Genomic DNA, 144,179 nt, shown 5'->3' with positions numbered 1-144,179 from the left:
ACATAGAAGTGGGAATATTAGTCATGCACTAACATTCGGAGAACAGACTTGCAACAACAGATTCGAAAGTACAGAAATTTCATACATGAGACAGTTTTTACAATATTTTTCTGTCAGAAATGTTAGTTGCCCATATGTGTTACAATTATCTACGAATTATTATCTATGAATTATCTATGAAAGAAGGCAATCGGGTACTCTGGATTTCAGCAGCAATTGATCAACTGTCAGGATTCACTGTGACATGTGTCATAGCTTTTTATTTCTGTTTGGGGTTGTGTCTGGGTTTTTTTATTATTTGGACTCTTATTGCTTTTTGTGTATTTGCAGACTTGGACCTTCCTTGACTCGGGCGGAGGTACCAGGCGGTCTGTTTATCTGTCTTTAATCCACCATCCCTTCTTAACGCCCTCAGCTGCTGCGGGAAGGTGGTGGATTATTCCCTTGTGGATGCTACACAGGCTGCACGGTGGAGGAGTGGTTAACGTGGAGCATCTCTGTGTGGAGTTTGCATGTTCTCCCCGTGCATGGGTTTTCCCTGGGTACTCCGGTTTCCTCCCACATTCCAAAAACATGCTAGGTTAATTGGCGACTCCAAATTGTCCATAGGTATGAATGTGAGTGTGAATGGTTGTCTATAATATGTGCCCTGTGATTGACCAATCCAGGGTGTACCCCGCCTCTTGCCCGAAGACAGCTGGGATAGGCACCAGCATACCCGCGACCCTCGTGAGGATAAGCGGTAGAAAATGGATGGATGCTACACACGGCCTCCTCCTCGTCTGCTACACTCTGTCGACTAATTGTTTCTTACCAGTTGCTATCTACTTCATCTTGCTTGTAGCCCGTCTGACTATCAGGTAATTTTTTTCTTGTTCTGCATCTTGGGATCAGACCTCTCTGCCACGTATCAGAGCCTGACATCAACATTAACTATATATTTTGTAACACTATGGTGAATGTTTGTGAAAGGTTTGAGTTAACACTCCATCACTATTAGGCGAGGCGGCGCCTCCGGTACAGCCAGTCAAACATGACCCCATTCCTTCTGTGACTAAGACATTTTCACAGCCATTAAATTGAGTTTGACTGTTTCATATATTTTTTTAAAAACTGTTTGAACATGTTGTTTGATAACTGTTAAGGACCTGTTTTACTTTTTTCAAAATTAAGGAAATATGTGCACAGCACTAGACTATACAGAATACATATTTTAAGAGTACATATATTCTTACTGTCTCATTTTCAAACAAGTGGAAACGGAATTACTTTTATACAGTATATAGTATATTTTGAACGGATTGGGTTTTTGCTCCATTAATGTTTTGACTGCTACAGAAAAGATATAGGATGATAACTTTCATATAAATGAAATGTATTCCCAATGTTTCATTTGATTGTACGAATTGAGTATTGAGTATTCACAGCTACATAAAAGAAAATATATTTGCAGATATGTGCTTTACTTCATTTATTCATCTCTTCTACTCTTGATGAAGCAAAGGGGAAAAAAAAATACTTACATTTTGGCAAATATATGCCAAGCTAAAAGTTGTGGGGTGACTTAAAAGGGCCCTTGGCAGCAGCTCTTAGTGCTATGGATAAAAGTGAGGTGGTAATGTGACGAGGCTGTGCTAGGTGAGATCAGCCTAAAAGGAGAGATAATTACACAGGAGCCAAGGGATTATCTTGATTCTAGATGAAGTGGAAAAGCTATGCAAAGCATATTATTCTGAAGAGAGGAAGTCTGAATGTCTTTTATCAAATGCAGCAGAAAACAGGAGGAGGACTAACCTAACCCATTAATTCTAGGGGGACTTTAAAGCACTCATGTCATCAAAACACGTTAATCTTGTTATTTTAATTTTCCCACATTGAAAGGCATACGGGGCGGCATGGCGGCCAAGTGGTTAGCACGCAGACCTCACAGCTAGGAGACCAGGGTTCAATTCCATCCTCGGCCATCTCTGTGTGGAGTTTGCATGTTCTCCCCGTGCATGCGTGGGTTTTCTCCGGGTACTCCGGTTTCCTCCCACATTCCAAAAACATGCTAGGTTAATTGGTGACTCCAAATTGTCCATAGGTATGAATGTGAGTGTGAATGGTTGTTTGTCTATATGTGCCCTGTGATTGGCTGGTGACCAGTCCAGGGTGTACCCCGCCTCTCGCCCGGAGACAGCTGGGATAGGCTCCAGCACCCCCGCGACCCTCGTGAGGAAAAGTCGCCACTTAACCTAGCAAGATTTTGGAACGTGGGAGGAAACCGGAGTACACGGAGAAAACCCACACATGCACGGGGAGAACATGCAAACTCCACACAGAGATGGCCGAGGGTGGAATTGAACTCGAGTCTCCTAGCTGTGACATGAACATGAAACATGAACATGAAACATGAACTACCAAATATTATAGGATCATTATATGCTGATATGCATATAACATTGACAGGTAATCCTAATTTAGAATAGAGAATAATAGAATATAGAATAAAATAGAAAAAAAAAATAAAAAAAAAATAGAATAAATAAACAACATGTACATATAGAGTCTATATGACCATCTTTTTTTAATGAGGATCACGCAATCAACTGCCTTTCAGTCTTTAGGTCAACTAATTATAACTAAATTACTGTATATTTTTGAAGGAATACGTTTTTTTAGCAATATTCTCAAGGTACCATCATCAAAGTGTACTTCTTCTATTTCTCGGGGCCCTTAAACTCTATTCTTAACTGCTCTTTCCGCAATTTATTATTGTTATCAATGCATGTCTGGTAATGTGTAATGTTTTATCTTGACAGTTATACGGTGCGTACAGTAGAACGTAAATATCTCCCTGCACATTTGTGCCAGCTGTGTTTTTGTCACTGTCTAATTAGCCGTGGTAGGAGGGCTAATTAGTCTCAGAGGAGTATGCAATGCTTTTGTCTGGCATGATGTTACGTGTTACACTCAAGATCTCCCATCCAGATCCAATTGTCTGTCTGTCACATCAACCAATCCATGCATGGATTGGATCCATACATTCTACATTAAACGTGACAAAAGTCCATATTCTCTATGATGGAGATGGGCTGTTTGTCTGAAGCAATAAATTTGCTTACCTTTGCCTTTTTGCTCTCTTTTGGTTATTTCTCTTTTGTTTTTTTTATGTATTTGTCATTTGTTGCTTGCTTTTTCGTCCATGACCTTGCTAAACACTTTGTACTCCATTTTATGTTTAGTCCTTAGATTACGTATTCAATTTTGAATATAGTACCTCTGCTAGTGCCACCCTTTTGAAATTGTATTTTTGCAGAAATTGCAAGTGACTGTAGGATTGGGTGGGCTCATCTCCGATCACCTCTAAAAAAAGGCAAAAAACACCCCAAATCGGACATCTCTAGTATATATTAGATGTCAAAACAAAACAGCAAGTGACATCAAAAACTTGCAGCAGTTTGCTTGAAATAAAGAAAAAATAGAATGCGATAAGGGATGACAGTATTCGGTTTACAAGTTTATTTAGACCCTATTTTGTCTCATGCTGACAAACATGATGACCGAGGATGATAAAAGGCCGCTTGGTCAGTTATCAAAAAACACAGTAACAAGAGAGAACGGCAGAGTCAGTGGTTGTTAAGAGGAGTGATTATCCATTACATGGCACTCAACTGAAGGTCAAGTTGAGGTGTAAAACTAATGCCTCTGCTCTCATGATATTTCACATGAACAAAGCATCAAAGCTCAAGGCAAGGGTAAGCACCTGAAAGTCAAACAATGACCTCTTTTTGACCTTTTTGATTTAAGGGCCAAAAAACCACATGTCAGCACATGTAAGCTGCTGTTTGACTCATAGCAAAACATGAAGAGTGAGTACAGGGCCTTCCTTATCTCACATGTCAAATAGGTATAGGGAATAACATACAATGACCTAATCTGTGATAGATTTTGCAATTTAATGCAGTTAGTTAACTAAAACAATAAAACAATAAACAAAAACTAAAACAATGAACCATGGACAATAGACATATGCATGCATTAGATCAACTTGCAAGGAGCAGCTCAAATCAACTTTCTAACCTTCAAACTGAAGATACGTTGTGAACAATGCTGACATCTTGAAGACATGCCCTCATTAGGTATTGGTATGGTGTGCATATGCAACTAATGTAGAGCTGTTGTGAAACCTGAATGCCCTTTTCATGGGATTAATAAAGGCTTATTGTCGTCTATACCCTAGGATCACAAAGTGTGGTACACATACCCCTAGGGCAAGGGTTGGCAACCCAAAATGTTGAAAGAGCCATATTGGACCAAAAAAACAAAAAACAACTATGTCTGGAGCCACTAAAAATTAAAAGCCTGTATGTATCTATATTAGCTATATTAGCCTACTATGAAAATGACTAAGTTGGCTACAAATACATAATGAGCCTTCATGATTAAATGTTTATTTTCCCTGCAGCACATCCTGTAGGGAATGACGCCCCACGTGACTACTGTGTTGTATGAGGCCGCCTCAAGTTTAACTTCATTACAATATTAATATATTATGTTTCATTGCTTTGATGAAATTAAGAAATGCAATAAAGAAATCAAATTTATTATTTTATTTTGAGGATTCGAAAAAACAACAACAAAATGGAAAGTGCCTTATTTGGGCGACAAAGTGCAAAAAAACGCAGGTTGCATTTATAAAAATAAAACAGCAGCCTTTTGAAAAGGTAATGTCATTAAAATTAAATTAATACAGTTTAAGGTTGATTTCTGTGCAAATGTCAATCAAGTCAGTGCAAGGGTAAAGCACAGCAACTGTCCTCTTTTGACACGCAACCAACGTCGCTATCCTCGTGTTAACTTAACTTCCTTCCTGAGAAGGAAAATGTTACTTGTTGCTTCCAACCAACTTTATTTTAACATTACAGCCCTGAGGCATTTCACACCGGATGAACTTCCTGGTTCAAAGGTCAGGCAAGTTCACCCGACATAGCTGTCTAAGGCAAATGCATGTTACATTCGGACCCGAGCAACAAAACACAATAATATCACTAAGTGTCATTCCAAATATACACTGACGAAAATCAGAAATCACTTTATAAAAACAGCCACTTTGCTACTAAATATGTGCCTATGACAGGATTGTGTTCTTACCCGTTTAATGTGACTTCTCTTTTTGGACATGACTGGTGAGCTTCTCGACATCGGGCATGTAAGATGAATGCAATTAATGCCAATGATTCAGTTATTTTTCTCTTTTTCTCTTTGGGATCCATGGCCCATCACAAAGCCACCGGCTTGTTTACAACAGCCACCTGCCTGGCATCCCGCCCTGCTGATAGAAACGTGTGTCGCAGGCTATGATGCAAATCTCCTTTGACAGAAATGTTGAAATGCAATATTAACTCTACACATTTTTAGTAGGTTTAATACTGTTAGCTCTGTACCGCTGTGCATTTTTACTTGGTGTATAATTTCATGCGATATGTGCTCATATGTCCATTTGACTCAGTGACTTACTTTCCTTGTTGATTTCTGTACAGTATGCGCCTTTTCATAATTCTATATAATTATCACATTTATGTGTAACATTAACTTAATTGCACTGATTATTTCCATGATGCTGCAAACCAAAGAACAGCATTAGAGAGTCACAGTTCACCACATATTACCACAGCTGAGTCACCACTTAAATACGCAATACTCATGCATAAATAAATTCTCCAAACAGAAGACAAAGATATCTTACTCCTCTGAAACCCTCTCAGTTTTAAATTAGTAGGTTATGTGTGCACATTATTTGTTTTAATTTAATGTCATAACATAAAATACAGTATATTTAATAATATATCAAAGATGTTTCATTGAGTGGTTCATGTTTTTTAAGTGTGATTTTTTTTTTACCAAATAAACATCAAGACATCTTGACATCAAGATCTAATTTTCAACCTGAAATAATATTCAGTGACAGACTATACAAAGAAAGAAAAAGTGAAAAATAATGATCGGAAGATAAGATTGTGGATACAAGCAGCCAAAATGTGTTTTCTCCATAGGGTGGTTGGGCTCTCCCTTTGAGATAAGGTGAGAAGCACTGTCCTCCAGGAGAAATTCGGAGCAGAACCGCTGGACCTTCGCATTGAGAGGAGCCAGATGAGGTGACTGGGGCATCTGGTCAGGATGCCCTCCAGACGCCTCCCTGTGGAGGTGTTCAGGACACTGGTAGTAGGAGTCGGGGAAGACCCACAACATATTGGCAAACTATGGGCTCTAATTTCATGGTGCAGCGCTAGGTTGAAGGGTGGCAGAGGGTGGCACAGCCCATGTAGTGGTAATTTGGTGCAGTGCACCACGCTGTGCAGCCAATTTGGTAATTTGGTAGACTGGACTGCACAGAGATGGGTGTGGCGGCGCACCAGGGGAGATGTTCACATGAGGATACTTTTTTTACTGTTCATTTTTCTCAAGGAGGATGAGGAGGACATATCTCATCAAAGGTTCTCCTATTTGGCGATGGAGAGCAGGAATGCTGGTGGAAAAAAAACAAGATTCCTGAATTAGCCTGATGCTGTGTTTAATGTAACTGTCAGGAACAGATGACGTGTCCCACGAGGTGGTGTACGTGGTACATGACTTGCATTGTGATGTGCCTTTAAAGGCAATGAGAGCCGTTCATTTGATTGGTTAAGATTACACTCAGCAGCCATCTCAAGCCTTTTCTCATCCCCGTTTGCCAATGCGCCAGACTTTGCTCCTCACAAAAATGTGCTTAGTGCTCTGGACACGCCCCTTTGGCGGGCGTAGGTCTGCAAAATTACAGCCCTATGTTTGTAAACTAGTTTGGGAACGCCTCTGGATCCGCTAGGAGGAACTGGACAAAGTCACTGGGGATAGGGGAGTCCGGGCTTAAGCTGCTGCAACTGCGATTGTCCTTGGATAAGCGGGAGATGGATGAATGGATACTGTGTAACTTTGCGTCATTGATTGGTTCCACAACGTCCAACTCTGGTCGCATGATGGATGAGTGGTGAGCATGTAGGCCACACAGTCAGGAGATCGGGAAGCCCTGGGTTCGAATCTATGTGTAGAGTAGTCCGGTACACCGGTTTCCTCTCACATTCGCAAAACATGCATGTTAGATTCACTGGATATGAATGTGAGTGTGAAGGGTTGCGATAGGCTGGCGACCAGTCCAGAGACAAAGTCCCAAAGACAGCTGGGATAGGCTCCAGAATACCCGTGACCCTAGTGAGGCTAAGCGGCATAGAAAATGGATGGATGGAGGTCTAACTCTAACCCAAACCAGTGGTTACCAGATGAATTTTTCCCATAAGAAATAATGTCAAACCAATTACTCCATTCCATCCATCCATCCATCCATCCATCTTCCACCGCTTAACTAGGTCAGAGCCCTCTTTCATGAAACTTGCTTACACACAACACAGCTTGAAAGTTGCATAAACAAACCTTATAATTTCCAAAAATGAACTTAGCGTGAGAATGTGCGCACCGATACGCCCACATTGTAGTTGGCTTACGCACCTTTTGGGGATATTGCAAAAAGGCAATGCACATTTTAAGTGGTGAAGTGAAGTGTGTAAATAAACATGTAGTGGAAGCCAATAAAGACTTATCCATAATTGCATCAAAACATCCTGCCATTATTGACCTCAAACATTTGTGGAAAGTGTTATTTATTTGACATGACACTGACCATTATGCACCATTAAGTACAAATCCGGACAAAAAAAGATACATGAAAAACACAAGGCAACGCTTGAATACTTAATATTTTTTTACCGTCATGATGATGTTTTGTGTTCAATTAATATAAATTAGAACAAATTGAATCATCAATTAAATCATTGTAGGGATTAAGTTCACAAGACATAGAACTAATATCCTTAGTGCTCCGTTTCTCTCTTTTCTTTGCACAGTTTATAAAAACCTTGGGACCTTGCAGGAGGTATAGATATATTTTCATTTTTCAACCTACTGTCAAGCCCAAGCAAGAAAATGGGGCCTCTATTTGCAGAGGTTTCTGCCAATAAAGACAGAAATGTGATATCTTAAGATAACTGAAATGATATTACCCAGAAGCCACAACTGAGTCCTGTCAGAAAGGAGATGGAGTGAGTGATTGCCCCCAGTTATGCATAGCTGATCTATCCCATTAGGCTTTGGTGTCGGCACAAGACCAGAGCTTGCACCGCTGAGGCTCAGAACCAGTTATTGGCTGACATGAAAATTATTTTTCAAGCGTAAAATGTGGGAAAGTAGGATTGATGCTTCTGCTCGTTATTCTGCCAGCATTTTGGTTAAAAAGGTAACATTAGTTTGGAAAGGAATATGAGTCAAAGAGGCATTCAGTTGATATAACTGGCATCTGATGTTGAACAGAAATGATTACCAAATAAGCTAAATACATGTTAAAGGGAATTATTGATTAATGATTATTAATGTGCATACCAGGGAAGCTTTGAACCTGAACCATATATCTTATACATGTACATATACCTCAAACATTTGGCATATATTTTTATTTTGTGCAGTATTAAATGGCTCAAGCTTTTGGAAGTGATCAGTTCAAATATGAACTGAAGTGGTAATTTGTTATCGGTTCAAATATGAACTGATCACTGTTGTAGACCCAATAAAGGTATTTGGCACCGTAAAAACGAGGGTATCTCCTTTCTCTTACTCTACTGTAGTGAAACAAACAGTGTTCATAGTACAAAAAAAAAAAAAAACGAGAACATTGCTGTGAAATTAGTTTACACATGAATGGCTATATTCATACTAATATATTCAGTCATGACTTCAGTCATCAATTGAAAATCCCAGGATTCCTTTTGTTTGATGGCTTTACATAACAAAACTTGACAAAGAGACCTAACTAGGTCTCCATGAAATCAGAAATGAAATGAGAACACCCACATCAGGCTGTGATTTCTGGAGCGCTACTGACTTTTCTTAATGTGATTCTTTGTCATGGTGGATCATTATTTTGGGGTTACAGCAGGCATGAAGTTCAGAAATCTTCTAACCGAGCCAAATGAGATGGAAACAGTTTGGATTGTGAAAGAGAATTTCTGGTAAGACGTGAGCCTTTCTGTGCAATCTAGCTGACAAATATTGAACCTCATTCACTGAAGCAGGGCTGTACGCTTAGCTTATTTACTGTGAGCACAGGCGTTCCTGAATTAAAAAATTTGGGCGCACGGAAAAAAATTTAAGAGCAATGTGAAATTTCTTAAATAATTTGATTTTTAAACTCAAATAACGTAACATAATGCACACGTGCACTTGGAGATATAAACATAGTGCCATCATAAGGCCTACGTATTAATCATATGTAGTATGATATTATTATGTCATACATACGGCTACGGCTCAGATGTCATCAAGTTGCCAATGTGAGCAAGCAAAAGTTGTATGAGATTGTATTGTAGATTTACATATATAGAGATGTGTGAAAATCTTACTAATTTTATTCACTTTGCATGGATTTATTTCATGAGCAAAAGGCCAATGAAAGGGTTGAAAAATGTACACTAATGGATTCTCTCTTTTTTTCCCACTCGCAGTCTATTTAACTAACATTCTTGAATTATCTCACCATCTGCTTGTGGAGAGACATCTCGATGGTCTAATTCTATGGTCTAAAAGTGAGCAATACTTGGAAAACATCTTCCTATAGGCTTACAATATGAAGCTATTTGTGATAAGAAAATTGTCACATTGTCCAATAAGAAGCCCAAACACACCTTAAAGGTGACAACTGCCTTGCAGAAGTGTCTGGAGTGGCCTAAAGGGGAAGGCGCTGCTGTACATGTGCCATTTTTTGTAAGTCAGAATATTTTTGTCTGTATGCACATTTTGGGGTTTCTGGTGTACGGAGACTTTTAGTTAGAAATCCACGAACATGAGACGGCAGTTCAGTGGTAGAGACCAGCTAGAGTTAGCTCTATCTGGCAGCTGCTTGCTGGCTTGCTGATGGCTAATTATATGAACAATAAAACAACACCTGTCCACATACTGTATACAGGATAATTTTCATAGAAACCACTCGGGTTGAGCTTGGCACTTGTTATAGACAAGTATCCGTTACTGATTATGCATTTTTGCAGAGTATGAACATGAAACATGAGTACAGCTTGTCATTATCCATAATGTTGAAGGAAAACCTTATTGGGTAACTACTTATGTGTTCACTCTTCATGCTTTGTGATTGGCCAGTTAGACACAATGACTGCCCCTTGCTAGACAGACTTGCTTCAGGCCGCAGCCAGAGAGGAGCAATGCCTCACTCATGCATGCGATGCATTTGGTAAGACAACGGCTCGTGCCGCATTGGTCACTGCCTCCACTACGACCAGTTTTTTTTTTTTTTTAGGTTTTCCTCAGCTTGCTTCTATTACAATTTGTATATGAAGCCGTAGTACTAAACACGGTGCTTTTGAGAAAAATATAGTGAACAAGGCTGACATATTATTTTCCCGTTTGTCATCACTGAATGTTTTGCATGAATTAAAATGTTAACGCTACATACACAGTACACACATAACTGAATAATATAATGTAATGTAATGTAATAATCATTAATATCATTAATAATAATGATTATTGATATATGATTAATGATTAATAATATAATATAATATAATATAATATAATATAATATAATATAATATAATATAATATAATATAATATAATATAATATAATATAATATAATATAATATAATGTATATCACCTGAAACCGCACCCATTTCTGGTTACCCACGACCACTTCCACCCACTCCTAGTACAGATATGGATACAGATCATTTAGATGGGTGAACAGATGAAGATAGTGGTGGACCAGCTCATCCTTAGAAATTCAATAAATATTGGTCTCAAATTTCATTTCGACAAAAGCACTGTATGGTCGCCATCAACTGAAACTGGCAGACGTTTTGTTGAGTTGGTGGTAAGTGGGACCGACTTAAACAAGTTCTACTGTACAGTATAAATGACAATTTATAACTATGCAATGTAAACTAAGACTGTCACTTTATACGATCATTTGGCAGTTGCCAATCTGTGTGTGCAGTTTAAAATGACTGTGGCGGACAAGAGGAGACGATGTTGCTGAAATACAGTACAGATATTTTTTTACGACTTAGCAAATGTATTATTGGTGTTATTAATATTATGTGCAAAGAGCATTTCAATATAGTATACCAAACAAAAAGAGATCTAGCTGGTGTTTTGTCTCCAATGTTGTATTGTTTAGACTAAAATCATGAAAGTTGCATGTAGTATGAATACATTGGGGATTTCTTTTTAAACCATAACATTCCCATTGAACTTGAAGCTGTTTCAGACACAATATTGGAGCCAAATCATGTCACACAAATATAGACAGATGGGAGGGTGCTAAACCCCAAGGGAAAAGCCAAGTGTCTCAGTTTCACTGCAACAATAGAGCACGTGTGCTTGGTATTGTTGCTATTGTTAACTCACACAGTAGGCATCAGCTGAGCAGAAAACGACATCACATCCTGTCTCAGCACTATTGATCTTGAGTGACAGGGCCTCAAGGTATTTTAACGGACAAGTTTCCTTGGCAATCCCGTGCACTAAAAGGGCCGTGGTGCCTGGCAGTTACATCATTCAAACAGGAACATGAAAGTGATGCATGCAAGTCCACCAATTACATCCTCAGTCAGATTTTTGGAAAGTGTAACCAATCAAATACCTTTGCTTTTTTTAAGCTGTAGATAAAAATTTTAAAGTATAAAATCTCATTTAATATTAACTTAAGCAGGAATATTAACTAACTATGCAATTTCCTTTTTCACCTTCCATTTCAATTAGTGATTAGTGGTGGTTTAGTCAAAAGAGAATTATTAAATACATCATAGAACACCATATGGATAATTTGTTTGAATTGTGTCAACAGACAAGCCGTTGGGTTGTTAAGTGCTATAAAATCAGCTTGGGCAAGTTGAGAAAGGAAATCTATCTGCAATGGGGAGGGGCCTTTCTATTGTTGACCATCTGTAACTGTGCCTCACACACACAGAGACAACTTTTGGACACGGGCCAGAGGGTGGTGATAATAGTCCTTGGAGGAGGGGCAAATTCTACCGTTAAAAGTAATTATTTTTTCCAAAGGCTTCTTTCAGAGCAGGGTCACTTGAGGAAATGGAATTACTTTCTACTGGGCAAGGAAAGTTGTCAAAGAGCATTAGTGGATGGGGTTGTGAGTTTTTTTAGGTATATGAAAGTTTTCCTATTTTATTTTCCGAGAAGTTATGAAAAAAAAGAAAAAAATGTCATTTTCTTCTTGTACTGGTGTTTCAAAATCTTTCCTATCCTGCAAAGGAAAATAATTTGATTATATCCTTAACACAGTTGTCCCTCGCAATATTGTTAGTTGATTGCACCCTCTATCTGTTGTGCTTATTTTAAATATTTTTTTAGAAAATAGTGAATTAATTAGTTATCTATGTTTCGTGGTAGAATATGATTATTAGTCAAAATATATTGAAATCCAAGTGATTCTGATCACTAGGTGTCAGTAATTTTACATTGATGATGTACGTTATTTTACATTACTGTCACCTGACATGTAGACTGGCCGCCAAGCCGACATATGGCTGAGGTAGACATGCTATGGCTAAGACAGAGTGAAAAAAGGCTGTGTTTAATGTCAGGAAAAGATGACGTGTCCCACAAGGTGGCGTACGCTGTGCAAGACACGCATGATGGCCTCTGCTGCACAGTCCAGTCATGCGTATTTAAAGGCAATGAGAGGCGCTCATTTGATTGGTTAAGATTACACTCGGCTGAGTTAAACCCTCTCACGCCTTCCCTCTTCCCTCTTTGCAACACCGAGGGAAGGATGTAGCCATGGGTGTGCGGCACTGTGCCAGAGTGCGCTACTCACGCTGGCCACACCCTGTCATCACAAAATCGACCTCTTGTCTACGTAATTCGAGTCTGAGAAGTTTTATTTTCAACAATGTCCAAACTAAAATTGCGATGTTAGATCCTTCGTTGGTTTAATCTTGCCTAACACAAATAGTCGGGAAAAACACAGACAGAACACACAAGGGGTTGTAGGAGGACGAGGTTGACTCTGCCTCAACTTTCTTGCTTCTCTTTTCTTATCTTCAAAACCATTAATCCCTTCCCATACAGTTCTTTGCCAAACTAGTCTGTGTGTAGCAACGTTCTCCCAGGTCTGTAGGTTGATATGGGTCAGATATAGTATTAGGTCTGCAACATAAGTCAGGTTCTCAGCTAGTGCCACCATGGGCAAGCAGTTCAAATGACTGACAATTTGACTGAAACTATATGTCATTTCAAAAGCAAATATATACAATCACAAAAAAAGACTATTTTGTACTAATATAAGAACACTCCGTGTGTAAATGTGCTTGCATGCTTGGCTGCATTCAAGAAGGACAATTCTGGATGCAAATATTCATACCAAAATAATGAGTGGGTGAGACGTGAGATGAATTAATTTAATTTCATATTTGATTTCTGTATCACACTAATATCTCAAGGGCAGGTTGCCAATTAAGCTCATACAAATAAATAAATTATAGGGATTGTATTTAAAGCATGAGGGTGATACAAGCCCATGGCCTCAAACATAGATAATATATAAATTAATTAGATCACAGCAAATCTTTACCTGATCAGTAGAAGCCGTCTTTGCTTTCCAAGTGTCCATAGAATCGAATGGATAAATTAGTTAAAATATTAGAACAGATTTTAAGTAATTTTGTGCTTTCATTTGGAAAGAAACTGACCAAAATAAGAAAGCTTGAGAGATTATCATTATGTCATTTTAATTGTAATTAGTCAGCCAACGAGCCGCACAGTGGAAGAGTGGTTAGCATGTAGGCTACACTGTCAGGGGATTGCGTAGCCCTGGGTTCAACCTGGGTGTGATGTTTGCATGTTGTCCCCGTGCATGCTTGTACGCGGTTTCCTCCCACATTCCAAAAACATGTTAGGTTAATCTGTGACTCCAAATTGTCCATAGGTATGAATGTGAGTGTGAATGGTTGTTTGTCTATATGTGCCCTGTGATTGGCTGGCAACCAGTCCAGGGTGTACCGCCCAAAGACCGCTGGGATGCCTGGAGGAGGGCTGTGGGTGGAATACATTAAACAGACCTTTTTTGCGAGAACCACGGAATCCAAAGAAATACAGCTAAATAGGTGCAGATTCTGTAAGAACTGCAAAGCTTTGAGTGCTGGTTATTGTGTGTAGCTGCTCCATAGGAGTCCACAACTCAATACAAAGGACCGAAGAATTAGCATCATTGGTCCCCTTTAAGTAGATCTACAATATGCAAAAGCAAGAAGGGGGAGTGACACAAAAAACATTTGGAACATTTGGTTGTGTTTAAGACCACAGGCTATGAAAGCCAAGAAACTGCCTCGACATTCTCATTTTCTATCAGGTATTCATGCACTCCTGATGGCTAAAGTGAAGAAGCTTTCTCTTCTTGAGAGTGGCTTGATCGTCGAGCTGCATAAGCAAGGCCTCTCGCAGCGTGCCATTGACACTGAGGTTGGACACGGTATGACATTCAAATTTTTTCGAAAGATCCTGGTAAGTCAAGTGGTTGACCCCCAAAAAATTCGCAGGATCAGATTAGCTGTCCGTCAAGACACAGGACACAGGAAATTAAGGCCCTTAATGGTGTCGACTGCGGCATCTGCGGGACAATGGTTTCAAAAAAACAAAAACAAAAACAAAAAAACAAATTCAAAGACAATGTCTCCTTCAACGTCACAAAACTGCCCGTTTTGACTTTCCCAGGAAAAATCAAACATGGGACAGTGAAAGGTGAAAATCCCTCTAACCGTGTTCTGTTCAGTGGTTTTAACAATAAATTCGAAGTGCAACTACAACAAGAGGAGTAGAGCAGATTCACTTAATGTAAAGCAAAGCTGTTTTGAGAAACAATCACACAGTTCACTCATATTGCATGACTAAGCTTCTGAACAGTACAGGCTTAAAAAAAAATCCATCGTCTATGCCTTTTGTCATACACGGGTATGCTGGAGCCTATCCTAACTGACGTTGGGCAAGAGGCAGGGTACACAATCATTCATACTCACATAGCTATGGACAATTTAGAGCCTCCATTTAACCTAACATGCATTTTTTTTGGAATGGGGGAGAAAACCAGAGCACGGGAAGAACATGCAAACTCTACAGTGAGATGCCCAATCAGAGATTTGAACCCAGAACTTCCCAATCTTCTGACTGACATGCTAACCACGAGGCCCCTGTGTGAGAAAACATTACCCACTCACATTTAGGACTGTGTTTGGACTGTGAGTGGAATCCACACAAGCACAGCACTTAAATGTAAACTCTATAAATAAACAAGATAAAAGGCATAAACAAGATATAAACCTATGTTTCAGTACCATTTTTCTTGCTATGGGACAGATTTAAGAACTACTCATCCACTCTGCTGCCTTTCTTTTTTTTGGAATCTGGAAAGTTATTTCATTTTTTAAAGACTTTTTTTAAAAGTCTTTTTAAAAGATATATATATCTAAAAACATATACTCATTAAAAGTCACACAGCCATACCTGAAGAGACTTCTATCTTGGTTAACAATGATGGTAATCATATTCAAGGCTAAACCTAAAACTTAATACAATAGTTTCATCTTTGCATGTATTCTCTCAAGGAGTTCTACGGGGTTGCAACCTTGTATTTAATGACATTCTCGAATACAGTTACTTTAAGTTTCATAATACCGTTCTTATCTCTAAAATTTAAGTTCACAAGACAGTTCTTAACATTTCACTCATCTTTTTGATCGGGGTTTCAACAGATTGTGATGCAGAATCAGAGATGAACATTTAGACTTGACCTACGTGGCTCTCCTTCTTAGCTTAAGATACAAAATCTCATTCCAGTGGGAAAGAACTAAAAGCCTATTTAAACAAACCTACATTACCATAATCCATTGCAAAGTACCTGCCTTTCTAAATTAAGCCTTAAGGCCAGCCACCATTCAGAATTAGATATATAATGATAAAATATGTAATTGTAATATACTATTGTGTTCTGCTGATTATTTAAAATGGTTTGTAGTTCCAGAAGAGTTCGGTGAGGATAATTATATCCGGTATACCCTGACCAAATACGTGCAGGGATAGAAACCAGGGATGAGCACATCGGCAAGGTGATGTAAACAATAAACAATAATAGTCTAAAGGTGACTAGGGTTGTTATTTCATGTCTACATGACTCTAATAATGGTAAAACTATCTTTAGAAAGTAATAAACTACAGAAATATTCAAATTATTAATATTGAATCCTACATGAAAATGTACTTACTGCAGTTGGGCGTGGAACCAATTAACTGCAAAAAACAAAAGACAACTGTAGTCATTTTTACACTCATTTCCCATTATAATAGACATAGAATAGAAAATAAGATATCGAAGGCAACATAGAGGCTAACGTTGGCAGTGACAATAAAGTTTGCATTCATTATTTATTCTTTAATTCTCTTTAAAAAAATGATGCATAATGTTCAAACTGACTCCGGTTTCCTCCCACATTCCAAAAACATACTAAGTTAATATGCCACTCCAAATTGTCCATAGGTATGAATGTGAGTGTGAATGGTTGTTTGTCTATATGTGCCCTGTGATTGGCTGGCGACCAGTCCAGGGTGTACCCCGCCTCTTGCCCGAAGACAGCTGGGATAGGCTCCAGCACCCCGGCTACCCTTGTGAGGATAAGCGGTAGAAAATGAATGAATGTTCAAACTGCAATGTCGTGAAGGATGGCTATAAGATACATAAGACAACAAGGCGATGTTCATGGCTGATCCCCTTTAAAGGGTCATCATATTTTCTGTCATGACGAATTTCTTGTAATACATTTTACAACTTCATGTCCCTTCATTTGTACTATACACCCACACCTAACATCCCCGAAACGTGCATATATATTGGAACAGTAAGTCTCTGAAATGTCCTTAGGCATGAATGTGACTGTGAATGGTTATTTGTCTATATGTAAGATATGTCTGACTGGTGGCTACCATGAATTGAATGAGAACAAGCAGTGAGTGTTGTGCATTGTACATTTACCTTTGAGGCATACACAGCTAATTTGTAATAGGATTGTTTGCTGTTTTCTTCAAACAATGTAATGGTATGCTGTATGCATTTGGATCACATTGTTCATTTCATTTGAAAGAAAAAGCATTCTTAATTCAAATGTATGTAAAATATCTCCCATTGCCTCTGTCGTATTTTTCTCTCCTAGTTCCTTGTATGGAAGTTCACTACCATTCAAGTCAACTGTGTTTAATGCATTAGGTGGTGTGTGCTTTTGAATCTAAGGTGAGCAATAGAAACGCTAAGGCTTCTAGAGAGAACACAGGATTGTTCCTGTTCCCATTTCTCTCTGCATTAATGACTGGATCTTTCCTATTACCTGTTCTGAGCCCTGGAGATGGGATTCCTGTGGTGCAGGCCAGGAGCTGCACTGCATTATGATGAGGTTTCAGCTCATGGTTTCCTGCTCATGCACCTCCATCTCTGCCGGCTCCACTTACTTCAATGTCTGTCTTTGGCCATGGTATAGTTGCTTTTATCAATATGGATGTTTTATACCCATCCAATTGTGTGTTTGTATGTGCGTCTGCTAAATGATCCAAGTTCTATTGACGCAACTGGGAAATAAAATTTGGCCTGCAGTGTGTTTGTGTATGGTATAAAAAGTCACTAAATGAGAAATGGCTTACATTTATTTATGAGTAACCAAACCTGAAGTCCTGAAAGTGTGTTCATTTTAAGAAAGAAAGAAATGTCACAGCTGTCTAATTGAAAATAACACTCAACAAATCTACTATGGACAATTTAGAGTCGTCAATTAACCTCACATGTGTTTTTGGAATCTGGGAGGAAAACCAGACTATCACCATTTTTTCTGTCCTCCTCCTTGTTCTTGTCTGTGTATTAAAGGTTCCCTGTGTAGTCAACCCACATCATCCTAGAAGACACCATCATTGTCTCATTTGTTCACACTCTCCTGGGAAGGCTGTTTGTCTCCTTATTCTATCAGCACCATTCTCCTCTACCCTGGCCTCATACTTTTGCTTCCTCTCCCAGGAGTCCCCTGTCGCTTTCGGTGCTCCCAGTGGTTTATCTCGGCACAAACAACTTGAAAGTGTCTGTAAAAAATGGACCAAGTTAAATATAAAAACTTTGGAGGATCTATTTTGTTATATAGCCGGTTCAGTGATAAAGTATTTTGCCTAAAGATGTGTTTATTTTTAATCCCAGGCAAGTAAAAGAAGTGTGTACATTCATGTACCACAGTGATGCTCAATTATTTTCTGTCATGCCCCCCCCCCCCACACACACAATTTAAAATATAATAAAAATATAGAAACTGATAATATTTATTAATTTATCTGTACTTTATGGACTGAACTAGAAACTGAAACAGAAAGAATAACATCACCCCCCCCCCCCCCCCCCACACACACACACAATTTGAGAAGTACAGATTGACTTGATAAAGCCACAATGAAGTCCACATTCGCCAAATACCTTATGACTGCCTCCCCAGGCTCAATCCTCGCCTACTTTTTCAGTTGACCTCTGGGTAGTCCCGACATGGGAGGATCCAATATTTTCCCCATTTGAGTCTACACAAAGTCTGGGTCTCTCATCACAGAACTGGCTGCCTGACAGCTCATCCATTCAGTCCAGCCCCGCTAGGCTTTGCCCCAGTGCTGACTGCTTTAACTGGGCCTCCATAACAAACCTCTTTGCTGTGGTGACTGTGGGAAGTGTGGGAGCATGAGGCGGAAAGTTGAGCAGGCTGTATGGCACAATAGCCTCAAGGGCTGTACAACGCTTGGAGTGGAGGGGGTGGAGATGGCAGGGCAAAGAGGGTGAGAGAAAGAAAATGAAGTAAGGCAGAATGAAGAGAGATGTTACAGTCAATAAGCAACCTAATACAGCAGGGGTAGGCAGACCAGGCATTTCTCTTCCAAGTCCCCTGTGCTTTGCACAAAGAACAATTTTTCAAGCTAAGAGAAGGATTTGGGTTAGATGTAGAGGCCCATGAGAGTCAATGTGGCATTTGCACTGTGCATTGGGTTTTCACTAAAAGAAATGGGACTTGTTTTTTTCACCATTACAAAATGGCAAAGCTAAATATAACCAAAGATAAAATTGGGGAAAATACAAAAGATTCGATAAATATCCCATTATGAGGAAGTCATAGTGCCGCTGTTATTGTTTAGTGGGATACATCAGACTCAAGAGACATTAACGCACCTTATCCGAGAGGAGTGTCACCGTGAGACACTCTTTTAATCACTTAGACCTAGTTACTGAAAAAGTCAACCAAAATAGCCTGGTGTTTCTCCCCTTCTTATTCCCTTACGTCTGAGTGGGTGCACCGTTACTGAATAACCTCCTCCACACTCAGATGGTGGCCAGCTTCCACTACAGACGGAGGGAAAATTGGAATGGGTAGAAAAGTTAAAGAAATAGGACAAGATAGGCCCGCAGCAAATAAAACAGGCATGGAAATCAATTTCATAATCCAATTATCAGTTTAGCCTGACCCCTGTGCACTCAATATTACTATGCTCAATCCAAATATTAAATGTGCTTCACCTACAGTACATAATAATTAGTAGTCCTATGTAAAAAAAACAAAACAAAAACTAAGATAAAATCACTAAAAATGAAGTTGCAGTGTGTTTTGTTAGGTTGAAGCACAGTAAAGAACAACAACAATCTAATCTAAGTCCTTCCTCATCCAATTCTATGTTGGCTCAGGAGCCATCCATAGTATAATGCAGGCCATATCTTCACCATTCATATTCCTATATAATATTGTAGTTGAATAGCTGGTATAATGACTGATTTTACAGTTTGACGCCCACTACATTAAAATGATTTTACCTATTGCTTTTAAATGCCCTTCATTCATTATTCATTATCTACACTGCTCACCTTCCAAAGAGTAGCAGGGAACTGGAGACAATCTGAGATGATAATTGTGTAAGAGGCAGTTAAAAGCCGTGACAGGTCGGCACATCAATGTTAGAGGTGACATAACGACAACTTCGGTGGCTTTGAGTGGTTTCAAGTCACACATTTAGTAAACTGACATTTTGAAATAATGAAAAGAAGCACCAGGGGAGTTGACCATAGAGTCAAATATGTATATTTGTACCTCACATGATAAAAACATCTTACCTACAGTTTATTCCCGAATATTGCAACTGTTTATTTTCAACACGTTGTTACTGATGTGTACTTTATAATTATAATTTTCAAAATATTGGAAAAGTGTGCTTTACAAATGTTATTGATAAATAGTATCAAGTGTTTTTAGTGAGCCTATTTGAAGACAGTAGGGAATCCACTGGAGTAAATGTAGATACTATAGATCACTGAAACTGTCTTTTGAGAGCACATAAGCATTATTTACATCATTTAAAGTTAAACACTTTTTGTATTAGTCACCTCAGTGTTTGGTGTAATTGTATGGATTTAAATTGTATTGTATTTTGTATATTTTGTATTGTATTTTGTATTGTATTTTCATGTTTGGCAAATATTCAAGTTGACACTGTCTGTTTAAATAATAATAATAATAATAATCTGTGAGATTTATGTCTTTTGTATGTTGTTTATTGATTGTTTACCACAGGTTGAAGTAGAGTGATATATCGATAATTTAAAAATAGCAATATATATGTTAACCATGATGTCAAAAACAAGCATATCGTTCATATCGATATAGACTGGATTTCATGTGGCTATCTCATGTTTCAATATGGCGCCGCACAAGTGCAAGCTAGTGAAGGCAGCTCCGTATTTTCTGCAGCGGACCAAGAGCCCCACCAACACGAAAGACCAAAACAGTCTGTGGCGGTTCTGGCTTGAATGACGCCCTGGGCGGATCAACGCTGTGCCAACCCCTGGGCAATTGCCCCATACTTAAATGATGTTGATCTATTCTATTTGGACACATTTAGTAAAAAATGTTGCCAACATTAGTGAGCAGCTACTTCTAAAGACTAGTAAAATTAAACCTAAAGTTGTGTAAAATGAGTGTTCGCTAATTTTTAGTGAGGTGAACTGATGTGTTTTCAATTACTGTTTTTTTTCCCAGTTGGGGGCAAGAGGACGCAATTGTGTGGGTTATGTCAAATGGTTACATTTCTATCATTAAAATTGATCTAATTCTTTTAAGTGTGTTAGAGAAAGCATATTCCACAAGCGTAGGTCAAAACAATACAACTGAGCATTGTAATAATACTCAAAGTAATTGTTAGTTTCCACTGAGACTGCTCGTATTCAATGTCAGAACCTCCCAGACATTAAAGCTTTTAACCCCTGTACAGCTTCTACACATTTTACTCCAGAAGCTGTTCCATTTAGCCGCACACATGGTATTAGAAGGAAACTGGAGTTTTCTTTACAGCTTGTACACATTGAACTCAGAACAGAGGATGTTCCATTTAGTTGCACACATTACAATTAGAAGGGAAATGTAGAGCTTCTATTGAGTCCCAAAACACTTTACTCTGGACAGAAGATGTTACACCGCACACATTAGATTTAGACGGAAACTTTAGAGCTTCTTTCCAAAACACATCTTAGAGGGAAACTGCACTTTTTCAGGAATTTTGCCCATCGTTCACAATCCTTATGTGAAAAATGAATATTTATATATTTATTTCCCTTTTCTCTGCATTATAACACGAGAAAACAAGGTAATTGGGATGCACTTATTTCCACTATGAAGCCCTCCAAAAAAGCACTAACAACATTCCATCATTTCATATACATGCTGTGATCATGAATTAACACATAGTGATGATAACATGCAATAGTTGCAGTATCTGCTGTATTTTGATTATTTAAAACACTACTGAAACTTCTTTCCTCTCACCACAAATGTCCATACAGCGACCGCATTACTGCAGATTCTACGCCGATCCGCCTGTCGACCTCACGCTTCCACCTTCCCTCACTCCTGAACAAGACCTTGAGATACTTGAACTCCTCCACCTGTGGCAAGACCTCATTCCCAACCCGGAGAGAGCATTCCACCCTTTTCCGACAGAGAACCATGGCCTCTGATTTGGAGGTGCTGAGTCTCAACCCAGAAGCTTCACACTCAGATGGAAAAGTCCCAGTAAACGCTGAGGGTCACAGCCCGAAGAGGCCATCAGGAGAACATTGTCCGCAAATAGCAGAGATGATATCCAAAGACCCCCGAACAAGACTCCCTCGATGCCTTGGCTGTGAATTGTGAACAGAATCGACGGCGAAGCTGGTAATGTGAACCAAGCTCCTGCTCCATTTGTACAAAGACCGAATGGCACGTAGTATCATGCCACCAATCCCGTACTCCCACAGCACCCCCCACAAAGGATGCAGCGAGGGACACACACAAATGCCTTTTCCAAGCCCACAAAACACATGTAGACCGGTTGGGCAAACTCCCATGCACCCTCCAGCACCCATCGCACATTCCTTGACCAAGACCATGAAAACCACGCCTATAAACAGTTTGCAGGTGACACGTGTCTCTAATAAAAGCAATGCAAATTCTCATTACAAATTTGAAGTAAATATTATGAATAATAAACATATTTTTGATAGGGTGAGGAGCTCAGTCATTCGGGAGAGGCTCAGAGTAGACCCGCTTCTCATTCACATCGAGAGGAATCAGTTCGGGCATCTCAGGCATCTAGTCCGGATGCCTCCCGGACGCCTCCCTGGTGAGGTGTTCTGGACATGCCCAGCTGGGAAAAAGGCCCCGGGGCAGACTTAGGACACGCTGAAGGGATTATGTCTTATAGCTGGCCTGGGAACGTCTTGGTGTCCTCCCGGTGGAGCTGGCGGTGGTGGCCGGGGACCGGGAAGTCTGGGCTTCCCTACTGAGACTGCTGCCCCTGTGACCCGGATAAGCGGAGGAAAATGGATGGATGGATGGATGGAACATGTTTTTAATCTTGTATGATGAGAATGATAACCTCTATTTCTAAAATGTTTTACACAATGAATATGTTTCTGTTTTAGCTTTAAGAAGTTCCACAAAAGATTAGATTCGATTCTAAACGTTTAAATTCCATTGCTTTCAGGCCTTTCCAATGTTGTAATAATTTTCAATGCCATTTGTCCTCATTGGAGTCACGCTCGAGCTGACATCTGGCGAGAAGTGAGGTACACCCTGGATTGGTCACCTGTCAATTCACATTCTCAATCTCACTGACATGCCTTTCATAGAGCAAGCAGAGTCTGAGGACACAAACGTAGACAGGTCCATTACAATGGCTGAGGTATCGGAATTAGTTCAGAAACTCCTCAGTTGCAAAGGTCGCCCTGAATTCCTCGAAACTCTGGATGCTGTAGCACTGTCTAGCAAACTTTGGTGGTGGACCCCCTTTTCAGCTTCTGGGATGAAGCTTCTGGGATTTGCACCTACAAATCCGAGGTCACGGTTCTCAGTCGGAAAAGGGTGGCTCCTGTTTGGGAGTGAGGTCTTTGCCCCTGGTGGAGGACTTCAATCATTTCAGGGTCTTGTTCACGAGTGAGGTTGGAGCGCAAGGTCAACAGGCGGATTGGTGCAACGTGTGCAGTAATGCGGAATCCGGAAGACAAAGCTCTCAATTTCTCGGTTGTTGTTCCCACCTTCACCTATGGTCATGAGCTTTGGGTCATGTCCAAAATGACTAACACCCGACTCATCTGAGGTAACTGAGGGTTTGTGTTGTAATGTCACAATTTGTCACCAATATGCCTAACATGCATGTTTCGGAATGTGAATGATACACCTCGCTTCTCCAGAGTTTTTGTTTTTGATTTAGTTAATGCAATGTATTTTTCTTCACAGAGGAAATGGTTCTATGAGTCGAAATTCCAGTTAAGATGAAAAGCAACTGACTTTTTCAAGGCAAATATCTGTAATATTCTTCAGTGACCTTATCTGAACTGATGTATCATATTTCTCAGTTATAAAACTGAAGCTGGCAAGACTTCCAGTGTATATACGTATAGTGCATATCCAATGCACAGTTTACATTTTAGGACATCCTCAGTTGTCAGAGTCAGGTGTCAGATGTCGTATGAAAAAGCAATAGGTCTCAGGGATAAATCTGTCAGGTTCATGGAATTGCAGCATCATGTATCAGTTTAAAAGGCATCAGGTGCCAGGAAAAGGGTTGTTGATGGTATTCTTAGTCTCGGTCAAACTCAACCATTAACCGTCAGACAAAATGGTGTTATACAATGCAACTATATTGCAACAACACCCAAATATTTACATTATTTGGAATAAGTAGCAGGTGCACACACAATGGTGTTCAGTGAATAGTGACAGCATACATAGTTTCCGTTTGTTGCTCTGAAGTCTGATGTTGGAATTCCATATGCATGACATTTTTCTTCCAAACACTCTAAAGATTTTTAAATCTGGTCCCTTTGTAACAGATAAATAAAGAAAACCGAGGTAACAATGTAAAATGATTTGGGGGGGGGTTTGTTTTACAAATTTGCACTGTTGCATCTTAAAGTTTTAACATTGTTTTAAGTCTGAAATTGACATGGATTTATCAGAAGTTGCTATATTTATTATTGTCCCGCTATATGTGTGCTGTGTATATGTGTAAGGGAGCTGTAGGGAGCTTTCATTATTAATTTCATTATTTTTTAATGATCCATTTGAAGTTGGTGCAGACAAAAAAAAAACACTGGCGGTGACAAGCCGTATTGAGCTCTTGTGAAACAAGTTTAAGATTACAAAATGTTAGGACCAATTTACCTTTTGCACTTTTGGATCTTAATGAGGTTTTAAGTAGAGCTACAATATGCGAAAGCAAGAAGAAGGGGTAGCAAAAAGCACTTTGAAAAAGTAATTTCTTGAAAACAACAATTCCAGTGAAATGGGCTGTTCATCAGCTGATCAAAGGTTTAAGCCCATTGCTCAGAAAATTACAAAAATTCTCCCGACTCGTGGTGAAGATAGCTTCATGAAGGGCATCAACTGTCTGGATCTGATGGCCATTTTTATAAATCTGCAATAAGCAAGAGGCAGTAAACTAATTCAAGCTTACTGATTAGAAATGGAAGAGGGGTAGGATTAAATAAGCTTTTCTTCTCCCTACTCCTTTTTTGAGATGTGGACCTGTAACTTATGTTTGTGAAATGTTTAGGTGTAAATTGCGTGAGTGTTCAAAATGAATTAAACCAAACCAAACTTCCCTTGCCATCCCCAAATGTTTTTAATTAATTTAAATTAGGGGAGCATACAAGATGGTCAAAAGAGTGATGTTATTCTCCCTGAAAAAGTCCTTGGTCAAGGAGCATTGTGAACTGCAGTGTTGTCCTGTTGAAAAACCAGCTGTTACCACACAGACGAGGGCCCTCAGTCATGATTGACGAGCCTGCACAACCTGAAGCTCCACTGAAGTTCCACTAAATGAAAAAGCACCCCAGATCATAATGGATCCCCTTCACTGTGCCGGGTTGGAAACATCTCGGGTAGGATCTCCTTGTCATACCAGTAACATTAGAAGCCATCTGGACCGTCGAGGTTACATTTATTCTCATCAGAGAGTACAACTTTTTTCCACCTTTCGATGTCCCATGTTTGATGCTCCCTGGCAAAGTCCAAATGACCAGTTTTTTGGCGTTCAAGGAGACAAGGTCTTTGAATTTGTTTTGAGTATTTTATTCCCTTTTCCCATGTGCTGTCAAATGGTTATTGGGCTGCAGTATGCACCAGTAAGGGCCTTAATTTGGGTCAAGCACCGCCCTGTGTCTTGATGGACAGCCAATCGGATTCACCGGCTGAGCACGGTTGTCATTTTTTTAGGTCGACCACTTGACTTTTTTGTTCAGTGCTCAGTATCATTCCAAAAATGTAGAATGACTGTCTTATTGCGACCAACCTTGCTCATACAGCTCTACCATCCGACTACGTTCAAAAAGAGAAATCTTCTGAGATTTTGCCATCAGGGATTGACTGTGTGAATGCTTGACAGAAAACAATCATTTTTAGCAGATTTTGGCTTTTTGGCATCAGGTTAAAAACACCCTGTTTCAATTTAGTTGTTTGTTTTTAAATAAAAATGTTTTTGTCTCACTCCCCCTTCTTGCTTTTGTGTATTTTAGCTATCTTAAAACCTCATTAAGGTCCAAATGTGCAAAATACACATTCTATCAATTTTTCAACTGGTCAATCAAGATTTTGATCAGATGTCTATATTTATTAACAGCTTCAAATTAACTGAATATGTCAATCAAGCTAAACGATATCACACAAGTCTAAAAATCCATTTGTCGAACACTATTCTCTTTTAAAACTATTATGAGTGATTTGTGGTCTCAGTCATCATGTACAGTAATTTAAGGTAAATAATTGTTTTCCTGTTTAATTTCAGCATACTTAAATGTAGCAAATTGTACATCTGAATTAACCCATTTCTTTGAAGAAAATGTTCATTTTTGATGTTACTATTTCAAAACGTTGTCGATTGAAAAGGGTTAGAGAAGGCACACTGTAAATGAGGGGGGAACGTTTGTGATGAGAGTAAAATCACTCAGCTAATTTGCACATTATGACATCACCAGGCTCAGGAATGGTCAGATCCCTGTCTGTAAGCTACCCAACAAGGTCGTCTACTTTTCATCATGTCTCATGCAAACATATCCATCATCATCATCATCGTCATCATCATCATCATCATCATCATCATCATCATAAATTAGACTGGGACCTTGAACACCACTGCTGCCTTCTCTGCTTTGGAAGTGGATTTCCTGCCGCCTATTGTTCCACGACTATCCCTATTTCTGTGTTTTTTTCAATCTACATACACAAGAAAAAATCAAGTCTACAAAAACAGTCTGCTGTCTACTCATTATAAATCCCACCTGCAGTGAATTGTGCGCATAAGAACTCCACCCCAATACCATCCCACTACTCCCCCCACGATCGTCTAGAAATAGTCAATGCTAAATGGCTCATGGATATGGTGATGCTCGTAAGGATCATTTCTTGGGCTGTCAGTAAGGAAAAGATGGAAATTGTGACGCCAAGAAGAAGACGAAATTTGCAGATTTTGAAATAGAGGTGGTCATTCCTTTGGCCTCCGTAAAAAGTTTATTTTGGAGGGCCGAGTACAAAAAATAAGTATCAAATAAATAAACTCAATAAATAATGAGTATTTTATCAAAAAAAAATAGTTTTGGAATGACAATATTTGGACAGTCAATTTAATAATATCAACTCCACAATGGGGACACGTTTTGCATCTTAGTCTTCACTATGGATGAGTCAGATATTCATTATAAACGAGTTACGAAACGTTACGGAAAATTAATTTTGGCCGGACATGAGTATGAAACAAGTACAGTAAAGTCTCGTTATATCGATATTGTCGGGAGTCGGAAAAAATATCGATATACCCGGACTGTCAATATATCCGATCCTGCGCCGAACTGCATTAAAAGTGGGCAATAATGCACTCGACATTGTTCTATAGTATAGAACAATGTCGAGCAGCTTAAATCAATCTTTGCTTAAGGATTTCAATACCAAAAAAGAACACGGCGAACGGCTGCTTGGTATTGAAATCCTTAAGCAAAGATTGATTTAAGCTGCTTTTGTATCGGCTGGCGGGAGATGAAAAGGGCATCGTAGTAACCGGATTATCATAATAACCGGGTATCGTACCAACAGAACTAATTATATCATAAAAGACTAGAAATTTGCCGGGAAATGAAAATAGTATCGTAATAAGCAGTAATTCGTTAGAACCGATATCGATATAACGAGACTTTACTGTACATATCGTCATTATCCGTGTTTATAGAAAATGCTTATTATGTATTGACTCTTCACGCTCTGTGATTGGCCAGTCACACACAGCGACCACCTCTCCCCTGATGCCCTGCAGCCACAAAGGACCTGAGCGGTGCTTCACAAAGTGCAATTGGGAAGTTCAAAACAGCACAGCGTTTGCCATAATGCCTCCACTTTATTAGGTTTTCTTCAGTTTGTGGCTGTTTTGGTTTCCTATATATCTAAAGTTACTTGGTAAACTTGTTCCGTAACACGCTGTGCAGCGCTGCCTGCAGTGACAAGTTCAGGTTCTTCTCACCATTGTCGGAGTCAAGTCTCCTTGCCAGGTGGCTGTTCAGCAATGATGCCAGCTTTTGCAAAAGCTTGAACAACAGTTAAAGCAGATATATTCGCCGAAGCATCCACGATCCATTCACATATGGTGGCATAACTCGCTCGACGCTGCCCCTGTGTTCCCCGTCTTTCATCTGCTATTCACAACTTGCCCTGTTTACTTTAGTATGAAAGGTGTTTTAGCCCAAATAAATATTGAAGGGGTTAATGATGATAAACTGATGACAGTGAAGTGGCTCATTATTCTCATGTTGTCCTTCTGATTCTAAAATACCACTCTCGATGAACGTTGTGGCCATTCTGAAGTCCAACAAGCACATCAACTACCCCAAGAGCTATCGCCAAATATCACTTCCAAATGTGTACCAAATGAGCAAGCAGGATTTAGCAAAGATGCAATCCTCACACCATGCAATTATTTTTCAATGCTACCTAAATTGTCATCAGCTTGAAGACAACCTCCTCTGCACACCACTTTAACAACAACAAAATGATACAGATCTGATGGGGCCTCGCCTCCCTTTGGGGTGAGGGTTGACCACTCTTTCACCTTCAGCCACCGATTTAAAAACTTATAAAGATCTCAGACACAATTTACCAGTTGCACAGACTTAAACACAAGGCACAATTTAAAAAAATGTAAAAAAAAATCCTTAACACAACTTTAGAATCATGTTGCAAAAAAACTCAACAAAATTTCAAAATGACTGATTAAACAAGACTGGAAAGTTTGCTTTTCTAGGAAACTACAGAAGCCCAGGAGGAACAAAAAGAAGTAAAGTAAAAACAAAATAAAAACAGATACAACTAAATAAACAAAAAATAACAAATTGAGATATAATTTACAAATACTTTAATGATGAAAAAATTCCCATGGAAAGAATTAAGAAAATGCATTTTGTACTTGTTACATTTCTAACATATAATGGTTAGCTTTATACTAGTTGTCCCAGATCCCTGCCCTTCTCCCTGAGGCTGATAATAAAAAAGCTGAGAATAAAAAATCTTTCTGGAAATACACTATAAAAATTCAGTTTCTCTTTTTTTTAGTTTCTTCTTGTTCACTAAAGTGCCGAGCAAGGAGGATTGCGTCACTTTCCTCTCAGTCAGTTCCAGGCATTGACAGGAGATCAATAAGACATGCTGCTCTCCTCATACTGCGTTTGGGGATCTTGTCAGGCTGGAGTGATGAATAGCTAGAGAACAAGCTTGGCACCGGAGGAAAATGAGCTGGACAAGGAACACGGAGGTCAGCCAGGTTAATGATGTTGGCTGTGATTATTTGCAGGTGAGAATGATCTGAGATTAATCATTTAGGAGCAAGGCTTGAATGACAGGAGGTGAGAAATGGCAGTCATCAAACTGGTGGAAGCAATCATGAGCGTGGAGGACATCGAGCTAGCTAAAAAACAATGGTGTAAACTGCATGAGTAATATTATTGTGTGCCTTGAAAAATTTGTCAAAATCACCAAAAATAGCCGGTACTCAGAAGGATGGCTTTTGTAAAATGGGTGGGATTTAATGAGTTAATACTGTATACGACCACTACACAGCATCCCACTTCACTTCATAGGTCCCTGCAGGGGTTACAGGTGCTCATACATTGTCAAGTTAATGTCTTTGTTAAAATAATTTGGAAAATGTACCTAGAAATGTATTTCTTTGTAATTGTATATATTGAATGTTTTGAAAGCCGCTACTAGGGATGAGTGAGTACCCCCCGTCTGTATCTGTTCACCCATCGAAATTATCTGTATCCATATCCGTACTCATAGTGGGCCGGGCATAAACTGGAAGTGGGTGTGGTTTACCTGGAAATGGAGCATAAAGCTGTACATTATTTTAATTCTGAAATTGATTTGGATTGACACATGATATATGATACATGCAGAGTGTCTGATCCAGCTACTGTGCAGGTGTACCTAATGTAGTGGCCAGTCAATGTGGCAGTCAATCGCCTACTGTTACCACAGTCTGTGTAAATTAACAAAATACTTATATTGTAATTAGCATGCCTGTTTTATGATGAAAAATAAATTTCAATGAAAAAAGCGGTCATGCTACTCTTGGTAACCAATACGGATGAGCTGGATACTCGTGACAAACAAATGCATTTTTGCTGGAAATGAGTATGAGACGAGCCCATTTCGTCATTACGTATATGTATTCATGTTGAAAGAAAATGCTCATTATGTATTCACTCTTCACGCTTTGTATCCAAAAGTTACTTGGTAGACTTGTCTCTAACGTATGCAGTGCATTGTGTTACGTCAGTCACTTTTGTACACAGCAGGCAAACTAAGTTGCATATCCTCAAACTCTGCTGTCCATTTCCTCCTGCTCAGATTCAATTTGTTACATCTGCACATCAGTGCTGTGTACTGACTGGTCTGAAAGGATTGCTGTTGTTAAGAAGTCTACATCAGGAGGGAAGTAACCCAGAATACCAACATCTAGCCATTCTATTAAGTTGTAGTGCTGAACTGCTCCGCCGCACACATACAAAAATGCATGCAGAAAGTGATGTTTAGAGCTGCACTCCCAGTAGCCGACATCTCATGCCAATGTGCTGATATCTGTTTTGAATCTACATTAATAAATAGCATTTCAGAACATAATACATTCTGTTTTGAAACACAGAGAAGACAGATGCAAATATATAGAGTCATGGTGGAGTGTCACTTGTTTCATATAAAATACACAGCATTACGTTTTTTCCCAGGCATACAGGCCCTGGGTGAATGTACAGCACCTTAATTAATGGGCTTAGTGAAGGATAACACATTTGTTTCCTGTGTTGCTGTTCCAAGGTGAACCCTTGCTCAGTGCTAGATGTTTACTGCAATAAAGTGGCACTTGCTCCTGGCAGAAGTCCAATGAACAGCTGGATACAAAACAATGAGGTGTGATGACAAATAATAAAAAAAAACACTTCCCAGTAAAAGAAAAAAGAAAAAGGGGATCCAGTTACTGTGCCAATGGCCAAACATAAAACGGTTGATTGTTAAAAAATTGTTAAAATTTTATGTTATAAAATTGTTGCTCATATTAAAAGGCCCCACTTTTGATGAATAGGTATGAATTCACATGTATTATTATGGGTTTTAATTTATGTTTTAATATTGTGCTTGTTTCTTTTTTTGCAGTCCCGTCTTGGTTTTTTGTGTACTCAAACCTCCCAAAGACACGACCATTATATTGTTTAGAGCAGGAATTCTTAATCTGAGGTAAATTCATTTGTTCATTTCCACATCGTGGTGCCCTCAGTAATACATAAAGTTCACTTGTCAGGGCTTTTGTAATTAGTTTTACAAATATACACTGACATATTGCTCAACTAACATCTAGCAGGTGTTCTTAGATTGCTGATGTGAGGAATGGAATGAAAAAAATACCAACCTTTGTCACTTGAACATCAGGAGATGTTAATTCACCACCAGAAATGTACCACAGGATAGCAGCTGTATGAATACAAATCCTTGATTATTATCAATACCATCTGATGTTTCTATTTAGTGCTAAAATTAATTTGCTTTATTATATCACTGTTATTTATTAATACACAACATTGTAGTCAGAAGAGGGGGAAAAAACAACTTCACCCTATCACACTCTGACTATATAACAGCAGTTCTCTTTATAGTTTATTTATATTCTACCCCTTGTTCTTTCCCCTTGTGACCCACACAGGTAAGTGGAACCTATCAATAAATAAATATTAATATCGGCCTCTATTTGTCAGAAGGCCAGATACATTAACATGATTGTGTATAAATGACACTACATAGGTTGTGTCATGATGTCTTTGCAGAATCTACAACCACTCCCACCAAAAAAATAAACGGAATCATTGTAGCCACCCGTCACCTCTTCCACTTTAACCCTACTCTAGTGGGCTTAAAATCAACAGGCCATCTGTGGTTCGGTGAAAAGCAGCAATAATTCTCCACTCCAGATGTGACCCTACAGCAGCTTGGCAGGACAAGGGCAGTTATCCATGTGGGAGGGATCAGGGGGAAGGTTATGGGCTGGGACAACTGGGCCTGTGTAGAAACAAAATCAAGAGTGGTTCAGGGAATGACTACACTGCTGCATTTAGGTGCGATGTGGCAACATGATAAGCACTCTGAGGCGGCGCAATTTGGTTTAGAAAAACAAACTATGGGGACAAAGATGGGAAGGCAGATGGAGTTGAAGCCTGAGCTGGGACTGCCATATGTGAGAGGCAGCTGATGTGTGAAGCATTATACCGTGCAGTCACCCTCTCCACTCACTGCTGTGTCTGAGGGCACCTTGGCCCCCTCGAAGCAACATAGATAAACACTATCTGTACCTCCTTGTTTATAGCCTTTCATTAGTTAGAGTGGGGATAAGGGGGGTTCAGGAAGGGGGCTTCATGTACCCCCAGCACTCCCACCAAAATGAATTAGAATGTTTTATGCGAGGCTGGGTGTTAAGGTGATATTTAGTTGTAGAGCTTCCAGGATTTTCAATGACTGATTCAATAGCTTTCAGAATACTAGTGAATCATGTCATGTCTATCAATCTGCCTTATTAAAATTCACACATTCTTCCACATGACTTTCCCATTCAACATCCCCTGAATAATTGAATGATACACAGTGATACCTTCACTTGTGCATGCAGGTCAAGGGTCAATGAGCTTACCAAACAAATGTTGTGTTCCATTAATTAGCATTATTGCAGATGGTGGGTGTACAGGGGGAATATTCTGTGTTGCTTCTTTGGACTGGGCCCAGTGGTGCCACATGGGTGAAGGCTTAACAACCAGACGCTTTCCTGCGAGTCCATCCCTCGGGCCTTGCTACTACCTCTGGATGAGGTGCGGCACCTGCTCTTTTTAATTCTACAGTATCACATCCATAGCGGGGTTCAGGGGAAGTAAAGAACTGATGACAGACAAAAAGGAAGGGGGGAAAAAGAAATGAAACCAGTGAAAACTAATGACAGACAGTGACTAGACACTAGACCAGGGGTCTCAAACACGCGGCCCGCGGACCAAATGTGGCCCGCAGGACACTAGTTTTCCCCGCCTTGATATGAAAGTTTAATGTTAGTGCGGCCCGCGCAAGTTTGATATGGATGCTGTATGGTATCATGTACCCAGAAAAAATTATTACGTTTGATTAATGTTCATGTTAAAGGTTAAATAACTGTTAATAGTTATCCTCCCTATCTGCGTGGAAGTGGTAAGTTTTTGGCTACTTAAGTTTAAAGGAAATAACTTGAAGGCTACCGTTTAGGTCGCTAGCTCTCTAGTTTGCGAGTTAGCATGTGTCTCAAGACCCTGCAGTTGCGCAATATGTTGTAAATAAAAAAAGTATAAATGTGACTATAGTCGTGTTTTGTCATGTCTACAGTTCTAATAATGCTTTGTTAATTTTAATCTGAAAAAAAATAATTTGTTTACTCACTAACTATATGTGGTTTCTTAAGTTTTTATTATTTGCCGTTTTATTATTATTATTATTATATTTATTTATTACTGATTGAGTCAATTTCTTTATTCTTGATTTGTTTATTTATTTTTCATCTTATTTTGTGCAGAAAAATAAAAATTAAGATATTTGAGAACAGTGGAATGTTTTATCAGAGCTTTTATTCTTTTATTCATTCTATTCTTTTATTCGGAACCAAAGCACTGAAAAAGTTTGTATATTTTTCTGTTTTTAATAAATGCGTTTTTTTTTGGTTTTTTTTTGGAAAACCTGATGCGGCCCAGCCTTGCCCAGACCCTAGCTCCAGTGGCCCCCAGGTAAATTGAGTTTGAGATCCCTGCACTAGACACATGGTAATGGACTTAATAGACAAAAGAGGGCAAGGCAGATTAGGTGGAAGACATTGGGCAACGTGTTGCAAAATACAAATGCACAGTGATAAACTAAAGGCCTCAAAAAAAATATGAGCGCAAACATGACCATGTTAGAGACCAATGCGTCATATCTAATGTCTACATAACATAGGTGAAACACTTTACTGTGAAGACCAAAACACTAGGCAAGAAGTTGTCACCAGAGAAGGCTGACAAAAATGCTGCTTTAGTGCGCAGGATTTATTTATTTTTTTAAATCTGTGTGGAATACAATGAAATCGCAAGACTATCAAGGCAATTAGAAGTGAAGTGTGTTTCCTGGCGTAAGAAAGCTTGGTCTCAGTTGTAGGTCATTGGTCCTCCAACAAGACAATGAGCCAAAACACACAGACGAAAACACCCAAGAATGCCTAAGAGGAAACCTTGGATTAATCTGAAGTGCCCTTCGATTGAACTGTTGAAAAAGTTTGCTAAAATTTTTGAAGTGAAAACTCCACCAGAAAAACAACAAGACGGCTCCACTAATCTCTCATCTCTGTGTCAGTGCTGCATGTCTTCACAGGCCATATCAGCTCCCCCACCCCTCCACTGAGTAATGTCCATTGGTGTATGCTGAAAGAAGTTTGGGATGTCTCAAAACGCTCGGTTTCAGAAGGCGTGGTAAAACTTCCCCTTTGTGATGTCACAGAGGACTTCTTTATGGGTGTGGCTGTAAGCCAGATAAGCTCTTGACGCTAAAATGCTACCATTGAGAGAAGTGTTGAAGTAACCTTTTTTCTTGAGAAACTGTAGACTTTCCGGTCTCTACTCCTGGATCGGATTCAGGATCCAACATATTTGGCTGTATATGAAAAGCGGCCAAGAAGATGTTATACAGTTATAAATAAGTTCATTATCCACCTCTATAACGTTAATCAACTCCTATAAAGTTAGGGGCACAAACCAGAAATCTTCTATGCACTCTGAGTGTGACCAACCACTGCAGAGTGGGCGTGCTTGGAGGCAGGCCCTGAGTGGAATACAATAAAATAAGCCGTTTTCGTAGGAAGTACAAAATCGAAAATAATACAGCTTACGTGCAGATTCTGGAAGAACTAGAAAGCTTTCTGTGTTGGTTATTGTGTGTAGCTGCTCTATAGGGGTCCACAACTCAATATAAAGGGCCGAAAAATTAGCACAATGGGTCCTCTTTAATATAAAGTTGGTTGTTACAACCCGGATGTTGGATTTTACTTTTTTTTTTAGTTTTATTTTTCAGTTTCCCCTCTGTAGGATGTTCGGGGGGTTTGTATACCTCAGTGACCCTTATAGCAGGAGCTGAGTCTTTAGGTGGGACACCCAAGTTGGACAGCTACAAACCTTAAGCCATATAATAAAATACACTTGTATCAAATTGTAATGCACATTGATTGGTAACAAACTGACTAACTTTTCTCAGCCTCCTACAACAAACAGTAATGCCTTTGCTTGTAATTAAGCCACATGTAGTCATCAATGCAATTCCAACTGCATATATAAGATATTTTTCATCCCACTCTAGTTTACAACAGTTAGATGACAAACAACACTTTTATTTTGAAGGCTGGTAATGTGTCCTGGGATGAGTTGGGTACAAGAGTAAACGTGTTTCCCATCTTGTTCCCTCAACATGTATGTCATCATTAGGTATTGTAAAACGCGGTGAAGATATACTCATCCAGCCTCAGTCAGGCACACAACCACACTACCATGCTAAACTAAGCTAACCTTGGTAGCTTCCGTTCACGCTTCGAGGTTCGCTATTTCAGCATGTCCAGTTTGGAGGAGGCAGTTTTGTGTTGTGATTTTGAAAAGAAATGTGGGTGTGGAGTAAAATAATAAATATTTCCCCAGACATACATTCCTTTTCTTCAGGATGACAGCATTTCATTCTTCTTATGTATCAATAAAGTCGCAGTGCGCAGTCATTACTTTGGCTTGTTAACGTTTATCATTTAAATCTGTATAAGTCATTTTCTTATCATTGGCAGAATCTATGCCGGTAAAAAATATCGGCCAACCCTAGTATGTATAAATCCTCCTTAACATTTTTGACTGCACTCAAATATGTGCAAGACTAAAATAGGCCCTGAACACAACGCTTCCTCAATCTCCAGCAATCACACCATGTACATTCAAGTAGTGTTTTGCCCAACACTTATTACAAGAATAAATATTGAACCATATAATTGTTTATTTCCACAACAGTACACTTCCAAAGGATGTTTATTTTTGAAAACCTCATGTGTGAGTGCTGCTTGAGCTTGGCCAAATGCAGGCAGTTATGCAGTGAATGCAGACGAATGGAGGGAGGAAAAGGAGCCTCCAGCAGCCCAGGAATGGTGCCTGGAGGTTGACCAGAGTGTTGAGGTGTTCCGTCTATAGCACATCCAGCGAGGCTCCAGGGGAGATGGGGAAGTGCAGTGAGGGAAGGGGCTTGATGTGTGGAGCCTAGCCATAATAGCAAGGTGTTCCACCAGTTAGTGCGTGTAGCATGGCCAGAATGTCGGCCATTTCTTTTGGTCTGCCGACTGAGTTGGACTGACAGATAGAAAATGAAAGAAAAAAACGTTCACCGGATTGTAATGTTAATCCCGGTTTCCATTGATACCCGGGAGTCAAATTTTGTCCAGCCATTTTAAAGTCTTTGAGTCACAATTCGAAAGCAATGTCTACAATGTCCATTGTTGTGTCCGTTTTGAATTATTTCAGTGATTCCTGTAGGTTTTTCCGTCCTTGACGTAAGGGCACCAACAATTTGGACCCTGGGTGCAAATGCACCCTCAAAAAAAATCTGAAAGGTGACCTATTTTGCTAATTTTTCAGCCCTTTGTATTGAGTTGAGCAGCTCAATACAAATACACATATAGAGCAGCTGCACAGAAAGCATAGAAGGCTTTCTAGATCTTCCAGAATCTGCACATATTCTAGCTGTATTTCTTTGGATTCCATGCTTCCAGTGAAAAGGGTCTGTTTTAATTTATTCCACCCCACGGCCTGCCACCAGGCCCACCCACTCCGCTGTGGTTGGTCACACTTCCAAGTGCTCAGGAGGACTTGTACAGAATGCTGGAGTTTATAGGAGTTGATCATAAATGGCAATTTACCTTTTTTAAACATCCGCATTTAATACAGCCATATGTGTTGGATCCCGAATCGGATCTGGAAGTAGAGACAGGACAGTTAAAGTTTCTCAAGAAAATAGGTTACTTCAAGACGTCTCTAAATGGTAAGTAGCTTTAGCATTTTAGCAGTAGGTTTTCTACAGCATCGGTAACATATAATGGCTCGTCTAGCTGCATATTGGCCCACGTTCACAAACAGTCCAGTGTGAAATGCCGTTGACAGATTAAAATATTAAAATTTTCTTTTGCTGGTAGGGAATCAGGAACTCCAACCACTTGTGTCTGATGGTGGCATCTTTAGGAATTGCAAAAAATGTAGCTTTCCCTTACACCCGAAAAAAAAAACTAAACACTTCCTTGGAGACATTGCTAACATGGCAAACAGAAAAGCAGAGGTTGGGAGAGGGCAGAGAGCCTATCTGGCCTATAGCCCATATAAGGAAGCCCGCCAATCTGCGACATCACAAATCGCCAGTGTTAGCACACCCTCTGAAACCGAGCGTCCAGACCCATCCCAAACATCTTTCAGGGCTCACTTCCAAATGCGAAAACCTCATTATCTGAAACTTTGGCAACGTTTAACTCGAGAATACAACATTCTAACTATAAGTGATCTATCTAGATTATTTCAATTTCTCTTTCTCTTTGGCTCTCAACGAAGGCAATCGCATCTTTCCCCTCTCCTCCCTATCCCTTATCTTCCCGGCTTTACTTGCTTCTTATGTCTTGTCTAGTCACGTCTTATACTTCCTCAAGAGCCTCTCTCTGCACTGCTCTCCAAAAACCTAAATCATGGAACTGGTCTCTGCACACAATTGACACAATCTTCACGACGAGAAGCTCAGGTTCGGGGGAACCTACCTGCCCTGACGGAACGTACACCGCCGGGTACATGATGGACAGTTCGGGTACGTGGAAGGTCATGTGCCTGCCGATTCTTTCCATGGAGGACATCAAAGACATCTACCTATTCGGAACCATGATAACAGGTCTGTTTCTGATTGGATTGGGCACTTTCCTGGTGTATCGCAAAATTTGTATGATGAAGGCAGCGGATCAAGTTGGCCCACAGCTGCCCATTGTGAATGATTTGGTGGGCAAAGCCGTTCGTTCACACACTGACTGTGACTGCCAATCACAAGATTTCGGCATTGCAAAAGCAGTTGGATCAATTGGGAGGCCAGAATGGACAGTAGGGTGGTCCAGTCTATTGCAATGTGGCTGCCCGAACCAACCCAACAATATTTTTAATCTGGATTTCGGCGTCCCCACCACGGCTAACCAAGGTCGTGTTGTGAAAACAACTTCTCCCAAGAGATTGCTGCAGTGGGACGCTCTGACCCTCCTTTATTTCTTCACGGACACCTGTTGTTTCTCTTCTCTTGGCCCACCACAGACTTCTCCATGGCAACTGCTATGTATCGCAATGACACGCTGCGAACTGAGCTCCAAGTTGGGCGGGGGAAGCGTCGCAGGCAGTCACCACCATACATTGTATATGTATGGACAGATGATTGCACTATTTCGCTTGTACTTCTGTATAAGTGGCAAGAATAAAGGGCTACATTATCATCATCATCATTATCATTATTTAATTATTTTTTCATGATCTGTGTGAAGTTGGTGATTCATGCAAACATGCAATGATGAAGGAAATAATCTGTCAGCCTTGTTCCCTGTATTTTTCTCAAAAGACACAGTCTTCAGAAAGTTCAAAACTTAAAGCACAGTTTTCCAAGTGACTTTACTTTATCTCACCAGTCAAATTAGACGAGAGCAGACAGTGGGAAAAAAAACTCTGGCAGTGATGAACAAGTTTAAGATTACAATGTGCAAACTGCAGCATATTGAGAGGTGTCTAATATTTGACCACAGCCATACAGGCTGGAGTGTCCGATGCAGGACCTTTGCGGACCTAATGTTGTGGCCAATCAATTCGGCAGTCAATCGGTTAATGTTACCACTGTAACTGAAGACTAACAACATTATATTGTAAGTAGTAAACCTGTTTAATGATGACTTCATGCAATAAGACAAAAATACATTAATTCATTCATTTTCTACTGCTTATTCTCACGAGTGTCGTGGGGGGTGCTGGAGCCTATCCCAGCTGTCTTCGGGCGAGAGGCCAGCCAATCACAGGGCACATATAGACAAACAACCATTCACACTCACATTCATGCCTATGGACAATTTGCCAATTAACCTAGCATGTTTTTGGAATGTGGGAGGAAACCGGAGTACCCGGAGAAAACCCACGCATGCACGGTGAGAACATGCAAACTCCACACAGAGATGGCCGAAGGTGGGATTGAACTCGGGTGTCCTAGCTGTGAGGTCTGTGCGCTAACCACTCGATCGCCGCACAGCCCGCACAAAAATACATATCAAGGAAAATAGTGCTTATGCTCCTCTTGATGCATAAGCGACTGACACACAAGCCTGGCCGAGCCTCTATGTGAATGAGGCGCCACTCAGCTCCTCTGTGACTGCCGCTTGCAGAGTCCGTCTCAGGAGCGGTGGTCGCTGTGTGTGACTGGCCAATCACAGAGCATGAAGAGTGAATACATAATGAGCATTTTCATCGAACACGGATACGGATAATGATGAAATGTATTCGTTTCATACTTGTATCTGGCAAAAATTCATTATCCATCATGGATTTTCGTTCTTAACGAGTTTGTTGAGGCTGCACAGCGGACGAATGGTTAGCGCGCAGGCCACACAGCTAAGAGACCCAACTTTGATTCCACCCTGGGCCATCTCTGTGTGGAGTTTGCATGTTGTCCCCATGCATGCATGGGTTTTCTCTGGGTACTCCGGTTTCCTCCCAAATTTCAAAAACATGCTAGGTTAATTGGTGACCCCAAATTGTCCGTAGGTATGAATGTGTGTGTGAATGGTTGTTTGTCTATATGTGCCCTGTGATTGGCTGGTGACCAGTCCAGGGTGTACCCCGGCTCTCGCCCGAAGACAGCTGGGATAGGCTCCAGCACCCTTGTGAGGATAAGCGATAGAAAATGAATAAATGAATGAATAGCGAGTTTGTTCATTTTCAGTCTGCAGTACTTTTGCTGATTGGTTTAGGTACACTTGCAGTAACAACATAAAAATGTCAAATATTACACCCCGCTCAATATGTTGCAGTATGCACGTAACGATCTTATATTTGTTTTGTAAGTGATAAAAGTGATGTTAAATGTTCATTTAATTTGTCATTTATATTATTTTGCATTACTTTCTGCATGTAAATCTAGTTATTCTATGCCAAATAGTATGTTTTATATTAATATCTTTGAGTGTCTAGAATAAATTTGCATTATTTCTGGGAAAAAATATTTTTTTCTATGACCTTTTGGAACAGATTAATGACAAAAACCGAGGTTCCACTGTTTCAATAAAAACAAGACACAATGTTAAAAAGCGAACAAAGTTTTTCAGGACAGCTTGGTCTACTCAAGTTGGTGACCTGATCTTCTATTACTTGGCACCCTAAAGTGGTTTTAAAACAAAGTGTGATAGTTTTCATGGATTTGCTCTCTTGACTTGAGTGGCAGCATAAAGTTTAAAGAACGAACATTCAGGGCAAACATTCTCCAGTTGTAAACGGACAACAAAACGGTGTGTGAATAACAATCTATGATCAGGAGAACAGTTGAGTAAAGCGCTGAACTACCATTTGTTTCAGGATCATAGTACTGTTGCCAACAAACTGTGTAAATGTGAAGAATCTAAAACCTTGTGTGGGTGTCTCGCTTTCAACAGGAAACAATAACTGGCATAAGAACAAAAATATTCTGATGCCGCACAAATCAGTGTTATTATATTGAGGTATCACAAAATAATACTACATGTGGATCTGCTCATGAAAATATATGGTAACCATGGAAGCATGATTTATTATTCATATAATGCGAATGGATGGACGTTGCGAATGCGAATGGAGGACGATGTGAGCAGACTACTGATTTAGCTACATTTTTCATTTGAAAGTCACAACGGTTCGTGTTATTACGGCTCTGTGAGGTTGATGGAGGGGGGTTGATGGGGTTCGTGGATGCTTGTATAAGAATAGACACAACAGACTTTTCATCAACACATGTGAGTGGAATCTTGTACCTTTGACTGACAACAAAATGTGGAGGCTTGCCACATTCTTATGTTTGCAAGCTAGGTGGCATGTAATTTGGCTTAGAAAACAGCAATCCATGAAGCACAGGTGTAGTACGTGGTTACTGAGTTGTGTCAGGAAAGAAAAATTATGTAAAGGAAAATGGTAGTGTGGGGGGAGAAAAGAATGAAAAAAGGGAAAAATGGTAACATGAACCAGGGTCCGGCATAGAAAATGGTAATAAATTATCGTTAAGCCTACTACATTGTGGGCTATCAGTTGCCTGATAGATGTAGGTCACTTTATAATTTGGTAATGCATATAATTGACAGCCAGTGAAAGGAGTTTTTGCACGCGTGCAGAGAGAATGGTGACTGCTAATGTACATTTTAGGCTTTTCCATTCAATATTTCTACAAGACCCACTTGATCTTGTGATTTCTTTTTTTAACTGAATCCATTCACCCTTGAGTATTGGACACACACATTCGAAAAAAGCCCCACAACACCTATATCTGACTGATTAAATTAGCTGATGAAGAAAAATATGTTTTTAATGTTTTTGTTTATTTACACTTGTGGCACATTTGTGGGAATGTGTAATCAACCTTTAAGGAACAGATGTGGACAGTATGGGACAATTACATATGGTGAAGTTCATGGCTGATGTCTGTCTTAAATGGCTTATTTTATCTGATTATACAGTATCTCCTATATTGGACAAAACTGATGCAAAGGTGACTATAGGGGTGTTATTTTATGTCCTGTAAGACTGTAAACTGATTTTCCACACCCATAACTACTGACATATTCATTAAATAACATTTATAAAGATGGAATCCTACTTTGTTGAAATTAATATCAATATTATTTTATTTAGTTATTATCAATAACTAGAATAAACCACAAGGAATTACTGCAGAAGAAAATTAAAATCCAAGACCAAGAAGCCAATAATTTTTTGGCATGAGGATGCTGAAAACAATTTTTTTGAGGATCTGAGTTAATGTGTAAATGAAATGTTAATCAGTGGCAACTCTTTATTAACAACTCAATAAAATAAGTAATTGAACCCATGTGAAAGACTTGCCATTTACATGGTTGAAAAATGATGTTTGTGATTTTGGTTTGTTAGAGAATAAAACAGCCAGTCACTTGAAGGCATACAGAAAGCGTATGTTCCCCATGATTGTGCCATACATTTTCTCCTTTTATCTCTTTCTTTGGCTTTTACTTGTAATTTAGTCTTTTTGTAAGAGTGCCTGTATCACAGATCACGGCCCCCTCAAAAGAAGCCATCAGTTGGCAGTGTATCCAATTCCACAGTCCTACTTAGTCACAACAGACCTCCAGCTGTCAGTAGATACTTCCAGCTAGTGATCTAAAGGAAGAAAGGGTTCAGCCCAACAGAGCTACTTGGCCTTCCCTTGGTGCAGCAATCCCCTACTGTAAGGATAAAAAGGAGCATATTTTTTTCAGTGTCATGTCTCACTTCGCCTGGTTATTACTGCTAGGAGAGGTGGTAACCAGATACATACATTCGCACTTCATCACATTACATTATGGGGGAATAAGGTGCCATTTGAATCCTCACATCTTTAATTTTTGTTTTGTCATTACACACGCTGGAGTGTTTGGCCTTTCCTCTCTGCATGCTTCAGACTCTTCTCAAATCCCTCTGAAATGACACCACTTTGCTAATTCTGACTAATGGGACAAATAAATTCCTCTAATCTCAACACGGAGCCTGGTGCTTTCTCTTAAAATGAAAGGTTTTATGCAAATAAAGGTTGTTATGGGCTCTTAGCGTCATCCGAATAAGAAGCTAGATCAGGTGGTAAGCTGGACAGCTTTGAGCGTATGATGTAAACAAGTGTCAGGCCGTGTGCTGTTTGCTGAGACCTCAGCGACAATTTCCTGTCATAAACAGGCTTCTTTTTTTTTTTTTTTGGAAAGTATGACTTTTCTAATGAAGATTCATCTTTTAAAGGGGTTTAGTTTTTAATCAGGTGTGTCTGGTGAGTGAGTCACCTGCTGTACTTGTTGAAAATGGGACCTTAAAGCGCTTAGCACAGAGCCATCCCTTCCCATGCAGAGCCCTACTTTACTGTACAAAGTTCTCACACCCTAAGCTTTAGAGATTAGACGTATTTCTAAATTGCTATATGCTGCAATGTAACACAAATATGTCACATTTGTTCATTTTTGCATTCTGGTCATAAAATGAATATGCCTAAAACACTTAAATGCCATCTTGCATGTGTGGAAGCACATCATTGTGTTTTTATTGGCAGTAAAAGCATTTAAACATTAACAACAATATACCCGAATATATGGGAGTTGTCATGGTAGGTCTTAGGAACGCATCACCAAAGCACAGCTGTCTTGTAAGCTAGAGTAGGTTCAATGCAGCAGAAAGACAAAGCATCGCTTTGCAGTATTTATGAACATTTTTTAGAGTGGTGGCACTGAGTGCTCTCCTTTGTATTTGCCAGTCTGCATATCCTGGCCTACATAACTTATATGTGACAAGCAGTTGTCTGTTGAGTCTGCTCTCCAAAGGGAAGTCCTGTTTTCCTCTAACAGTACTTTTGTCTTGTTAAAATATAGTTGATTCACTGTACACACAGTATACACAAAATGATGAAAACCAGGCAAATGTACTCTAATTACAAGTATACATTTACTATCTGCATTTTGCGATATATTACAATATACCAACAATATCTATCAATCCATTGAGACTGTGACCAGGTAAAATTCTGCTGGTGCCAATGTGTAATGGGATTTCCTGTCAACGCCTCAATTTCTTTTGGAAAGGTTTAGTCATCTGCTGAATGTTTCTTCTTTCTAAATCATTAAAAAAAACATACACACACACACACATCCCCATAACTAATCGCCATGGGATGTGTGATGATAATCCACTGGGCTACAGAAGTGCTTGAAGACCTCAACACTGAATATAGGTCAACACATTTGCATAAGTAAGATACCCAGAGGAGTAAACATATTGTTATACTCCTTTTCTTTATTACAATGACAAATGAGAATAGTAAAAGGATTTTGTGGAATTTGAAATAAATGAAGTTATTAAGTAATAGCATTAATTTTTAAGATTGTTGCCATAAACTATAAATATTTACTCTATTAATAACGAAACTGAAATCTTTCTCAATGTTGTCTAGACCAACAATGCTTTATAAATATAGGAATGTGGAAAGAGAGAAAATTGTGTCGCTTATTATTTATTAACTTATTGCCTATTGAATTTCATGTTCTATTTTCCTATCGTTCGTATCGTGCCTGTTTATTTTTTTTTGATCAGGTTTTTTATGGCACTTTTGCAGAGCCGCTGGAAATGGGAATTGCTATCATATCATTTGCTTGTAGCATTTAATTCAGGGAGTGAGGGAGCAATGTTTAAACCGTGATGTAGCGAGGGATGACTGTAAAAAGAAAAGGCCAACAGGAAACTCTGATAAACATGCTGAGTGTTTAACAACAGTACCTTTATTTAGTGACAAACAGCAAGATGAACAAAACTGAAATATGGTCACTATATGGCTTGCTGCTCCGCTGCCGCTATTTTTTTTTCCCCCATCGGAGTTGAGCAGCTGCTGCTGTATTAATATCCAAGAAGAAGCAGATAACAGTGAGTATTGTTCAGCCACAATGTGGAGCTATTAATGCTGACACCCATATGGAAAAAACAGGATTTCAAGAAATGCATTTGACAGACAGTATGAATTGCCCATCCATCCATCCATCTTCGATACTGCTTATCCTCAAGTCTGTATTTTCTCACAGGCAATTTGTATTGGTGCCGCATGGTGGATGAGTGGTTTGTGATGATGGCCGAGTGGTTAGCCACACATTCAGGAGATTGGGAAGACCTTGGTTCAATTCCATGCTTGGGAATCTCTGTGTGGAGTTTGCATGCATTGGTGGATCTTTTTTTCCCCCCCAGGTACTCTGGTTTCCTCCCACATTCCAAAAACATGTTACGTTTATTGACGGTCCATAAGTATGAATGTGAGTGTAGATGACAGTATGTGCCCTGTGATGAATCCATAGTGAGGATAAGCAGTATAGAAAATTGATGGATGGAATCACTCAATTCCAAGGGAAAAAAAATGGAATTGCCCATCAATTTCTTTTCCCACCTGAATCATGGCTCCAACACGAGAGATGTCAATTGAAACTAAGGAAATAATTGTGAAACTTCTTAAAGAGGGAATTACATCCCACAATGTTGCAAAAGATGTTGGTTGTTCACAGTCTGCTGTGTCTAAAATCTGGACCAAGTACAAATATTATGGCAAGATTGTTAAGGGCAAGCGTACTGGTAGACCAAAGAAGACATCAAAATGACAAGATAGAAAACTTGCCAACATGTCTTTAAAAAAGGAAGAGGTGTCCACAGCAAAACAAAGTAAACTCAAGTCTGTGATGGAATTAGGAGAAATCGCCTAAGGGAAATGGGATTTACTTTCAGAAAAGCCAAACAAAATCCATCATTACCACCTAAACAGTCGCATTCCAATGAGATGTATTAAGGCAACTGCATGACGAAAATCTGCAAATTTTCAGTCGATGATATGGAGCTGCATGTCAGGTAAAGGCATTGGGGAGATGGCATCTTCAATAAATGCACAAGTTTATATTGACATTTTGGACACATTTCTTATCCCATCAATTGAAAAAAATGTATGGGGATGACAATTTTTCAAAATGATAATGCATCATATCATAGAACAAAAACAGCCAAAATATTCGTTCAGGAAAGAATAGTCCGGATCTAAATCCGATTGAAAATCAGTGGTGGAAGCTGAAGAAAATGGCCCATCACAAGGCTCCAACCTGCAAAGCTGATCTGGGAACTGCACACTTGGTAATTGCAAGGTTTTTGTCATCCACTTTAATACCTCCATACCACAGACATAGTTGTGCGCCCAGCTTCAAGCTGCTTTGCTTGATGGCATTCAACCAATAGTGTCACTGCAGCAAAATGATGTATGGAGTGAAGAGGTCTAACTCTGTACCACCGCATAGTGTTAGTCTAGTCTACTAAAAAGTAATGAGAATAATTATACATATAGTATATCCAAGTCCTGATTGGGAGATAATGATTGATTCTGATTGAGTTTGAAACCATGTGATCGAGCCTGATTTCCAATTCACATGATCAGATCGAGGCATCCCTAATTTAAGCATCAATTTGAGGGACCATAAACAAAACTCACCTATATTGTTTTGTGACTAGTTTAAGTAAGTTTGTTTGTTCACTAATATTTTATTCACTGTAATTTCTTAAATTTAATGTTAAAATCTGGTCTTGTCCGGGTAGAGCCAATATTGTGCATCATCTCATCTCATGAGTGTCTCATGTCATATAGCAGTAGTAAGTATAGGTATTCTGTTTAACATATGTCGTTTTCAATTATTTACTAACAAATTATGCTGACAAATGGCGTTGTCATATGACTCGACTGCAAGATAGTTGAGTCAGACTCCCCCGAATCGAATCATCGAAGACACCCCTATTAGACACAACCATTATAGAGTATATTAGAACAACATCATAAGGGGTTATTGTACATGAAAAAAGATCAAACACCATTCCATCAAATTCCATAAAACCACCTTTTGATTCTGTAAGTTTATCTGCTTACAGGGATGAAGAGTCCAGAATTTCTTCCATCCATCCATTTTCTATACTGCTTGTCCTCACTAATTGCAGGTATGTTAGAGCCTATCAAAGCTGTCTTTGGGCAAGAGGCGGGGTAAACACTCGACTGGTCTCCAACTAATTGTAGGGCATGCGTTACATATACTGTACAGAAAACAACCTTTCACACTTGAATAAATTGTAACTGATGTGAAATGGATGCGGAGTAGAATTAAATAAGCTTTGCTTCTTCCTACTCCCTTTTGAACATATGGAACTATGAACTGTTTTATGTGATGTGCTTTGGTGTAACTTGTATACCTGCTCAAAACAAATTAAACAAACAAAGCGTGCAGCGCCGGAATTCAAGCGGAGTTACGATGCACAAATGAGTGGGACAGCACTTAAGTCACAGAATCTTTCCTGTAGAGTCTGCTTAAATCCAGTATAGTGTATCCATCTGATAAACACTCCACAAGCAACTGCTTGCCTGCACGCAGCGAAATTTCCTCCTTCACTAAAAGTGTGACGTTATGCTCGCCTGCTACGAAATCCACACTAGGATTATAATCACCACATACAGGACCCCTAATTTTGCAAGTAAACTGCACACACTTACAAGTAAACCTTATTACAACTACAGTTCACAGTGACATGAAACATTGGTCTTTGTACTGGTGCCGTTGTCACCTGATTCAGTCAACTGCTTAATGTGTTAAGTGGGAAAGAGATCACTAAACTGGTGAATAAATATATCAGAGCATGTATCATTCCCCGACAAAGGCTGTGTGACTGAGTCCGACTTCACATTCTTTCATGGCAAAACTGAAAGCTTATTGTCAAATGGTGTCAGGCACATGATCTGACACAGCACCGTCACTGTCCCTCTGCCACGGAACTGACACTTGGAAAGGGTGTTCAGATGTGCACTGGGCTGTGATATACTCTATGACACGGGCCAAGATGCACAACACGCGCTCACACTTGTGTGCTGATAGGCTGGGTGGTCCGGAAGAAAGGGGAGGAGAGGCAGAACGAGAGCAAGATGTCTGAAGGGCAGAAACATGAAAAGAGAGACAGAAAAAGACATAAATGGAAATGGAACACCATTATTCTCCTGTATAACCTCAGGCCAACATGATTTCACAGTGACTCCAAAAGCTCATCTACGGTGTTAAAGTTAATACATTCCATTTGTACAGGTTAGAGTCAAACTGAAGGTCTTCTGTGTAGTGTATACTCAGAAATGTTATGTGAAATGGTTAATCGTATAGAAAAAGAAAAGTAAACGAGTACAATATTAGAAGAGATTGTTAAATAAGGATAGTAAATAATACAAATATGATTCAAACTGAGGAAACTGTTATATAGCACACATCTCAAGGGAATTTCTGTTATTTGCACCCCCTTGTCTATGTCAGAGGTGTGCAGATATGTGAAGCTCGCTTTGTTGTCAGTCCCAGATTGTGCTAACTGCCAAACAAACCTTTTTAAATCCCTTAAGGTCCACTGTATTTGCACTCACCATTAGCAAAAGGAAAGGGGCCTTCATTTTGTCGAACTCTGATATTCCCTTGCAATTGCTGTTTGATCATTCTCACTCTTGAATGGAATGACTTTTTTCTTAAGGGAGGGGGGTTCAAAGCTCTAAAGGATTATCTAATCATGTGCGATCACCCAGTCACAGGCTTTAATTGCCTTTGTCAGCCATGTCTGTGTTCAGAGCAGAACTGACGTCCCTGCATTCTATGCCTAGAGTAGAAGTGTATAAGACAAATGCGCCACACTTTGATCCAACTAAAAGTTAGTGGTAACCATTGATGTACATGCAACAATTTACAAAATTCCACAGTTTGACCAAGGCTGTGTCTTTGAACTGCTGCCAAAGGACAAATAGCGCACAGATATTCTGCGTGACCAACAAACACACATGCCATCAGCCATTAAAGTGACTCATTATCCTAGTGGAAGAATTCTCCAAGAAAGAAGCATCTCGGTGTGCTGTGATTACCAGAGATGACAAAAACAAAACATGACTAGATAGGAATGGTTTTAATACAGAACAAGACTGCATGTAAATGGTGTACCTAAAGATCTATATACAATATATACTCCTGATAAACAATTTTTTAAGACCAGATGAAAAACAAACCAAAAAAGAAATCACATTTTGCACTGATATTAAGAAGGTTCTAACTAAAGCTTGAAAATGCAAAAAAGAAGAAATCCGAGTGAAAGAAAAAAAAAGTGTAATCAATTTATTGCAACCAACAACCAGACGTGATTGCTGTAAGATTGTTTTACTAATAAACACCCCATATCTTCAGATACTTAGTCATACAGTTCTGCCTAGCTTGAACAATTTTCCCTGATTAACAAATCAGGACAAGGGGCCTGCGCTGATCAACCAATGGGAAATCTGGGAACCTGCATGCTGGCTTTGTTACGCTGACTGGCACTTGTGCCAGGTGTTGAGGACCCCAGAGCAGAGACCAAGCCAAATGTAGAAAAAGGGCGCTCACAGAGAACGAAAAACAAAGTACAACAAAAGACACCAGTGACAGTAGGTCACTGGGAAGCTAAAAGTACAAACAAAAAGAGTACAAAGTAGCAAATAAGGATTACAAGGTGGCTGAACTACTTCCAGACAGTGGGCAGCAAAAATACGAGTTACAGGGCAGAGAGACAAAAGGTCAGGAGCAAAAGTGAAACGTGCGGGCAGGACCAGGCATGACAAGGCACGCGATCTGACAATAGGAACAATGGAAGTGGAGTGGTATATAAAGGCCTAATCGCCAATGGCCAACAAGTGTGCAAACCAGGAGAGCAAGGCAGGAGTTTGCTGCAGACAGAAAAGAGACAACAGGGGGAAGCAGACCAAAACAAGTGCAGATCATGAGGTGAGGTGAAGGTTGACTGGCCAAAAAAAATACAGCCCCATTGCTAATAGTATGCATGTGACAGTGACCTCACTGTCCAGGACCCTGATTCTGAAGGTTGTGGTCAGATTACATTGATATGGCAACACAGTGAAGCTGAAATCTTCTTGGACTAAAAAAAAAAAAAAAACACCAGCCAAAATCAAATGAGAAGCACTGCAGCCAATACACACAGTACAAAATGTAGCGTGTACAATGCACTATTACATTTAACATTAGCTTTAGACACAACCCAATGGTAATTGCAAGATCTAGGCTAGAATCAGAAAATCCAGATTTCGGCTCTGGCAGTGAGAGCAAAAGAGGCAAGGCACACAATTTGAAGCTGTGGCGGTACCATATATTATAAAGTGCAAAAACAGAACAATACAAATTCACATTAATTTACAATACACATTTCAATGAGCTCAATTTACAAAATGCATTCATCTAATGTACTGAGAGTCCCAAAGCATACAACTGTCCAATGGCCCAGTAATCGAGTGTCCAGAGGGTCAGGGGTGGAGGAAAGGAGTGAAGTTTGTATGAAGGCCAATGAGGGACAAAAGGAAAAGAACGGCTGCAAAGCCTCCTACCGGCCCGATCAGAGCAGAGCAGGTGGATGACAGCTCATCAGTTAATCTGGGCTTCAAGCTTTCAGGCGGGTTGCCTTAATGCAGGGTTCCTAGCTCACCATCTAAACCTGGCCTATGTAAAATAGGACCAGCATAAATCAAATCATGTGCAACACAAACATTCTAATTACATATAATACAAGTCGTATCCCAACTTCAATATTGTACAATATATTATCATTTATAATAAATAATTGCACTATGGTATTATTCATTATAATCAAAATAATCTTAATCTTACAATTCAATTAATCAACTTAAAGTGCGTTCAGTGCATCCATAAAATGGTACCAACTATACGTAATAGAAAAGATGGCTTTACAATGCCTCAGACCACAATAAGTTTTAAATAATTCCATGTACCGTTGAGAGAACAGGCTGATATACAAAGGTACTAATAAAACGCTGCTAATGCCGTTAGCAACGAGATGCCAAACACTCACCAATTCCATAGTTGTGATCGAACACTGCTCTTTTTAGTTCAGCATTGCGCCGGTGGACAGCCCCTATACTCCGACCACGTATGTAAAATGTTTAGACTTTCTCCATTTGTAAACTTCAACAACGATAACTTTTACATACCTGCAGCGACTCGTCCCATGCGTCCCTCACCGCTACCGGTGTGTAGTCCCTTCTGGACTACACATACTGCACTGATTTAATAGAACAAATACTACAATATACAGTGAAGAAAATAAGTATTTGAACACCCTGCTATTTTGCTATTTCTCCCACTTAGAAATCATGGAGGGGTCTGAAATTTTCATCATAGGTGCATGTCCACTGTGAGAGAGATAAACTAAAAAGAAAAATCCAGAAATCACAATGCATGATTTTTTAACAATTTATTTGTGTGATACAGCTGCAAATAAGTATTTGAACACCTGTGTATCATCTAGAATTCTGACCCTGAAAGACCTGTTAGTCTGCCCATTAGAAGTCCACCTGCACTCCATGTATCATCCTGAATCAGATGCACCTGTTTGAGGTCGTTAGCTGCATAAAGACACCTGTCCACCCCATACAATCAGTAAGACTTTAACTTGTAACATGGCGAAGACCAAAGAGCTGTCCAAAGACACCAGAGACAAAATTGTACACCTCCACAAGGCTGGAAAGGGCTACGGAGCAATTACCAAGCAGCTTGGTGAAAAAAGGTCCACTGTTGGAGCTATCATTAGAAAATGGAAGAAGCTAAACATGACGGTCAATCTCAATCGGAGTGGAGCCCCATGCAAGATATCACCTCGTGGGGTCTCAATGATTCTAAGAAAGGTGAGGAATCAGCCCAGAACTACACGACAGGACTTGGTCAATGACCTGAAAAGAGCTGGGACCACCGTTTCCAAGGTTACTGTAGGTAATACACTAAGACGTCATGATGTGAAATCATGCATGGCACGAAAGGTTCCCCTGCTTAAACCAGCACATGTCAAGGCCCGTCTTAAGTTTGCATATGACCATTTGGATGATACAGAGGAGTCATGGGAGAAAGTTTTATGGTCAGATGAGACCAAAATAGAACTTTTTGGTCATAATTCCAATAAGCGTGTTTGGAGGAAGAAGAATGAAAAGTACAATCCGAAGAACACCATCCCTACTGTGAAGCATGGGGGTGGTAGCATCATGCTTTGGGGGTGTTTTTCTGCACATGGGACAGGACGAGTGCACTGCATTAAAGAGAGGATGACTGGGGCCGTGTATTGTGAGATTTTGGGGAACAACCTCCTTCCCTCTGTCAGAGCATTGAAGATGGGTCGTGGCTGGGTCTTCCAACACGACAACGACCCGAAGCACACAGCCAGGAAAACCAAGGAGTGGCTCCGTAAGAAGCATATCAAGGTTCTAGCATGGCCCAGCCAGTCTCCAGACCTGAACCCAATCGAAAATCTTTGGAGGGAGCTCAAACTCCGTGTTTCTCAGCGACAGCCCAGAAACCTGACTGATCTAGAGAAGATCTGTGTGGAGGAGTGGGCCAAGATCCCTCCTGCAGTGTGTGCAAACCTGGTGAAAAACTACAGGAAACGTTTGACCTCTGTAATAGCAAACAAAGGCTACTGTACCAAATATTAACATTCATTTTCTCAGGTGTTCAAATACTTATTTGCAGCTGTATCACACAAATAAATTGTTAAAAAATCATGCATTGTGATTTCTGGATTTTTCTTTTTAGTTTATCTCTCTCACAGTGGACATGCACCTACGATGAAAATTTCAGACCCCTCCATGATTTCTAAGTGGGAGAAATAGCAAAATAGCAGGGTGTTCAAATACTTATTTTCTTCACTGTAAGTTTAAAATGTATATGCTTCGAGTAATGGTTAGACCAGTAGGAGGTTCGCTTGCCCTAACTACACACCACTGATTTTAGCCTAATTAACGCATATGCATCATTGCATCGCTGCATCATTGCAGGGTTCAGGGTTCAGAGTCCCTTCTTGTTTGCTATGGGGATGGACAGGTTGACAGATTAGGTTTGCAGATGACATTGTGATTTGTAGCAAGAGTAGGGACCAAGTGGAGGAGATGCTAGAAGAGTGGAGGTTTGCCCTGGAAAGGAGAGGAATGTAGCCGCAGCAAGGCGGAGTATATGTGTGTGAATGGGAGGGACCCAAGTGGAAAAGTGAGGTTACAGGGAGAAGAGAAACAGGAGGTGGACAATTTTAAGTACTTGGGGTCAACAATTCAGAACAACAGAGTTTGTGAAATGAACGTGAAGAAGCGTGTGCAGGCAGGATGGAAGGGGTGGAGAAAAATATCAGGCATGATGTGTGATAGAAGAGTTTCAGCTAAAATAAAAGGAAAGGTATACAAAACTGTGATGAGACCAGCCATGTTGTTTAGTCTAAAGACAGTGCCACTGAGGAAAAGACAGGAAGTAGAACTGGAGGTAGCAGAGATGAGGACGCTGAGGTTCACATTGGGAGTGACCAGGATGGATAGGATCAGGAACGAATCCATCAGAGGCACATTACATGTTAGAGACCTTAGAGATAAAGTCATAGAGACCAGACTGAGAAGGTTTGGACATGTCCAGAGAAGATAGTGAATATATTGGTAGAAGGATGCTGCGTTTAGAGCTGCCAGGAAGGAGACGTAGAGGAAGACCAAAGAGGAGGTTTATGGATGTAGTGAAAGAGGACATGAGGGTAGTGGTGTTGGGTGTAAGCGGGTGATTTGCTGTGGTGACCCCTGAAAAGAAAAGCCGAAAGAGAAAGAAGAAGACACTTCAACAGCAGTATATTCACATATCACATATATATCACATTTTGTACTTCAGAATGGATATCTTCCTAGTGAACGGGTGACTGCGGACACAATGTAACATCTTAGTCATGACTAGTCATGTCTAAGTTATCAGACTGACACACCCCAACTTGATTAGAAAGTTCACTGATAACAGCAAGCATAGCAAGTGCATTGGTTTAAATGTCTTGTTGGCATTTAGTGAAATGTCGTTTTAGCTCTTATGTGTCCAACCACTCAGACAATGGCGATTATTAATTGATTTTGTAGCGTCAGTCATTCTTGCACTTTGCCAGGGGCACTAATCCATACTAAGGAATTCATGCATCAACTTCATATTAAGTCCCCATCTTGCTTATTGACCTTTTCATGTAGCATTTTCCCTCACTGTTGTGAGCGGGCCCTTCACACGTGGTGCAGAGATAGGCTACATTATTTTTTCTGCTTTTTATTCCGCTTCGGGTGAGAAACACATGAGAAGTGACACTGCTGCTCATGGAGGTAACTGGCAGGAAGAGTTTGACTCATGAGAACTCCGAGTCTGAAGTCATAAATGCTGCCATAAATGTCACAGCCACTGTAATTGGGTACAATTCATACATGATTAGTGCTTTTTTTTTGTATTTTTATAGTATAAATATTATCAACCATGAAACCAGGCTGATTACAAGTTAAAAAAAAAAGTGACCGAAAACATGTTTACCCAATTGTTTACAAATCTGTATGAAACTATCCATTTTATATATTTTTTAAATTATATTTGCATTTCCAGAAGTTGTGTTTGCAAATCTTGAACTTTTGTTTGCAGATCTCAAAGTTTAGTTCATTTTCCTTTACAGTGTGATTAATTAGTTTCATCCCAGGCCTAGTGCCTATGAGTCTTTTTTTTCAACGAGAAATCATGTTTAATTGTGCAATCTTGTCACACAGGATCTTGTCACATGTACAACTACTATACAGTCATTCCTTGTTTATTGTTTATTCCGGATAATTGGTCCCAGACCAGGCTCCGCTAAATTACTTTATTACTTTACTTAAGTACGATTCAATATTTTCCATATATATGTGGAAAATGTTTGTAGCTAAAACATAGAAAACTTGATAATGACTTTCTAAAGACAACCTTAATCATTAGAACCCTATAGACATGAATTAACACCCGTGTAGTGACCTTAACATTCCTATGATAAACCACATTGTTCAACTGTAATGCACAAGCTATGGAATCACTGCAGGGACACAAGAGATGGTCATGGCTTCATCATTAGCAATGTAGCCAGCAAAGTAGTTAAACTCCCATTATTTACAGTATTCTAAACGGGTTAAGAGTTTTTCTCCATTGGTTTGGCTCATTTCTTGCATTTCTTGGAAGAGAAATTACATTCTTAATACTTAAGATAATTTGGCCAGTCTTATAGTTGAGCACAACGGCATAGCTCACTTGCAAAAGCTCCTATCTCTCCCCAAACTGTTCATTCATGCTTCAAAGCTAATTCCTTTCCCATATAAATAGTCAGTGCCACCAAAATGCAAAGAGACGTTTCAATTGCTTTGGCTCATTTCCTGAAACATAATGGACTTTCTCAACATTCTTCTAACAAAAAAAAAAAAAAAATGGTTGAGCACAACACCATGGTTCACTTGCAAAAGCTGATACAGTATCTCTCCCAAAACACTTCAATCATCAGTCAAAACTAAATTGTGGCGTTGTGTAAGCACAGCAAGTCAAAATGTTTCGATGTTTTGTCACTGTTGTCATGTTCTGTGTCGTTGCTCTCTTGCAGTTCAAGGCCCTGAAGAAGGCGGAGTTCCCGGCTCACACCCATGTGATTTACAAATATAAGGCATTGTAGTATTCTACGCTGGTCACTATGTGTCATATACTCGTGCGATGTAAAAACCTTGGATGTCATTGTTACCATAAATGTCAAATCCAATTTTTTTTCTTCATTCATTCATTCACTTTCTACCGCTTTTCCACACGAGGGTCGCGGGGGGTGCTGGAGCCTATCCCAGCTGTCTTTGGGCGAGAGGCGGGGTACACTCTGGACTGGTCGCCAGCCAATCACAGGGCACATATAGACAAACAACCATTCACACTCACATTCATACCTATGGACAATGTGGAGTCGCCAATTAACCTAGCATGTTTTTGGAATGTGGGAGAAAACCGGAATACCCGGAGAAAACCCACGCATGCAGGGGAGAACATGCAAACTCCACACACACAATTGAACCCTGGTCCCCTAGCTGTAAGGTCTGTGTGCTAACCACTCGACCGCTGTACCGCCCAATTTTATTTCCTGTATTATGTTATTCATTCATTTTCTACTGCTTATCCTCACAAGGGTATGCTGGAGCCTATCCCAGCTGTATTCAAGCGAGAGGGGGGGTTACACCCTGGACTGGTCGCCAGCCAATCACAGGGCACATATAGACAAACAACCATTCACACTCAAATTCATGCACCCTCCCTCTCCTGGCTACCATCCTCACTCATGGCATCCACACTGTCTGTCTGGTCACAGATTAATAATAATAATAATAATAATACATTTTATTTGTATAGCGCTTTTCAAAATACTCAAAGACACTTTACAGAAGAATGGAGTTGAATAAAAGCAAGTAAAGATACATTAAAATACAACATTCATTCGTTAATACGCAGTTAAAACATGAGAAAAAGCGGTCATCTACATCACAACGCAAGTTGTAGTTTCACCTGACTGCAATTATTGTGCATGTGGTGACTTATACAATGGAATGGTGCTGACATGTTTGGAGAGAACAACCAATAGTATACATGAACAGGAGCTATTCAGTTTGAAATTGTGTTAACTGTACATTAACTGTAACTACTTAATCATTTGCCAAGATGGACATGTACTTGGTGAAATGAATGCAAAGGTTGTTTGAAGGTTTGTCCATGTTATTTTGATAATGTCATTTCTGTTTCAGTACAAAGAAGCAACTTCCACACGGAATCGGAGTACAACTCATTTTCAATCATTTATGTAGGTACATGCCATGGCTGACTCTATAGTGTGATGGTAATCTAATGTCATATCTCAATTGTGCAGTGCCTCTCAAATAGCGGGGTGGGCCCCCCTGGGGACACAGTGAACAGTCGGGGGGTTTGTAAGGGAGGACTTTCAATATCAGTGCAGACCTGCGAACATGCATGAATTTGTCACACACAGCATGCAATTTGACTTTTGAATAAGCTTGTATGCTTCACTGCTCTCCATGTTGTTACATTTCGCTGGTTTTGGGTTTGAGTTCAGTCTGTACAGTACAGATAAATAAATAGATATTATGAATTTATCAATAGTATTTAAAATCAGGGGATTGCGAAAACATTTCTATCCCTCACCGGGGGCATGACAACACAATGAGAACCACTGCAATAATGGAATATTACGTAGTGGCTAGAATACTGCATAAATCTTTGTCTTTCAATATTTGTTGACTAATATATGCTATAGTCAATCACAAAACAGCAATCATTTATTTATTAATTTCAGAAAAAAACATAATAGAGTGAGGGAGCGATAATCGAACCACAAGATTGCGAGGGACAATTGTGCAGATTTGAAGCAGCCTCTTCTCTGAGAAATAGAAAATTAAAAAAAAAACTACATACACAAATATTTAAAATATGAAATAAAGTAACAGTTTAAGAAAGATAAACATAATGAAGTGATATCTTGTTTGGTATGATCCATGTTGTCATATTGCACAGTACTTCAATCAGTATTGCAGTCATATCAGATATTGCACATTTTGTGGATGGAGGGAAGTACGAGAAACTGTTCTTGAGTCCTGCTGTTCCTGGTTATGATGCCCTTAGAGCACTTTTTCCTGAGGGCAAGAAGTCAACAGCTTAAATCCAGTGTGTGAGCTCAATGTTCCTTGCTCTGCTGAGGGCAGAAGGTGTAGATGTCCATCAGGGAGGGGAAAGGACAGCTGATAATCTTCTGTGCTGCTTTTACCACCCAGAGAAGAATTCTAAACTATTCATGACCTGAAATTATTATTAAGGTATATTATTACACATATTTCTGTGTGGAGTTTGCATGTTCTCCTTGTGCGTCCATGGGTTTTCTCCAGGTACTCCGGTTTCCTCCCACATTCCAAAAACATGCTAGGTTAATTGTCGACTAAATTGTCCATAGGTATGAATGTGAGTGTGAATGGTTGTTTGACTATATGTGCCCTATGATTGGCTGGTGACCAGTCCAGGGTGTACCCTGCGTCTCGCCCGAAGACAGCTGGGATAGGCGACCCTCGTGAGGATAAGCGGTATAGAAAATGGATGTATGGATTATTACAGATGTAAATGGATCGGACTATCAAAGTTTTCTTGTTCCTACAAAGAATGTTTACATCAGTATTGTGAATGTGATCTTTGCATACTTTGCTTTTTTGGTTTAAAACACTCCAGGAGTAAATTGACAGTTTGAAGCACAACTGTCCAAAAAGAAATTGATAATAAAAATCTACAGTATATACAATTTGGAGGATCAACAGTTATTTTTTGACTTATGTAATAATGTGCTGAAACGTTGCTGTCATTCATTTCCTCCCCCATAACTGCTAAGATTCAAGAGGATGATCTGCTATTCAAATTCGCACGAGGTAGAACGGCCGTCTGCTAACCCCATGTTTCTCGGTTTGAATCCCATTACCTCCATCCCAGTCATTGTTGTATTGTCCTTCACACTTCACCTACAAATGTCTCCAAGGTTGTCCACATATGGGACTATTCATTTATCCCTTTCAATCATCATTTATTCATGCATTTTGAATTTTTTTCTGCATGATGCCAGTCCAACAAATAGTACTTTTCAACTATCATTAAAGCTGACATTTTTCAGTTTAATTACACAACATGAGAACATTTTTTAAATTTATTAAGTATTAATCTTTTGTGTCACCATTTCTGTCATTTGATTAAAATGGAGGAGTGCACAGATGAGTTCGCAGATGAGGTGGATGTACTTGAGTGAGTAAAAACACCTTAGTTACGTTTAGAACTACACATACATAAACTTGACTTTTGCTTTGTTAATTTAAAAATGGCCATTACTTTATCGCAATAAAATTTTATTTCGGTTTCCACAGTGAAATAATTAGATCTAGACCTACTTGCCTCCTGCCTCCATCTTTATCTGTCAGTTAGGCCTACTTGTTTAAAAAGCAATCACACCTTCTGACGTACTCACAGGTAAGTGACCAAGTTTGGCTATAGTCTATAGCAGGGGTCTCAAACTCAATTTACTTTGGGGCCACTGGAGCTCGGGTCTGGGTGAGACTGGGCCGCATCAGGTTTTCCAAAAAAATAAAACAAAACAAAAAAAACGCATTTATTAAAAACCAAAAAAAATGTAAAAACTTCGCTTTGGTTCCAATTTTCTACAAGAAAAGCTCTATTCCACTGTTCTCAAATATTTTAATTGTAATTTTCTACACAAAATAAGATGAAAAATAAATAAACAAATCAAGAATAAAGAAAATCAATTAATCAGTAATAAATAAATAAATATAATAATAATAATAATAATAAAACGGCAAATAATAAAAAAATTATGAAACCACATATAGTTGGTGGGTAGACAAATTATTTTTTTCAGATTAAAATGAACAAAGCATTATTAGAGCCCTGTAGACATGACAAAACACGACTATAGTCACATTTATACTTTTTTTATTTACAACATATTGCGCAACTGCAGGGTCTTGAGACAGACATGCTAACTCGCAAACTAGAGAGCTAGCGACCTAAACGGTAGCCTTCAAGTTATTTCCTTTAAACTTAAATAGCAAAAAACTTACCACTTCCACACGGATAGGGAGGATAACTATTAACAGTTATTTAACCTTTAACATGAACATTAATCAAACGTAATAATTTTTTCTGGGTACATGATACCATACAGCATCCATATCAAACTTGCACGGGCCGCACTAACATTAAACTTTCATATCAAGGCGGGGGCCTCAAACTAGTGTCCTGCAGGCCACATTTGGCCTGCGGGCCGCGTGTTTGAGACCCCTGGTCTATAGTGTATAATAAGCATAAGCACAAGCACATGCTTATTAAGCGATAAATGTTCTAAAAATGAATCACATATAAAAAGACCGATGTCCTTCATGTTGAATAGATTTCTCCAACTGCCCTTCTAACAAAACAAAATGTTTATAAATCCCTTTAGGTTTAATATTTGGATCAAGGACCCTCATTAAAAGGCATGTGTTGTATTGCATCAGCCATTGTTACTGTAAATTCTCCAATCCGATTACAGATGATAGAACCATCCAACCAAAATATATTTCAACTGTCTATTCATTCTATCAATGTATTCAGTATAAATCGGAGTTCTTCCATTGTGAATCATTTGGTTTTGTTTTGGCTTTCATTTCAAAGAATGCTGCACCCAATTACCACAAAAATATACTGTTTAATATGTCATAATATGATTGAAGATAACTACAAGGGGACATGTGGTTATTTGCCAAAAAGGCCTACTGTGGTTGTTTGTTTGTTTTTTTTTATCCTGCTGCCTACTTCTGCAAATGAGCTTGTAATGCAGCATTTCCTGCCATGCTCTTGCAGAGTAATGTTGTAGTCTTGGTTGAGAGAATACAGTCTTGATAAATATCATCACTTGTAAAACTAATGATGGGTACAACAGTTCGATTGCCCCTTGCCACATCACGCTTTGAATTTATTAATGAATAAATCATTGCTGTTTTGTTGTTAACTATGGCCCATTATTAGTAAAAAAAATGCATATTGGAGCAAATGTAATGTATTTTTGCATAAATTAAGCATTTTAAAACATAATAATGACTAAATGAACACATATATAACTTCAGAAGATATTCATAATATGTGGTACTCTACAATGGTCACTAGGGGTCAGTAATGTTCGGTGAGTCACACAAGCCCCAGAATCGATCAACTTTTATTGCAAATTTGAATTATCTCTTAAACAGGCATGATAACACCTGATAAGAACACTGGCCACTGTTGCTGTCATAACACACGGCAAGCTGAAACTCAGCTCTGAAACGCCTACGTCACTTCCTGTCCATCTCTCACTCACTCGCACTAGACAGTCATATTTAGAGTATGTTTTAAATGGCTTTACTCTTATTATCCTCTCAGTCAAAAGTTTTAAAACGCCCCAATTGTTTTGTAAGATAAAACAAAATTTTAAGTAGTAAAGATGGTCTGTGTCACTTCCATTGTCTAGTGCCTTTTTCTTGCCATTTTTGTCGAAAAAACATGACTTTATGCAGTAAAATAGCACTCAGCTAATGCTTACAAGGGTATAGTACACAGTATGTTCCAAACACTGCTATTATTTAGACAGAGGAGGTTCTAAGTACTCCAGAAAAGTAGGGACAGCTGTAGGAATCAGTCACGCCAACTGTCAAGGCTTGAGCAATGTCCAGAACAGCTTTAAATTGTTTACCAATTTTCCGGGCCCTGAAAGAGGCCTTCTTGTATAATTCTGACATCTTTTTAGTTTTGGGTAACTTTTTTTTTTTTAAAACCTCTGGCAGTTCATCACTTACCTTTCTATCATTTCAAGTTATTCATTGGACTTGTACTGCAAAATTGGGGTGTTTGTTTACTATATATATATATAGTAATACTATAATACTAATGTAAAGGGAGCTATAGGGGTGTTATTTCATGTCTACAGGGCTCTAGCAATGTTAACAATTATGAAAATATCTTCATATTAATGTTATAGCTATATTATAAAATTGGAATCCTACTTTGCTGATGTATCATGGAACCAATTAATTACTGTATTGTCTTTTGTGTGCTGATACTGTATGTGGCAATATGCAAAGACGGAATTACAATCATCTAAAAAATGTACAGTATACATCAGTAAAAACAAGAATCATGTACGGGATTTTAAAATGTGTAAAACAGCTAATTTAGATCGATTGATCAACTGATAAAGAGACAAGAGAACATTTTTAGTAATGTATTTTTTATTTGAACTTTTCATCTTTTTTCCAGATAAAGATCACAATGAGCAAAGCCTTTTGACAATAGCAGTTGAAATAATCCATATAAATTATTTTCTCTGGTCTTCACCAGTTGCCTGTTAGTGTGAGCCCTGTGCTGTGCAGTGTAGGTCGAAGGGAGGGGAGGGAGGGGGGGTGCTGAAGCTGACAAACGTGATGCTTGTGGTACTGTTGCAAGTATATTTTTGTAAATGTGTGTGTGTGTGTGTCAGTGTGAGTCAGAGACAATGGTGGTGAGCCACATTCAACAAGGCCTCCTCCTCGAATCTTGGTAATACCAAACAGTGTCCAAAAATAGCTCATCTTAGATTAGAGCAATGCACTGCCGGCTGTGAATGATAGCATATTATGAAAGATATTTCACATTATGCTCCATCTACAACTATGTGTTGACCTCAGCATCAGGCTTTGCTCTATTAGACAGCAAATAGGCCGAGAGAGCTGGGGCCATGGCTTTAAAGAGTACCTTCCATGCACACGAACCAGCTCCTTTTCAACCTGCAGTTTGCACATGAACAGACGTGGCCGGCTAAGTGAACACCATTAGAGGGGACAGCACTCAGCAGTGACCGTGGCAGCGGGACTAAGACAAAAAACAAAAAAAAATCTTTCAATGTGCTCAAATAAAACACGACTTGCAGAAAAACACATTTATTTGCATTAAAATAAAATCTATAGCACACGTGTGAAATAAGCAGAACAGCAAGAAAGATGTCAAAAAAATGTGGAAGTAAATAAAGCATATGATTATGGTGAAGTGAATACTTGATCCTGCAAGAAGAAGAGGCTTTATTTATAAAAAAAGAAGTATGAACATGAAGTTCAGAAGTGTCACAGTTGTCTAGGTGGTGCTTTGCTCTCCTTTTCACCCTTTAGTTTACCTTTAAGGGTCTTCAAATGAAAGGCAGTGTTTTGCTGAAGTGGTGGCTTTCTGTGGGTGGGGTATTTTGAGCAGCACATTTGAACAATTTCTACTGTATGTATGCTGCGCGTGTCAGCCTTAACTTGATTTATCCAGAGAGGTGACAAAAACTCCCATTTAAAAATAACCATAAATACTTTCTTCTTAAGTCAAATCCTCCAAGCCTTCTCTAAAAACAGTCGCTGCCATCTCAGAGGAAAAAGAGTAAGGTAAATCAGAAATCAAATACTTCACAGACAAAAATGAGTGGGGAAGGCAAACTGTTACTTTGCTCCTCGGAGGCGACAAAGCAAACACAGGAAGATGAAGAAAAAGTAGGCAAGCAAAGAAAGAAATAACAAATAATGGGAGCTTGGCAGAGTGACAGGAGGATGTCCAATACCAGTAACTCGATTAAGAATGTGACACACACACAGAATTATACTCAGATGTGACATGTCTGCAGGATGGAATGTATTATTCTTGCTGTCAAAACCTACATGACACGTTTTTCTGCAAAAAAAAAAACAAAAAAAACACAAAGAGCCATAATGAATGTGTAGTAAGTCACTGTTCCCTCTCATGGATGCATCATATGATCACATTTTCCAGACACATCTCATCTAAATCTCATCTGTTTGGCTGATTCTGACTGTTTTGCTGCAGTCAAAGAATATTAGAAAAAGCACCTCCTTGTATTATTTCACAGAGTGGCCAAAATGTGCCAAGAATTGAAAAAATAAATGTCTGTGTCAATATTTTAAGAAAGCCTCAATGCGAATATACTATGGTGGACCTAAACAGCGAGGACATCAAGTTCAAAGCAGATAGAATTTCAGATGTCCGGTTTTGAGGAGAATTCTACGTAGCATGAGTTGAGAAGCAGTACATACATAAATAACAGGGACTGCTGAAAGGGGACCTCCTTTGGTCCTTTATAGAAAATGCACATTCTGGTGGACCGGGGTCTCATAAGCAGTCACAAGCTCCACAGATACAGTAAGCTCTCCGCAGAGACAGTAAGGCAGTTTGATGATCACCAAGAAAACCACTCCACTTTCCATATGGCAAGTTTTTTTTTTCTTTTGGAACAAAACTAAAAACATAATGAACAAAATATGTGCATACTAGCTCTTGTAAAAGAAAATAGCTGCCCTGTAAAAATCGGCTCTGTAAAAATACCCAAACTGATATCTTGCAGTTCTTGCTTTTTTTTTTTTTTTTGGGAGGTGGTGGTTTTTGAGTTGCATTGTAAATCAGCTAGCTGGCTCATTAAGCTTTCAACAGTTATTGTGTTAGATCCGGCTGGATCTCAGGGAAAACGTCTCAAAAGCATTGAAGCCACTCGACATAGATGCAGAAAATAAAGGAAAAAAAAAACAAAAAAAAAAACTAAAGCAAACTCACAGAGTTCGACAGCTACTAAGGCAACTGTTGCCAAATACAATATAAGCCCATGTATATTGCAACACAACAATATATTAATTTAATAAAATACACAATATAGCTTTTGTACACATAACAATTTGGCTCAAATGCACAGAAATTGCAGTAAATAAAAAAAAAAGTATTTTTATGTGGACACGTCTAAATTCAATACATTTACACACATAATGATAATATGTATCGTGATAATGTGAAGGGACATTTTCTTTAACATTTTTGGATATTTGTCATGAAAACAGAGGCAGTGTCCTTTGTAGTTCTTTGAGTTATTACCCTACTCTTGGTATTAACTCAAGGACACTTTTCACTGAGATTCCTCATTTCCTCAATTTTTTTTTAATATAAAAAGGTATAAATAGTTTATTACATGGATTCTTACATATAGGCATCTATATAATTATATAGATATAATTCTTTTTCACAGTTGAGGAAAAATGTCCCTTTTTATACAACTTGTGATTGCCTTAAGGCATTACCACACACAGAAATTCACTGTACACAAGAGACCGAAAGCTGATGATGTACATGTATACGACAATTACACAGATGGCCAGTAGTGTATATGCATTAGTGTGTGTAGTGCAGAAAGGTCATTAGTGCTCGTGAGTGTGTTGCCGTGTTGTGCCCGTGTAGAAGTGGTGCGTGTGGCAGCACTGGTTCGCATCATGAATGTTTGAATAGAAGCGTGAGACAGACACAGCTTTCACATGTGGCTACAAACGACAGGTGAAAAACATTGAAATTCTCCTTCTCTGGCACATTAGTCCTCTTCTGTTACCAACCAATCAAAAAATAACAACTCCCATCAAAGACCTGATTACCAATTCCTTCCAGTTCACACACATAATGCATCACATGTTCAACACCGACATCAAAGTCACCAAACGCAAGGTTGTTTTTTTCTGTAATCGTCCCGTTTCTGTCCCAATAGATTCAGTTTGACTGTCAATTTATAGATTGTCATGCCTGACCATAAAAAGTCCTCTCGTTCATCGTCTATGGCCATCACACATAACAGAAATCCCCCTACACACATTTGGATATGCAGGATTCCACAAGAGACCATGAAAAACAAACTCATGAGCTGGTGGGCACTTAGATAAACAGCTTACGAGGTGTTTGGTTGAAAATCCAAAACACAGGCAATTTATAAATTCGGCAGAATAAAGACGTCCCGGTATCTTTGTTGATAGTGATTTTGCCATTGCAACTGATGCTAAATGTTCTCATAGTCAGCCCGGTGTTGGTATGTTTGAATACCTTGAGAAGAGCTCCTTCTAACAAGCAATTGAAATGGTTGTTACTTTTGGTGACAAGTTTTGGCATGAGAGTTTTTTGGAATAGATTCCTATTCCTCACTCAACGTCCTTTCTTCTTTTGAAGTCCTCTGCATCACTTCCTGAGTGTGCCGGTGGCCTCTCCTCCTCTGCAGTCCTGCAAAAGCTTGTCGATGTCTCTCACCACCTGGTCAGCATCCATTCCATCACGGCTCTCGTCAGGCTCGGCCTGCTCTAGCACACACTCCATTTCTCCTCTTGTCTCTTGGCTGATTCTGGAGCGTGCCTCGGCAAGCACCTTGGCCACCGGGTCTGATGGAGGCAACAGTGGATAGACCCCTTGCTCTCTGGTTTGTTTGGTGGGTGAAAGGTACTGACCATCAGGAGGTCCATAGTAGCCAGAGCAGGTTGCTGGAGGAGGCTTGCCTTCAGCCCCGTCAGCCGGACTCTTGAGTGCGGAGCAAGGAGATGCGGTGGAACAGCCCTTTACTGGACTGCCTGATGCTGAGGGAACCTCTTGGAGCAGTGGGCTGAGGGCCCGTTTTGCTTTTAAGTAGGGCTTGACGTTTGCGATAAGAATAGTGTGATCACGGCGCTCCTTGCCAAATGTACAGAATGTTTTTTTGCCATTGGGATTGACCGTCTCGTAGGTCTCTGTCTCAGGCACGCTCTCCATCCCTGCTGGCACGAACATATTGCTGCGGTAATCAACACCCTCTGCTTGGTTTCCTCCAGCTGGGAATTGGGGCATCCAGCAGCGGTCAGAATGACCCAGGACTCGGCACTCCTCCGTACAATTCAAACAGTCCTCGTCTGCAAAAAGAAAGTGGAGAAAATGAATGAATGGGTGTTGCCTTTAAAAAATGACACCGACATTGTGACTGTCTTTAGGTAATTGAAATGGACACAAACTGTTGGAGGCTAAATTTATTATTTTTTTTAAAGTTTTAGCAACAATGTCGTCATAAAAGCTTTTCCAAAAGCTTTCCAAAACGAGATGGCATTGCATTCAGACGAGACAGCGATGGAGTGAGAGAAAAATAACAACAGTTGAGGTTTGGCAAAAGGCATCGTAGCGTTATCATATATTTATGTCAGTGGGCTTTGAAGCCTTCCCTTGACAAACACTCTATGCCAAATGGCTTGGGTTTTTTTTTCCCTTTGAGTTTGCCTGTTTATTTATCTGCTTCTCATTGGTAGTGGAGGTGTGTATGAGTGTGTATTCTCCTCTTTCATCTCTATCAGAAGGATGCACACTTTGGCTGATTATAGGATTGTTCATGCCAGTGTCAAACGAATCCAATACTTGAAAAATGTGTCATGAAAAAGAAACATTTTTTCTCCTCACAGGCATAAAGTGACAAATACATAAAAAAAAGTAAAATAAAAAAATGGTAATGGTAATGGTTTTATTTCATTTGAACATGCATTAGATTACAATTGAGTGCATCCCATAATCAGTTCACAGTTCCACATGTCCAAAAGGAGTAGGAAGAAGCAAAGCTTATTAAATCCTACCCCTAACATTTGTTCGCTTCCTGCTTTCCATAATACGGTTTAAGGTTGTTGTTTTTTTTTTTTAATAATGTACCTCGTACCAAAGTACAAGGTGATATGACCATCCAATGACATAATGGGTACCATAGTAAGTGTCAATATAGTGATATATATAGCACATCATGACTGGTTCAAGACTCTTCATCCTTGTATTTAGCAAACATCAACTGCTTGTATTGTTTCTTGAATTGGCTCATCGTTGTGCATTGTTTGAGGTCCTTACTCAATCCATTCCATAGTTTGATTCCACATACTGAAATGCTATGGCTTTTTAACGTAGTCCTAGCATATAAGTGTTTCAAATGTAGTTCTTCCCTGAGATCATATTTCTCCTCTCTTGTAGAGAAGTATTGGATGACATTTTTAGGTAATTGGTTGTTTTTAGCTTTATGCATTATTTTAGCTGTTTCAAGATTAATTATATCAGCAAGTTGAAGTATTTGTGATTTAGTATGAGTTAGTATGTTCTCTGTAGGCGGCATTATGAATTATCCTTACTGACCTTTTTTGCAGTACATTTAGCGAGTGAAGATTGCTTTTGTAGTTGTTACCTCATAATTTTTTTTAAAAACACCATCAGCCAAGTTGGATAAACAAACGAGAGGTAGACAACCAGAAATAATAATGAATAAATAAATCTGTGTATCATCAAATTAGACTGTAAAATTCTGTAATTTTTTATTCTGTTACAGTGACAAACATCCTACTGTCATTATTAGGCCTTGATCAACTTTCCTATGATCATACTAGTCCCCCCCATTAATGGGTGTCAGGCATAAACCAAAAATCTACATTTGGTGTGGATCCAGATAAGTGTACATAACAAATTTTCTACTTTCCGATGAAGGATGGAGCTTATTCATTTTATTATTATTTTATTATATATTTTTTTACATTTCAACAAAGCCGGATTACTGAGAAGCTGTATAATTTGCTGTTTGTCACCGCCACACTTGCATAGAATTTTTGAAGGAAACAATCCTGAAACAATCATGAATGCAACAAATCAATTTCCACCACCCAACAGAACAGCTACTTGACAAAATCAACCCCTCTATGATATGCATATTGGTTTAGAGGTTTGTTTCCTGGTCCATTAGTATTATCCATCTCAATGAAAACATGTTTGGGTCCCTTATGAGTGTGAAATGTTCTCAAGAGCCAATACCAATATGGCTATTCCGAGCCAAATATTGTTTTCTCTATTAGTCTGAAACACATGTAAAACACGACTGTATTGCTCAGCTATCACAATTAAATTATGCAATGTATGGGCATTTGTAGCACAAGGAGAATGCTGCCTGAACAAACGCATACGCGGGACTAATACAATCTTTTATTGGCACGATGCCAATGAACGTGCTTGAGAGCACTTGGTAGGCTTGTCTTTGCAGTGGAGCGGGTCAGCAGTCTACAGTCCTGGGAGACTGGCTTCCTAAGCTAGAGATGAGCTTAACACTTTGCAAATGTTTGAAGAAGCCAAACAGCCCTGGCAAAGGGAGCCTGACATTTCCCATGTTGAGGCAGTCATCTGAGGAGGAAACAAGGTGGGCTGAAAAGTAAAGGTCAGGGCAGTTTGAGATGGCTACATTTAAATGTTATGGGGGTGAGCACATGTATCTGCACATGCTGCTCATATGTGTGTGTGTGTGTGTGTGTCTATGCACGCGCACCTGTGTTTAAGAGCACTTGATTTCAGCCAGAACATAATAACTTGTAAAATAAATAATACACAATGCTGTAAACGCTTGCCGGTAATACAATCCAAACCAGAAAACACTATTACGGTAAATCCCTCAGGTCACCACAAAATAGAGAAGAAAAACTAGACCTGGAGCAGCAAGACAATACAATGCAAATATGTCACAAAAAAGCTCACACGCATTGCAGTCACAGATAATTAACTTTGCCCCGAACAAAACCCTCATGTGCTTGGAGGTGACTGTCCATTCACCAAGTGCATATTAAATCATAAATAATCCATAGAGACATATTTCACTCTATTTAGTGGGGGAAAAGCCTACAGTGGATTATTAATGTCTCAGGTACATGCTCAACATTGAGATATCATAGACACATAACAAAAAACACAGCATATGAGCACATTGTAGATATCCCATGGAGGAGTGATATTTCTGTACCTTTTCAATATAAACCCTGAGACTATTTTTCAGTCCTGCAGAATTTTAAAGAAGACACAGTAGCCATGTTGCGACTTTTATATCATACTTTTCTAGTGCATATGCATATGCAGCTGCATCAGAAAAGGAGGGGAATGGTGAGGCTAAACTAACGGCACACATGCATAAACACAATGGCCTGTGTGCCTTTTCATGGTCACAGGTGAGATGCTGCCTACCCCAGCTGACTTTGGGAGAGACCACATTCACACAGAAGGACATGGCCAAATGAAAAGCAAAGACATCAGGTGAGAAACACAAATTAATTCAGGAAAAAAGAATAACATCTTTCAGATTAATCGGATTTACATTATTTCTTATGAGATTTCACTGTAATATGCATCTTTTTGTACTGTGGAAGGAAATCAGAGTACACCCCAGAAAAGCTGAATCTCAAACCAAAAACCTCCTGGCTGTGTGAGACAGTTGCTAACCACAATTCCACTTCCCTGCCCCCATGAAAAGTAGTTTACTGTTAAATCATACTGTATACAAATACACACAACTTAGATGCAGATACTGCAGAGATTTTCATTAAGATTATCTGAATCAGGGGTAAAACTATGTCAGTATTACAGCTATTCTTCCACTGAGCCATATAATGCCTCTTATCTCTCTCCAAATTATACCAAATGTCCCTTCCAGAAAATATCTTTTGAAATCAAAGCTTAATTAACAAGCACTACAGGCCATATTCCCTCAACGAATAGTGAAATTTCGCCTCATCCCAAGAAGTTTTTCTTTTCTTCTTTCCTTAATTCAAAATCGTAAACTTTGATAGCCAAAGCTGTCAGTGTAATGCGGGGAGGTTGTGCACATCGAGCAGTGAAGGTATCAATCTGTTTGTGTATCAGTGTGTGTCATAAAGCAACGTGTGATTTCCCTAACCACACTTTTTGCCCCCATGGCCCTTCCTACCCAAACCTCCTCGCGTTATTACCCATCCCTATGATTAATGTCCCTCTGTCACACACTGCTTCTTGTGCAGGGAGGTAGAAGGAAACTGTTTACACTGTGTTGCTACTGTCTGAGCATGGGGTGAGCTGATGTTCTCACAAGAATTTAGTGTAGGAAATTGTATGACAGGTTAATATTTTAATAATTTCAAACTGACTGTTTTTCAGCACTATGGGCTACAGTATGAGTTATATCTGTACGGGCTTCAAGCTGTTTATGCAATCACACACTGTGAATTTTACCAATTCAGTCAGCCCTTGTTTACTGCAGTTAATTGGTTCCAGACATTGGTTCCCCTCCGTGAATCACCACCTTATCGTGGTGGAGGGGTTTGAGTGCCCGAGTGATCCGAGGAGCTATGTTGTCTGGGGCTATATGCCCCTGGTAGGGTCTCCCAAGGCAAACAGGTCCGAGGTGACGGGACAGACCAAGAGTGATTCAGAAAACCCTTATGAAGAAAAACAAGAGGGACCGTACCTCGCCCGGATGTGGGATAACAGGGCCTCACCCTGGAGCGAGGCCCGGGGGAGGGGCTCGCAGGCGAACGCCTGGTGGTCGGGCCTTCACCCATGGGGCCCGGCCGGGCTCAGCCCGAAGAAGCCACATGGGATCTCCCCCTCGTAGACCCACCACCGACGGGGGCAAGCATAAGGGTCCGGTGCATTGTGTGTTGGGTGGCGGTCAAGGGCGGGTGTCTGGGCAACCTGGTGTTCAGCGGCCAAATCTGGTTCTTGGCACATGGACCCGGACACATCCCTGGTGAGGTGTTCCGGGCATGCCCAGCCGGGAAAAGGCCCCGGGCCAGACCTACGATACGCTGGAGGAATTATGTCTCACAGCTGGCCTGGGAACGCCTTGGTGTCCTCCCCGTGGAGCTGGAGGAGGTGGCTGGGGACCGGGAATTCTGGGCTTCCCTACTAAGACTGCTGCCCCCGCAACCCGGACCCGGATAAGCGGAGGAAAACGGATGGATGGTTCCAGACATGACCGTTTTAAGTGAATTTCCATAAAGTAGTAGTCCTTTACAAAAAAGGGCCGACTGCATCTGTTCAAGAGGCTGCTGTCTTTCAGAGTACATGTGGTACTCCTGAAGACCTTTTATGAGTCAGTGATGGCCTCTGCCATCTTCTATGGCGTGGCCTGCTGGGGGAGCAGCATCACAACAGCTGACAGGAAGAGGCTGATCAGGAAGGCCAGCTCTGTCCTGGGGTGTCCTCTGGAACAGGTGGAGGAGGTGGGCAAGTGGAGGATGACAGCCAAACTGTCTTCCATGATGAACATGGCCTCCCACCATCTCCAAAACACATTCACTGCACTAAGAAGCTGCATTACCAATGGGATGATACATCAGTGTGTGAAGGAGGGATATCGCACGTCTTTCCTTCCTGTAGCTGTCAGACTCAATTATAAAAAGTGCTCCAAAAATTCTATACAATAATGTTGCAATAAACAGTGCAATAACTGTGGAAGACACTTGTGACCGGATCAACTTGTATACAACTGTATATAGTAGCGATGAGCCGGATACGCGTTTATAACAAGTATCCGGTTATGGATAATGCATTTATGCTGGGGATGAGTATGAAGACAATGCTCATTATGTATTCACACAGTGACCGCCTCTCCCCAGACGTGCTGCACAAGGTGCAATTGGGAAGTTGAAAATGGTACGTTTCTCGCAGTGCCTCCACTTTATTAATTTTTCGTCAGTTCATCTCTATTTTGGTTTATATCTAAAGTGGCAAACTTGTTCAGTAAAACGCTGTACAGCGCTGTGTAGGCCTGCATTGACTGGCCACGACATTAGGTACACGCACAAGGGCGGCATCAAGCATTCTGCATTTACGGCTGGCATTAAATATTACTACCCTCACAATATGTTGCAGTATGCACCTTGCAATTTTAAACTTGTTTCATAAAAAACAAAATGTGCTTTTAACAGGACAGCGGGCACGATTGCACATCAGTCACTGATGGTGTTTTTGTTTTTGTCTCTTGTTTCAGGGGGTAGCTGGTGATATGAAGTCAGTTGGAAAAATTTGTTTGTAGTACTGAACGTGGTTCTTTTGAGAAAAATACAATTACATGATTGTTATGTTTATTGCCATGTTTGCAACTTCACAGACCTCATATATATATATATATATATATATATATATATATATGAAATAATTGTAATATATACTATAAATAATTAAACAATAAAGTATCAAAAATCACTTACACATATAGCTGAATCATAAATACTTCTGATTTGTTTGTTGTTTACACCTTTCAGTTAGTACTCTTATAGTAAAGTCATGTTTGAAAATGGAGGACGTGCCCACACGGACACGTTGCCTTGTCTTCCGTAAATCCCACATCCAACAATCCGAGGTGGACAGGAGGAGTGGCAGCTGACAAATTGCACAGAGCATCTGTGACAGACCACGGATGCACCTGCTCACCTGAGGGAGCCCACGGTGCGTGTGTGTTATTGTGTTTTTAATCTCTTCGCCTACTGCTGTTTAACACAGCTGAGCCATGCAGCCCAAGTGTGACCACCAATCAGATTGGCTAAATATTTGAATTGCACAGATGAACGAGTCTCCACTCTAAATAAGCCAACATTCAGTAAATAACAGCTCTTAGGTCACTAGTTGATGGAATTGAATATTTGAAATGGTGCATTGCAAACTGTATTTAAGGGCTCAAATAGGTAAATATTAGCGTCTTATAGAATGTGTTTACTTTATTATATCCATGTTCATTCAATATATCATGCATTTAAGAAAACAGTACCCATAAACATGTTGTGTCCAAACTGTAAAGGCCTATCATATTCATTGTTGAGGTGGGTTCTTGCAATTGCTGACACAAACTACTTCAATTACATTCAACGTACATACACTGGCTTCAGTGTAGGTGTTTCAAATATGTCATAACCATATTTCTAGTTAATAGAGGTGAAAGTCAGGACATTACTCAAAAGGTGTTTACCACATTGTTGGTGCCATTATTTTTCAGCACCAGACTCTAAATAAGGGCTGTTCTCTTCTTTTGTTTGTGGCTATACAAATATATTTCAATGGATTTGCAGTTTTGGTGTTTTCGTCTGACACCTGTCTTTTATAAGAAAGAAGGAACCTATGAAGCAAGTAAATCTTTAATAATACTGTTCGATATATCAATTTTAAGACATAACCTGTTTCAAGAGCAAGATGAATAATTGCTGAGTTGCAAACACATTACCTAGAAAAAGTCTGTCTATATTACAGCTTTCATATGAGAAGCAAACATTTCAATGTGGCCACTGTCCACCGGCTGTGCAGATGTGAATTTAAGGTGATATTTTAAAGGTTTGGTGCTGAATAAAAGACCAGATATCATACAAAATCGTGGGAGTGCATGAATGAATACACTCTTAGGAAATACTTTTCTCAATGTCACCAAAGTTGACCTTTGAAACTATCTGATGGGCTACCCTTCAAGAACTAAGAACTCAACTCAACTAGGAATTCAAAAAGTAAAAAGCATGAAGGCACAACATTTCTTTACATCTGGTATTAAGACCATGAAAAGCAATGCTACACTTTTTCTTGCAGGGTAAATCCTATATTTGGTAGATGTTGGTGCATGCGTGCAATATTGGGTTGGTTGGTTTCTGTGTTGTCATACAATTCGCTTACGACTTTCTGTATTTTTCTCCTCAATATGTCCTAAGCTGCCATCTACAATTTGGCTTTTGCAGTTACTTTAATGGTGTGAAGTTAATGTTTTACCTTAGGGTTTTGTTTGATTTTACAGTTATTTCCATCTTGTCCAGGAACCGGGTTTATGGTATTTTGTCATGTTTTTTTCTTTGGCTTTTTGGTTATAGCTTGAACTGTTTTCCTGTATGCTGGACTACCCTAGGAATGCTGTAATATCCTTTCTCTGAAATTTATATTTGAATGAATTTATATTGTAGTTTCACTCTGATTTGACTTGACATCTCGCAACCACTACACCCGTTTGCCCCCATATGCTTGAGCCTGTGTCGACTGCAACCAAACATTATGTCAAATGCAACTATGCAATTACTGTAGCCATTTGGAGTGCCCTTTATCCTTCAACCAGCAGAGGGGCTGTTGATTTACCATAGCCTCAGCTAGTTTGGGAGCTGTAGAGTTAGGAAATCGAGAATCTAGCAAAAATATCACCAATCAGCATTACTGTGCCTGAAATAGGAGGACACAATTGCACTTTTAATATACACAACAGTGGATTTTATTTTGTTTTTACTTTTTAGAAGTGCAAGAAAATGCAGGGAATGCAGCTGTATCAAAACCATAACTGTAATGCATCATGATGAATTGGTGGTTAACATGGTATAATTGCTAATTCCAATGTCCTCAAGAGTGTGGTCACGTACTGGGAGAATAAGACTTTGGGTGGCTTAGAAAGGATCCATTTTTTCAGTTTAATAGCTTTTATCACAGTGGGAGGCAAGATAATGGCAATGCATAGCAGGGAATGCTTGGCAGCAGCAGTAGGGGAGCTTGGTGGTTGGTGATACTGAGATTCCACCTAGGACATATATCTCAGGATCAAACATGTCCTCTCCTCAGGCGTTCCATCACAAACCACAGGGCTCTCCATCAGCTAATGCCCGGCGAAGTTGTTCAAAGAACACCCCGAGGAGAGAGCATTTATGCAGAGCAGAGAAAGGGATACAAACTCAAGAGGAGGAGAACAGGGAGTGCGAGCTCATATTCAAACACAACAAACACACAAAACCTAATCAATGATGAGCAAGCAGTGCTGTGTGCTGTGGGTAGCGAGAAAGGGCTGTGGGCTGTGGAGATGAGGGGGTGTATTGCCATACAACAGCACCTTCCCTTTTTCAAAAACCACAAATGGCAGCCCTCAAAGCACAATGTAGCCTTTGTAAATAAAATACTGTTTCCGTGTGACCTACTACATTGTATAAAAGCTGGAGCAGGTGTAAGTCTGTGTGTGTGTGTGTGTGTGTGTGTCGTCTGAATAGAGATGTGAGCTTTTCCTGTCATTACTGTGTTCACAAAAAACACAGAACACATTTACATTATTATAAACTGAGTCCCACAAGAGGTCCACATGTCCTTCAGTTGACTTAGAGGAAGACGATCTTATATTGGTCAAACGATAGCCAACAATGAATTGGGAGTGAGCTTGTCCCGCAGTGAAAAGAACAAGTGGGTTGCGAGACAAAAATCTAACAAAAGATAAGGAACATGTCACTAGTAAGTAAACACATACTACATATAGGGCAACTACGAATACAATGTGGAATAACTACATTAGCTACATTAACACTGCGTGAAAGGAAGTGCTGCCTGTCATATTCTGAACTGTTACTAATACTTGAAACCATTCTTTGAGGACTACTTGGTCCAGCCTCCCCCAGACTGCCTCTAGTCTCTCGATAAGTTCAGTTTTCATTATTAATTACAAGTTGAGAAATTCTGTTAAATAATATTTAATTTACATGCATTTGTTTATTGCATTTATTGTCAATGAACCTGATGTTCAAACGCATCCTTAATGCAACCTAAATCATACCAACTGCTAAAATAGTATTTATCTAAATTTTCTGTTTGCATTTTACATGCATGACAAGCCTTGAAACAAGTGGATGCAAGAAGTGGGGAACATGTGGTTGTTGGTTTCTTATCTGTTGACGATCAAACGAGGACAAACAGAAATCTTAATAAACTGGTTTGACAGTTACGAATGGCCATGGGAAAGCATCCAAGGTTAAATGAGGGCTGAGAAAAGGCAAACGATCTGTTTTTAACCAAAACCATGTCAGTGATGTGTGACAACACGTTGGAAATGTCTGACACTTTTGTGTGAACAAGGGAAAAAAAAAACCTTGACAGAATAAAAATTAACTATTGAGGCACAGGCAGCATTTTATTACTTTCACCAGTAACAGTGAGTTATAGTATACATAGTTAAGGGCTGCTGCAAGGTCAAACAAGGTTGTTATTTCAGCCAATCCAATAGATTTCCAGCCCATTTTGTGACTGAATACTTTCTATTATTCACATTTCCTCAGGCTGCAGCTCACTTTTCAACTCATCTTTGCCTCAATGCTTGAGTGTTTTAATGATGGAGCAATTTCTGCAGAGAGGCCACAGGCAAGCCGTTACTGATAGATATCTAAAAAGGACCAAAGGTTTCTCCTGCAGTCATATGCAAAATGATCAAATTATATATGTTGAAATGCAAAGATACAATTGCAAAAAAGTTAGTTGTCTCTAGAATGGGAAATGTGAATGAGAAGGCATTATAGCCCCATATGGGATTTTTGGAGCCATTGCTGGATATTGGATATTGGAGGCTGAAAAAAGCAGATATCATACGTATATGAAAAAAGACCATTGTTATATACAGGATATTTACTGTAAATGAACATAATTATACCGAAAATACGATTGAACACAAAGAAGTAGAAGACAACAAAATTACAGTAATTTTTGTGCGTATAAGGCCTTCAGTGTGCCGGCCAGAATTTTTTTTTGGCAGACACAGAGAGCCAGTAACAAAAAACAAAAAACAGTACTGATAGTAATTATATGCCACTGCAAGGTTACAAACCACAGTCACCAGTGTAGAGCAATAGCCTCGCTAGCGATGTGCCATACAGGCCTTCAGAGTGGGGGGGGGGGGGGGGGGGGGGCGTCCAGCACATTAAGCGTTAAGATTGCCGTGACTACAAAATTTTACCATTAGAATTCCCCATACCTTTGTGTACATAGTCACTGTTATCCCTGACTTACATTACTGCTGGCAGCGTCGAGTCGGTGACTAATTTCGACTGTGATCAGCAGTACACAGTTCCTTGTAAACTTGGCACTCAGCCTAAATAAATGAGCGTAAATAGAATGTCTCTGTGATTGAAGGTTCAGACATCTACATACATCTACACTACAACATCATCTGAAGCCGTTCACAATAAATATGATCAAATAACATGATAAATATTAAACCTTTTCAGCGAAACACATCTACACACCAGAGGTTTTTCCCATTGTGCCATTGTGGGCCTAACTTATATGTTTGAACCAATGGGTGAACTGAGGGCCTGCTAAAACTAATTGGACTCTATGAGTATATTTTCACCACGTTGTATTTTACAGCTTTATGCAAGTAAAGTTTTATAGTGTCCGGTGATGACGTGGAAGTTCTGAGTGAAGAAATACAAGAAGGATGTCAATTTTTGAATGTAACTCGCCTTAGCCGGAAATACACGTTCCCCACACACGGAACACACTTCTGCGACCATCCTTCAAAATAACAGCTCCGTTTGCCCCAAGTCTGCCTCAACAAAACACGAGTGTCATACAAATTATCTTCCATGCAGTTGGAGTTGCATGGGTGACTACATCTTCCTTAATCACAAGCACATGCATTAGTTTGTTGAAGATTTTGTAGCAATGTGTCCAGAGGCTGACATCCCATTAGAAATTTTAGCCAATAAATAAATGTGCTTTGCAATTTGAGACAAGTGTATTTCATTATAGTATGTCTTAAGGTTTGTAGCTTTTTATACAACTCTGCTGAATTTAAATTTTATAACATTTTATATCGTCATATCGTGATACATCGGAAAAATATCATAATATACCATATGCTAAGCTCCATATCACCATATCATTATTTTTGTTTTCATTATTTCTAACAGGAAAAACGGCAAACAAGCTCGTCGACCAGCATATTCTGCATGGAGCAGCACGTTCCACTATCTTCCAAAAGGTAAGCAGCTATTTGGGTAAATGTTACTCTTGGTGATTATTTCTCTACTCCTATTATAAAATATGTTGACAGGACATTTTGTTTTTATACTTAGGTCTTTGGAGGTCAGTCCATGCAGAAATAGGCATGTGTAAACATTATACAGAAGGACGTTGATAAAAATGGACACAGGTCAAGAGTAACTTGAGACTGTACCTGCGGAGAGACATGGAGGGTGGCACAAATGGTTGCAAAGAGAGGACAAGAAGGGAACTTATTAAAAGATGAGGCGAGAAGTGTGTCGAATCAGTAGCTAATCCTCCACTTCCTCTAAGCCTGTGTAATTAGGACATGGGGGATTGCACCATGACAGGGGACGATTCTGGACCGCCTTGCTCTTTTTTTTTTTTTTCAACCTTTGTGTATTTGTCACCCCTTCACCGTGGGTTTATGGCTGTTCTGTTTGTTATCTAAATTTACTAAGCATGTGTGTGGCTTTCGTAGCACGTTCACCTGTAAGCAACATAAACAGACACAACTTGCATGCATCGGGTCTTATTTCTTCCCACAACTAAGATTAAGATATGCCTTTATTCGTCCCTCAGTGGGGAAATTTGTAACTACTGACTGTTTACAGGTGTTAATGAGAGAGCGTGTTCTTTTGCTATATATATTTGACAAAATTAATATGCTGTCAGTGTGCTGCGATTGGCAGGCGACCAGTCAAGGGTGCACACTGACTCTCGCCCAAAGTCAGCTGCGATAGGCTCCAGCATATCCCTACGACCCTAGTGAGGATAAGCAGCATAGAAAACTCACTAAACTCAACTAAAAAGTAGAAATACTCCAGTGAGACAGCTCAGTTTGGACCAGAACAGGCATGAAACAAGAAGCCATACAGACTGATCAGCTGTCCTACAATCTGCATGGGCCTTTATTCAGCCGACACATACAAAATCAAGCTCCACCAAATGACATTCAATCCAGTCACATTTAGTGAAATGAATTATTTTCTTTTATGCTCGCTCCGTGTCTGCCTCTCTGTTTTTCGCTCTGTTTTGAACAAAAGGATTTGAACAACTCGGGGTGCCGTGGCTTTGTGCAAGTAATCATCCCCATGTGTACTGCTTTAGCAGGATTAGGAGGAGTGATTCACATTCTCAGTCTCACTAGAAGCATCACTGTAATGCAACATCACATACATGCAATAGAGTATAGAGTGGCTCTGTATCATAAATGACTTTAAGTATTCTGTGTGATAGTCAGAATTTTTAAAACCATCAACTGAACGAAAACATTATGCAAACGATTCCTCACGTATACCTGCCTTAAAAACCATCAAGAATTCCAAACATGCCACTGTAACTCAATTTAAGCGCATACCTGATTTGACCACCCGAACATGACTGTGTGTTTATCAGTACATGCAGATATTAGAGTATTCAATTTTTTAAAATTACTTTACAGCCATTTTGTCAAATATCCAAAAGTTGAAATAACAACAATAAACTCAGATATCTTTAACAAAATTAGTATTCCGAACATGATGAAAAGTAGCTGTATGGCTGTGCCATAACGTATAGAAGAACCAGAATGCATGAATTGACGTTTTCCTTCCCCAAAATCTTAGCAAAGACGGTAAGAAAGTAGAAGTAGAAGTATAAGCAATCAACTGACATCACACTCCACTATAAATCAACAGGTCACTGGCACAGACTGCTGCTTGTGCATCACCAATATGTAAATAAAAAGAACAACTTTAGGGGCAGGCTTTGAGTTTGGCATCTGCTCATCTGCTCTGAGGGGGAGGGCAGTTACTTGTTTGACGATCAAGTTGTGAAGCATTTAGAATGATGATATGGCCTGCGGTGGACAGGCACAGTCATAGCGATTTGCAGTTTCACTGTTCTAACATGAGGCTTTGCGTGTACGCATGGTAAGAGTTTTGCATAAATGTTTGCATTTTCCTACACACAAGTACACAAGCGGACCAATCACATACTTTGTGTGAGTATGTTCTTACTACGCACACATATCTGCATTGGTTTGCTTTCAGAGAGTGGCAAAAATGTTATTTGCTCTTATCCAAATTCAAAGATGATGAGTGTGACTGTCTTGATCTGCCTGAAACACAAAAGGTAATACGTCTGCTATCACGGATGACTAAGGCAATTAAAGTCACATTTGAGATGATGAAATCAGGTTATTTACAGTACATTTTTAAATGAAACGATTAATTTATTAATATAAATAATTGTTGATTAACTGGATATTTGATTAATCATTGAGTCATCGATTAATGATTGCAGCTCTACCTCTTTTACTGTGATCCCGCTGGACACATAACACACAAACACTTCCATACAAAAATTAAATCAAATACTGCAATGTACATTATAGTAAAAATGCCATATTTGTTATAAATATTTCATCTCAACAAAAGCCATAAAAATCATAACCATAACCATAATTTATTTAAGTTGTTTTTCTAAGACCCTATTTTGTCAGATGCTGTCTGACAGGCATAGGGAGCATGCAGATTTTTTTTATTTTTATTGTGAAGCCCGGAAGTCTGCTCCTTTGTCTTTTGACGGCCGTGTAGTGTGATGATAACGTGAAGTTGCAGGATAATAAAAAGTGTCTCCCGAGTTTCATGGCTGCTGTGCTTTTCTCGTGTTGGACTTGCACAACGTCAACAGACATCTTATTAAGATCCTTGGTTACACATATTTACCATCCAAAGGCTAAACTAACAATACCACAATTAACTGATATGCAATATTGACAAATAATATAGTACTAATTGCCTTCCCTGAAGATAAATTTAATGTGCACCTTAAATTTATATGCCCCATTGTGGCCTAGTGTTGGCCACACAGTCAGGAGTTTGAATCTCTGTTTGGGTATGTCCATGTGAAGTTTGCATGTTTGCACCATGCATGCGTTTTCTCCGAGTCAAGTTTCCTCCAGGAGACCCAACATTTTCCGTAGGTATGAATGTGAGTGTGAATGGTTGTTTGTCTATATGTGCCCTGTGATTGGTCCAGGGTGTACCCGGCCTCTCTCCCGAAAGTCAGCTGGGATAGGCTCCAGCATACCCCTGTGACACTAGTGTGGACAAGCTTCATAGAACATTGATAGACCCTGCTGTATATTCATCAGTGTATCTATCATTTGAGGTGATACACCACCCAGAAAAGCTGACCTGCTACACAGCATAGTAAAACAAATGTATAATAAACATTCAGCCCACATGTTCCTGAGATCACTATGAGCAATAAGGAAACGGTACACTTTAACATGTTGGCATCTGATCAATTGTGCCGATGTGCCGAAAGGCAGTGTAGCTCCCTTAAGGCTATTGGCTGATTTAGAACAGAGGCTAAGTGGAAAGGTGAAGAGAGGAAGGTTGAGTCGATGGTGTTGGCTTTCTCAACCCCGGGGCCTAACACATTTAGAGAGCTAACTGACACACTTTGGATGTATTAGCCACAGTGAGCTCTGCCAACCTGTCTTTTTTTTCTGCTCTTCATCCGCCTTTCGCCATCTGTCTGTCACCGCACTCTCCACGCTGTGCAAGACAGTGGAACATGCTTCGTATTTTAGTGACATTGCTTTAGCATTGATGTTGTTCTGTGCCCCAGCCAAATTGGTGTTTGCTGTCTAGACACTGGTTGCTTGTGTCTTAGCTGGGTAAACATAAAACACTTACACACTTACACTCATCTGCTTAGAAGTGTGATTAGGTTAAAATAAACGCATAGGAATGCAATAATGGTCTATTAGTCTACCCAGGAGAGGGTATAATCATTTCAAATAGAGATGTATTTTCCATCTCAATATCTAATATACTGTATACTTTCTTTGCCTCTCCACTCGCTTGACTCCCTAGAGTAGTGCCTTTAAAATAGGCAGGGTTCAAGTCCCGACTCCTGCAATAAAAATACGAATACACATAACAGGAGTTACTTCTCAGATCTGCAATATAAAAAGAAAAAGCTCACAGAACCTCATCTCCTATGATGTAATATATGCATGGAATCTGAAGGTGAGAAAAACAACCCTCCTCCTTTCAAGCTGCCCAATTCTATGTGGTGGTTTAAGATTAGGGTCAAAGATTATAAGGCTTACACGAGATAAGAATAGGATTAAAAGAGATCAGTGATGTAAAATTACAGATCACAGAAACAGTGGCAAAAACACACCTGGATTGTGAACCCCAACATGGCGGATGCATGTCCTGCCTGCTGGACAATCAAAGCATTATTGGGCGGGTGGGAAGATCAATGCATTCCAAACATGAGAAAGGGAAGTGAATATTCCAGAATCCACAGCCAATATTCCAGAGAGGGGTTCGACACACAAAGGATGCCTATGCAGTAAATCTGTTAGATTTGGGATTAATGGACTCCAAAGGGGACTGGGACACACACACACAATCCACTATCACAACTCTGTCCGAGTAAATGTATTCTAGCTTTGCTTTTAGAAACTCAGGGTAATACATAATACGCCATGATACTATGTTAAAGTGTACTAAATAAGGCAACCTTGTAGCTTCTTCAGACAGAGAAGAATTGCCTTCATCTAGCCATTCCATTGTCGACTGTTTAACCCGCTTTGCATTAGGAGACATATCCAAGTTGGTTTAAGGCAACAGGTGACCACATGCTATACTGCCTGTCAATCACAACAGTGATAGTAATTGGGCCTTCATCAGCTAAATTATCTTTTTAACCGCTACAGTACCAATAATCCACATGGCCTACTTCCAGCCAGTGATACAGTAGACTCACATGCATGCACACACTATTGAGGTTTGCCTCGGAGATCAAACAAGTTGATACAAATAACTAAAAGTATCACCAAATGTATTAATTAATAGAATGCATAAACATTATATGGCAGGGAAATTGGGATTTGATGAGCTCTTTGGGCAAGGCAAGTTTTTTTATAGAGCACTATTCACACACATGACAACTGCTTTTCAAAAAAGGATAAAATCATTTGAAGATTATTACATCAAATTTGATTGATAATTCCAACAAACAACAATATGAGACGCAATTTGGCTATGAAAAGTACACAAGCAAGACTTGTTTTAAAGTCTATTCTCTGAGTAACAGGAAGCCAGTGCAGACACCTGAGTACTGGACTAATATGGTCATATTTCCTGGTTCTAGTCAGGACTCAAGCAGCAGCATTGTGGACGTGCTGCATCTGTTTTACAGCTCGTTTAGAGAGCCCGGTGAGAGTCTTAGAGACGAGTCCTTTGATTTTAGCATTTTTGTAGGTGGTGAAAGCTGCTGTTATTGATTTAATGTGGCTGTTAAAGTTCAGATTTGAGTCCATTAGTACCCCTCGATCTCTCACCTGATGATGGGTTTTGGATAAATAGTCTCTTTAGCCAATACAGCCATCCACAACGTTTCTGGGATGTTTCTAAGAACATATAACCTTGTGGAGGCAATAACACATATTCTGCAGCTGTCATGTGATTGGATTTTCCACAAATAAGGAAAACTCAAAGTGACTCTTCCATTTCATTTCCAATACACTTGGAGAGACGGCCTAATCCCAATGATGACTGCCTTTCCACTCCAACACCCATACCCCATCCTGCGTCACATACCCAAACCACAGGTGTGGACAAATGCAAACCACTGGGTGGAAAATGCCTGTTGACAGCATTCTGGTGTATTTGCAATTGGTCAATGAGCAATGAGGGATTTTCCTGAGCTACTTGTCGTGTTGATGGAACAGCTGGATACCAACACCAGACAAAGTTCAGAGTGGGACTAGACCACGAGGAAGAGCAGACACATAAAAAAACTAAAATGAGATTTTTAAGATTGTCATTTATGGAACATTCAGTGACAAAGAACATAGAAAGGCTTTTTACTTGGCATATATTCTGAATTGTACGTGTGGATGTTTTGACTGAACGTCCAAATTATGCCACCTGAGGCATCAGTGTATATGCCAGTGTTTTTCCAAATGTACTTAAATTGATATTTACGAATTAATAATCCATAGATTTACAGCTGCAAGTGATCAAGAAGATGGAGGCAATTACCTGTTCTTTATGTATCCTGAATTCTCATCTGGTTGCCTGGATACAGCAAGCATAAGAGTGCATGTGCTCTCCATCCCATTTTAATACTAATTCACGCTCTCAACTATGGTATTTTTTGTCTTTTCACCAACTTGCAAGCATCAAGGCTAATGCTTCCATGGGCATGTGTGACACTTCAGCCAATACACCCAAACCCAATCTCATCCTCCTGATCATCTTGAGCAGCATTATCACAATCCAGGGAACTAGATTATCCCTTGGCTCAAAACTTCATCCTGGTTGATCCCCACTTGGGAGCTGATACGAGGCAAGGGCACCATCACCCAGATTTCTTACATGTTAATCAAGACAGATTTCGATCACCTTTGGGGGCAGATGGACAACTGTTTGGAAAACCCCCTCACAGATGATGCCATCGAGGATGCATACTCCAGCAACAACAACAATACTGGATTTTCAAGAACCAATTGAAATCTCGGCATCTTTTGAAATACTGTTGATTACACGTCATCACAATATTTTTTAATATGTCTTCTGAATGACTAATAGGCTGTATTCAACCACAAAACAGCATTTTAATAATATAATATTTTTGGAAAAAAGTATGCAAAATCGGGGCGCATATTATTGATTAAAATGCCTTTACATGCTAAATAGATTTGCTCTGCCAGTCAAACACATTACTTGTAATAGTAGTAATGAAAATATTAACCATGATAGTTAACAAAATGACAATAACACACAATTGTAATAACTATAATCTTATTGCTGACATCATCATGACTGTAATAAAAACAATAGCGTAATGATATGTACTGTGAGTGTGTATATGCAAGACTGTACAGGCATCTCTGTACACAGGTATCGCAGGTATCTCTGCAAAATTCAAAGTGTGAATCTGCGAGAGATCACTATCCTTCTGAAAAAAGGAACTGCTTGCGTCACATGTTAATACAATTGAGAATTTGAAGGATTTTACAAAAACATAACCAAATGCACAACACGAGGATCCCTTGCACATGGCTGTTGGAGCAGCAAGTCTTCTTAATCTCCATAACAGATCTGAATTGTGGTTTGAGGTTGGGTGGTGAGGTCATGTTTTAATTGGATGCTGGTAATTACAGATGCATCTTAAATTGGCTAACAATGTCCAAGGGGCTTTGGAGACCTATGCTGCAACTAATGCACTACAGAGATTACTTAAATGTACAAAAATAAATACATATTAAATCTTATTCAGGAATGAAGCACCAATTCCATCAGAATTTTGGTCTTAGCCTTCTCTGTTCGAAATGTTCACAACTAACATTCTGTTCAATATTTGACAGTAGCAATGACTGTGTCTTTCCCCCTCTCTGAGGCTGCTACCCTGAGAAAGGAGGCAGCACAGGGACAATAGGAGTCACCCAATTAAAGTTGTGTTGGCCTCGCAATTTCTCAAGGGATTGCCTTGTGACAGTCTAATTAACCAAGTCCCTTATCTTAATTTAGCAGGATCAAAAAGTAACCAACTGAGGTTATCAGAGAAAAACATTCCCTGTTGATATCTTTGCATCCTCCATAATACAAGCACACATTATTCCTTATAATATTTCCTTGATGGAGGGTGTAGTGTACAGTATACAGCCATGTACAGTACATCACTGGTGTTAATAACATCAGTTAATCAGCATCTGCAATGTATAATCCTCCCATATTGTATATTAGGAAAATGCAAAATGCTCCTTAAACCCAGCTTCAGGGGGTAGCTTATTTTGTCTTTTTATGCCAGTGAGCATTACACTGGGTGTCTTCGTAGCCTACATATTTACATTGGCAGGTTTTTCTTTTGAACTTGTACTGGTTGCTGAGGGACAGCAGGGAGCCTTACACCATGCTGCATAAAATACCTCCTCATGGAACAATGCCTGCTGTCTCTCCATCCATCCAGCCATTGTTGTTATTATAAACATGTGCTTATAATATATACTATATTGTCATTTAACTTCCTTTATCCACTTTTAAAATTCTTCTTTTTTGCCATGTACGATATACCACTTCGAACTGTAGATAAAAGAACTTGTTATGGTTGTAAAATCCTGATTTTTTTGGACAGCCCAGGCCCATTGATCTCACTGATTCTTGATGGAGTGTAACAAGGGGAAACAACGCCCTAGGGCACCAAAGATAATCATTTGCATTCCAATGAAATCACAAGACAAAGGGCCCCTTCACCTACTGTACATCTTAATGATTCAGTGGAAGTATCTTTATATTGTGCGTCCACATAATCAAGCCAAACAATGCGGCTAGTTTATAACTGTCGGCACAGAATTGATCAAATAATCAGTCTTTCTAATTACAAGTGTTACCCAATTTATTATAGTTTCATTTAGCTCAAAACCTGCCCGAACCAAATTTATCTCCAAATAGAAAGAATTAACACTACAATATCAAAAGAAATCCCTAAGCACACTCTTCTTTTATGAACATAGAGGGCTCTAAGTTGTGAGCAATCACTGAATTGTGCAACTTTCGACATTTTGAATTCCTCAGTTCACTGATCAATAAGCAGTGTAACTAAAGCATTGTTGCAACTCAAACAATCCCAAAGCGGTGTCTCATGTTTTATACGATATATAAGCTGCTTAAACAACCAAGATAAAAAAAAGTCTCCTAAAATGTAATTATTTGACAGAAACAGGAAAACAAATATAAAAATGACATAAAACAATAGGTTATTATAATATTAAATAGAAAAAATAGCAAATACATAGAGTACATGTGAAACATTGTGGCAAATATCTAGAATAACCTCGAAAATTCACACAACACACACACACAACCATGCACTTGCACAAATGCCCAGCTGCCTTTGGACAGAGGACAGATGGCGATGGAGTGGCCCGAGTCCAGGAAGTGACGATGTTCTGTATCATTATAATCTCTCCCATAGCATCCCTACTGCTGAGCTGGACAACATGTTTCACCCACAGAGAGCAGAAACTAGAACAGCTCTTCTGCTGTTCTGTTTTTTTTTTTTGTTTTTTTTTTTGGTGAAGACCTGTAACCAACCAACCCAGAGAAAACTGAAATAGAAAATGATTGCATCGGACATGAAATGCAGAAGGGCATTGCACTTTAATCCAAACCATTCAGCCCTTTACAGATCATGGATGCTTAACATTGCTGCTTCAGTCAGTTTTATATGTTGTTTAGAGTTTTAGTAAGTTTGTACAAAACATTTAAAGGGAACATAAAATCTTTTTTATTGAATATTTTCATTGCAATGCACTACTGTTATTCCAAGAAATACCCACTATAGCAGCAACATTTTGGCACAATGTAGATACAGTAGTACAGCATGGGCATGGATAACTGTAAATTTGCTGTTGCCGCAAAATAACTCGACACAACGATTAATACCTAAACAGCTGGTAGCAAAAGTGAGTACACCCTTATGTTAAACTGTGCTAATTGGGCTAAATTACCCATTTTCTCTCCCCTGTGCCATGTGACTCAGTGTTACAAGGTGTGTTTAAGCCGATGTTATCGTTCTCACATTCTCTCATACTGGGAATTGGCAGTTCAACATGGCACCTCCTGACAAAGTACTTTCTCAGGATGTGAAAAAGTAATTGGAGATCTACATGAAGATGTTCTCAGTTAACACTTTGAAACTGAGCTGCAACAAGGTGGGCAAGAACATACAGTACATTAACAGGACAGGTTCCCTTCAAAACAGGTCTCGCCACGGTTGACGAAGGAACTTGAGTGCATATGGTCAGCGTTACATCCATCTTAAGTTATTTTGAGGAGACAGCAACTGTTATGCAATCCTTACCACTTTACGTTACGTTGTAAGTGTCCTGTCTTTGATGTTGTTCAATGAAAATATATAATTAGATATTCGCAGAAACGTGAAGGGTGTACGCACTTTATGAGATACTATGGGTGAGAAATGCAATCGCAATGTGATGAAACTAATGACGCATACGGTGAAATAATAAATAATTCTTATATTTTTGACTCATCGCTTCCATAGGAGGAATAACGCCAGAGATTTATAGTCCAAGTAGTCCGAGTCTGAGAGATCCATTAATTGCTCCTAACACTGCAATACCACAGTATTTGAGGGTGAGGCTCACCTCCAAACAGGCTCAAGCCAAGACCAAAAATACCCACACACACAGTTCAACAGAAATAAATGCACAAGACTGGACTTTAACCTTCATGGAACACAATCACAACAATGGATTTAAAACATATTTTTGTATTTAATAAAAGTAGACTAATCCATCTAAATCTTCCATAATGAGAGAGAAGGAATCCTAAGTCTGTGATATCTCCCATCCCTTCACCCCACAAGATTTTAGGCTTTCCACAGGATTCAACGAGCTTAGCCGCAAATCGCCTCACTGCGGCGTGATACCACCCTATCCTCTAAGAGAGGGGTGAGCACATGATCTGGCACGTGTGTGTGTGTGGACAGACATTTGACTATGACAGACGGATCTTGTGGAAGTCAAGTTTGCAGGTGGTTCCCGTTTTCCCCACCCAGGAAAGACGGTGGTGATCGGTCTAGCCAGGGACAGGCTATAGATGGCTGAGAGGATAAGGACCAACACGGACAGATGAACGGCTCAGAGACAAATCCTCAGTCCAATGACTCGCACAAACTGCAAGAAGAAACTGAGCATCTGGCTGCTGTTTTTTAGAAGTTGATTGTTTTTCCTCATCTACTCTCCAAAGCACTTCAGCTGAGTTTTACACTGATTCTTCAGCAAAGTCAGAGATTTCAATATAAACGATTTCCAAAAACCATAACTGTCACAAAAAAATAAATAAAATCACTACACAGCAGTTAGTACGTTTGTGCTACGTGACTGCAAAGGCATCTCTGCAACAACACTCCTCAATTAATCATGTTTTAAACTGACAGATGCAATAGAATCTCATAAAAGCTTGACAACTCCATATGCTACCTGTTTAAAGCAATGTTTGTAAACTGACTAATTATGGCAATCTCCTGGCAGATGTTTCCCCATTAAGATAAATGACGACTTTGCAATAATCACACGTCAACAATATCCTCTGTTCGTCGCGTGTCGGTCATGAACGAACGGGTCAAAAGAACTAGTTATTTTTTGTGAACGGAATGAATGAGGTCACTGCCCCTAAAATACCCGTTAAGTCCGTTCAGTTGCAAATGATTTTATTTTGATCGGCTGGAGAGTCAGTTCACCGTTCCTTTTGCAGGGCGGGACTATGTGCGTGCTTGCCTGTCTTATCCTATCGTCATGCCTCACTCTGTGGGTTGGGTTAGCTGACTAAAAGACCAAGAAATTGACCGACACTATCGGTGACCTTGTTCATTCCGTTCACAAAAAAGAACTAGTTCTTTTGACCTGTTCGTTCATGACCGACACACCACTAGTCATCACGTGTTGTTGCGCTGTTGCGTCGGAAGAAACGTGAATATGAGTGAACGGACTGACTCAACACGGCTGACCGGGTCTATGCACGAGGGAGCTCACAGGCTAATGATCAATTGACCAAAATGAACGAAATGAACGGATCTTTTTACTGAATGAATCGGAATGATCCACTGAAAGGAACGGTTTTGCCCACCACTATCCTGTGTGCACTCTAATGGGCTATTTTATTTTTAAAACCTTTTATTATATCTGTGTTTCAAATCTATATTTTTCAAATACATATAAATCAGTTGTTGTTACACATCATACACTGCCTGGCCAGAAAAAGGTCACACATTAATATTTGTGATGGGCCACTATTAGCTGTGATTTTGGCACACATTTGCCATGGCACAGAAATAGTGCCATGCCAATAATGTCAAAATAGGTACCTCATAGCTAGCTCAGGATTTTGGCTGATGGGCAAACTAGAGCTTTTGTAATTGTTAATTTTGTTCCAGTTAAATTATGCAAAGTAATTTCCCCACCCCACAAGACATTTGTTGAGTCACTGTGGCTCCATCACAACTTCAATGCTGAGGGAAAGTGTTGCAGCCTGTCTTTCACTGGCAAGATTTTGTTCTGCTTTGTTCATTTGTTGAGCATCCATTATGTTCAGGCTGACTCACTTGTTTATCTGTCCTTCACATAATAAGCGATACAATTGTTGAGGAAGCGAGAGTATAATGATAAAAAAAAGAAACAAACAAGGTACTGCATCTGTAGCGCTGACGAGGTAAGATTGGAGGGATAAGAACTTGATTTTGACGCCGGTTTTCAGCTCTTGGGAGGTGAAACTAATTCAGAAAAAATAATCATTTCTACATGCAATCCACATACAAAAAAAACTGTAGTTGTCCATGAAATGCTAATGATGATGAATGTTATTGAATGGAATGTCCTTTTTTTTCCAACAGATAAGAGCAGAAAGCAGGGAAGAGGTTGCCATGACTACCTCAGTAATAGGAGCATCTGATCCAACTTCGTACAATGCAATTAATCAGGAAACTATATTTTTATGAAAGGTTCACTCAGTTAAAATTTAAAAAGCAAAACATAAATGGAAAAAAAAACAGAGAGGGGGTTGAGTGCTATTTGAAATTGCTCACTGCATGAATAAAGGGTTAATGGTATATTTGGGGCTGCACAGGCCACATTTCATACCTTATTACAAACAAACATTACTGTATACATTCCATACATACTTATTTTGTTATTTTATATTATTATGTATAGTCACAAATTGTAACGATGTAGAACACGTTGCACATTGAAACAAAATGGGTAAAAAAAAATGAATAAAAAGACGTTTGGAGCTGTACACGAACAGTTCGGACCACTCCAAATGCTCTACCATTACCCAAGACCCCCAAAAATCTGGTATCTCGTTGTGGCATCTGATGTCATGTTACCGTCATGTTGACTGGTGTTTCTATTTAGCAGTGTTGCATCCAGCATGTAGAGCCCGCAAGATCACAACAACAGCGTGTTTAGCAAGGAGCAGACGTGATCTGAAACTATTTTTCGTGGACGTTCGAAAAAGACACGGCACAGTACAAAACATATCATGCCCATTTTTCCCCCGACAGGGGGGGAACATAACTGGTGAGGTTTGAGGACTTTGACAAGGCCACGGCTGCCTTACACAAACATTTGGTAAGTGTGAAAAACTCCAAAGGGATGGAAAAAAGTCATAAGCTACAATAGAAAGCCCTTGTCAGTGGTTAGTAATATCAGGTTTAAATGCTTCATTGAGCATCGTGAGCCTCACCACATTATGCCTAGTCGCCACTACATTTTGGGTAAAACTACATCCCAAATGCATACAAAAGTACTGGAATTTCTGGTGTATAAGTCTCACCGGTGTTTTAGGCACACCCACTAAATTTTAGAGAAAAACATATATAAGCCGCACAGGACTATAAGCTGCAGCCTATTTGTCACATACAGTATGTGACTTATTGACTGGGTTTATTCACTCTACTCCACCTGACAGTGTATGCTAATGCGGGCTTCTTGAGGGAACATATTTTCATTTGCATCACTGAGTCAGTGCTCGTAGTTCTATCTTTATAATGTGGAAACACTGACACACCATTTCTGTCTAGTGTCTGATACATCCCAGCAATGACATTGAAAGCAACCACTCATTCAGTGCAAAATAAGGTTTCAATGGAATTGCAATGTTGCTAACTAGTAGATGTATGCCTTGCAAACGTGACTGCATTGTCATCAGCCTCACTGTCCCTTTATTGACTTGCTCCTCAAACCATATTCTACCACACAACAGTCATGCGTTATGGTAGTCAAATTTAACTCATGCTAAGGGGGCTTATATTCACAGGCTTATGCTTGTCTTCTTGCGACATGCTTTAAGATGTTCACACATTACAATGAACTTTATATACAGTATGTCACACATGCATCAAGCTTCAGAGAACTTCACACCATAAATTACTAACGCCTCACAAGATGGCTTGCAGCAAATCAAAAATAAAATAGAATCTGTGCATCTAAAATTACAAATATGACAAACTTTTTTTCCTTCTACAGCATGTATTCAATTCTGTGTGTGCCATTACATCATTGTGTACTGATGCACAAACAAGCAAACGGTAAAGCATGACTCAGAACAAAAGTCAATTTCATTGTACTTCCTTTGCACTGTTATAGGCATCACAATGTCTCTCCTGACCGTATTCAGGAAGTCCTTCCCATCCTCCATTCTCCTACTCAGACACGCTTTTAAAACAAAGCCATAGGCAGTGTGATTATCATACTCCGATCATGGCTAATTAAGATAGGTCATCTGCTACAGTCACGCCTCCTCTGAGCCTCCTTACTCTTCTTCCCTCATCTCTCTCTCTCATCATTTCCTTGAAGAGCACTATCAGCGGGTAACATCTCGCTAAACCACTGCTGCCTGTCTGTTTGCGATAGCGTCTTAGGCAGACATTTCCACAGAGGCGAGCAAACTGCTGGCAGCCACTCCATTGGAGCCAGACAAGCCTCTATCCATGTCTGTTGCAAGCATGTTGGATCATCAATTATCCGCTGATTATTACTGGCAAAAAAAATTATCTGATATAGTTAGGCTTAATTAATACATTGCTTCCAATTTTACAGGGCTAATTAATCAATTTTGAAAATGAGCCGTGATGTGAAGATCTCCAGATTATAAGGGAATGCCTGGAAGAAAATGACGAGACATAGTCATCAAAGGCAATGTAATGGCTATGGCTAAAAGCAAAAATCTGCTTGGATATTTCAACAAGGTTTGGCATACCTGCAGTTCTGTTCATACTAGGAAGTTGAACAAGACCACCGTATACTGGCTGGCAAGATATCACACAACAAGACGGTGTATAACACAGAGAGAAAAGTGTGTCAAAAGAAAAACACTCTGTCCAGCTTTCTATGAGTTACAGTTTGACAAACCCAGTGCACAAAACAAAGACCATGAATGCATGGTCGACATAATAAGTAGTATTGTGAGGAACAGGGCTGTTCAAACATTTGCCACCAACGGCTGCAGCCTGAAAATCAAAGATTGCGGGAGGCCAATTTTATTTATGTATTCATTTTCTACCACTTATTCTCACGAGGGACGCGGGGGGAGCCTATCTCAGCTGCCTTTGCGCGAGAGGCAGGGTACACCTTGCACTGGTCGCCAACCAATCACAGGTCACATATAGACAAACAACCATTCACACTCACATTCATAGCTTTGGACAATTTGTCGCCAATTAACCTAGCATGTTTTTGGAATGTGGGAGGAAACCGGAGTACCCGGTGAAAACCCACGCATGCACGGGAAGACATGCAAATTCAACGCAGAAGAAGGCCGAGGGTGGAATTGAACTCTGGTGTCCTAGCTGTGTGGCCTGCGCGCTAACCACTTGACCGTCGTGCAGCCTTGATAATTTTATGTATTTTTTAATTTTGTAAAAGGCTGTGAAAGAGCTTTGTGTTATAAGTATCAACATTTGAGCTTCTTCTCTTTACATTTGGCCTTTTTGTTCCATTTCCGCTGGGTTATTGGTTTAATTTTATTTCTACTATGTGCCGCAGGCCAATGAAAAACAAATTTGAGTCTTGAGACTACCCTGATGTGGAGAAACTTCAGGGAAGAGGTGTGTGGGTTGGTTGTGGTCATGACTGGTGGTTCTAGTCAACGTCCCATTTTTACGTTCTGTTGGTGCAATGGCCAAGTGCTCTGATATTGTTATTCACTTAGTGTAGGGTTACTGGTCGATCTTTGAGAGTTTTCGAGTCGAACGTGAGGATATTAGAAAAATAAAAAGTATTATTACATGGGTGCCCTACGCTACTGGAGAGTGACCACCAGGCACGCATTTTGACCACTGAACACACACGTATGCCTCGCCTCCCTCCTCGTACTCGACCGGGGGTAATGGTAATGGTTTAACTTTATTTGACCAGGTTACAATGGAATGCATCACATATGTAGTTATCAGTAGTTATTGTAAGTTAATATAGCACAAAATTCGCCTTTGCTACCTCAAAATTATGGCACAAATATGCCTCAATAGACGTGCACCATCCGCGGACCTTGGCTCAATTGTCATTGCATCACTACAGAAACAAAATACAATGTACAACAATTAAAAATAGAGCAAAAGATAATGAGTAAAAAAAATCTGAATTGTATAACACTGTGGTGTGAATGGTTTGTCTATATGTGCCCTGCGATTGGCTGGCGGCCAGTCCGGGGTGTACCCCGCCTCTCGCCCGAAGACAGCTGGGATAGGCTTCAGCACACCCGTGACCCTCGTGAGGATAAGCACATAATGAATAACACAAAGGCTTGTATTTAAAGACAAGGCTTTAAATATGTATCACTTTACTTTGTACAAAACAAATAAATACAATTACAAGCACCCTTTTTTTATTTTCCATAACTCACAGTTGATGCACCTGTACCTGTGGGCATGTTACTGTTTTCACTGATGCTGAATGCATAACATGTAACACCGCTTTGGTTTTGGTGGCTTATGTTGCTAAGTCATTCTCCTCTCATGCAGCCTCATTAATTAGATATTCATGTGTGGTCACTGTGTGTGTTAACACATTCCCTGTACGTGAGTGGGTCTGTTTAGAAAATATATTTAACTGAACAAGGCCGAGGTGATCATTCTGGTATTCGATGGAAACAGAAAAGCAGACTACTCTCAAAAAAGTATACTGTTGATTAAATCATTAAATAAAATGCACTGAAACATTGTGCGGTTTGACGCACCTTGCTGCTCACAACTCCTTCTGCACCTTTCTTTCCTGCTTCAACCCTCCCCCATAGATTGAATCAGCCCTCGTGTTGTTGGCTAAACAGAGCTACCTGCAGCAGGTTAACCGTCTAATCTCACATCAAGCAATTTCCCTAAACAAGGGAGGAAAGTCATATAGAGGCTGGCGAAGGCACAGCAGTGGAGGAGAATAAAAGCGGAGCGAAGTGAATAGTAAAAAGCAGGTTACAGAAGGCAGGTTATAGACTTGTACAATGTGTGTGTTTGATTGGTGCATTGGCGTAGCAATGTCTTATTTCAGCAGCCCAAGACGATTCACTACAACACAAAAAAAAGTTGGACGAGCAAGCCGCAATTGGCACTTGCATGCAGTCGCATCAGCCTGGAACAGATTTTATTGACCGACTACTCAAGTACTTTCTGAAACACTCATTTTGTCATATGTGCTATGTGTATAAATCTGACTGTTTTGGTTCCTCATCAACAACCAAATCGGAACACACTGACTATGTTAAACATATGGAGCTTTTTAATTGGCCAATTTCTCTTGCCAGCATGTGGGTTTTGATTTTAATTGTGAAACCAATGGAAAGGATGAAAAAAGTGCTATCTAGGCAAGCATACATATTGCAAAACAGAGTGTTACACAAATTGTCATTGTCCTTCTGCATGGAGTAAAACGGCCCTTCTGTTCCTTGGATTAATAGCACCATTAAAGAGAATCCACGTTCACAATGCTTTGCTGTACTTTGGGATCCAGTTAGTAAGATAACGGCTTGCCATAAAGACATTAGCAAATTTTCTGGAAGTATCCATTCTGCAGAGAAGGTAATGACTTACACTGAGGTCCAGACTTTAACATACAGTACCAACTGTGCTATTTAGGCTCCTTGTTGAACTCTGCCCCACATTGCCCACTCATTCCACTACTTACATCCCCCCGCTGATCTATGCCCCCCCATCACTTCATTGCACTACTGTACATATTACTGTAATATCTTGTTGCATTCATAGATCATACTGTTTATAATTTATATAATCTGCAATAGCCATACTCTAGTCACTTCATTGCAATACTGTACATATTACTGTTATTATATATTGTCACATCCATACTGTGCATACTGTTTATAATCTGTATAATCTACAATAGCCATATTATAGTCATTTATATCCCTGTACATATCCTCACTGTATTATAGCCTGTTATAGTTTTTTACATATATCTGTCCATTTTTTTCTACATTTACTTACTATTAAGGTACTTATAAAATTGCACTTCTGGTTGGATGCTAACTGCATTTTGTTGCCCTGTACCAGTGACATGAGCAATAACAATAAAGTTGAATCTAATCTAATCTAATCTTTTTTTCCTTTTTACCCTGAGTTTCCAAGCTAGGCTGGCTTGGGTGAGGGCTGCGACAACTCATATCTAGGGAGTTATTGTTAAACACATGTCATGTGTAATCTGCCCGACCCACAGCGCTTGGAATAATTATTCATATTTCATCACCACACCACAGTGCCATATTCCTCGCAGCTCACTAAGTTATTTTCCATGTTCCATTATCAAAATTTCAGAGACAAGCGCTCAGGGTAGAAGGACTAAATGGAGAGGCTGAAGTAGTTGGGCTTATAAAAACATAATGGGCTTGTCGTCTTTGATAAAACAGAGATGTGTATAGAACACTCACATCACACATACTTAATGGGAAAAGTGCAAAAAAATTGAGTGTGGAAGCCCTGTTGTTATTACAATGTGTTATAAGTCATTGGTTGCAGGGAATCTTAAATTTAAGAAGAATTTGGGAAGAAAATTAATTCCACAAACACTCACCTTGCTCCAACGGAGGCGGCCTAACACCCGAAGCCTTTAACTTGAGCGCTTCCTTTGCAGACATGTCACAGCAGGAGCCTTTGTTGGTGTCCTGGTCACTGTCGGCCTGGTCGCTGTCACCATGGCCACTGTCTCTGAGGCTTGCTCGCTCTGGGTCTTTGAATGTCGAACTGCTGCAGAAATGAAAATGACAATCATGAGTACTTCTAGGGTACATATTTGTTTGACCTGCGTTAATTGGTGAAGACTACAGTCCCATTTATGACTCAGAACAAGACATTCTATGTTTGTAGTGCTGTGGTGTTGAAAAGAGAGAGAGGAATACTAAGGTCTGCAGTGCAGTCAGAGTTACAGAACCCAACACCTACCTTTGAACAAACTGTTGTCTGCTTCCCATGTAATTTGGCTCAGTTGGGAAACTGTCCGTCTGTTGAAGAAAGAGAGAATAAAAAGTATGTATTGGACACGTCAGAAACTATGCCTACTATGGAGCAAGATCTCTAGGTGATTAATTACGCAGGAAAACGGGGTAAAAAAAAAAACAGATTGGATGGATATAATGACAATTTATTCAGGCTTGAACAATTCATTACCCCAATCTTGGGCAAATTAGCATTAATAAGTTACACTGCTATGTACAACATCAAATGTAGCAGGCAGCATGATATCAAAAATTGGTAGGCTGTTGATCTTATTCACTCCAAATAATGACCACAGTACAATCTGACAAAAACTGGTCACATACCATGTTTTGAATTCATTAATGGAAAATCTGGTACATGTGACTTGTATGTTGAGAATCGTGCAGCGTTTTGATTTGTTGGATACAAGGCTACCCGATCATGTCCAACGGAATCTTGCTGCAGGAATGAACATGCACACCCATACAATAAGCCCTTACTATACTGGATACATTCACACATTGAAAGACAGCATGAAGCAGTACACTATAGACTTGATCTCAGCAGTAGCTGCTCTCAGTCTTAGTCCTTAATTACAAGAAAGTGTGCTATGCAAATATTTTAATCATATCAATTGACATAAAAAGGTCACTATCATCATAGAATGGTGAATGACCTTTACAGAAATACCTGTCAGCCATATTCAAATCAAATGAAAACAACTATGGTTTAGAGCAGTCAAGACACACAATGCATATCTCACTTGCATGAGAACATGGAGAAAGAGAATGTAAGGTTTTGTTTTTGTTTTTTTTCAAAAGGGTGTAATTATTTGAGTATAGTAAATGCACAGTAACATAAATAGCTACAACTCTGCATTGATAGTAATGAATGTCTCTGCTGCTAAGGTTTTTCATATGCACAGCTCGGCTCACACTCGAAAGAGAATTTCAATGTCATCTCTGCTCTGCGGTGGCTCCATATGAAAAAGAGCAGGTGAAGGTCAAAAAGTAAACCTCAATACTTTTAATTTTCCATGCGCACTGTAGCACCTTTACTGTTACCCTGAACTCTCCATTCCTTCACAGGCATTAGTCAAAGAAAACGCTCATACAATATATGAAAGGTTGGACACAAAGGGAAAAATGGGTATTTGAAATTATTTGGCATTGAAATGACAACAGTGGTAGGCTTTGGAAAAAAAACTGAGATGAAATTCTTTTTGTAGCCGTCCAGGGACTCATCCTTGGACAGTGTTTTCAATCAGTGTGACACTGCTCAACTAGAATATGAACAGGATGGAAGGACATTGACAGAAATTGGATGCCCGTGGTTTGTAAATTATATATATATATATATATATATATATATATATATATATATATATATATATCAGGAAGACCTCTGCCTGTTCAAATCTCTGCCTGGGGATCTCCGTATAGATTTTGCATATTCCTCCGGTTTGTGTGTGTGTCTGGTTTTCTCTAGGTACTCCGGTTTCCTCCCCCATTTCAAAACATGAATGTTGGATTAATTAGTGACTCCAAATTGTCCATACGCATAAATGTGAGTCTCTATATATGCCCATACATTGGCTAGAGACCAGTCCAGGGTGTACCCCGCCTCTCGCCGAAGTCAGCTGGGATAGGCTCCAGCACACCCCTGCGATCCTAACATGGACATGCAGCATATGAAATGGATGGATGAAGATTTCAATGGATTTGAAGCTTCCAAAGAACCAAATTTAAAAGCATCTGGTGCTACTGATCTAAGCTTTTGAAAACACAAAATGAAAAACATACCCTCTCCATCTGTTAATGACCTGCTTTTCTTCCAACGTAAGCCAGTAAAAACACACATCATCACATACATAGAAGCCGATTTCCTGCTAAATAGAGCCCAGGTTGATCTGAAGCCTCAGTCTCTTACTGTCGGTCTACCCTGGCCAACCTTTTCACTGCAATAGGTCATTTTCCAATGAATTGATCAATATCAAAACAGGCTGCTTTGGACTACTGTCTATGTTAGCAATGGACATGCAATAAATGACAGTGGTGAATTTCTGTCTTAAGCATTTTTGAGTGTATAATCCTGCATCCATGCCGCATATAAATATGTATTTTAAAATTTTGAATCTATTTAGTTGAAGAAAAAATATCCTGCTTAATTCTTGTTTCTTGGGTTCTTGTACTTCACATGGGTATCAGGAGAGCTTAAGTTTCTTAGCAGCCATGGTTGAGAATTGCAAAAGCGTGTTGCTTTGAATGGTGTGTGGTGTCTAGTGTATGCAGCAAGGGCACATAGGTCAGAGAGATACTGAGTACAGTGAGGCTTAGTAAGTGTAAAAAGCTGCACTCCATTCTCTATTCCCATTGAGGCTCTAAGACTGACCAAGCAGACAGTGGACCAATTGAGACAAATGGGACAAGTACATCAGGCTGTTATTTCACTCACAGGCCTTGTTGCTGCATTCTGTTCATTTTCACAGGGCTATTTGAGTGTATACAGGAGTGTATGTGTTTTAGCTATCAGAGGAAAGGAGTGTGAACAGAGAAAATGGCAGCTTCTCTTTCACCCAACTGGACCACAGTTTTTATTCACAGAAATAAAAAGTATGCCTTCACCCATTATCAACTCTATAGGGTATGATATTGTACATCTGTTTGTTCTTTCTTGGCAACAGGAGAACATTTGGAAGTCGATGCAAATCAAACCATAACAGTGGCATTTAGTTAAACAAAAATTTATGTGTGTCTGTGATGTTTCTACCAAGGGAACAGTTGTTTATTCCTTTTGGAAAACTGTCAAAGTAAGCAAACAAGCCAAATGAGGAAGACTTGGTAAAGGATAAAACACAGCGAAATTGAGGTTAGCAGAAAGAAACCACAGTGGTGAAGAAAAAAAGCAGAATTAAAAAAAAATAAAATAATGAGAGGGAAACAGCAAAGCGAGAGGATACCAAATGATTTAGTGAAAAACAGGGTGGAGACACTGACCAATAATTAGACTACATTGACTGCCTGGTGACTTTGGAGCAATTGGAAGTGATCAAATCTAATTAGCTGGTTGTATACATCTTCCAGGAGATAAAAGAAATATCAATCAATACGCTTAAGTAAACCAAAAGGCATCAGAGTCTACTGTCTGCCTAGCTTCCAAAATAAGCTCATGGAAGTCCGACCCAATAAGTTCACACTGAATTAGCTCACATGATAAAAGGAAAACAGTTTATAATCCAGGTGGAATCATAGCGAATCCTTCATAATGTTTAACCATACAAGATGGCTTTAAACTAATATACTACTATATATGGTCACATATTAATATATGTACATGTTAATGCATGATCATGGCATGTATATCAAACAATGCAACATTGTTAAAGGTTTTTAGAGGGCTTCATATAGCTCAAATTAAGTCATTTTCTCGTGTTATATTGCACAGAAAAGGGAAAAAAATATGTGTTCATGTTTCACATGAGGATTGTGAATGACGGGCAAAATTCATAATGATGATGGGCAGTGCCCCTTTACGTATGCATCGTGTGAACGCACAACACTTACATGCTGGCAGGTCTGCTATAGATTGGATGAGGGGACAACTGGAGTATAAATGGCTGCAAGATGCTGCTGATCATGAAGCATCCACACAAACAGTATGCAAATGAAAGTTTACAAAACATTATCAGACACTGACTTGGCAAATCTTCCACCCATATGTTGAAAGATGAGGAGGATATCCAGTCAGTCATCGACCTGTGGATATTTACATGATTTCCACCAGCATTAATAAGGGTTTGAAAGCATGCCTTACTTATTTCAAGACACATTTATTGCTAAATAAATAGTCCCTTTGAGGAATAATCATGGTGAAAAATCTGATAGTCTTTTTCCCTATGATGATAAACTACTACTTTGGTCATATTTAAAGGTATCTTGAAGCAAAAAAGACAGTAATAGCTATGTTTGATTTTAAGTGCTGCAAAAGACTCCATTATTGAACTTTTTTTTTCCTGAGAGATGCTTTTGTAGAGTGCATCCATCTTTAATAATAATGTTTGTCATTTAATTTTGCAGCCTAAAGGATCTTTCAAGTACATGAAAAGAAAACACTTAAGGGATAAACAGCACTGAACCTGAGAGTTGGTCAACAAAGCCTGTCATTATTATCTTGAGAATCAACTCATGTAGAAATAATGAAATGCAAACCTTCTGAGAGTACATATCCTTGAATTCGTTCTTTGCCTCTAGATTGTTCTCTTCCACGCACGCAGTAAAAACACACATATAGGCAAATGTGTCGATTTTACGTTCCATGAAAAATCAAATGATGGGCTAAACTGAATTTTACATAAAACAAAATGGCTCCGAAGGCTTGACTTAATAAGCATTCAGTGTATTTAAATGTGTTTACCAGAAATGACAACATTACATTTGAATAATCTGTTTTAACTCTAAGGCATTTATTGAAGGGCTAAATAATGAATCATGCTAATCTGCCCGACAAAAACCAACTGTGCCAGCTGAGATGATCAACGCATCCTCAGTTCAAGATTGTAATTCACTGTCAAATTGAAACCACAAAAGACAGTTCCTGCTGTGAGACATTTGCTGTCATAAATTTTCTTTTTGAATGAATATTTTTATATTAAAGTTTTTTCCATTTCTTTCTTGCAGGAGAAAATAAGAAAAGAGAATTCATTATTGTAACTTTACACTAGTGTCAGCTCATCTGTTGCTGTAATATGTCCTTGGGCAAATTTGAACCCAACCAACAATTTGTATTTCTTTCAAAAGTGTGGAGGTGGTGCAAATCATGTAACACGGTTTTAAAAGGGGACCTGGTATGCTAATTTTCCGCCCTTTGTATTGAGAGCTCAAAAAACAGTCTGGCGTGAAATGCCTTTTTTCTTTTACTGGTAGGGAATCACAAGCTCCAATCACTTGTGCTTGTTTGCTTCTTTAGAAATTGTAAACAAATGTAGCTTCCCCTTACAACGCCCTCTGAAATCGAGTGTTTTGAGCCATCACAAACTTTTTTTCCAGGTCTCACTTCCAAATGTGCAATCTGAAACTTTGCCATCATTTAACATGAGAATATAACAGGTCAGAAAAGTAGAAAAAGCATAATAGGTCCCCTTTAAAAAAATAATTCTGAGACTACTTCCAACTGTCAATATATTTGAATACATTAATTCATTCATTTTCTACCGCTTTGTCCTCACGAGGGTCGCGGGGGGTGCTGGAGCCTATCCCAGCTGTCTCCGGGCCGTGAAAAAAATGTTTGCCCCGATTGTCACACTTAAATGTTTTAGATCATCAAACTAATTTAAATAATAATCAATGACAACACAACTGAACAGAAATTGCAGTTATTATTAACTCATTCCCTGCCAAATACATTTATAGACATCTTTCCAAAAAGTAACGTTGACTGCCAAAGACGTCAATGTAAGTCATTTGCTTTTATTCGCGGGAGCTATAAATCAAAGTCTTATGCATCATACATTCATTCATTTTCTACCGCTTATCCTCACGAGGGTCGCGGGGGTGCTGGAGCCTATCCCAGCTGTCTTCGGGTGAGAGGCGGGGTACACCCTGGACTGGTCGCCAGCCAATTACAGGGCACATACTACAGACAAACAACCATTCACACCAAAGTCACATTCATCTTGTGTGTGAATTTCAGACTTATAGGCAATGTATTTCTGTCCCAGTCGCGGGCAACTATTCGTTTTTCCTTCGGACCGGCAGCAACAGCTTGAATATGAAGAAGACAGAAGTTGCTAAATTGCACGCTGACTAAGGGAAATGGCAACAAATCCAGCAGAGACAAAAATACAGGCAGCTTAAACTGGCACGGAGTTTGTCTGGCTGTAGATCTGTTGTGACGTTGGTGACGCTGTTCTTGAGCATCTATGAAGTGTGCAGGCGTACACACATGCACACGTCTGTAAATAGTTCAAAAACATGCACATGTCTGTAAATAGATTATTATTTTGTGTTTGGTTTTGTGAATAAATGTAGTTATTAAAATCCTTTTTCTCCCTGTTTGAGAAAAGTAAACGGTTCAGATGTTGATTGCAGTACACTTTATTTTTTAGAAAGACATGAAGTGCAGTATTGATACACATAATTTCCAGGCTTTTGCCAGCCACATGAAATTATGTGGAAGCCCACATCTGGCCCTCTCGCCACGAGTTTGACATTGCTCTAACCAGACCATTATCTCAACATTTTCTTGCTGTGATGACACAACCCTCATACTAGTTCACATCCACAGCGCGATATGCCTTCTGGGTAATGTACTATAAAGCATTTACCAAGTCCCCAAGTCCTCACTTCCTTGCTTACATGTGATGTTGACATCATTTACCAAAAAAAAAAAAACCCAGCTATGGATCACTCTCAATGGTTCCCAAATGTTCACAACTAAATCGGGGGCAAACTACTGCAACGTGTCAAAACACAGATGCAACTTATAGACGATGCGGAAACGCATATTGTGTTGAAGTTGTTGAAATCCTTTGCTTTTTTTATGTTAAAAATACAAAGAAAAAATAAATTTGTAAAATCTAAATCTGATACAATGTTATTGAAAAAATGGGTCCCAAACCATTGCAACTGTTGCCGCCATTTTGAAAAAGCTGCTGTGAAAATATGGGAATTCAGGTTGAAACAATTCCATTAATAAAATCCTAGAGGGACTGATAATATAGATACTGTATCTGGGTTGGTTATTGAAGAGACTGCAGCCCCCCCTTCATGAAGATTGTTTTGGTGCACCTGAGCAAGGCACAGAACCAGTAAATTATATGTATAATGTAATTAGAAATTATGTAAAACTGAATTTTACCACAGGGTTTATTATTGCCATATCATTATACACGACTGGTAGTAGTAGTAGTAGCAGCAATAACAGTGCCAGTAGTATTAAGGGTCAAACATATCAACAACTACAAAGATTAATCAAAAGAAGCCTTTGATGCTGTTCTTTGCTCTTTTTTTTATGAAGAAATGTTGTCCAGTTCTGATAAAGTTGCTGCTGTGGCATCATTCTCAGTAATCTCTTTCAGTGGGCAACCATTGTTTACAAGATTATCCTCATAGCTCACATTCATCACATCAATATCGCGCCCAGGTAAATCATAGCAGCTGTTTTTCCCTGAAAGAACGCTGACGTTTTTTTTGTTGTTGTTTATTTATCGGCCTGGCTTGAGGCTTGTTCACCATGTAATATCAAGTGTTAAGTTGCCTCCAGAATAACAACTCACATAAGAAGATGCATGGATATGCTGCAATTTTTTTATTTCAAATAACACTCTAAAAACATGTTACAGACAAAAAGCATAGAAATCTTCTCTTAAATAGGCCATTCTTCCTTTAATTATCATTACACTGTACAAGAGCATAGTCAGACAAAAGGAACGAGGCAGATTTATCTGATCCCCTCTTTCATTTCTTTCAAACATGTTCCCTTCTACAAGTTCTGCATGTGCACACCTTCTGGCATCATTTTGGTTAACAGCAATATGAGGACAAGAACACAGCAGCCAACATTGCTCAGAGGAAATATTTCTGCTCAGAGCAGGTGTTTGTATACTTATCAACACAATCCACATCTGTGTCAGTTTTGCCGCGGGAGTAAATGATGAATATAGCTTTTGGCATCAATGTTTACTCAATACCAAACATAGCAGTTGGCAGTTTAACTAAATAGCAGAGGTGTTGCATTTTGTTATTAAGGCACTTTTCTGACATATTTAGATAGGACGCAAGGAATGGTTAAATGGCTTCTGATAAAGTCAAGTGTACAAGACGATTTAAAGACAAAAAAACCAAACAATTATTACATGTGTTGCGAAAGGTAGTAACGGGGGTACTTTGCAGTCTTGGTGTCAAGGCTACTAATCATTCTCGACTTCCTCATCAATACTTAGTGCACCTTTGCCGTTAACTTAAGTCTTGAGTCAGCACTGTCCTTGCTTTGCCCTCATTAAACCATCGCTAACTCAGCCCAAAAAATCCAAAGCTGCCTGAGAAGGAACAAAACGATCAAGTTCTTCATACATCAATGACTGCAACCATTCAGCAAAGAATAATAAACATACAAATAATGTAGTAAATATACATTTCTTAAAATTGTTTTAGTAAAGTTAAATACTGAGCCTACAATGTCTCTAGTATACATATCTCTATTGGGGTGTTGAATTTGGATCGTTAATTTAAACATTACATATTAAAATTGCAGGCCACACAGCTAGGAGACCCGCCTTCGATTCCACCCTCCAAACTGTGCAGTTTGCATGTTCTCCCCTTGCGTGTGTGGGTTTTCTCCGGGTACTCCGGTTTCTTCCCACATTCCAAAAACATGTTAGGTTAATTGGCGACTCCAAATTGTCCATAGGTATGAATGTGAGTGTGAATGGTTGTTTGTCTATATGTGCCCTATGATTGGCAACCAGTCCAGGGTGTACCCCGCCTCTCACCCAAAGACAGCTGAGATAGCCTCCAGCATGCCGGCGACCATCGTGAGGATAAGCAGTAAATAATGAATGAATAAATAATATTAAAATTGGCCTTGGTTTGAAAATGGAACACTGTCAATCAGTTTAACACGGATACAGAATTACTAACCTAATCACAGCTGACATTAAAAAGAAACCTTTTTAATGTTCACAAAATATGGGCCAGTTGGCATGTTAACAAAAAAAAACAACAACATAAAAAGAAACATTATTCCCTTTGAAACAATGGTAGGAACCATTCTGAGATGAAAGGATTTTTTTTTCTATCTCCCCAAAGCCCTCAGCCAAGGCCAAATACAGCTATGACCACACAATGTGCACACACATTTAATATGAATAAATGCACATGAGCTTATACACACATGCATCATCCACCTGGGTTCTTCCAAATAACCACACATATCCACCGAATATCTTGTTTGAATGCAAGGTGACCTTTCCAGTGTATCTGTATTGGGTCAGCAGTGATGAGGTATCTTCGCAAATGGGAACTACAATAACACAGGGTGGCGGTTCTGTTCTTTCAAAGAAGGTTCAGGGGGCAATGCTTTGTTGTCTAACCGTTATATGGCACATTCCTCCCTGACTCTTTTAAGTATGTCTATGGTGCATTAAGAATCTGTCAGAGCAGCTTTAGCATTAATCGGTAAGCCCACAGAAGAAACAATCATAGATAATCTCAGGCTCTAAACCCTGGTGACCTTCTCTTGAAATTCACAAATATCCTGCCCTCAAACCTCATTTGTCATTTTAAGACACACACAAGCCTGGGCGGCCTGTCTCATATTCGTGCCCCTCTTTGCACTCCCACACAAGCACTCATGTCTCTCCACCTGAGAGTACACAGACTCAAGATGTCAGTGTGACACATTTCCGACAATGTGTGAAGGAGCAGTTTTAGCCCACTAATCTGTAAAGGAAAGGAAAGGAGAGTTGCAGCGAGGAGAAAGAAAGGAGAAACAGGCATACGACAATCCAGTCATCACTGCAGTGTTGAGAGTGTAAAGTAAAAATAGAAAGATGTGCTCTGAGTTATCATTGAGCCAGAGGTTCCACCGTAGCACTTTATTCATTAAGACTGTGTGCAGAGATCAATATGGCAGACGTATACACACTGTACTGTTGACAAGATAATCTCATCATTATGAATTTGGCTCCGGTCGTCAGTAACATGAGCAATTGCAACGCTTATCAGCAATGGCAAGCATATAGGGAGAGAAAGGGAAAAGGTTCGGCAAGAGGTGGGAAATTAGAGATTTTTTTTTTGTTGCTCTGAGCAATATGTAATAAAATGCTGTATTTTAGTACAAACCACATAAAAAAAATCAATACAAAAAATACCATATGAGAAATCGATCGGAATGTTAAAAGCCGCTAAAAGATTTCTCTCCCAGACATAAACCGAGGGTGGGACCAATTGAGCGCATCCATATAATACAATAGAAAACAATGAGACTTATATAGCATTTTCATACACCATTAACACTCACCATCATTACCCCAACCTTCAAGAGAAAAACGTTAGGCAACAAATTCTGCATAGCCACCACACTTCCATGGCCTTTTCTTTTGGCAATAACATCTTGGATTGCTGACTCAGCTGTCTTTGTTGCCACAAACACAAAACAGACACCGCAAAGCACGGTGGCTGTCAGTTCCCTTCAGCCATGGACAGGAATTGAAATGCGGGAGTCAGATTTCAAACAGGGCTCCAAATGTAAAAGAAAACACCAATACTGACATAGACAAAGGAGAAAAAATACACTGGCAAGATTCAAATACTATTCAAACGGCAGTTAATTGCAACATTGTTTGAATATAATTGAGTCCAGTGGTTTTATGAGGCCAAAACCGTCTGTTTAACAGCCGTTTGTTGTGACGTGTACTTAGCTGAAATTAGAGCAAATGGGGATGGTTTTCATGGTATATCCATCCAATCAATTAATTACATTACTGATGAAGCTGAAGAAGTGCTTAGCAGTAAAAGACAAGGACAAGGAAGGAGAGATAGAGTGAGAGCGTGATAAATCACTTCCTTTAAACTAATGAGAGCGAAAGTGAGAACACATCGACATAATTCCTTCTTCTTCGAGCTGCATGTTGTTTCGGTAGCACATGTCTAGAGGGCACACTGAAGCTCCCTCATGTTGGGCCGATGCCAAAGCACTGCAGAGCGAGATCCACTTTGTTTGACTTTGAAAGTGTTTGATTTACAGCTCACCGCACTACTGCCAGTTCAAAGAATACATCACCACACAGTGTATGCTTATGTTGGCTTTCTGTGTGCTGTACACCTCATTGCACAATTACTGCAAGTTTAGTCGGTCTATGCCAATCTACAGTGTAATTGTGCACCACAAGCACCCTGGTGCAGAAGAATCTAAGAATGCTCAGGGGGGCAGGCGGTCCCTAATGGGAAGTTCATTCCGATCACAGGATCCGGCAAGATGGACACTTCAAAGGATATCGTGTGATACCATGCGTGCACGTGTGTGCAGTTGCATGTTGACACATTTAAAAATTCTTGTGCAGTGTATGTTATATTTTGTTCTCTTGAGTTATGTGACCTTTGTTGGTGCTATTGACTTCTTGGCTGACTTATTCGAGCAAAATGCCAGCTGTAAATGCCTCAGGTCTACTGGGGACATGAACGGATTTCATTTGGTCACAATCTTGTACTTTTTGTATGAAATAGCAGAAATAGAATGGGCTGGGGGGTGTTTGTATTAAATAAGAAAACACAGTGAAAGATCAGCAGGTACAAAGTACACAGACACACCAGGTATAGGATTGTGCTTGCAACGCAGCAAAAAAAAAAAAAAAAAAAGGAGCAAGTTGACGGGTCACAAAAACAAGTAATATCTTTAAAGAAAACCACTGCAAACAGAAATGGCATGATTTGCACCTGTGTGAAAAAAGAAACATTTCTAATCACACATTTGAAGCCAACTAAAAGCGACTCGTTATCATTGATGATGATTTTGATTAGAAGCTCTGGTCTTAATAAATTAGGCAGAATAGCCCTGACTCTCCACTTCCCCTCCGCCACTGATGCACTGCCAATGCAGTTAGTATCATGGCCATGTCATCTCCAATAGGCTGCTTCCCTTTGAACCAAGCTAATTGCTCTAATGCGTCCGGCCTGTCTGACTAACACAGAGGCCAAGTTGTGTTCTCATATCCTGTGTGTTTCTTGACAATTGCAGGACACAAAATGCCATTGTTTCCACCGTTTGCCAGACTAGGAATTACAAAACTAAAAAATGGCAGTCGGAAGACAGAATTTTACAAAGTGATCTCAAAACAGAAGATAAAGGGACATAGGGATTCATTCAAGTTGTTGCCTTCTGGGTGACTGAAAATGTGTGAAATGTGTTCTACAACAGCAAAGATTGTCCACCAGTGCATATGAATGAACACCTCTCATCAACAAAAAGAATTGTAATCCCAATATTATATACTATTTCATTGATCAAATATCTTTGTCATAGTCAATCAACATACAGTTCACAAGGTATTAATTATGTTATGTTTAATTTACTCTTTGTGATTAGTGATTAGCAGGGATATGCAAAAAAATGAAATGCTCATTCACGTCAACATTTTCAGACCTGCAGATTATTCTCATTTCCAGCCATTTGTATTGCATTATGGACTCCTATAGAGCAGCAACACACAATAACCTGCACAGAAAGTGTTCTAGACCTTCCAGAATCTGCTCCTATTCCAGCTGTATTTCCTTGGATTTCCTAAACAGTCTGTTTTATATTATTCTACCCACGGCCCACCTCCGGTCACACCCACTCTGCTGTGATTGGTCATACTCCCAAGAAAAAACAGTGCAGCAGAATGGGGACACCATTGTGTTTATTGATCTTTGCACTGCCATTCATCAGGTTTGCGTGCATGATGTAACATCAACTCAGTGAGCAACCCCAACTTTTTAGCCTGTCAGATCCCTCCTTCCCTATCAAACTATGGCAATTACAAAGCGAAGGAGAGTGTTATTGCCAAATTGTCAATATGCAGAGACGGTTTTTATATATATAAATTAAAAAAAACACCCCTGCTTTACAACATTAATTTTTAGTCAAAATGTTGATCCAGCATTCATGGAAATGGGCTGCAAGCCCCCTTTACTAGTCGTATACGCACAGGAAATGTACTACAAGCCAACCAATTGCAGCCTTTTGCATTCCACAATGTTAGAGTGGACGCAAGTGAGCATTATTCAGCTTTAATATTAGTACCTTACAAACTGGTCCACCTGTGGACATAATCACCAATTTAATTGAAATATGTAAGATATGTAATTATTCAAGTTCAATTTATTTTCATGAAGGCAAAAAAATCCAACTCAAAACACAAAATTGCGGCTTTGTATGAATTCTAAAGCCATCCGCTCTCCCATCCCTACAGTTCTCTGGTTAAGATGGACACTAATTGTGTTTAGTGCTGTTTTGTTTAGCTTGTGTTCTTTCACACTGCTACTGTCTTTTGTTGCCTTCTGAATTTTCACAAATATTTAGTCAGAGGCTTCCGATGTTTATCCTGACATCCACTGCTTTCCCCTGATTTGTTAAACGCCATGACTTATTAATGAAGGACGATGTAAATATAGAGCTCTGCTGTTTTGTGCTGTGAATTATGCTGCTGTTACAGTCGCCTAATATGCTCTGAAACAAGCTTGTGTAGTACTGTGAGAAAAAAAAGCCAGTAATGGCACATAATAAACAAAACATGAACTGAAGAAATTATGCTGTTTTGTTGTATTACCAATGGGGTAAGTTTTCATCTGCTCCCTAAAGTAAAATTTCAGCAATGTCACTAAAATGTGTGTTAGATCCATCCTAAAGACTTGGTGAACATCAAGACAAGAAAAACAAAGTTGTACATATTCATATAGCAATGGAGTTACATAAAAGGGACCATATTGAGGCTAGTATTTTGAGAATTGTGAGAACATACACGGAGAAATGTATTCATTCATTCACTATGCCACTTGTCTTCACTAGGTTCGCGAGCATGCTGAAGCCTATCCCAGCCAATCGCAGTATACCGAGACAACCTCAAAAGAAACACATTGGCGCCGTAGTTATGAACAGCTCAACAGTGGGAGTACACAAGTGACTTTGAAAGAGTTGCTCAGTCTGTTCTAAAAATGGACTTAGTTTTACCAGGTACAACCCCACTTCCATCCCACCACATCCAATCCCACAGAAGGCTCCAGAGCGGCTATCTTAAGATGAGGAGGAAAAGAGAAATTAAATAAAGAGTGTTTTTCTAATCCATTGCCTCAGTGGTCTCTCAAGTGTGGGAGCAGTTTCAATATAATATACAGCAGAGGATGTGATAAGACACAGACAGCCCTGTTGCGGGCATCAGTGTGTTTGCATGCTTGAGTGTGTGTGTGCCTATCTTGGAGGAAGGGTGTTTCAAGGTTCGGACAAATGCAAGATTGTCACGCTCATAAAAAAGAAGAGGCTCTGGCTCGAAAAGACTAAATCCTATGCTTGGAATACACAATGAAATTACACCCACCCACCAACACACATAAATCTGCCTGAATTATGCAGGCTGAGACCATTCCTGGAAGAAATCATTTTAAACATCCGCTCACTACATTGTTGGTATGCATATGTGCAACTTTAACAGATCAAGGGGGGGTGCAAATAATAATGCAAATTCACACTGCTCAGATGGTTATATGCTCACATCTTGATGGCATTTTCTTTTAAAGATGTATTTAAATGCACCACATTACCGCTACTTATTTGGAAAAAAATAAGAAGAAACATCGTATCTCAATCCTGGAGTCATGTTGACTGATGATTTAGTTGACTAGTGGCATGATTATGTCAGGTATATTTAAAACTAAAATAGGCCTTTGCCAAGCTGCAAGTGACAAATGAGATGAGAACCCCCTTTATTCTTGACACCCTCACTTCAACTGAAGGCAGACTGCTGCCACCTAAAGGCAGCGTTTAGTGCCTTTAAGTGGCAGCTGTCACAGTCTCCCACTTGGCTTCCATACCCTGTACACCCCATTTCTGACTCATTTTTATAGTGAATTAAAATGTACTAAAACAACTACGGTAAATTATTGGTCACTTAAAAGAAGCCGCTCTATGTATAGACCTTTGGTAAAAATGAGTCCCAAAGAGCCAGCCCATGCTGAAACTTAACGTGCAACACAATTTTAAAACTGTATTGTACCGGACAGAGGACATAAAAATCCTTCTAAGCATTGAGGAATTTCACAACAGATTGGGTTTAACCTTCATTCTCTAGTAAGTAATTCCATTCACTGCCTTAAGCAGAATTAAGCGTCATTACGTATCATCCATCTCCTTATCCCAGGAATTCCCCTTGCAAATAAAATGAAGCTCTCCACTGGGCTGGTTGCTGGCACAGTGGTGACAATGATAAGGCCAGCCGAGCTCTGCTGATATGTTCATGTTATTCCTCTCGCTCAGCAGTAGACCGAGCTGTGTCCATATGCCAATACGCTGCTATAAAGCATCATTAGAGGCCAAGAGAAGTGTGAAGAGAGCTTTGCAGACTTGCAGGCTGATAGTAGCCATGCAGGTGCATGTGAAAGCAACACCACTAAGGTGCCCTTGTGAAACTGATAGAGTGGAAGGGCATACCACCAGCTCCATCTCTTTATTTGTTCTTTCTATTTAGCCTCTCTTTCACTGGACGACTGTAGTGACAGATGGGCTGAGGGGCCTTTGGATCGATGGACAGGGAATTTTGTCTTTGTTTCCTGACATCTTTCCCCATAGCCACTTTCCTCTGACTCGGGTTACTTACTGTCCACATAAAGAGAGAGCAGTGGCAGGGTGGAATGGAAAATGATATGCTTCTGTACAGCTTCTGAAGAAACGTAATGCCTCAAGACAACTCCTTCTACATTGGTTTCTGTTGAATAATACAATAGAGCACCCTACATGCCTCCCACTTCCATGGGACCCACTTAAAACAGGACACTAAGGAGTGCCTTGTTGCTGCCCCTGCTAGCTTTTCCTTTGACAGTCGGAAGATAGTAGAGAAAAGAGAGCGAATACAATGAGTGTGCAGGAGTGTCATGCAGCGTAATTCATCATCGCTACATTAGCAAAGAAACAGCCTGCAAAACCGACCAGCAATTATCATGTTCCTCTGATTAAGAAGTCCTGGCGCTCTTTGTGCTGGCCTCTGCCCTTTGCAGCTGGCTCATAATAGAAGCACGGTTGAGAATGAGAACTAAGGACAGTGGCTTTCTTCCCTGGTGGGAATGCGTCACATCTGATCATATTCTTCATCACATGAATGTCCACCTCAAATAGGGGGTACAATTACAAAGGATAGCTTAACTAAGAGACCAACATGGTTAACTGGATATAATACAAAGAATGTAATCATCATGTCCGGCTAACTCCAAGTAAGTTAGAACAAACAGTAATACCAGTAATACAGTAGTTTCTGGTAAAAAAAAAAATAAAAAAAAAACTACACGTCAACAACATAAAATATAACAATACTAGACAAGAAAAAGGTAAACATCAGAAAGACTAGATCAGCTTCAATTGACCATTGTCGTATAATTATGGACTGCTGCAGTCCTTAATCCTAGTCTGGCACGACAGACCTTTAATGAGCTTACGGCTAAAGACACAGAAAAGTTATCACATTAGAGACTTATATACCCAAGTACTCTTCACAAAGATGCTTAACTAGCTGTAAAAATACCTTCAATCTGCTAATCTATTGGAATTAAAATTTACCCCATTGGTAATTTTTTTGCATAGAAAACCTGTTTGACCATCAAAAAACATTTTTAACATTATTAGAGCCCTGCATACATGAAATAACCCATTTATAGTCACCTTTATATTCATATCACCTACTGTAATATACAAGACATGACAAACACATTAAGACATAACGCACATGTTAGCATTGTCAAAGTTCTAAGTTGTAGAGTAATGTGTGCCGATTGCAAAGGATTAAAAAAGAGGATTGACATCAGCATATCATCCATCCTCACTATCCTCATACCCGTAAAATTGGGCGGAAATCAAACAAGAATAAGGGAAAAACAAATGCCCTGTTTTGGCAGACAGTGACACTAAACTGAAAGTTGCACCTACAGAATTGAAATCAAAAACGTAGACTCGCTTTGGTTTTTATAGCGTGGACGGGACAGAGCTGGACTTTGCATAATGTAAGGCGTGTTCCACAAAAATATAAGACACTAGTGGCACGACAAACATGCACATCCACCTTGTTCATCACTGCGGTTGCGGACAGAACTGTGTCCAGTAAGGGACATATAGATTTTTCTATTCAAAAGTTAAATGTATTGTTTAATTAAGACACGTGTGGTTAGTTTTTTGTCAACATTGTACTTGTGCTCTTTCCGGTGATTACATCACTATTATATTACCCTATTTTTGTTATGCTTTCACATTATAGATTTTTTCTATGAGCTATTGTGTTTATTTCACAGCAATGCAGATTCCAGGAATGGATTGATTATTGATAAACAACTCAGGGTGAAAACTGCTTTGAGAAGCTCGCCGTGACATATTTCAAATACAAATAATTTGTTCAGACGTCACTAGACCTGCTCTAAGAGGACACAAAAATATTTAATCCTTCTAATGCTCTCTACTCCCTTCCGTCTTTTGCTTCTGTGCTTCAGTGCCTTCTGTCTTTCCCTGCTCTTCGTCTCTTTCATTTTACAGGACAAATCAGGTAGACATTGGACGTGGATACCTCATGAAGGTGCTCACATGGGGGTGCACATAACAGTGTAGGAGAGTAGGGCAATTCCCCTTACCTGTATGATGGACATGCGGTTAGTAGGTGTGTCTGTTGTGCTGGTGACTGGGCCTGTGAAGCTGGTGTGGCATCCCACGTGGCCTTGGGGCACGCTGAGGTTATTGGCAGTGGGCTTAAGGTACATGACCTCTGATCTTGGTGAGCTGAGTGGCAGGCGTGTCTGGTAGTCAAAGTACATGGGAGAGGTGGCCAAGGAAGGACTGCTTACCACATTCATCACATTCATGGCATCCCGTTCCTCCACCTCGCTCTGCACCAGCATGATGTCGTTCTTGTTAATCTTCTTTTTCTTTCCTTTCCCGAGCTGAGGATGCGAGTATTCTGCGATTCGACAATTATAAGTTCGTATCTCCTTGTTTTCTCTCTTGCACTTGACTGCAATGGTGACCATAGCAGCCAGAAGCATGATTGAGATTATACTCAGAGTCACAATGAGAGGCAGGGACATGTCCCAGTTCTGATTGTCGTCTATATGCAGCAGTCCATCAGCAGGATGTCCATTGGAGGCCTTGATGATAAGCCGAGCAGCAGCAGTGAGGGTTGGCTTTCCGTGGTCTGAAACACGGATAATCAGCTCGACAATGGGACTGACATTGTCCCAGAAAGGGTGGGCTGTTCTCACCTCACCAGTCACTGGATCTATATCAAAAAGATGTTCCTCGTTCCCATCAGAGATCTCGTAGGTGAGCCTCCCGCTCTCACCATAGTCATTGTCAACTGCTCTCACTGTGGTGACAATGTAGCCCACACCAACATTCCGGGGCACGTGGATTTCAGCAGTGTCATTTTGTAGAAGGGGTAGAACAATGACAGGGATGTTGTCATTAACATCCAGAACACTGATGCGCACCGTAGCATTGCTCTCCAGGTGTGGTGATCCAGCATCTCGAGCAAGAACCTTGAAATCAAAATATTTTATCTGCTCATAGTTGAATGATCTGACTGCATATATGGCTCCATTGGCAGCATTCACATTTACATACGTGTTGACATCGCCCCCACTCACATTGGAGTTAATAATGCTGTAGTACACGGTACCATTCTGTCCAAGATCCGGGTCGTGAGCAAGGACTGAACCCAGGAATTCTCCTGGGATGTTGTTCTCTGGTATCTGCAGAAGGTAAACTGACTTTGTAAAGCGGGGGACATTGTCGTTCTCATCCAGAATCTTTACAGTGAAGGATTTTGTGGAGTTTAGAGGGGGAACGCCATTGTCTTTTGCCACGATGGTGACATTGTACTCATCTTGTGCCTCTCTGTCCAATGGTCTGTCAGTCACCACGGTGTAGAAGTTATCATAGTTCTCTTCTAGTTTAAAAGGGACATTACCCAGTACTCTGCATTGAAGCTGCCCATTCCTGCCGGAGTCTTTGTCTGTGACACGAACCAGCGCAATAACAGTGCCTGGAGGTGCTGCCTCGCTGATGGCTCCCTGTCTTACGGACACAAAACCAATAGAGGGCCAGTTATCATTCCTGTCAAGCACTTTAACGGTGACTTTACAATGGCCTGGGATCGGGTTGGGGCCGAGGTCCTTTGCCTGTACGTCAATCTCAATAACTGGGCTCTCTTCGTAGTCAATTTCACCTTGAATCTTTATGACCCCTGTTCTGGAATCTATGGAGAACAGCTCCCGGATTCTCTCTGGGGCATAGCCACTAAAAGAATAGACTACTTGTCCATTGTTGCCCTCATCGGGATCAGTGGCATTTAAATCGATCAACACTTTACCAGGAGGTGAATTTTCAGGAATTTCAACAACATAAGAAGGCTGGTCAAACACAGGGCTGTTATCATTTGAGTCAATAACTTTAACATTTATCTGCATGGTACCAGACCTTGGATATTCCCCGCCATCAGTGGCCGACAAAATAAGAGTGTGATGGTTTCTTTCTTCCCTGTCAAGCGGCCTTTGAATAACCAATTCTGGGAACTTAGTTCCATCTCCACGTGACTTTACCTCCAAGGAAAATAGGTTGTAGTCGTCACGTGTTATCTGATAGGTTTTCAAACCATTTTCCCCTGCATCTGGATCATGTGCGCTTGTCAAGGGAAAACGTGTCCCTGGAACAGCATTTTCAGATATGTCAATATCAATCTGATCTGAGGGGAAAATAGGTGAGTTGTCATTAATATCTTGGATGTCTATTTTAATCATGCAGATCTCCTTGTCATTGGCAAACACCTCCATAGAGAGCTGGCACTTGGGGTTTCTCTTACACAATGTTTCTCTGTCAATGCGTTGCTTTGTATAGAGCAGTCCACTCTGGGGGTCCACGTCAATGAGATGCGGTGCTGAATTCTCCAACACCCTGAAGTTGGCTTTCTTCCCCTGCCCTCCCTGCCCGATCTGTTCCAAGCCAAGTCTGGCATCTTTGGCGATGTTTCCAATTACTGTCCCCGGTCCTTGTTCCTCCGGGACAGAGTAATTCAAGTTTTTCAATGTCAGGGCTTGAGCCCATAAGAGGAGGAAAAAGAAAATAGACAGATACATCCCCTCTCTCTATAAGTGGCTACAAGCTGTCTTGTCTTTGCGTTGCCTTTGACCTGTTGATATTTTGTTACAACTCACTTAGCATCAGAAGAAAAATGTTCATCATGTGAGTTCTTGATATTTGCCTTAGTGGACTGTATTTTATCTGCCGCACTCCTCTGCCTCTCCCAGCAATCTGTGGTGCTGAACACCTAATTTATATTCAGCAGCGCACTCAAAGTCATCTGAGCAATAATCGTGATCCACTCTCCAAACTGAATAGTCATTGTGAATGCAAATTGATATCACCTAAAAGAGAGCACAAAAAAGACATACATTATTTGTTTGTCATATTGTTAGCTTATCCAAGACATCAGACACAAATTCTACCAGAAGAAATAAGATGCACCACTGAGCCAAAATTGAAATAAGGCTCATGTGAAATTCATCTAAAAAATTATGGGGGAGCTTGTCATCAATTAAGTTGACAATGTGAGTATACAGCACAGTCCTCTGCTACACTGGCAAAAATGGTATTGTCTTTACCATTTGCATCATGATAAACATAACATTCATAAAGATGCTTCTCTCATATGCAAATCAGAGGTTGATAGTGAAAGGTCTCATTCTCATATGATGAGAATGCGTGATGAACCTGTCTAACTTTAATGCTAAGGCATACAACAAGAAATGGACTATTGTGACACTATTTGAATAAGTGCGTATAAAATGAGCCTCTTACACGCATTTCCCAATCCACATAATCCGGATATTTAAAATGAGCCTTATAAAAATTCAAGAATGCGCTGCCAACATCACAGTAGAAGCATGTAATTCTCTCCACTGGTGCTCTCTCTGTCTTCCCTTGTAAGACTCAACTATAAAAGCTGTTGCATCTACTGCGCTACCTCTGAAATGAATTAAAAAAGCTAAAGAAAACATACAAGAGATAAACAAAACAAGAGTGAACTTACCTATACAGATGGCATAATAGTCCAAAAAATAGTTCCAATGGGGATTCTGATGAATTTAAAAACGTAAAAGGTGCATCCCTTTTTCTTTGCAGGCTACAATGCAGCGCAGTGGAAATACATACATAAATAAAAAGGCTCCAGAAAAGTCTGACTGTAATGTCAATGAGCTGAAGTCCTCTCCTCTGTGTGATTAGGATGCAGACGCTCGCCCTCTGCTTTGCAGTGAGTCACCCTTGTTCAAGCAAAGAGAAACATCCGAGATGCGTGACAAGATAAGAAGATCCAAAGTGGCCGTTTAAAAAAAGGGCGACCGGTCGGTGGGGTTCTATCCCGTTCGAATCAGCAGCAGTGGCGTGGTGTCCTTGCCGGCGTCCTTATCCAAAGTGTCACGGAGGAGAGGAGTGGCAACAGTGTGCCAGCATTCTGGATCAACTCTTTTCAGCTCCGTTATAACCGGTGAGCTTTTTGGTTGTCAAAAAACACGCTTTTTAAAAAGTGTTGTGCACATTTGGACAGGCCCTGAGTGTCAGCGCTTCCTCGTACAGAATGAACTCTGAGCACGAACACGCTGCATTAAAACATTGTCTGCGCTCCTGTGACAGCCAATCGCTTTGAGGAGGTGGGGAAAAAAAGGAGGGATTCAAAAGCAACAACCGACTCTGACTACAAATGATGGGCGGCACTCGTTGGCCACCAAGACTGCGTGTTATTTTTCAAAAAAAAAAAAAAATCACACTTCATTGTTGTTTACATCACAGGAAGCCAGCAGATGTGTGGCCCCAAAAGGACACGTCCGTTAGGTCGTTACTCAGCAAGCTTACATTTCTGGATTCAAAAGACACCCCCCCCCCCACCCCCATTTAAAAACATTTAAATGCAAGCCATGATTAAATGCAATGCAGTTGTATTCATGTCACACATTCTGCAGGGTTTACATTATTCTAATTCAATTCTTGCATTAAAAAAACACTCACGATTCCAAAAAGTGAAATTACTGTATGTTTTGTATTGCAGTTATTATGGGTTAATCTGTGACTGTTATATTCACCTACATAGAGTGAAATGTGGAACAGTGAGTGAAAATGATGTGACATGTAATGAGTGTTGTCGTAATTCTGAATGGACCATGAGTGTGTGACTTTACCTTGCTGAAATGAAAGAAACTGAATCTTGGGGGAGAGCTGTTCATTGTACTATAATGCCAGCATTTGCACACCTGAACAACCACCATCCAAGTGGCAAGAACTTAAAAAACACAGAAAGAAACATATTTTATACAAACATATCCTGTGAAAACTATTCATAAGGAGGTGCAATGCTACAAACTTGCACCTGGAAACGGTACAAATAGTAACAGAATGTGTGGGATCCATTAATTTGTGAAAACATCACTAAAATGGACATATATCTTCCAACATTTTGGTGGTATTCTATAATAGATTATGCATTATTGTGTGCAATATAACAAGAAACAAGTCATGTTTCTTTCTTTGCATATTTTGTAATCTATACTAATTACAGCAATGCAGACTGATCTTTTAGCAAAAGCTAATTACCCAAAAATACTCATTCACATTTGAAAGCTAAAGTACAAACACACCCGACAAAACAAAAAAAACCTAAATTGTGATTTAATCGCTTTGCATAATCAGCAGTGCTTAGACATCTAATGCTTATTTCAAAAAAAAAAAAAAAAAACAACACAATGTTTGTAAACTATATTAATTTTTAAATATATATTTAACTTTCACTTTTGTATAACGCTTTTCCTTCTTAGGGTCACAGGTGAGATGAAATCTATCCCAACTGACTTTGGGTGAGAGGCGGGGTACACCCTGGACTGGTCGCCAGCCAATCACAGGGCACATATAGACAAACAACCATTCACACTCATATTCATACCTATGGACAATTTGCATCTGTTCTCTGAAACTACTGCTGGTGGAGGTGTTCTTATCTTTGAGAGGTAAGAATGTATAATTTGGAACCAAGTAGTGATAGTGATAACACTTTAAAGCATAGTTAGATGACCCTGATTACATTCTCTCCGCTTAATTAACACAGATCTCAATTTAGGGTATGCAACTGAGATTTCTGTTTTGCACCATATTTCAATATTATCACCAAAACCATGCAAACTGTGTGGCCTACAGATAACTTCAGTCCAAAGCTTGATTGGTAGACACCAGATGAATGATGTTACGTTGCTGTCATGTAATCTTGTCACACAGATTGAGAGCAAAATGGGAGGTAGTGACTGCAACCAGGGCCGTGCCTGATTTATGAGAAGTCAGTTGATGAATTTCTTCTTGACACATGATGACTGGTCAAATCCTCAGTTTGCAGCTTCTTTTAGCATTTAATCCGGGCTGCCCTTTTCTTTCCTTCTGTGCATTCTAACAATAGAAAACGTGTTAGTGTGAGAAAACCAATTAGTATGAGCTAGCTCACAATGCACATCATTGGGAAGTCCCTATTCCGACTACAAAGCTCTTTAAAAATATTGTTTTGATACACAGGCTGTGATAATGCGGTGAAAAGTACATTGACGGTAACATGTAACACAGAGTATCTTGCTGGATTTTGATGACTTAAAACATGAAAGAAACTTCTTTCCCGGCACATTGATTTAGCCCAGGAGCTTACGCTACTTCCATCAACAACAGCAGCATAGAAACAACACAACACTTACAATGTCCGCTCTCATTAGGATGGCTGTGTCTTCCAGCACAAGACTTGTTCTCCAGTTCTCCGGTAAAAAAAAAATGCTGGTGAGTCTTCGAAGGGAAATTGAGAGCTAGTTAGCCACTCTTCTCTTCGTGTTACCCCACCAGATAGATATAGTTTTTCTTGGTAGCTGCTACAGCAAAAATATTGTTAATAAATATTGTTAATATACAAGTCAGTTATGTAAATGGAACACTTTTTTTAGTTTTTTTGTCAGAGCTTTAACATCAAAATAGGTACCTCTCATGACAAGCATTGTTAGCCAGCTCATACTAACTTGTTTTCTCTCAGCAGAATACAAAAACAGGGAACGCAATATGTGTTCATGTTTCACATAACAATTGTAAATGATGGGCAAAATAAAATAAAAATGGGCAATTTTCCTTTAAGCTAGAAACTGTGCTTTCCGGTGCTATAGGATTCTTTTTGGTCATCACAGGTACTCCACAAAAAGGAGGCTTTGACAGAAAGCTGAGTGGGTGGGCGTTTGCTTACAGAACTGCACAAGCCTGTGTAATGGAAAGGCACAAAAAGGCAATCGTTCTGTGACAAAATTTGGCAGAAAATGTACATGTTTGACTGTTTTTTTACAGTGTTCTATGTCACATTTGTGCTGTAATTTTGCTTGATTGCAAAATATCTTGAGGAAAAACATATATTCAAAGTTTACATATTCAGTGTATTATATTGTATTAGGGCTGTCAAAAATAATGCATGAACTAATTTTTTTGTGGAATCAAAACATGCACACCAGAGCAAGCGCACCTCAGGTCCGGCGGGTTTGTCGTCATTGCACAGTGGAGTGTCGTCACGGTCACACAGAGCCTGACACTGTTGTATAACTTCATTCTGATATACTTCATACTTCAAGAAGTGATATACTTCATACTGTATGCATCTCCATCCCACATGTCTCTAGTTCCTTCTTCCTTTTGTCCACATTCTCAGTACAAGAGCGCGAGATGCGTTCAGGCACACTCTGAACATCATAAAACGGGTTAATAATGCTTGTGTTTGTGTGTAAAAAAAACAGGAAGATAAAAAAAAATACATGAATTGGATATTCTTATCACTCACTTCCTAACTCTTAAGCAGTTTAATGAGATTCAAGTGCCGCTACACTGATGCACACTGCTTCTATTAGCGGCAGCACGGCTGCCTCAATGACTGTCCAGAATGCTTCACCGTGCTCTGGATCACAGGAAAGGGACAACCCAGAGCATTCATATGTTTCCCCTAAAAGACAACATACAGTGCATGTAGTAAGGGCAGTGGTGGTAGTGGTGGAGGTGGTGAGGGAACGTAAAAAAAGGTGGAGTGGTGTTCAAGACCCCACGGTAAATGATGATGATGATGATGATGATGATGATGGCGGTGTTGGCGTGAGAGATGACAGAGAGTAGATGAGCTTGTCAGGTATGGTGGAGACAGGGATCCGACCATTTCTGAGACTCATTATATGCACATTAGATTGAGAGTGAATGTACTAGAGTGAATAGAGTGAATGCACTCCCATCACACAATTAGTGGCTCTACCGCAGATTTTTAAACACTGGTAGTCCCACAAAACACATTACACGTAACCGATGCTGTAGCCAATCACAGGGTACATATAGACAAACAACCATTCACACTCACATTCATACCTATGGACAATTTGGAATCACCAATTAACCTAGCATGTTTTTGGAATGTGGGAGGAAACCGGAGTACCCGGAGAAAACCCAAGTATGCACGGGGAGAACATGCAAACTACACACAGAGATGGCTGAGGGTGGTCTCCTAGCTGTGAGGCCTGCACGCTAACCACTCGTCCACTGTGCAGCCTGAAATAATTATAATTTATATATGAATATTGAAAGAATTTTAAAAAAGCCTAATCGGTCATTCAAAATAATAGATCATAATGAAGAAATATTTTTATCAAAATTATCATTATTATGATTACTCATTTGCAATCTCCCAAATGTTAAGTTTTCATAAAAAAAATAAATTATTACAATGTGAATGTGATGTCTGTGTTTTTCTGTATTGGTGCATACATATTTAGACAAAAGTTTTGGGACACCTGGCCATTACACACTTCAGAAAGTAAAATGACAACTGCCACTCTTCTGAGTGGATTTTCTAGAAGATTTTGGTATGTCTGAGTGTATATGTATTTTATGTCCACTCATGCAAAAGAACATTTGTGAAGTCAGAGGTCACTGATGATGGACATGCCTGCCTCACAATCTCTGTTCTAGTTCATCCCAAAGGAGTAAGATTCCACAACAAACTCAGTATGCCTTTATGAACATTTCTTTTTCCACTGGGGTACAGTCAGGCTAGAATAGAAAGGCTTCCTCAAATTTGAGAAGAAGGAATAAAATCCACTCATGCATCCATTCATTTTCTACTGGTTGTCCTGTTCAGAAAATGCAGAGTACACCCCGAATTGGTCGCCAGTCAATCACAGGGAATCCAGTATATAGAGGTGAGTCAACCACTAACTCAGGGGTGTTAAACTCATTTTAGCTTCAGGGGCCGAAAATCTGCTTCCAAGTGGGCCGGATCTGTAAAGTCATGGTACGTATTATATACGTGATTTTAATAAAACAAATAAATAACATGAAAGTAGGGTTGGGCGATATGGGCCTTAATATATGTCATGATCATTTTTAGGATGTATCACAATATGACAATATAAAATGTAAATTCAGCAGAGTCTTGCATAAAAATCTGCCAACCTTAACCAATATAATGAAATACACTTGTCTCAAATTGTAAAGCACATTTATTTATTTATAACTTTATTTATTATAACTTTTCTAATGGGATGTCAGCCTCTGCACACATTGATATCAAATCTTCAACTAACTGTAATGTCTGTGCTTCTGATTAAGGAATATGTAGTCACCAATGCAATTCCAGCTGCATCTGGAAGATATCTATGACACTCTTGTATCACAGGAGTGTCTTCCGTGTGTGTGAAGAATGTGTATTTATGACAAAGAGTACGGCTATGTTAAAAAATAAACGTGCCTCTGTATTTTTTTTCACTCAGAAGTCCCACGTCATCACCAGGCACTGTAAAACCTTCCTTAGATTAAAGCCGTAAAATAAAACCTAATGAAATTACACTCATCGAGCCACGGTCACACAACCACACAAGCAAACTCCTGCTAGCTTCCACTCATGCGCTGATGTCTCAGTTGTGAGTAAACACAACTGCTGTTTCTTCAGATCAGCCAGCAGTTCATTCACCTTCTCTCTTCGTTGTCAATGAAAGCAACTAAGGTTATATTGGTATAAACAGTTTGCTTGCACAATTACTATGCAGTGGCCATCCAGTGGTCGTAATTAGAACAGCAGTTCATTTTCTTGAAAAATCCATCTTATTTTCATACTGCATGTTCTCCCCGTGCGTATTTGGGTTGTCTCCAGGTACTTCAGTTTCCTCCCACATTCCAAAAACATGCATGTTGGGTTAATTGCCCACCCCAAATTGTCCATAATTATGAATGTGAGTGTGAATGGTTGTCTGGCGACCAGTCCAGGATGTACCCTGCCTCTCGCCCAAAGACCGCTGGAATAGTCTCCACCATACCCGCAACCCTAGTGAGGATAAGCAGCATTGATAATGCATGGCTATTATTACATTTTCCATCTACATAATAAGATGTGCTTTAAAACGGGTTTACCAACACCCTTCATTTGATATTGCTCTTTCATCAAGATTTACAGTGTTAATCTTGTAGTCTTCCCATATATATATACATGGGCCTCAACCTTTTTGACCTCTCAGTCTGACATGAGCCAGTGACAAGTGTCAGAAGCATTCATTAGTGTGATGGTGACTCCAGCTCATTATTAAACAGCATGTCTGATGTACAAATGTCAAGATGTTGATAAGTGATGAAGGTAAATGTCACATCACTGTCTCCATCTGCATATAATGTGGGTGTTTTGTCTTGCCTGTATGTGAATCTGTTAAAAAAAATGATGCATAATGGTATGTTCACCGCATGTAACTGATGCCCTTTGCAAGTCTTTTGGGAATTTCCAGAATAGCATAAGCAAAAATGAGATGCAAAGCTGGTTTTAAAATATGATTAGCATCACGTATGGGAAATCAGTCAATTTAACCTTGAATGTAGTCCAATTTCCTCTTAACCACATTCTTGCAAAAATATGTCTAGATAACCTGTTTGCCTTATTAAAAACATAATGTGGAATATGTTTCAACAAGGATTGGAACATCAAAGAAATGTCTCTGGTGCAAACATTTCGGTCAATATTGCTTTTCCGGGAATGCTTCTGTGTATGTGTCCGCTTTATAGACATGTGCACGAGGCAGCCGTGAGTGACAGCCATGAATACTAATCATCTTTTTCAGGAAAAAAAGACAATTGAAAAATATCAACTTTTGTTCCAATATGTTCTTTTAAACCACTTATAGTAACATATGCTTGCTGGTGATGTTGTTGTTATGTATTTTCTTTTAAAACATGTAATTTTAAAAGAGTTGCAATGGGTACCTTTAACAACTTAAAACACAGTTTTGCTGTTTAGTTCTGGTACAAATTCTATGGATTTGCTTCAGGTGTTATGTAAGACTTCCTTTTACTGTGTGCACTAGTAAGTATGCTATAGTATCTTATTCTCCTTCAGGTTGTGCCATTCCAATAAGTCATTCCAATTGGCCCAACAATGCCAAGTAATCAAAACGAATAGTATACTATAATATAAAAGATATGTTTTCAAATAAATGTAAATAAATGAAGACATATTTGACTTAAAAAAATGAAACATTCAGCTGCTATGTACAGGTTCTTTTTATTCCAAATTGGATAAGATACCTGGCGCTGCATTCTATCACCATTGCTGCCTGCTATTTCCTTAATATCATGATAAGGTTCAAGGGGACCTATCATACTCTCTGTGATGTCACAGAGTCTCGGGCTTGCTTATTTGGGTGTGCGCTGGAGGCCAGATACGCTGTTTGCCTTCCCCCAAGCTCTGGGCCTCTGTTTACGGTGTTAGCAATGTCTTCCAGGAAGTGTTTCTGCGGGTGTAAGGGAAAGCTACATTTTCTTTATAATTTCAAACAAGACAAACATCAGGCCGAAGTGGTTGGAGTTCCTGATTCACTACCGGTAAAGAAAATCATATTTTAAAGGGGACCTATTATGCTCATTTTTCGACCCCTTGTATTGAGTTGTGGTGTCCTATAGAGCAGCTCCACACAATAACCTGCACAGACAACATTCTAGATTTTGCAAAATCTGCACTTATTCCAGCTGTATCTGTGCTTTGTGTCAAAATGGTCTGTTTGAATTTATTCCACCCAAGGCCCAGCTCCAGGCACGGCCACTCGCTGTAATTGGTCACACTACCAAAGTGCTTCTTAACTATGAACCATATAAGGAAGTCCACCCCTCTGTGACATGATGAAGGGGCAGTTTTACCGCGACTTTTGAAACAGAGCGTTTTGAACCATCACAAAATTCTTTCATGGCTCACTTCCACATACACAAACCTCATTATCTGAAACTTTGGCATCGTTTAACATGAGAACATTATAACTACCTATTACTAGCATAATAGTTCCCCTTTAATACTATGTCAATTGCATTTCATACAAGATTGTTTTGTAAACATGGGCCAGTATGCAGCTGGATGAGCTGAGTATTGCTGAAGTCCGACGCCTTTCCAACATTACTTGGTTGTGTCGAAGAGTCAGAAGAGTAAGCAGGAACAATTTATCAGTGTCCTAACTGGCCATTACACACTTTAGAAAGTCAAATGACAAACAACTGGTACTCTTCTGTGGAGACTTTCTATAATATTTTAGTCTGAGTCTGTATGTTTTTAAGTCCATTCAGGCAAAAGAACATTTGTGAAGTCAAAGGTCACTGATGCTGTATGTGCCTGGCTCACAAGCTCTGTTCTAGTTTATCCCAAAGGAATTTCATAAGATTCCACAACAAACTCATCCAAGTATGCCTTTATGAACATTTATTTGTCCACTGGGGTACAGTAAGGTTACAACAGAAAGAGTCTTCCTCAATTTTTAGAAGCAAGCATAAAATCCATTCATGCATCCATTCATTTTCTACCACTTGTCCTGTTCACTGTCACATCTGACTATAGACAAAAGGCAGAAAGACAAAAGGCTACACCCCAAATTGGTCGCCAGTCAATCACAGGGAAGACAGTATATAGAGGTGAGTCAACCACTAACTCATCAGTGAACAGCAGAATCCAAAATGTTTTCATAAGACTTACAAAAAGAACGAGAAGAATCAATGGCTTCTAGCCCAACCACTGAGGGGGTGCCCCAAAACTGTTGTTGATATGGTGTGTCTTCTCCTGCATGGTCTTTGTTAATGTCCCTTGTAGGCTTTGTCATTAAATTTTAAATTGTTTAAGAGATCATATATTACACTTTTTAGCATTTATGTCACAGAGTCAGGAGATCGGGAAGACTTAGGATCGACTCTCGGCTTGGGAGAAGCGGAGTGGAGTTTGAATGTTCTCCCTGTTCATGCATGGTGACTCCAAATTGTCCATCGGTATGAATGTGAGTGTGAATGGTTGTTTGTCTATATGTGCCCTGTGATTAACTGGCAACCGTCCTGTTGCCGGAAGACAGCAGACAGGATAAGTGGTACAGAAAATGGATGGATGGATATTACACTTTCAGGGCCGCATGGTGGGTGATTGGTTAAGTAGAGTAACTACAAGGTTGTCTGTGTAGCAATATAGAGTGTGCATACAGGGAGTGAGGAGCGGTGACTCTGTAGTTGCTAATAACCTTTTCCCACCACAATGGGTGAGTCTCCCCAAGTTTTTTTTTAAACACTAGTAGTCCTGCAAAAAACAGGAATACTACTACTTCATCTGACTGTCCAATATCTACTTCCTGATTAGATTCGGGGTCCAACACATATTGCTTTCAAAAGCGAACATTTTAAATAAATTACCGTTTATCAACTCCTATAAGGTTGGATTCTGCAGCTATCCAGAAGTCCTCCTGAGCACTATGGAGTGTCACCAACCACAGTGGAGTGGGCATACCTGGAAGGAAGGAACAGAATCCAAGAAATACATCTGGAATAGGTATTCTTATTCATCCACAATATTGTATTCAGGGCATTGAATCGAACCTGGACTATTCAGGTTGAAGACTCTTTGAGCGGGCGTCATCAATTTATGCTCAATGGATTGCATTCAGATGTAATGTTCATCATGGACCCACCTGACACTAAGGCGGCTGGGCATTATTTGTCAGAGGCTAAATGACTGAAAGTTTTGGAAAAAATGAAGGACATCATTGTATGTGGAGGAACGATGGTGCTGGAGACAATGTTCAGAGATGTTTTTTTTTTTTTTTACTTTGACTTAGATGGCCTCTCTTACTTCTATTTTAAACCATCTGTCTTTTCTGTCCAGAATGTGCACATTCTTGTCCTCAAAAGAGGTGCAGGTAGACAGCTCTGTCTTGATCTCAAAAGTTGCCCATCGGTGATGTGACATGCACCTGCTTAGTGACTGCTTGGATTTCCCAATATAAAAATCGGTGCATTCCTTACTGCAGTGAACACATATGCCATGTTGTTCTTCTGGGTAGGGGGTGTCCTATCCTGTGTCTCAAAGTGTTATCAGGTTTGAAGTGTACTGGTTTGTTGTTAAAAATCTTTTTGAGCTTCTCAGATAGTCATACATACAGGATGACAACGTTATTGTCTCAGCTTATCTTTTTTTTCTCATCCACCTTGCTTTTGTTCTATCTGGAACTAGATGCACTTTTTACAAACGACCAGCTGGGTTAACCCACCCCCCAGGCGCTTGTGTTCTTCTTCTTTGGCCTTTGGGAACATTATCAGCTCTGTGTTGTAGGGTTCTGATAAGTTTATGTTCAGTTTGTGTTCCAGTGGGTGGTGTGAGTCAAAAAGTAGGTATTGGTCAGCATGTGTGGGTTATCTGTAAACACCAACATGAGGCCCCTGTTGTCTCCAATTTGGACATCACAGTCCCAAAAATCCAACATACCCCCCATGCAGCGCTGCTCTTTCATCCCTTCCTAAAAGATTCAATCAGGTAGCCCTAACAAATAAACAATGCACTGCCATCTTGGTTTCAGTTGCATCCATCACCATCATCACGTCTGATTGGATACCACACAAACAGTTGTCATTAGCTGGCAGAGGTCCTGCTCCATTGTATCCTAACTACTCATTTGACACCACAAAAGGGTGAAACCATTTTAGTGTGGTCATTCCTTCTATTAGCGGATACATATTTTAGATCCTTCATAAAACTCCTCAGACCAGAGCTGTCCTATCCTCAGGGTGTATACTGGAATGGACATACATGTGAATTGGACTCGAGTGAAGCTCAAGTCACAATTTTGATGACTTTGACAATGTTGACAATATCATAAAAGGCTTGCAAATTGACTATGCAACTAATATCTCATTGTTATTATGTCATATCCAACAAAACAACACATTTCCCCACACAATCAGTCCCATTAAATGAATCTATAAACGTCCAAGCAGGTTTAAGAACAAGCAATGAGGGTGAGGTTTGCAGTGGTTAAATTCTGTTTGCTATGTCTATTTTTGCAATTTTTTTCCGTGACTACGTTCTGTCACAGTGGTTTTATTGAAAAAACTAAATAGTTATTGCAGTTCGAATCTCCGCTTGGGCATCTCTGTGTGGAGTTTGCATGTTATCCCTGTGCGTGTGTGGGTTTTCTCCGGGTACTCCGGTTTCCTCCCACATTTCAAAAACATGCTAGGTTAATTGATGACTTGTCCATAGGTATGAATGTGAGTGTGAATGGTTGCTTGTCTATATGTGCCCTGTGATTGGGTGGTGGACCTGCCTCTCGCCCAAAGACAGCTGGGATAGGCTTCAGCATACTCGCGACCCTTGTGAGGATAAGCGGTAGAAAATTTGACATTTATTGCACTTGTCAAATTAAATATCTTACTGTCGCTGGTCTACATTGACACTGGCTAAAGTTATACTTTGCAATGTGTTCTGGCGTGAAAAGACGAGGTGGGAGGCTGCAATTTCTTCGCCAACCGGAAGGGGGCGTTTATTTCCTCTGCGCACTGTGTAAAAACTAACTTATCTAACAACAGTAACTTTTACAACATGTCTTTACATGCTGTACATTATATAAGCACATACTGGGATGAAATGCGTAACATATTCACACTTATATATATAATATATATATATATGTGTATATATATATAATTAACTATTGCTGCCACTGATTGCCATACCTCCTCCTCAGCTGTCTAAAAGACGACTGAAGAGGAGCGTGCCAGAAAGGCAGGAAGTGACATCACCACAATGTCAAAGTTCACACAAGTGCAACAAAATAAAGTGCAGATAAAATAATTGACTATGTAAAAAAATGCATTTTGCGACAAATACATACATTAAGTGAATTATTGGTGAAATTTAATTAACTAAACACATCCGTTATGTACATTACGTATGAAACTGGCATTTGTTTGGTAAACACTAAATAGTGTTAAGGACTTGTCAAAGATTACTCCACCTATTCAGTGTTGCCAATTTTATCGCTAGATCTGGCAACATTCAAACGCTCTTTGACAGCACATTTCCTCAAAAGTGACTAGCGAGAAATCTCGTGACTTTTTCTGGCATTGTTGGGGATTTCTCTGGTATTTCTCTGCATTTTGTGTTCTCATTGAGCCGCAGCAGATGCTATTGACAGGTCACAAGCGGTCACAAGCTGGCGGTATACAGTCAGCTTCCGTGGTACACTGAGTGCATGATGTGGAGCCCTGCGCATCAAAGTGCTGATGCTGCTATGCCACAGGAATGGAGCTCGCAGCATAATCTTCAGTAAGCCTGGATAAAAGAGAAGCGTTTGTTTATATTTTATTGTCAGTATATTACTCCTCTTTATTTGTAAACTCAAGTGGATTATCTTACATTTCTTTCAATTGACATTACATCTATTTACCATGGCTGAGATCAAATATAAAAGTTTGTTTATTTTGAAGAATTTTAAATTAACAAGCCAAGAATCAAGTTTATTTGTATTTCTGAATGTAGTGAGTATTTTGTAACATAAAAGTAACAGACATAATTAATATTTTTACTCAATTTTGTTGTCTTCCCTTATTTTTCCGACAGCAAAATATGCAAATGATGTAATTTATATGCTATATCTTCTAGCGATTTCTAAGACAGCAAATACAGGAGCTACTTTTCTTACTGAAAAGAAAAGACTTGACTGTTGACTTGTCTTGGACTTGCATCGACTTACTTCAGACTTGACTCAAAACCTGAGATTACAGATGTGAGATTAGAGAAACCAAACCACTGACATTCTCCCACCTCTGGGAAGGCAGACTAGTGTTGTCCCACCTAGTAATTGAGCATGAACAAGACTTGCTCAAATTCAAGGCGAAAGGTTTTCTAAGATAACCTGAACAGTCCAAGTGCGATCGAATCAATAAAAAAACATGATAAGTTTAAGGAGGATACTTGTTGTCAATAAATGTAACCATGAAGCTTGTCCATGCTGAGTAAGACTATGAGATTTTAGTTTACTCCCACAGAGGAAAAAAAACATTTGCATATGGATATTTTTCAGCAGGGGCTGCACTGAGGTTGAGTGGTTAGCACACAGGCCTTACAGCTAGGAGACCCAAGTTCAATTCCACCCTTGGCCATCTCTGTGTGGAGTTTGCATGTTCTCCCTGTGCATGTGTGGGTTTTCTCCGTGTACTCCGGTTTCCTCCCACATTCCAAAAACATGCTAGGTAAATGGGCGACTCCAAATTGTCCATAGGTATGAATGTGAGTTTGAATGGTTGTTTGTCTATATGTGCCCTGTGATTGGCTGGCGACCAGTCCAAGGTGTAACCCGCCTCTCGCCTGAAGACAGCTGGGATAGGCTCCAGCACCCGTGACCCTTATGAGGATAAGCGGTAGAAAATGAATGAATGAATAAATATTTTTCAGCAGCAAAATCTACTCACTACTTGTGTGGTGTTTGCCATAATTTGCCCAATCTGAATCTGTATGTCTTCTAATATTTTTCAGCTCTATAATGTAGATGGATATTTTTTGTAATTTTTCTATTTGTCTGTGGTTTGATGAAAGCTGAGACTTTGGCACTAAGGATATTTCAACCTGTCACACTTCTTGTTGTGTCATGACAAGCAGCTCCCTTGTACAACCCAGCCTGAATTTTTTTGTATGACACGGTTTACTTTACTCACAGTGATATTTTATACTGTATTTTACAGTAAATCTATGACTAAATCATAGATTTATTCAATAATTGAATAAGAACCTCTTTGCCTCCTCTCATTTGATACAAAAAGTGAAGAGGGTGGAAATAGTCTTGCACAAACATGTCTATTGGCAAAAATGATCCTCAGTGCAAGTTCAAAAATAAAACCCATCCTAAAGTATGGCACAAAACAGAATTTCTTACAGAAAGGCTATAAAAAATCATGAAATGTGGCTATCGCTGCTCCCATTGTGACAGTTTCTCTCAAAGACAGTGGCGGTGTTGCACTGTTCACATGAAAAGGTACGGAAGGGAAGTAGTTGCGTGTCGAATATAAATAGAGCTTGAAAGACAAGTCTATTTTTTTAGGCAAGTGCCTTCATTGTCATTGCAATTTCAACCTCAATAGCATCTTTACCACTGTATTTGCTACTGTATGTTTAATGTGTTTTACCGTGTCACTGTGAAAAAGCTTAAACAAAAAGAGAAGTAAGCTTAAATCACCAACCCAATTTACCATTATTATTCAGCTAATGATGGAACAATTAAAAAAGTTTGACATCTTCAGAGCATATTTATATGTATTTTATTATTTATCTGGTTATGAATGTCTGTGGGTGGTCCCATTTAGTCATTACCGTGCCATTAATAAACAAGACTATATATTTACAATAAGGATACTGCAAGATTTTGTGTGTGGAGTTTGCATGTTCTTGTACTCAGTCCGCCTCCCACATTCCAAAAATATGCATGGAGAAGTTGTCCATATGTATGAATGTGAGTGTGAATGCTGTTTATTTGTCCATATGTACCCTGTGATTGGCTCACAACCTGTCCAAGCTATACCCCAGCTCTCAATCAGCTGGGATAGGCTCCAGCTCACTTGTGACCCCAATGAGGACAAGTGGTATAGAAAATGGATGGATATACAGTATATTGTGCTCACATTCGAAAGTGGGAGTCGTATAGTGCCTGTCGCAGAGATAGTAGGCAGAAATGTCAAATATGGGGATAATGACTTATATTTTTAGACAGTTCTACCCAGAAAAAGCATTTATAGTTTTGACTGGCTGTGAAAATTAAATAATTCTGTAATGGGAAAAAAGGATGGAAAGAACATGTGAAGCCCAGTTTGTATTCCGCCCTCTTGAAAGAAATGGTAGCTTTTTTTAATTTTTATTCCTGGACCACTTTTTTATGACACATTTCACAAGAAGAGCTGCAAGAAAAAACAGGAATATTTTTTTCTCAGAGTGAAAATATGCACTGCTATCTCTGTCTTGAAATGATATGAGAGCCTGTATCTGTATATACAGTGTTGATGGCAATCCTTTATTCAGGGTGTTCACTCTTTTCCTGTCCAACATGGTGGAAGAGGCTATCGGCAGCCCTGCAAATGATAACAGGCGGAATAATTGTATGCATATCTGTGGCAATTATTAAAACATTTTTACCCTAACCCAGCAACGAGTCAAATACTCTCAGTCTCAATATATTCATGAGATGGTTTATAGTCACATTTATGGAGTTAAATACCTTTGCACAATAGGGTTGGTGCGATATGGACCTTACCATGTATGACAATATTTTTAGGATGTATCATGATATGACAATGGTTGTTTGTCTATATGTGCCCTGTGATTGGCTGGCGACCAGTCCAGCGTGTACCCCGCCTCTTGCCTGAAGACAGCTGGGATAGGCCCGCGACCCTCGTGAGGATAAGCGGTAGAAAATGAATGAATGAATGAATGAATGACATGACAATATTCATTCATTCATTTTCTACCGCTTTTCCTCACGAGGGTCGCGGGGGTGCTGGAGCCTATCCCAGCTGTCTTCGGGCGTGAGGCGGGGTACACCCTGGACTGATTGCCAGCCAATCACAGGGCACATATAGACAAACAACCATTCACACTCACATTGACATGACAATATAAAATTTAAATTCAGCAGAGTCTTGTATAAAAACTACAAACCTTAAGCCACATAGATAAATACATAGATAAAGTTGTCTCAAACTGGCTAACTTTTCTAATGGGATGTCAGCCTCTGTACACATTGTTGGTAAATTGTCAAACTGTAATGCCTGTGCTTATGATTAAGGAAGATGTAGTCACCCATGCAATTCATAGGGTTATAAGGTCATAGAGTTGTGGGGTATGCTGGGGCCTATCCCAGTTGACTTGGGGCAAGACGGGGGGTAAACACTGGATTAGTCGCCAGCCAATCACAGGGCACATCAAGACAAACAATCATTCATACTCACAGTCATACCTCTGAACAATTTACAATTGCCAATTAACCTAACATGCATGTTTTTGGAACGTGGGAGGAAACTGTAGTACCCAGAGAAAACCCCCGCACGCCCGGGGAGAACATGCAAACGCCACACAGACATGCCCAAGCAGAGAATCAAACCCAGGTCTTCCCATTCTCCTGACTGTGTGGCATACATGCTAACCAACTCATTCACAGTGCAGCATTTGCTGTTTCCTTGTGAGATTAATTAAATGAATGACAATGTTTTTATTACATAGCAAAAATGACAACACAAAATGACAAAGGAGGCCCTTTAAAAAACAATATACAGATGGTGGATTTCATTGTTTATAAACCGAATAATACATTCATTATTAGACTGGATGTAAAACAATGTAAAACTATCTGCTCTATTAAACTTTAATATATCCATGTTAATTATGCTGTTTGATTTAATTCAAGCACCAAAGGCCGTTATAGCAATTGTAAAACAGTTGATGGAATATGACAAATGAATGTCTTAGGACAGGAGTGTTTCTTCCCCATCATTGCTCTCAAAATTAAAGGATGCCTACCTGGACTGACAAGAAAGTTGATAGACGTGCATACATTTCTTGTTACTTGTTTTGTGTAATTAATTTGGTTACATAAGAAAATAAGAAGTGAACCACTTTACGTTGAAATAGATCAGAACGATGAAATCATATAGGTCACTGTATTAGTTCTGGTAATTCAGAAACAGAGACGTTTTATGGGATTGTTAATACTTTTATATGGGTGACCTAGTAAGGTGTCTATATTTGACGGGAGCTATTGCTATATGTGGAGGGAGTTCATTTGTCTCCTCATTCCTTGTTTCACTCCCTTTGTACGTTTGTTCTACAGACCAGTCTCCTGTCTATTTCTTGACTCCCCTCTTTGTTGTGCCCTCTACCACAGTCACCCTGTAGAGAACAGGTGTATCTGTCTCTCCCCTGATGAGTTTATTACTCTGAAGTGTCTACATGGTCCCAGTCGACCCCCTGCCTCCTAATACGCTTAGACCTTACAGCTTATGTCAGCCCAAGTGGGTGGTCTGATCATGCTCTACTTGATCAAGCCATCCGCATCTGGTCAGTGGTGACTCTGGTCAGCTTGTATGTATGTCATGAGACAGACAGATCTCAACCAAAGCCCCACCCATCCATCGCCACTGCTTTAATACTCTCGCTCACACACACACATTAAATGTGACAGTGTAGTAGTACTGGGATCTAGTAGCACACCTGGGATTCATTTTCTCAGTGAACCTGATATGAAATGTCAATAACAACGCTCACTTCATCACACTCAAGTTGCAGTCCAAATAATTGGAATTAGTATTAAGTATATAGTATATACAGTCGCATTGTGGTTTTGAATTTTCGGGGTTTCACACTATTACAGTTTGTCAAATATGTATTGATCAATAAATCATGCACACAAAGACAGCAAATTGCTTTAATTACATATGTATACAGTGTACTTTTTTTCAGGACATCTGATACCGTTATAAAGGTGTAGGGCAGGGGTCTCAAACACGTGGAGGCCCCCACCTTGATATGAAAGTTAATGTTAGTGCGGCCCACGCAAGTTTGATATGGATGCTGTATGGTATCATGTACCCAGAAAAAATTATTACGTTTGATTAATGTTCATGTTAAAGGTTAAATAACTGTTAATAGTTATCCTCCCTATCCGTGTGGAAGTGGTAAGTTTTTGGCTATTTAAGTTTAAAGGAAATAACTTGAAGGCTACCGTTTAGGTCGCTCGCTCTCTAGTTTGCGAGTTAGCATGTGTCTCAAGACCCTGCAGTTGCGCAATATGTTGTAAATAAAAAGAGTATAAATGTGACTATAGTCGTGTTGTCACGAGCAGGCTTGCGAGCTTAGCGATGCGACCCCAGGATGCAGAGAGCAGGACCAAAAAATGTAGGTAAAAGGAATTTAATGGCATTTAAAGAAAAGCAACTACGGGCAAACCAAACACAAAGACAATGAAGCCACAAACGAAAAGAGCACACACCTGAACTAAATAGGGAGTGGAAATTAGAGACAGGTGTGTGAACTGAGTCAGAGAGCAGAAGGGAACAAGAAAGGAAGTTGAACCAAAATAAGGGCATGAAAACCGAACTGAGGCAAAGAAGGAAACTAAAGGAGCTGTCACGAGAGGGTGATGCCCACATCGTGACAGTACCCCCCCCTTAAGGACGGATCCCAGACGTCCAAAAAGTCCACAGACAAAATGGGATAGGAGGCGGGGGGACCGGAGGTGGGTTGCTGGCCGGACCTCTCCGGAGGTCGGCCAGGGTGGCAAGGCCACGCAGGAGGGCGGCCCGCAGGGTGAGCAGCCCGAAGGGAACCGGGCTCCTCTGGAGGATGGCTCTGACGGCAGGCCCAGCAGAAGCCATGGGTGGACCCCTCTGGGGGCCGCGCAGGGTGGTGGGCCTGGCCGGGGAGGCCCGCCCGCCGTGGAAGAGGTGGCGCCGGAGGAGGCGGCTGAGGCGACGGCGTGGCGTCCCGCCGTGGAAGAGGTGGCGCCGGAGGAGGCGGCTGCGGCGACGGCGTGGCGTCCCGCCGTGGAAGAGGGGGCGCCGGAGGAGGCGGCGGCGGCGGCGGCGTGGCGTCCCACCGTGGAAGAGGTAGCGCCGGAGGAGGCGGTGGCGGCGTGGCGTCCCGCCGTGGAAGAGGTGGCGCCGGAGGAGGCGGCGGCGGCGTGGCGTCCCGCCGTGGAAGAGGTGGCGCCGGAGGAGGCGGCGGCGGCGTGGCGTCCCGCCGTGGAAGAGGTAGCGCCGGAGGAGGCGGCGGCGGCGTGGCGTCCCGCCGTGGAAGAGGTAGCGCCGGAGGAGGCGGCGGTGGCGTGGCGTCCCGCCGTGGAAGAGGTGGCCCCGGAGGAGGCGGCGGCGGCGCGGCGTCCCACTGTGGAAGAGGTGGCGCCGGAACACGAGGAACGGACTCTCGGTCTTGGCTGGACTGTGGAGCAGAGGAACAGCACAGTGAGTCTTGGCCGAGAGGTAACCTACCGGACAGCACATCCCGGCCAGCTGGAAGAACCGGTTGCGCTGGCGGTCCGGCGGGCTGTTCCTCATCAGGCGACCAGCTGAGGGCATCATCCCCACACCCCTCGAACAGGGTGTGATGTGCGTCCTCCAACGCACGGCTGGTCATACTAGCCCCCCCTTCCGAAGGCGGATTCCAGACGCCGTATGCTGCTGGATGTGGAACCAGGGACGGTAGGAGGGGGACCTGGAGGAGGGTCTTGAGTTCAGCCCGCTCTGCTGCCCGGACCAGGTCTAGAAGGGACCTCAGGCGGGGTTTGGGCTTGGGAGGGGTCTGGAGTATCAAGCCACTGGACAGGAGAGCCAGGGGATGCTGCGGCTTGGGGCTGCGCGGCTTGGGCACAGGAGGAATCCGGGGAGTCACGCAGCTTGGCACGGGAGCCGGGGTTTGGGAACCCTTGGGGCTGCTGGGTTTGGGCACAGGAGGAATCTGGGCCATCACGCAGCTTGGCACGGGAGCCGGGGTTTGGGAACCCTTGAGGCTGCGTGGCTTTGGCACAGGAGGGGAACGTGCGCCGTGGTCCTCTTCGTGTTGCATGGGAGGCAACGGGGATTCCGAAGAGCGAGGCGGCTGGGGCTCAGCGGGCTGTCGTAACGGGGGCACCATCAATAGTGGTGTGATGGGCCGGCACTCAGCGACAGCGTGGGGGGTTAATTCCGCCTTGGCGTGGCATGGCGTGGAGGAAGGGGGTGCCCTCACCTTACAGCCACGTGAACCCTTTGCAGAGGTCGGCCGAGACATGCGTCGGCGTCGTGGTCGGATAGGCTTGTCCATTGCGGGTCCCGAATACACCCACGCCATGGGGATAAGCGTGCCGTCCGGCCCCCAAACCATATCCTCCAGCTCCTCCGGGGTAAACATGGCTGATTCCTTCTCCATGGCCTTCAAGATCTGCCAAGTCCAGAAATCGCTCTCCGCGAGGTCGTCTTGTAGTGGCTTCATTCTGTCACGAGCAGGCTTGCGAGCTTAGCGATGCGACCCCAGGATGCAGAGAGCAGGACCAAAAAATGTAGGTAAAAGGAATTTAATGGCATTTAAAGAACAGCAACTACGGGCAAACCAAACACAAAGACAATGAAGCCACAAACGAAAAGAGCACACACCTGAACTAAATAGGGAGTGGAAATTAGAGACAGATGTGTGAACTGAGTCAGAGAGCAGAAGGGAACAAGAAAGGAAGTTGAACCAAAATAAGGGCATGAAAACCGAACTGAGGCAAAGAAGGAAACTAAAGGAGCTGTCACGAGAGGGTGATGCCCACATCGTGACACGTGTTTTGTCATGTCTACAGGGCTCTAATAATGCTTTGTTCATTTTAATCTGAAAAAAAATAATTTGTCTACCCACCAACTATATGTGGTTTCTTAAGTTTTTATTATTTGCCTTTTTATTATTATTATTATTATTATTATTATTATTATTATTATTATTATTATTATTATTATATTTATTTATTACTGATTGATTTTTTTTATTCTTGATTTGTTTATTTATTTTTCATCTTATTTTGTGCAAAAAAATAAAAATTAAGATATTTGAGAACAGTGGAATGTTTTATCAGAGCTTTTATTGTAGGAAATCGGAACCAAAGCACTGAAAAAGTTTGTATATTTTTCTGATTTTAATAAATGCGTTTTTTTTTTTTTTTTTGGAAAACCTGATGCGGCCCAGCCTTGCCTAGACCCTAGCTCCAGTGGCCCCCAAGTAAATTGAGTTTGAGACCCCTGATGTAGGGTTTCAGCAACTTTGCCGGCTCGTCCAGCTACATTGTGGCCCATGTTCACAAAACAGTGCAAAAATTCATTACTTTTGCTGGTAGGGAATCAGGAACTCCAACCACTAGTGCCTGATGGTGGCTTTCCCTTCCGAGTCATTTCTAGTAAGTAAACAGTGGAGCAGCGATTGAGGGAGGGCAGGGGAAGCAGAGCTTGGAGGAGGGCAGAGAGTTTATATATCAGGAAGTCCACCTCTTTGTGATGTCACAAACAGACAGTTTTACCACACCTTTTGAAACAAAGCATTTTGAGCCATCCAAAACCTCTTTTAGGGCTTACTTACAAATGTGCAAATCTCATTATTTGAAACTTTGGTATCGTTTAACGTGAGAATACGATATTCAAGCTACATTTATAGGTCAGAAAAGTGGAAACAGTCCCCTTTAAGTTTAGAATAAATATATAGGAGGCTTGTAAACAAAGTATTGTAAATAAAGAATAATGGGACTATAGGTGACTATAGGGATGTTTGTTTACATGGTGATAATGGTTAAAAAATATATTTAGAAAGTCAGCAACATATGTTCAATATTCCATTTATTGATATTGAATCCCACTTGGACTCCCACCCCTACTTCAAATTCATTTACTGCGGACGGGTCTGGAAGCGATTAACCGTGATATATATGGCGACTATATTGCAAGATTTGATTTTGGGTGGCTGAATACAATGCTGCATCCATCCACATACAGTGAAGAAAATAAGTATTTGAACACCCTGCTATTTTGCTATTTCTCCCACTTAGAAATCATGGAGGGGTCTGAAATTTTCATCGTAGGTGCATGTCCACTGTGAGAGAGATAAACTAAAAAGAAAAATCCAGAAATCACAATGCATGATTTTTTAACAATTTATTTGTGTGATACAGCTGCAAATAAGTATTTGAACACCTGTATATCATCTAGAATTCTGACCCTGAAAGACCTGTTAGTCTGCCCATTAGAAGTCCACCTGCACTCCATGTATCATCCTGAATCAGATGCACCTGTTTGAGGTCGTTAGCTGCATAAAGACACCTGTCCACCCCATACAATCAGTAAGACTTTAACTTGTAACATGGCGAAGACCAAAGAGCTGTCCAAAGACACCAGAGACAAAATTGTACACCTCCACAAGGCTGGAAAGGGCTACGGAGCAATTACCAAGCAGCTTGGTGAAAAAAGGTCCACTGTTGGAGCTATCATTAGAAAATGGAAGAAGCTAAACATGACGGTCAATCTCAATCGGAGTGGAGCCCCATGCAAGATATCACCTCGTGGGGTCTCAATGATTCTAAGAAAGGTGAGGAATCAGCCCAGAACTACACGACAGGACTTGGTCAATGACCTGAAAAGAGCTGGGACCACCGTTTCCAAGGTTACTGTAGGTAATACACTAAGACGTCATGATGTGAAATCATGCATGGCACGAAAGGTTCCCCTGCTTAAACCAGCACATGTCAAGGCCCGTCTTAAGTTTGCATATGACCATTTGGATGATACAGAGGAGTCATGGGAGAAAGTTTTATGGTCAGATGAGACCAAAATAGAACTTTTTGGTCATAATTCCAATAAGCGTGTTTGGAGGAAGAAGAATGAAGAGTACAATCCGAAGAACACCATCCCTACTGTGAAGCATGGGGGTGGTAGCATCATGCTTTGGGGGTGTTTTTCTGCACATGGGACAGGACGAGTGCACTGCATTAAAGAGAGGATGACTGGGGCCGTGTATTGTGAGATTTTGGGGAACAACCTCCTTCCCTCTGTCAGAGCATTGAAGATGGGTCGTGGCTGGGTCTTCCAACACGACAACGACCCGAAGCACACAGCCAGGAAAACCAAGGAGTGGCTCCGTAAGAAGCATATCAAGGTTCTAGCATGGCCCAGCCAGTCTCCAGACCTGAACCCAATCGAAAATCTTTGGAGGGAGCTCAAACTCCGTGTTTCTCAGCGACAGCCCAGAAACCTGACTGATCTAGAGAAGATCTGTGTGGAGGAGTGGGCCAAGATCCCTCCTGCAGTGTGTGCAAACCTGGTGAAAAACTACAGGAAACGTTTGACCTCTGTAATAGCAAACAAAGGCTACTGTACCAAATATTAACATTCATTTTCTCAGGTGTTCAAATACTTATTAGCAGCTGTATCACACAAATAAATTGTTAAAAAATCATGCATTGTGATTTCTGGATTTTTCTTTTTAGTTTATCTCTCTCACAGTGGACATGCACCTACGATGAAAATTTCAGACCCCTCCATGATTTCTAAGTGGGAGAAATAGCAAAATAGCAGGGTGTTCAAATACTTATTTTCTTCACTGTATTTATTAAAACCACAAGATTCAACATGCCAAAGGCTGAAATACAACAATTTATAACAAAAATGTGATAACTAGCATTTCTACAATTTGCCTCTCTTCAACTATGAAATAAACTGTTTTACTCCATGTGTTCTGCACTCTTATTCTCAGCTTCAAGACTGTATTTTTATTTTCCACTTGAAGAATATGACCCCTACCCCACCGTCCCTCCAGGTGATATCAAAGGAGAAAAACAAACAGTCTTGAATCAGACAGAATGGAAACCCACCTTCATTAGAGCTGCACTTGTGTTTGTAGGCTCTCAGATGCATGTACCCATATGAGATGTGTTCATCATCAGTAAGTGTACATAACAGGAGGACACAATCCTTCCCGCTATGGGGACGTGCATGCTGGTGTTACACTGATTTTTACATGGGGAATAACATTCATACTTATTTTATTCCCTATCTTTCCCAGAATTATTCTTGTTATTTACACTGTTACTTTGTTGTAGCAAAGCTGCTACATAATTGCTTATTTACAGTGATAAGTATTATTCAATTCACACTATACCTATTCCCAGTGTTTGCAGATTTCCATGGGCACAATCAATTGTAGTAAAATGCCAGTGCTCTACCCTTTAGACCATATTCTACTTTGTTGTTGTCCATAGCAACAGCTGTTGTCCTTTGTGCAACTACAGAGACAGCGTATGGCTTTAATTACATATATACAGTGTACTTTTTTTTTCAGGACATCTGATACTGTTATAAAGAAAATGTTAAGGAATGTGCTAATAATTTTAAATGGTTAAATAAATCCAGTGGAATTGAGAGGAGACACATTGACAGCACCTAGTAGTGACTAAACTGTGTGTGTGTGTGTGTTTATATCTGTGCAGTAGACGATAACCACAAGGTACTGTACGGTTAACACCCTTTATTTAACTTCCCACATTTTGACAACAAACACACATATCAAACCATCCAGCATAACCAAAACCATGCACATTAATTTTCCTATGATACTACATAGTCATAGTTATGCCAGTCCTGAGGTCACCCTGCCAACCAGTCTTAATTTTTTAAATTTTTATCATCATTTTCATCAACAAAACAAACTGAATACTCGTCAGCGAATAAAAAAAGAGATGCAAATATTGACAAAACTGAAATCCAATCATATTCAATTTTGTCTTGTAGATGGTCGTTACACGTTAGGAACAACTTAGGGTGTGTCATAGATGATGTCCAATCAGAATTACTGACTTTGTGAGATAGAGCTGTTGGAGTTTCTGACTCAAAACTCAGGATGAGCCGTTATAAACGAGTATCTGTTACGCATAATGCATTTTTGCCGGATATGAGTATGAAACAAGTATATTTCGTCATTATCCGTATTTGTGTTTAAAGAAAATGCAATTGGGAATCACAAGGTGCAATTGGGAAGTTTAAAATAGCACGCCGCTTGTCACCATGCCTCCACTTTATTAGGATGTTTTCAGTTTGTCTCTATTTTGGTTTATATCTAAAGTTACTTGGTAAACTTGTTCCGTAACACGCTGTGGAGCACTGTCCAGTGCTGTCCCAGACCTGCATTGACTGGCCACAACATTAGGTACAGTTGAGGGTGGCATCAAGTATTCTGCACTTATGGCTGGCATAAAATATGTTTTTGTTTTTGTCAGCTTGTTTCGGGTGGCGGCTGGTGATATAAAGTCAGTCGGAAAACTGCTTGTAGTAGTGAACACTGTGCTTTTAAGAAAAGCACAGTCAACAAGGCTGAGACATTTTATATATATTTATATATATATACTTATATTAGATCGTTTTGCCATTGTTATGCTTGAAAATGCTCAATTTAGGCTAAGAATAAGTACAATTTGATTAAATAGGCATTGTTTTGTTTTGTTTTGAACTAATAATAGGACATCACAAATCAGTGATATTTCATTAATATCTTTAATAAAACAGAGCCTGTTGTGTTGTGGCATTTAGACAGGTTTCTGATTGTGGGTTGGCCGGAGACAATGTTCACGTGATACACGTGGCATGATCCCATTAAAAGGACTAACTATGCTGGCCTAAAACGGCAAAAAAAAAAAAAAAATCCCTAAATAAATTGCTTGTCCCCCAAATAAACATTTTAGAAGTGAAAAGCACAAAACATAGCATGTACATAGTCTAATAATCGGAATGCAATAATCCAACAATCAAACAACCATACCAAGACACAAACACATGCGTACATGCCAACCCCTTCTACCTCCCTGAATCAGAAGAACATGAACATAAAGATTATTAAATATTGATAGTTGCTATGTGACACATTTGACGTAAATGGCTATTGAAGTGGAAAAAAATGACAGTCGCAGAATTTGTTCTCCTGTTTCATATACTGTACATTTATCTTTTGTGGAGAGTTTGGAAAATCCATGTTTTTTTTAATTTTTTTTTTCTGTATGCCGTCTGTGTTGTGATGGTTTTTCTGACAGTTACTTAGCAACGGAACACAGTAGTCTACACATTACCGCCCCAGCCCACAAACAAACTTGCACCACGACACAACCTTTGTTTCCTCCCATCTCCTGTAAAAGAGACAGGAAAAAAAAAAAAGAGTCCTTTCTTTGATGTTCGAGGTAAATGCGGGTGCTGCTGTGAATACTGCACAACTATAGTAAGGGAGAGCAAAACCCGAGCAAGTGAGCAGATTTATGCTGAACCCCCTCTTCTCCATCATAACAGCCCCACTGATAACCACCACTTTTAATTGAAGGGCACTTCATATGAATCTCCCTTTAAAAGAGATGCATTATTTCTCCCAAATCCCACACTTCACTCATTATGACTTTTATAATCATTGTTGTTTGTCTGCAAAAGGTTGAATCGAGGCAGCTGGACTTATTTGAAGACTTGAAAGGCACTATCTGAACAGAGGAGAAGGGTTGCGCCATTATCAATTGTCTGCTTACAATCAAGTCCTGACATCTCTCCCCCCAAGATTGTCATTTTTTTTATGGGAACAGCAGTCACTAACAAGTTGTTTTGCCTCCAGCCAGGTGAAC

At 40.0% G+C, this 144,179-nt stretch overlaps 1 protein-coding gene and 1 long non-coding RNA gene across 3 annotated transcripts; both read right to left on the bottom strand.

Annotated features, from left to right (window-relative positions):
- Positions 1-50,109: 50,109 nt before the first annotated feature.
- Positions 50,110-51,158, bottom strand: LOC131139481 (uncharacterized). The gene is made up of 3 exons (XR_009132248.2): positions 51,111-51,158; positions 50,972-51,034; positions 50,110-50,601 (listed from the first exon to the last, which is right to left on the bottom strand). It is a non-coding gene; the product is annotated as an uncharacterized LOC131139481 (long non-coding RNA).
- An 11,303-nt stretch (positions 51,159-62,461) lies between these two features.
- On the bottom strand, positions 62,462-118,288 carry pcdh17 (protocadherin 17). Of its 2 annotated transcripts, none has more exons than XM_058088668.2 (5): positions 117,722-118,288; positions 114,273-117,056; positions 96,886-96,944; positions 96,518-96,690; positions 62,462-66,263 (listed from the first exon to the last, which is right to left on the bottom strand). In XM_058088668.2, the coding sequence occupies exons 2-5, from the start codon at positions 116,766-116,768 to the stop codon at positions 65,566-65,568; spliced, it is 3,426 nt and encodes a 1,141-aa protein (XP_057944651.2). In that variant the 5' UTR covers positions 116,769-117,056; positions 117,722-118,288; the 3' UTR covers positions 62,462-65,565. The 2 variants fall into 2 exon arrangements, with proteins under 2 accessions (XP_057944651.2, XP_057944652.2); XM_058088669.2 differs by having other exon boundaries at positions 114,483-117,056.
- Between the last annotated feature and the right edge of the window lie 25,891 nt (positions 118,289-144,179).

This window comes from Doryrhamphus excisus, linkage group LG13 (assembly GCF_037039965.1).
Source record: "Doryrhamphus excisus strain RoL-2023G ecotype Guam linkage group LG13, RoL_Dexc_Guam_v1.1, whole genome shotgun sequence".
NCBI lineage: Eukaryota > Metazoa > Chordata > Actinopteri > Syngnathiformes > Syngnathidae > Doryrhamphus > Doryrhamphus excisus.
The sequence above is the reverse complement of the archived record's forward strand: the minus strand, read 5'-3'. Positions and strand labels throughout refer to the sequence as shown.

Bases quoted from the DNA above. Each gene is read 5' to 3' on its own strand.
- pcdh17 (XM_058088668.2), bottom strand. From the start codon at position 116,768: ATGTATCTGTCTATTTTCTTTTTCCTCCTCTTATGGGCTCAAGCCCTG. The intron at 96,945-114,272 runs GTAAGGGGAATT...TTTCTTCAACAG, and splicing joins ACCGCATGTCCATCATACAG to ACGGACAGTTTCCCAACTGA. The intron at 66,264-96,517 runs GTGAGTGTTTGT...TTCTTTTTGCAG, and splicing joins GCCGCCTCCGTTGGAGCAAG to ACGAGGACTGTTTGAATTGT.